The 142,419-nt window shown below is 51.3% G+C and overlaps 1 protein-coding gene across 8 annotated transcripts; it reads right to left on the reverse strand.

Moving 5' to 3' along the window:
* Positions 1 to 13,752: 13,752 nt before the first annotated feature.
* PAX2 (paired box 2) lies at positions 13,753 to 104,241 on the reverse strand. Of its 8 annotated transcripts, XM_059900639.1 has the most exons (12): positions 104,063 to 104,228; positions 93,635 to 93,745; positions 89,958 to 90,126; positions 89,026 to 89,223; positions 62,214 to 62,299; positions 60,572 to 60,691; positions 54,933 to 55,001; positions 35,704 to 35,879; positions 33,394 to 33,520; positions 18,672 to 18,773; positions 16,286 to 16,372; positions 13,753 to 15,808 (listed from the first exon to the last, which is right to left on the reverse strand). In XM_059900639.1, the coding sequence occupies exons 1-12, from the start codon at positions 104,226 to 104,228 to the stop codon at positions 15,732 to 15,734; spliced, it is 1,488 nt and encodes a 495-aa protein (XP_059756622.1). In that variant the 3' UTR covers positions 13,753 to 15,731. The 8 variants fall into 8 exon arrangements, with proteins under 8 accessions (XP_059756622.1, XP_059756626.1, XP_059756624.1 ...); XM_059900643.1 differs by lacking the exon at positions 18,672 to 18,773 and having other exon boundaries at positions 104,063 to 104,238; XM_059900641.1 differs by lacking the exon at positions 18,672 to 18,773 and having other exon boundaries at positions 13,753 to 15,789; positions 104,063 to 104,234.
* Between the last annotated feature and the right edge of the window lie 38,178 nt (positions 104,242 to 142,419).

Below are 142,419 nucleotides of genomic sequence, written 5' to 3' on the forward strand. Positions count from 1 at the left end.
GCCAGAATCTAGAGGTATTTTCTTTTAGGCTGGTCACTGTCTCCATCCTGGACAGCTAAGCAATTGAATTTCTGAAAGTCAAGGTGGGGGTGATGGCGATCCCCAAATTTAACTAGTTCATTTTAATATAACAATGGTTTAAAATTTTTATTGTTGAAAATTTCAAACATATATAAAAATAGGCTACTATAACAAACCCAACTCTAACAATTATCAATTAATAGCCAGTCTTATTTTATATAGTTCCCAACCACTCCAACCCCCAGATTATTTTATAGCAAATCCCAGACATCATATCATATAATCTATAAATATTTAAGTTTACATTTCTAAAATAAAATCACTTTTTAAAATGATTGTAATATCACTAGCACAGCTAAAAGACTTCATAATGTGCAATTAGTGTGGTATTTACATTTCCTTGGTTACCTCATAACTTCTCCTCTTCCTGCTCCTCCTCTTCTTTTTAACTACTTGCAGGATTCAATTATATTGCAGTTAGTTGATACGTTTCTTAAGTCTCTTTTAGTCTATTCATTTTTCCCCTTTGCAATTTCTTCATTGAAGAAGCTGATTATTTGCACTAAAGTTTCTCACAATCTGTGGAAACTATACAAGCAAGAGCTTGGATCAGATTGCATCCTTGTGGTTTCTTTGTTTATAGTATTTTCTGTAAAATGGTAGTTACATCTAAAGACTTGATCAGATTCAGGTTTGATTTTTTTTGGAAATGCTACTTTTAAGGATTTTTGGTTTTGTTTTTTGTTTCTTTGTATTTTCATCAAGAGGCACATAGTTGTCTGTCATTACTCTTTTCGTGAAATTAACAGCCATTGATGATCATTGCCCAGATCTATTATTTCATTAGGTGTTGCAAAATGGTGATATTCTAATTCTATCCATTCCTTATTCATTTATTAGTTGGAAGACTTCTATAAAGAGAAATGTCCCTTCACCCACTATTTAATTTTCCTGAGGTACAGTTTTATAAGAAAGGCAGTAGAAATGCTTGATTCTTTTTATTTATCAGTTTTCCAAATAATGAGTTAGTTCCCTCCCTCCTCTAAAGAAGATCGAAAAGGTTTTTCTTTTAAGTATAATTATGTACTAATGATTTAGATGTATTTGATGAGTTTCAATCAGTTGCAGCTATTATTCTCATTGATGCTCAATTATCTCATCATTGGTCAGTGGGAGCCTCTAATTGGCACCTAGGGCCTTTTGACATGACCCTTGTAGTCTTTAATAGATTCCTTGCTTTCTGTTATGACAAGATTTCCAGGCTCATCTTGTACATTTCCTGTTTCAGACTTGACATCTTCCATTTCCCCAAAGAGTCCTGGTTCCTTTTAGTGGAAAGTGGTATTTAAAGACCACAATCTGGGAACTAGAGGTGCTTACTGCTACCGAGTTGGTCAGTTTCTTGTCCTTTTCAGTGCACAGAGCCAGGAAATGCATTTTTTAAAAGGTAAAATGCATCAAGAGCTACTACGAATACATCCAATTAAATCCAGGACTATAGGGATTTTACTTCTCTTCCTTGATCTTCCATCTGGTTTTGTTTGTTTCTCCCACACCAAAAAAACTCTAAGAATATAAATATCATTACTTATTTGCTTTATCGGTGTATGCCCCACTAGGCAATGTATATATAGTCAACTACTAGGTTTTAAATTACTTGGAATAATTTCTCTCTATGTGGTTATGATACCAGCTCAATAGAGAGTTAGGTTCATTTGTTTTTATTTTGCTTTTGCTTCTTTGGGGATTGCTTATTTATTTATTTAATTTTGTTGTGACACTATGTAAAATATTTACATGGTTCTAAAGTCAAATCTGCAATATGAGATATCAGTGATGTCAACCTTCTACCCTGTCCTCTCCATTTTGTTTCCTCCCTTCTTCAATAGATGAACTTAAAAAAAAAACTTTTTTGTTTATCTTTCCGTTTTGTAAATGTAAGTTAAAAAGTATATGCATTCATATTCCTCCTTTCTTAGATAAATGTTTGCCTATTATACACATTTTTATCCACCTTAGTATTGGTCTTTTAATAAAACATGTCTAGGAATATGTTACATGTTTATGTTGTGACTCAACCTGCTCCCTGTTTTGCTTCTTACCTAGGGGCATGCACTTCTTAAAGCAGATACCCAATATCAAGGCATGGATGTACTTTAAAAGGGAAATGGACCTGGGTTTGAATTCCACCTCTACCTGTTACTTGCTGTGTGACTTTGGGCAAATATGTTAATATGTCTTGGTCCCATTATCTTTATCTGTAAAATAGAAATAATAAAACCTTCTTAATAGGGTTATTGTGGATAATGCAGGAAGAACACTGAGCTCAGTGCTTAGTCCATACTAAAGGTTGGATAAATGTGAGTTGTTTTCAATCATGCTATTATTAGCTCTGAGTTTTCTTTCGTATTTTTGTCAACTTGATGATTCCAGGAATCTTACAATTACTGAATGTGATTTACCATCCCTTTAGCTCCAGAGGAAGCAGATACCACTTGGGCCACGTGAGTACTCAGAGCACTGAATGCTGTCAGGGCTGCTCAGATACTACTCTGCAGTCAGGGGCTGCCTCCTTCGGACCCCAGCCTGGGCCCCTGCATTCTGGCCAGCCTCAGAGAGCTGTGTCCTGGCCTGCAACACCCGACAGGGGCCACTATTTCTTGCTTCCCCAACTTCCCTTCTTGACTCAGCTCTTTCTTGTCCCAGGCTGCATCATCCCTGCAGAAGCTGCTTCCAGACCTCTGCTGTTTCCTGAGGAAGCTTCTTTTCAAACTTAGAAAGAGCTCTCTCCCTCCATTCTCAGGGCCTTGGGCTCAGGCTAAGTGTTCCATCCTCTTCCCTTCCACTGTCCTTGAGGCTTTATTATTGTGTGACATCATCACCATTCTGACGTCACTATATTCTTACACTGTTACTGAGTTAACATGATTACACTGTAAGTTTGTCGTTTCATTGCTTGGTTGCATGGTTTTTACAGTCATTTCAGCCCTACGGTGTCCCTGATTACAGGGTTACCGCATTACCACAATATAGCCCCATTTGTTAACCAGTGAATCGACCCATCATTTCCTGGTTGATATTAGTAAATTATTGTATGGTTATCTTGTTTCTGGATTACACCATTACAGCCCTACCCTATCACTTATACCTGGTGACACATCTTTACTGCATTATATTATTGTAGAACCACTTTGTTTCAGTATTATACTATTACTTTGCCACAAAATTACATTGGCTCATTCAAACTAAAATACAAATTTGGAGGAGAGGAGAGTGGGAGCAGGAAAGTATATCTCCCAATTCTACATCCCAAAGCCGATTCGCTCCCTATAATTCTGTCTATTGAACATCATGCACACGTATGTTGCTCAGACGTGTACACTCAGCATACAAAGTCATGCTCATTGTTTCTAGTCCCAAGGTGGTCTCTCTTCTTACCTCTGCTGATAGCCCAATCAGCCACCCAGCTTCTTGGAAGCAGTCATCTTTGCCCTATCTCTCTTCCTCACCTTCAGATCCAACTGGCAGCCAGGTCCAGATATGCCATCCCAGTGAGGCTGTCATTAGACCTTCTTGGGCTGCTTGATGGAGCCCACTCAGTTCACCTCATCCCCCTCTGTCCCTCATGGGAGACTTCTCCATCACAAACCTTCCTTCCATAGGTCAGTCTCTCTCCCTCATTTCTCATAACTGCACCAGCCTCCTACAGCTCTCCTTGCCTTAACCTTTCCCTTCAACCACTCTGTCTGGCATCCAGAATTACCTTTGCAAACAAAACTTTTCATCTGGCCATCTTAAGAAGCAACCAGTGACCCCCATCCTCATCAAGGGCAGGAGAAAGGCCAAACTTAGCCTGGCATTCATTGCCCTTCACAAACTGGTCTCGCTTTCCTTCATCCTTTTCATCCAATCAGTATCCTCGTCCTGTCAGTTCAAACTTAGGTAAATATATCAAAATCCGTTTTGGAAAGTTTGCTTTCCAACCATTTCTCCCTCTCCTCCACTGATCAGCCCCATGTTTCGCATGCACCCAACTCGCTGCACAGAGCATGCTTCTTCCAGATCCTGGGCTTTGCTCTTCTAGCAAGTCCTTCCGGTCATTCTCTCTACCATTCTAACCTCCAACTGTCTGCAGCCTTATCTGAACCCACCCAGCACAGCTGGTTTAAGTCAGTCTGATGGGCTCACAGGTTGACTGAGTGTTCTCTGAGGGTTTCGTATCTTCCCAGCCACCCCAGCATGTCTTGGGCTGCCAGGAGAGATCTGACTCTGGGGATCTTGGCCCCAGAGTCAGGCCAGGGATAGAGCCAAGACAAGATTAGGCTTTATTCATTCATTTATTTATTCACCAAGTATTTTCTGATATCCATTAAGTGCCAGACTCAAAGGATAAAGACACGGACTTCATTCTTGTGAAACTTAACATTTGGTGGAAAGAGAGACAATGCACAAGTAGGGTGACATGTTGATGAATGGGGAAGTTCGGGAGCTGTAAAAGCACCTCATGGGTTCAGGGAAGGCTTCCTGAAGGGAGTGACATTTAATCTGAAATCTCAAGGATGAATAGGAGTTAGTCAAGTGAGTGGTGGGGGTGGCAGGGTAGAATTTTTCAGGCTGCGAGAAGAACAGCGTGTGAAAAGGCAGGAGGGGAAGCTCAGTGGGACTGGAGCAGAGAGAGCAGGGGAAGCGTGCTGGAGGCAAGGCTGGGCTAGTGGCAGCGTTCGGGGCTTTGTGGCTTGTGAATCAGGAGTTTGGACTTGACCCCCTGCAGGCCCATGCGGGTCCATCAAAGAGTGTTAAACTGGAAGTTAGTGTGTATGTGTATGAGTGTGGTGGGGTACATCAGGATATATTTGCATTTTAAAAGATAACATTAGCTACAAGAAAGAGCCTAAATCAGGAGAGCAGGCAGAGTTGCTGATGGTGGTGAGGGGGAGCTAGAAGCAGGTGGCCCAGATTTGCTATGTTTCCAGGAGGTTGAACTGACAGGACTTGGATTCTGATTGGCTGAGTGGGATGAAGGAGAGGGAGGGGTCAAGGACGACTTGTAGGATTCTGACTTAAGTAGTTGAGTGGGAAATGGTGCCAGTCCCTCAGATTAGGATCAACGGTTGGGACAATCATACCTTGGACTCTGCACAAAGAGTCACCCAAGATGGTTGAGGGTAATGATGGGGGGCACAGGGAGTTATGGGGCCTAACACAGTCAAGGGGCCAAAGAAGCCTTCCTGATTAAGACAGCTGATGGCAAGGCCTTGACTAAATGCGGCTGAGCGTCTAAGACATGAGGTTGGGCCTAGGGTTGGGATCTGGGGGCACCTGGAAGCTGAGGGAGCAGGACGCCTGGAGACTTGAAAGTGGATGTAGAGTGGCCAAGTCCTAGGTGACTCTAGCCTTGGTTGGTGACAGACGGCTGGGCTGGGCTGGGCTGCCCTCTCCTCCTCCGATAATTAATCCCGCACGGGGGCCGCGGGCGATGACAGGGCTGTCTAGCGTGCACTTAAGCATTAAATGACCAATTTCTGTCAGACTAACTTCCCCAGCCTCCCCGTCCCCTCCTCTGCCGCCCACCCCCCGCCTGCACCCCCTCCCTCTGCTCCCTGCACTGAGTTTTTCAGCAACTGATGGCTCCTGGTTCATTTCTGTGGAATTAATTGGTCCCTGAATGAATTCTGTTGACAGGGCAATTTATCATGTGTTTGGGCTGACAGTGCGGGTGTCGGGGGGTAGAGGGGTGGAGAGATGAATGGGGGGGCTGAGATGAAGGGGAGGAGGGGGTCTGGGTTGGGGTGAGTATTGACCATAGATAGGGACCTGAGAAGTGCCAGCCCAAGGGTTTGGGGTGCCATAGAGCACCCCCAATCATGGCTGCATGCTTTGATACACATCTTTGATCCCACAAGTTTGAGAGAAAACACTAAATTGGAGAGGACCCTCCAAACTTTGTCTGACTTCTTCCCGATCCTTCAATCATCTCAAATAGGGTATCTTCATTGGGGGAATTCAGGACCACCCTACATTAACCCTCTGAAGGCTGGAATGGGGCCTGGGGCTCTGGGAGAGAATAAGGGAGTGTGTGTGTGTGTGTGTGTGTGTGTGTGTGTGTACGTATGCATGTGTGTGCATGCTCGTGCACTCAAGGAGCAAAGAGACTGATTAGTCTGGGGGGTAAGGGGGCTGGTCCCCAGGGAGTTGGGCGCTCAGCCGGCCTGGCTAACAGGGGCCTAAGGGACTGGCTAATTAGGGTATTGGAATGGTTTGGGCAGGCGGGGGTGTTGGGAGGAGGCAGGAAATGTAGTTGGCCCCAAATAGCTGCTTCCTTTGTCTCCCTCCCATAGTCCCCTACCCTGCACCCTCAATGGTCCCCACCATTCTCCTAGAGATCTCTGGGCAGATACTGGGAAGAGAGATAGCAAAAGGAAGTACTGACTCCCAGGTGGGAGAGATGGCAACAAATTAATAAATCCATGCCTCCTTTTCTAGCTTAAAAAGTCCCCCGTCCCCTTCCCCATCTGAATGTATCCACCCCACTTCCACAGAGCTTTCTTGAACTTCTCCTGGCCACAGAGATTGCCAGGTCACCTACAATATACAACTGCAGAAGCTTAGAATGTCAAAGTGGGAAGGAGTCCTAGAGGCTGGTTTTACACTCAAGGAAACTGAGGCATGGATAGAGGGAGGGGCTTGTTGAAGGTCACACAGTGATCTTGTGAGCCAACTTCTGGGTCCCCTCTGCTTTCGGCTTGGAGATGCCTCCATACACACATGCTTTTTGCTCTGCTTCTAGGTTGCATCTGGGGGCTGAGAATTCCTTAGGGAGGGGGTGGCTCTTCTACAGGCCTCTTCTACCAGGAAATTGAGGCTGAGCCTGGGCACTGGAGGATGGACAGTCACAAAGATCAGACCGTGGAAATGGGCCCAAGGTGCTGCTGGGGTTCAATCAGGTAGGGAAGCCTCATGGAGGAGGGGGATGGGAGAGGGGAGAGCAGTGTAATCTCGGGCCCTGAACCCTGAGTCCTGAGAGATGGAGCCAGCCAGGGCAAGGGGAGCCCTGGCTCAAGGCAAGGGTCTACCACCCATGTGTGCTCTCCCTGCTGCAGCCTGGCAACGTGCTCCTTCTGCTCTCACAGACCACCTTCTAAATCTCCCAGAAAGATTCTTCCAAAACTCTTTTTTTTTTTTTTTAATTTTATTTATTTATTTATTTATGGCTGTGTTGGGTCTTCGTTTCTGTGCGAGGGCTCTCTCCAGTTGCGGCCTCTCTTGTTGCGGAGCACAGGCTCCAGACGCGCAGGCTCAGTAATTGTGGCTCACTGGGCCCAGCCACTCCGCGGCATGTGGGATCTTCCCAAACCAGGGCTCGAACCTGTGTCCCCTGCATTGGCAGGCGGACTCTCAACCACTGCGCCACCAGGGAAGCCCCTTCCAAAACTCTTTACCCTCCACAAGGCAGGGCCCAGCCCTGCTCCCCCTACTCTCAGCAGATAGCAACTGTGTCTCCTGCACTCTCTCTGAGCAGCAATAGGAGCTCCTAACCCCTCATGATCTGCCTCTCCCCGCAGAATTCTCGGTTCCTCCCCACCCCTCACCCCTATGCCTCCACCCCATTCTTTCAGGCCTCTTTCCATAAGCCCCTCAGTCCATCTCTGAACAGCCCCTCTTCCCCCCCCCCCCACTCAGTCTCCACCCTCTGCTCAGCCCGCAGGCCCGGGCACATAGCCCTTAGCCTGAAAGGACCCTCCCTTGAGCTCACTGACTGCGGCATCTCCTGACCCTTCTTGTGTTCCCTTCCCTTCCAAACTTTTCTAAAGAACTGTTTACACTCTGCCTCCAACTACTTCCCCAGTTCTCAGCCACCCCTCCCCCAGCAGCTCTCCCTCTACCTTCAGAAAGCACTAGCTTTCTGGTCACCGGGTGGCCCCTATTCACCACATCCAATGGTCTTTCCCTCAGTCATGCAACAAAAAAAGCAAAATCTAGCTTAATCATCAAACAATCATGCTTATATGTGTCAAGGAGCTGGTTGTCTCTTTACTTTCTTTTTAATTTAAACTTTTTAAAACTCAAAACTACATTAAGAAAAGTGTACTCACAGAAATCTCACCCTTACCTAGTCCCCATCCACACTGTTCCCTGTTCAGAGAAAACCATTTTTTATTAGATTATTAATCTTTTCAATGTTTATGTATATATAAGCAAATGTGTTAAAATCCTTATTTTCCCTCTTTCTCACACAATGTGTCCACTGTTCTGTACTTTTCTTCTTTTACTTAAAATTCTAACCTTGTTGTGTCTCTAAGTCAGTGTCCTCCCTGAGCTAATCCTTAGCATGGACCCCATCATCTCTTGCCTGGACCATTGTAGTGGGCTCGTACAGGTCTCCCCATACCCACTGTCTCTCTTTGCATCCCACTCCTCACATTACGGACAGAGAGCTCCTCCAGAAATGCTGGTCTATTACGCCACTCTCTCTTGGTCAAAAACTTTCCATGTCTCTCCTTGCCTATAGAAAAAAATTCAAAGTTCTTAACAGGGCATCCATGCCCCCCAGAACTGTTTAAGTCAGAACTTTTGGGTTACAATTGGTAGACACCCAACACATTTGCTTAAGTGAAAAAAAAGGAGAAGGTACTGGCTTACGACCCTGGAAGTCCCAAAGTGGCCTTGCTTTAGGCCTAGCTGTCTCCAGAGGCTCGAATGATACCGCCAGAGCTCTCCTTCTGTCTCCCTCTCCGCTCTGCATGTCCCTGCTTGACTCTGAATGTGACTGCACTGAGCTCTCAGGCAGAGACTCTCCACATGGTGGGGAGCTGTCCCTGGGGGTCCAAAGCCCTCATCGTTGCAGCTCACAATCCAAAGGAAGAAGAGACCCTCTCTCTTCAGTCCCCAATAAAAAGCCTTCTAAGAGGACTCTTCCTAGCTTGAAATCTATGTGCTTTGAACCGGGATATGGGGTCCCCATTGGCCAGACATAGGTCTCAGGCCCACATCTATGGTCAGGAGCTGATGGGGCGTTCTGATTGACAGTCCCATGAGAACTACACAGGATGGGGGAGGGACAGTTTCAAGTGGAAGGGGTGTGCAGAGATCTTAAGGAAGTGGGGGAGCCAGTCATGGGGCTGCTAGGGGGAAAAGGCACATCAAGAGCAAATGTCTTGGGCATCCCTGGTGGTGCAGTTGTTAAGAATCCGCCTGCCAATGGAGGGGATGCGTGTTTGAGCCCTGGTCCAGGAAGATCCTACATGCCGTGGAGCAGCTAAGCCTGTGCGCCAAGACTACTGAGCCCGCGCACCACAGCTACTGAAGCCCACGTGCCTAGAGCCCATGCTGCGCAACAAGAGAAGCCACTGCAATGAGAAGTCCGTGCACCACAATGAAGAGTAGCCCCTGCTCGCCACAAGTAGAGAAAGCCCGTGCACAGCAATGAAGACCCAACGCAGCCAAAAATAAATAAATAAAATAAATTTATTAAAAAAATAAAAATATTGGATGCTCTTTCTTTTTTCTTTTTAAAGACACCAATTGTACTTGAACATTTGTTACTTTTTTAAAAAAATTAATTAATTAATTAATTAATTTTTGGCTGTATTGGGTCTTCATTTCTGTGCGAGGGCTTTCTCTAGTTGTGGCAAGCGGGGGCCACTCTTCATTGCGGTGCGCGGCCTCTCACTATCACGGCCTCTCTTGTTGCGGAGCACAGGCTCCAGACGCGCAGGCTCAGTAGTTGTGGCTCACGGGCCTAGTTGCTCCACGTCATGTGGGATCTTCCCAGACCAGGGCTCGAACCCGTGTCCCCTGCATTAGCAGGCAGATTCTCAACCACTGCGCCACCGGGGAAGCCCCCTGGATGGTCTTTCTTAAAAAAAAAAAAAAAAAAGAGCAAATGTCTTGGGACTTCCCTGGTGGTGCAGTGGTTAAGACTCTGCGCTCCCAATGCAAGGGGTCCGGGTTCAATCCCTGGTCAGGGAACTAGATCCCATATGCGTGCTGCAACTAAGAGTTCACATGCCACAACTAAGGAGCCGGCGCAACCAAATAAGTTAAAAAAAAAAAAAAACCTCAAAAAAAAAAAAAGAGCAAATGTCTTGAGAATTCCTTGGTGGTCCAGTGGTTGGGACTCCGCGCTTCCACTGCAGGGGGCACGGGTTTGATCCCTGGTCAGGGAACTAAGATCCCGCATGCCACATGGTGCAGCCAAAAAAAAAAAAAAAGGCAAATGTCTTGATGTCTTGAGAAGGCTCATGCTTGGTGTAGGCAAAGCGTGGCACAGAGGGCAACAGGCTCAGAGCACAGTGAGCTGGGGGTGGTTGTAGGGGTGGAGGTGGGGCGACAGGGTGGACACAGAACATACAGGACCTTATAGATCAGTTTTAGGATTCTGACTTTGACTCTGAGGGAGAAGGGGAGCCTGTGGGGGGCTCTAAGCAGAGGAGCATGCTCTGCTTTACGTTTTGGAGGATCACTCTGTTGATGGGGAGAGAGTAGGCTGGGGTAGGTGGGGCAAAGATGGAAACAGGAAGGCCAATTAGAACTTTTTTTTGCAAATCGAGGTGAAGGATTATACTGGCTTGAACTAGGATGGTAGAGTGCAGATCATCAGAAGTGGTCAAATTCTGGATCTTTTAAAGGTAGAACTGTCTGGTTTTGCTGGTGGATCAGATATGTGATGGGAGAGACAGGAGGAGTCAGGGAAGATTTGGGGTTTTGGCTTGAGTGACTGGTAGAATGGAGTTGTCCTTGACTGAGATGAAGAAGACTGGGGAATCCCCTCAGGGCCTCCATTGGGCTTTGACTTTCATGGTAAATGGCCTCTTTCTCTCTGTACTTCCTAGTTCTGTGTCCTGAGAGAGGGGGGACTAATTGGCTTAGCTTGGATTTGTGCATGAGTCCAATTCTAGTAACAGAGTTATTGGTGGATACATGGGCAGGAAGGGATGTGAGTGGGGCAGCTTCCTTAAAGTAGCTGTCAAGTGATGGATACCATTTGGACATTTCTAGTGTCTTGGCTCTCAACTACCTTTAAGCTTCATCTCCTGTCACCTCTCTCAACCCCCTCTGTCTTTCCCCAGGCAGCTGATACTCCAGCCACATTTTGTCTGGTATAATTCCATGCCTCCATGTCTTTGCTCCTGCTGTTCCCTCAACCCAGGACAGTTTCTAACTGTCATACTTGGTGAACCTCAGCTGGGAACTCTATGGGAGTAAGGTGGGGGGACAGGGCTAGCAGAGTCAGAATTAGGTGAGTTCTGAGGAAAAACGAAGCTGGAGAATAGGCCCTGTTTGTGTTTGGGGTGGGTAAATGGGACTGCAGTTAGAACAGGCAACTGGTCAAAGATTGTAGAACATGTTTTGGGGGCCCTCAGGCTGATTCCAAGCAGAAATCAGCACCCCAGGAGTGACACAGCATGAAAGCCAGGCAGTGGTGGTTACTGTTGACAGCGGATCCTCGCTGCGCAATTTGGTATGAAGGAGACCAGAAATAGAACAGAAGGTAAGAAGTTCTGGTGGGACCCCGGTAAGAGGCCCTGGCTCCCAATCTGATGAATTGAGCAGGCCAGGGCTCCCATTCTGGGGGCACCTGGAGGCAAAGCCAGGCAGTGGGGGCCAGATAGCCTGCTCCACGTGATGAGCGCAGCATTGACTGGGCCAACCCAGTGCCCTGACAACCTCCAGGAATTCACTCGCTGGGCACCAGGCAATAATCAGGAGTTCTGCCATGCTGGATTTTCATGGGTTCTGAGCAGGCTCTCTGAAGTGGGGTGCACATCTTCCAAGGGGAGCAAGATTATTTATGCATGAGAAGAGAACACTGGAATTTCTATGTATTCCAATCTCATCCGTTTTCTATTTTATGTCTTATAAGATTCATAATATGTTAATCTAGTAGTACATTTATGGAATTTGTAAACAAGTAAATATACTTATATTGCAAGTACACATTGACTTCTTTTTACTGATAGGGTGTATGATCAAAGAAGTTTGAAGACCACTCTTCTAAGAGACTGGTGATTAAAAGGAGCAGCACTGGGCGGGATGGAAGGTGGGACTGTCATTTGCTAAGACGGGAACAGGGAGGAGACACAAGTGGGGAGGGAGAAGGAAGGGGATGGACTTGATTAGGGGCTTGCTGATTTGTTGGGGGTCCCTCAGTGTCATGATGTGGGTAGGCTGGGCAAATAGGCTTGGGGAAAGACAGGCCTGTTGGAATCATGGTGGAAAGGAGGTGCCTGGGAGACACTGCCCGAAGCCAGTGGGAAAGGTTACTCTTAGGTCTGCCTCTAGGCTCTGCTTGCAGCTGCCCAGCCACCCCTGGCAGCTCAGAACTTCAAGAGGCTTTCGAGTGGGAGGAGACAGAGATGGAAGCTGAGCTGGGAAGGTTTCCCAGGGGCAGAGAAGGAAAGTATCCAAGGGCGGAGAACAGGTGGAGGCCGTGGCCTTTGTGGGAGGGCTGGAACTGGGAGGTTGCTGAAGGGACGGAGAGCAAACCCCTTCCAAGTATCTCAGAAGCAGCCTGGACAATCCTGGACAATCACTCTACTTCTCCCCCAAACAGGAACAGAGAGACCCAGGGACAGACACTCATCCTTCACTGGACACCCGGGCACAAGAACAGTAAGGGTGCCTGAAAAAACCGACAGTTCTCCCACTTCCCCACCCCCAGACTCACACAGGGACACGTAGACCCACGCAGACCAACAGAAATGGGAGCCGGCGACCGACCAACCGACCCACAATATAGGTGCCTGTGCGCCCTCAAGATACACCCAGACCGCACCAATCCCAGCGGCTGCTCGCCCAGGCCGGGACTCCGCCAGAAACTGGGAGTGCGCGCGGTCGCTTGAGCCCTCTGGTTCATCTCCGGTCTCTGCGGGGCTGGACGCTGTCCCGGCCCGGAAATAAATGAGCAGCGAGGAAACTGGTTGCAATCGTCTGTGGTATCTGTGCGGCCTGGGGGATAAAAATTGAGGCGCGGAGGAAGGAGACAGGACAGCAGACAACCCCCCACCCATGCGGAGAGGGCCTCCGACGTCGCGTTCTGAGAGCCTGCACCCTAAGTTTGGGTGTGGGTGGAGAGGTAGGGCGACCAAATCACTCACTCGAAGGTAGTCTCAAGTTTTGCGAAGCGAAAACTCGCCCCGAAGGCGGGGTGGGGGGGCAGGCAGACTCATCTGGGCCATTGCCGGCTTTCGGCTGCCGATGAGAGGGTCCGCAAAGGGGTGGGAGGAGGGTCCCAGCAAAGGGGTGGCAGGGGGGTCGCAATGGAAGTGCCCTTAGGAGGATTATTGAGGGTTTATTTGAGATCGACCAGTGTGAGGGAAGGCCTGTCCCAGAGGCAGGTAGAGACAAACCTGGAGCCATGGGGAGTGACATACAAAATTTTTTATTATTATTTATTATTATTATTTATTTGTCATGTGCAAAAAAAAAAAAAAAAAAGTTAAAGAATCAAAACGAACCGACGCGCTGAAAGTGGCCAAGTAGACCAGAACCATCGGGGGATCTTTCGAGGGTTCGGCTGGGTCCTGGGTCTGGGTCCCCTGTCGCACCAGCCCCACAGGGACTGGAATGGGACGGGCCTCGGAGTTTGAACCTCGGCTCCCTCGCTGCCCGGCTCGGGCCACTGGAGCCTGGCTGGGCACCGGCAGTTCCCTTAACTATTCTCTTCTCTCGTTTTCCTTTTCAAATAAAAAGGCTCGAAGGGGAGAGAGATCTGGGCGAGGACTCCAAGCCTTTTCGGATTTGTTCAAGGATTTTTATTTATTTATTATTTTTTCACTTTTATTGACTTTGTTTCTGTTATTTCGAGTCGTCACGATCCACGGGTGAGGAGACATGCAGGGCGCATCGCCGCTACCGAGAGAGCAACTACGGGGCAGGGCGGCCCGGCCGCCGGCGCCCCAGGGTGTGCGGGGCACGGCCGCGAGGGGCGAGCCTGGGGGCTGGAGCTGCCACCTCTGATCTAGTCTCAGGGGGCAAGGCAGCCAGGGCAGGGCTGGGGAGAGAGGCCAAGGGAGAGAGAGAGACAAGAGAGACGAAGACTGAGAGAGACAGAGACAGGGAGAGAGAAGCAGAGAAGAGAGATGGAGAGAGGAGAGATGCAGAGGAGAGAGATGAGGAGGAGAGAGCGAAAACAGGGAATTACAGAGAAATAGCCAACAAAACGGAGGCGAGAGGAGTCCACAGGACCATGTTCGTCATTTTGCATAGAGATTTTTCTTTCGTAATTTTTTGTAACAGAAAAAAAAAGCCCCCCTCCCCCAGGACGTGCTGTGCTTTAGTGGGCGTGTAGCTGTGTCCCCCCCCTCCCCCCCAGCGAGCGGCGACTCTCACAGCACAGACAGCGGGGCGTATCTACAGGCAGGACGGGCGGGCAACTGGGACTCTACCCGGCGGGGCGGGGCAGGGCGGGACGGACGGGGCGGGGTTATATACACAGGGGTTCGCCTTCACACGACACACACCGTCTTTCTACAAAGCAGCAGCCTGTTGGGTTTTTGTTTTCGTTTTCCTCTTTTGCAAAGATCATCATATTAAATAAATGTAGACTTTTTGCGGCCCTGTTCATTTTCTGCCAGAGGAGGAGGCTGGAGGTGGGTGGGAGGGGGTGGAGTGGGCAGCCCCCCACCTTCCACCCCGCGCAGCTCCCACGCCAGCTCAGACCCTGCTCCCACCACCTGCAGATTGAGAGTCTGTGTCGGGGGAGTTGGGGAGCATCAAGCAACCGCTCGGGGAAGACCAGTGCCGCGGCCTGCGGGAACTGGTCCTGAGGCAGGCACGGAAGAGCCTCCGGCGGGACAGCGAGTTAGGGAGGAGAGAAGCAGAGCGTCGTGGGCTGGGAAAAGGACGGGCAGGAGGGGGAAGTGCGAGGTCGGCAGATGGAAGAGACGCTGAGGTAGGGGCAAGGCGGGGCTGAGAGTCTGGTCACTAGTAGGAGATGCCTGGGCCCTGGGGAACTGGGCAGTTCAGGTGGAGTAGGGGAGAGCCAAGAGTCGGGCTCCGTGGGTGCGGGCTGCTGGGGCCTGCGTGCCTTGGGTCACAACCTTGGAAACACCTGACAACCCCGCCCCCCCCCCCGCCCCTGTCCCTCACGCCCCCATTCCATTCCACCTTCTGGGCAGGGCACAGGTGGGGGCAGTCCGATTGGCGCCGGGGTGCGGACTCTTTCCCGAGGGCTTGGCAGGAGGCTCTTCCCCCTTCTGCAGAACATCGTTTTGTTCTTAATTTCCTTTGCCCAGCGAAGCCTCCCGGCGCCGGAGCGTCCGAGGAGGGCTGCTCCGGGGCTGGGCCGCGCTGCAGTCCGCACTGATTGTGTGTCACAGAAACGTGTCCCCCGCGCAGCGGCGGGCCCGACCAGAGTCCGGCGGTGTGGCTGGTCGGCTCCCGGGTCGGCTCGGGCGAGGCGGGGATGAGCTGCGTCGGGCCCTCCTCGCGACGCCGCGCAGTCCAGGCAGGCGGGGAGGGGCGGCGGGCGGGATTGGGGGCGGCGGGCCCGGGCCTGAGGGTCCCGCCCGCGGCTCCACCCGTCCTGTCCGGCCTTCGACGGGGTGAAGTGAAGGGCTGTAGGGGTCCTGGGATGGGGTGGGTCTGGGGCGGTGGCCGGGAGGCTTCTTGTCGCGTCGATCCTCCCTCCCTCCGGGGTGGGCGGTCAGACGGGGACGATGTGGAGGCCAAAGCTGTCGGCCTGAAGCTTGATGTGGTCCCCGCGGTAACTAGTGGCGGTCATAGGCAGCGGCAGCAGCGGCAGGGGCGGAGCCCCGGGGGGCGGCACTATAATAATAAGGGGAACCTGGAAGTTAACACAGGAGAAGAATGGGCTGGGTGAGAGGACAAACAGGAGAACAAAAAAGGAAAGTAAAGCAAAGCAAAGACCTCCCCGGGCTGGGGTCTAGCAGGATCCGGGCAGGGAGGCATTGGCTGGGCTGCGGGGCTGGTTGCCCCCAGGAGAGCTGCGTTCACCGGGTGGGAGAGGGACCCGATCGGTGACCGCCGCCGCCCGACTGCGGACCTTCAGGGGGCCCGAGGGTGGAGGCGGCGCAGAGCCTTCCAGCGACGGGGAAGGGAGCGGAGGAGTTAGGAAGGGGTGGGAGGCGCGGCGTCCTCTAGCGATCCCGGGGCCTCAGTGCTACGCTAACAAGCCTGCCCGGCTGGGCACCCAAAGGGCGGGTCGCGGGGAGTCGGACCCGCGTCCGGAAGCAGCACTGCCGAGCTGGCCGGCGGACGGACGGAAGCGCTGAGCCGCCGGCCAGCCAGGTGGCGTACTCACTTAGTAAGGCGGGGTTGCTGAATCTCCAAGCCTCGTTGTAGGCCGTGTACTGGGGATGGCTGTACGGGTTGCCGGAGAACTCGCTCCCTGCGGGAGGGCGAGGGAGTGGGGATCAGACACGCGCAACGCCAGGGCGGACCCGACGTGCACGGCCAGCGGCCTCCCCCGGCTCGAGGTTCAGGTGCAGCGAGTAGGGTAATGCCCACTGCGGGCAGACGGCAGGGTGGAGGCGGAACAATCCACCTGGTCCAAATGGGGGGAGCCCATGGGGTGTGTGTGTGTGTGTGTGTGTGTGTGTGTGTGCGCGCGCGCAAAAGCACCGACCCGCCTCGCACACCGGCGTGGAGGTAACTGCGGGGCGGTGCCCGCCTGGGGCTCCCCCCCGCGGAGGCGCTCCGGGCCACCCAGGAAGGGTTTGTTCCGGGTCCAGGAGCGCCTACGCCGCTGCGTTGGGGGCCGGGGCCTCTTTAGTGGAAACTCTGGTTCTAGGAGCCACAGCCCCACAGGGTGGAAGCGGGGGAGGGTGGCGAAGACAGGCCCTCGGGACACTTTGTCCCAGAAAGTCCTGAGAATGGCATCTCAGCATGGTGCCAGTACAAGGGTTGGGGGCTCTGCTGGGAAACACCCCCCTCCCTCCTTTCCCTCTAGAGATTTGATAGGTGGGCCACGCAGCAGGGGAAGGAGGCGGCGGGAGGCAGGTGGACTGCCCGTCGGTTCTCAAGCGGTGAGCCGAGGGCCCTGTGGGCTGGGAGCCGTCGGAAGCTGCTTCCCTCCCTTCGCGGGAGAAAGGCCAGGCCTCCGGGTTTCCCCCTCGCCCTTTCTCCTGTGTGATGACCCCAGACTGTTTACAGTGATCCCTAACCGCGGGTTAAGTAGAGGAGAAGGGGCCCCTCTCGGAGAGGGAGCTGGGGTGGGGGTGGGGGATGCAGCCACTGGAAAGCCTGTTTATTGACGAGGAGGGAAAGCATGCGTGCAGCAGGATAATGAGCTTCTGAGCTCAACTGTGACCAAGAGGAACTGAGCTATCTCCTTCCCCATCGCTAATGAAACAAGTGTAATTTCCTCATCAGCACTAGATTCTGTTTAACGACTCCCCCCTTGCCACCATGAGCTCTCTGAGGCTCCCCTCATCCCCATCCCCTTGCAGACTCCCCCCTCCCTCACCCCCGCCTCTCTAAGACCTCCTCCAGCCTCCACCTGCTCACTGTTGGAACCTTCCCTGAAGAATCTCCTGGTACCTAACACTTCCATTCGCCCTACCCCAAATCTGGGCAGGGATACCCTCACCCACACCAGCAGCTCTCCTTACCCAGTTCCTCCAACTCCCTTCAGCCCCTATTCTACAACACCCAGCAGCAATCTCCTTCTTGGCCAGCCCCCTACATCCACCTCTGCTTACCCAGGGCTGTCCCTGAATGAACGGTCCAGGAATGGGGCCAGTCACCCTACTCTATCCTCCCCCCCCATGAGAGCTGAGCTTCAGGGAAGGGGCACACGGAGGGCAGCCAGCAGGACAGGAAGCAGGCCCAGTGAGTCTCATCCTCTTTAAGACAAGAGTTTTTCTGGTGCTTCTGTGAATAGGAACTTCAACTCTCTTTGGCTTCAAGCCCAGCTCCCAATCTGGGGTGAGGGGTTGGGGAGAGCACAACCTCCAGCTGCAGTCACCAGACCCCAAATATGGCCTCTGTCTCTCTGATCCACACAGCCCACACCCAGCTCCTCTCAGATGGGGACAGGTCAGAGCCCCCAGGAGCAATGAGGGCCCAGGGCTCCTCTCAGGAGATGTGGAGGTGCTCCAGCTTGTCTCTCTCTGAAGCCAGTCTCTCTGGTTCCTGCCACAGTCTGTCTTCTGTTCCTCTTTCCTTAGGGAATAACTCCCTTCTCTCCCTGGGTGGGGGGGGGGGGTCGGCTCTCGACACTGGTCTTCCCTGTGGGTTGGTGTGGACCAGGGTGGCTTTGTCTGAGTGACAGACATGCCCCTGGAAATGGTTCTTGGCTCCAAGTTTCCATGGAAACCAGGGCAGACCCTTCCAAGCAGTGTCAGCTGGCTGGGGGTAGGCAGGGGCACTGAGTGTGGAGCTGAGGCTGCGTGCTCCCAGGCACAGGCTGGGGTGGGTGGGCACTGCGGAGGGGCCAGGACGTACAGAAGGGTGCACACACTACTGCAAGCACTTCTGCAAGTTCCCTCCCTGGATTACTCATGAGGGAGGATGAGGGACCCCGGCTGCAGCCTCTAGGGAGAGAGAGGGATAGAACAGCAGTGGTTTGCAGGGGAGGAGATGTTGGGTCTCCCCCAGCCCCAGCCTCAGACTACAGACCACTCAGCAGCTCACCCACAGTTTAGCTACTCCCACCTAAATTAGGCAGCTGCAGCATTGTCACCTACCAGGCACCATTCCTGCCAGGGTGGAGGTGGGGTAGCTTCCCTGGCCAGTGGGGGGCACGTGAGGGGGGTAACCAGGCAGAGTGGTGCTCGCCATGTCACGACCTGGAAAAACACAAAGGGGAAGGGGTGAGGCCTGGAAGAGAGGGGCCTGCCTCTGCTCACACAAGGGTACTCCATGGAAAAGAAAGCGCTGCGTGCAGACATGTAGGGGCACACCTGAATGAGAAGGTCCAGGTGTGCCCTTACATGTATCTAAGCTTGTTACCTAAATGTCCTATGATCAGCTGTGTGTATGCACCTCTGCTCTGTGTAGCTCTTTGTGTGTCTCTCTGTGCGTGTGTGTATGTGTGTTTGCCTTTGCTTGTGTCTCTTTGTAGCCCAAACCCAGACGGAGAAGGGAGGGAGATGACCTGGTTTTACTCCTCCTTCCCAGTGAGATATTCAGCTGTGGTCGATCCAGTAGCCAAATGGACCTCTATCATCTTGCTCACCTCTCCCCTCTTTAACACCCCATCTTTCCTTCAGGCTTGGAGGACACCCCACCAGCACCTGTACAGGAGCTGATGGGTATTCCTTGTTCTCTCCAAGTGAAGCTGCAGGTGCCGGGCCTGGCAGGTGTGAAGAGTAGGGGGCCAGCCAGTGGGCTATTTTGCTGTCAGTGTTCATGGCATTTAAATGATAGAAAACCATCCCTGAAGCAAATCAGGAGCTTTGAGCTAACAGTGCAAATGGATCAGATCAAGTTCCAATGAGCAAAGTCTGCTCTCCCCACTAGCTGCTAGACTTCTGTTCCTGGAGGTGTCTATTAGCTAGAGTCTGGAGAGTGGGAGGAAGGGCTTTCCTCGTGTCCTGGAGTGAAGGCAAAGTGAGCCAATCTTAGGGAGATACCCATGGTCCACAGATATCTCTGGAACACAGCTGTACCTGAACGGCCCCCCTTCCTTGCCTGCCCCCTCCATTGCCATGAAGCGGTCACCGCCTTCTTTGCAATTTAGCATGCTCCAATCTCTAATGACAATAAATTTGTCCTCTCCCATACTTCCATGCCCTAGAGACTACTTCATCCTCTCCTGGGTCCTGGGTCCCCTTTCTTCTCTCCATATTTCCTTTATACTCCTCTTCAGCCAGTGCCACTCTCCCACTCTAGTGCCTCTGTCCAACCCTGGGAAGAGGTGTGGCTGGAGGAAGGCACAGAACTAGGTATCTCTGACCCACTTTCTTTTCATCAGTTGCCCTAGACCTCATCCTCCCGATGGCTATTCCAAAGCGTTTCTCTCTCTCCTTGCCACTCTCCCCTTAAAGTCGACCTCACCTCCGACTTTTCTGAAACGTGTGAGTTTCCTCACTGCTACCTTAACACATCTGAATGATCCATCCTTGCCTAAGTAGACAGAGATGCAGCTCAGGCTTTTGCATTCCCAGCTGCCTGTGAACCTTTTCATTAGCTGTCCCACTGTCACCTCAACCCTGACAGGAATAAGAGATCACCTTCCCCCCAGTCAGTTCTACTGACCTACTTGAAGACCATCAGACCAAAACCTCTGGAGTCGTTCTTGACATAGCACGCCCAGCTTTGAAGTCAGTCGCTGGGTGTTGTCAATTCTCCTTAGCAATATCTATTACATCTGTCCCACCTTCATTTCCTCCACCACCTCCACAGCTCAGCGCCTAAGCACCTGCCCTTGGTCTGCCACAACAGTTTTTTTGCTTGTATTCCCTGCCTCCACATTCTTCTCCTTCAGTCTATCCCTCACACGGCTGCTTGGCTAGCCCTCATGAAACGCTGCTTCCATCACATCACTTCCCTTGTAAGAGCCATCATGGATTCTCTGTAGTCCACAGTTTGGGTGTCTCTCTGGCAGTCTACACTCTGCCAGGCTTTCAAAGCCTCCCAGGTACTCTTCCCCACCCAGTTTTCTCAGCTCTGATTCTCACCCCTTCTGGTTTAGTGTGACTGTTTTCACTGGCTTGGATGCTGTGAAATCTCTGCTTTTGCCACCTCATTTTCTTCTTCTTGCTATAGTTTCCCTTTCCTTCCCTTATAAGCTCAAGGCTTAAAACCCCTACTATTCTACCCATCGGAGAAGTTTCTCTCTTTTAAACTTCTGTAGTGTCTGTGCTCCATGGTTTACCACGTCACTACAGGTCATGAAACATCAGCCCTGTTGTTTTCTTCCTCACACAGATCATAATCAAACGGAGGGCAGGCCCTGTCTCCTGCTCTGTCATACAGTTGAGAATATGGTAGATGCTCAATAAAAACTTATTGATTAATTCTCTATCACTCTATTGGACTTAATAGCCAATTCCAGGTGGGTTATATTGTTTTCTGTTTCATATATGTTGGTGTCCTTTGAAGAGGTAAAAGCTGGGCAAAATGTAAATGTTTGAATCTGCTTTTTTTCTACAAATAATTTGAACAATGGATCATGAATTTTTATAAGATGATGAAAGATTTATACAGGATGATGAAAGTGAGGGACTCATACAATGTGACTCAGCTTTATCATGCAATAGAATGATTTTCTCTCTACTTATCTAATATAGCTAATATCTTACATTTTAAAACTCAAGAACAGACGACAGAGTAGAACTGTCAAACAAGAGATCATTTTGAACTCCCAGAGAGATAGCAGAGAGAATCTGTGTTTGCTCTGTGTGGGTTTTCTTTCATTGACTTCTATTGTCAACTAAGTGTACAATCCTCCTGACCATCTCTCAGCGGAGAGGACCTCAAGTGGACAAGTCAGCAACATCTATCAATTCCTAGAGAGATTAATAATATGGCATTTCATTGTCAAAAAAGGCCTAAGACAGAGGAGAGTTAGTGAGGATGTAGAGGTTTTGAATTAGAAAAATACAGAAATCCAATTCTTGGTCTTGTGATCCTAATGTCCACAAAGCAGTCAGGAAGAGAAGGATGCTTCTTTCTCAATAAACAGGATTTTAAATGCATCTGAATTCTGATTTTCAGCTGCATAGTTCCCTCAGCTTTTCACACACAAATTCCTTGTACTCTAAGGTTGTGTCACACAATCCCTTACTTAGCTTCATGAGAGAAGAGGAAATGTGGGATGACTAGAAAGGTGTTTCCAGCTACCTGGAGGCACCCCTATTACAGTGTTTATTTCCACTGGACCTTTCTCTTGCAAATGGTCCAACTTCCAGCATATAGAAACTTTGGCCTGCTGAAAGTCAGCCACAGAACTGTTGATTGAGAGACACATTTCCAAATTCTATTTTTAAAAACTGAATCTGGGAAGTGATATTCAAGCATTTTTTTAAGTGTGAGAGAAGAGACCCATGATGAGGAAAAAGCATACAAGCATACGGCTGTAATTCTGCTGCTGTGGATTCTGTAACATCATTACAGTATCACTGGATTCTGTAACATCAGTACAGCATCACTACCAAGAGGTGCCCGTTCAGGACCCCTGAGCCAACAAAGGTATAAGCCACTGCATACAAAGCACCCTCAATGGCTTCATTAGCACACAGGTGACACCTGAAGAACAGGAACAAATTGACCAAACTCTTGCCAGAGCCATATATTCTTCTGGAGCACCACTGTCAATGATGGAAAACACACACTGCAGGAAGTTTTCAAGTTACTAAGACCGTCATACCATTTGCCCAGCAGCATTCTGCGAGCAAACTTCTTTCAGTGAGTGAATATGAATGGGTAATGGAATCTGTGCAAGGAAGAATCGACAGAGTACTGGGCCTTGCATACTGCCCATGGGTGGACAAAGGGGAGCGGAGACAGACTCTAAAACTGTATGACAGGGCTTCCCTGGTGGCGCAGTGGTTGAGAATCTGCCTGCCAATGCAGGGGACACGGGTTCCAGCCCTGGTCTGGGAAGATCCCACATGCCGCGGAGCAACTGGGCCCGTGAGCCACAATTACTGAGCCTGTGCGTCTGGAGCCTGTGCTCCGCAACAAGAGAGGCCACAATAGTGAGAGGCCTGCGCACCGCGATGAAGAGTGGCCCCCACTTGCCGCAACTAGAGAAAGCCCTCACACAGAAACGAAGACCCAACACAGCCATAAATAAATAAATAAATAAATAAATAAATAAATAAATAAATAAATAAATAAAAACTGTATGACAGCACAGCCACCTCCTTCAAGCAAACAGGCAAAAGTGCAGAAAGAGGAGAAAAAAGCTTCAGAGCAGAATACATCAGTTATAAAATATGCGTCATCCGACAGACGATAGGAAGCAGTAAAGCATTTGCTTTGCTCACTGGCAATGCCAGGAACATGAAAGCAGCACCAAGAATTACACATGGATAAAAACCCACATACTACAAGAGGATGGGCATTTCATGTTGGATAATTGCTTCCTAAGATTACAAAGTTTTAAAGATGGAAGAGCCTTCGAGATGATCAGTCTCGCTCCCTTGTTTTAAAGTTGAGAAAATGGGGGCACAGAGAGGCATCGTGACTTTCCTATGGCTACAGAGCTAGTAACTGACAGAGCCAAAGTGTGAAGCTAGGTCTGTACCACACTGCCTTTTAATGATAACATGAACTCAGATACTCCCCAAAAGAGCCAAAGAAAAGGAAAAAGAAGTCATCTGACAAGCAAAATCTCATATTGTCACTGCTGTCATTAGGATGAGGCAAGAAAAACAGGACACAAAGGATAAAATATTGACACTGAAAGTCTGTAGTAAAACCCCATGGCGTGGAGTATCAATCTCCTTGGAGAATTTTCTGAAAAACAAAGAGGCTCTTCAAGAAGCAGGAGTAGTTGAGAATCTAAAGCACCCAGAAGTGATAGAAGCACTGTATTTGATGAGGATGTCTTCTCAGTTCAACTGCAGAAGTCCCTGAAGATTCTAAAGCCAATTTCTACAGCAATCACTACATCTGAATCAGACAGTGCACTTTTGTCAGACATTCCTTACCAAATGGGCCAGATCAAATCAACTGTTTCGGAGAATCTAAGTGCAGTTCCTCTTACAAGTACAGAGAAAAGCAAAGTGAAAGACTTTATTAAGAAAATTTCAGTCACCGGATAATTTATGCTATTTTGTCAGGTCTTAAGATCCAAGGGCAGAGTTGTGTTTCTACTTGCACCTAGGCTAGCTAGCATTCACTGAGCACCTACTATCATGCTAGGCACTGTCCTAAATATTTTCTATATCTCACTTAACCCCCATATCAACCTATGATGCTGATCTGTTTTTAATCCCCATTTTATAGATGAGAAACTGAAACTCAGAGGGGTTAAGTATTATATCCAAGATTTCACAGCCAGTAGATGACAGGACCTGGACTACAGAACAAGCCGTATATTTGGGAATGGATTCTAGAATGACATTCTCAAATAATGTAGACCCAGAAAATAGGTATTTGGCCCAGGAAAGTAACCTGGGATTATGCTAAGCGAATCCTTCCTATAACAGAACATCTTGTCGCTTCTTGTTTCTTGCATGTTTCAGGTTCTTCCATTTTCTACAGCAAGGGTTTTAAACTGGGGTTCACCAATCTTGTAGGATGTCATGGATGTGCTTCAGGGAGTCCATATAAAGCTATACATATGATGTTACAGATACATATATGTAATATCTAGATGGCTTTTATCATGTTCTCAAAAGTATTCATGACTCAAAGATTAATAAGCAGTGTTTATAAAAGACCAAAGAACCTTTGTTTTTTGGTGTAAGAAAGACACTGATTTGTTTGAAACTATTTGAATTGGACCAATAAACCAGATCATACAAAGAATAGTAAAATAACATGTGAAGGAGTAGGGAGGCTTATCTCAAGTAAGGCAAATGTCAGCATCCAGAAGACCAAGGAAATAATAAAAAGGAAGCTGCCAAAGCAGCAGAGATGCTTTAGCTCAGTGATGGCGAGACAACAGACTTATTAGACACAGATTTATACAGTAAAAGTTATATTCAATCAGTTTAGAGATGCTTTCCCTCAGTATCTTTCTCTGAAAATGAGCACTTTTGCTATCCGCTTGACACTATGGAGGACCCTAAGGCCAAAAAACATAACTCTTGTTTTACTATCCTAACCTCAAGTTGTGTCTGCTTCTCATAAGGTCGTGAAAATGAAGACATTAGATTGCTTCAAGGTTGGCAGTCTGTGCCTGCATTTGACACACGCATTTATAATACTTCCAAGAATACAATTATTAAATTTGTAATTACTGCCTAAATATACTGTACATTTACATTTACTACACCAATTATGATCACTTTATGACCAATCCAAGTTATACAGAATACACCACAGTAACAAACTTTAAATCTGTAAAAGATGCTTTAAAAGGAGAGGGGAAGAGCTTTCTACATATTTCATTTTATTCCTTATTTCCCGGGTTTCCAAATTCTCCGGAAGTTTTCTCCTGGAGGGCAGAGGTGCCTGTATGAGGGTCCCCAGCCCCAGGCTCTGTCCTGGCCCCATAGCTCTGCATCCCGAGGCTGGCCTGCCCTGGGCTCTGGCAGACAGGGCTGTGCTTGCAGCTCAGGGCGGCTGCACTCCCAGCCGATCTCACTTCCCACCCACAGCTGGACCTTTAGTCCCCGGTGTATCCTAGGCAGGGATGCTGCCCAGATCTATGTGGGCTCAGTAAGGTCTACACCGTGACAGCCAACCAACTGGACACAACCAGTCATGCAGTTCCTACCCCTTCTCCCAGCACGCAGCCCTTCATGGGCCATGGTAGCCTGCTGGCCTAGGGCCCCATAAGAGGCGCTCCTTCTAACTCAGCTGGACCATGGATGGAGCTGCAGCCTCAGGATCATGGGATAAGGATAGGGAGTGTTGGGGAGAATCACATTCTCAGGGCTGAAAGGGAATCTGACTATCCTCTAGTCTACTCCCTCATTTTACAGAGGAGGAAACAGGCTCAGAGAGAGAGGAAGACATCCCAGCCCTCTCCATGGTTCACTTCCCCAGGCTACCCTCTCTGGCTCCACTAGAAAGTGGCAGAGGAAGACTGGAGTTGGGCAGGTGCTGGCACTCTGGAGGCTGGGCCCAGGCTCACTGATGGGCTCAGAGCCCCTCGTGCTGGGTGGGCAGAGGTTAAGCCTGTTTGCACAGTCTCCCGATACTCCAGGTCTCCCAGTTCCTCTCCGGCTTTATTTTTTTTTTTTTATTTTTTTATTTTTTTTACCATTTTATTTTACTTTTTTTTTTTTTTTTTTTAAACATCTTTATTGAAGTATAATTGCCTTACAATAGTGTGTTAGCTTCTGCTTTATAACAAAGTGAATCAGTTATACATATACAATATGTTCCCATTTCTCTTCCCTCTTGCATCTCCCTCCCTCCCACCCTCCCCATCCCACCCCTCTAGGTGGTCACAAAGCACCGAGCTGATCTCCCTGTGCTATGCGGCTACTTCCCACTAGCTATCTATTTTACATTTGGTAGTGTATATATGTCCATGACACTCTCTTATCCTGTCACATCTCACCCCACCCCCTCCCCATATCCTCAAGTCCATTCTCTAGTAGGTCTGTGTCTTTATTCCCGTCTTGCTTTATTTTGTTCTCTGAGAGCACTGAATTGTCAGCTCTAATCCTTCCGAAAGCGCAGCGTTTTTCAGGCGCTCTGTGTAAGTGAAACCCTAATCCCAAGGAAAACGGCCACTTAAGCTGCCGGAGCATCAGGCTGCTCTCCGAGCCTGCCGCAGGATTTCCTCCGCGCTGCCCGCCAGCCCAGCCGCCCCCGAGAAGGAGAGGGGAGCATTCCAGGCTGAAGGCGTGCAAAGCCCTCTCTGAAGTAACAATAGTGGCAGGGCTTGCCTCCCAAAGCTCAGGGTTGAAAAAGTGCTGGCTTGTTTGTCCTGAGCAGGGGAAGGAAGGATTCTGATCACCCTGAGGAGGGTGGGAGGTCTTCCTGTCACCTTGCGGATGGCTGGCTCTCTGGGGGAAACAGGCTTTTAGGTCTTACCTAGGTGACTCTGAGGCCACCAGGACATTTCTGAGCCCTTGGTCCCAATACATACCTGTAACATTCACTGGGACACCCCTCTTTAGGGTTTCTGGTCATCCAGAGAAGGCTGGGTTGGCTGACTTCACTTTTACTTAGCCAACCTTTTCTTCTTAGAAAGTGCCGAATAATGGAGTAAACAGGCTTAGTACTGGGGGATCCCCCCCTTTGGAGACCTCTCCTTTGGGACACCCCAAGCATCTCTAAATATCTACAGCAGCAGAAAGGTTCCCTATAACCCAGCTATCCATGAAAACAGTGCCCAGTGTTTTCTACTAGGCAACACTTTTTTGTAGTTGGCTACTACATGCATTTGAAATAAAGCTCGTTGATTTCTCAAAAATATTTTGATTCAGATTCAAACTGTCCTCTCTCCTTGATCTCTAAATGAATTAGTGAGACCATGCCGTGGGGGGCCAAGCACAGTCCATTTGGCGTGCTCAGCCTTTGGGTCTCGTGGACAGAGGGAGGAGATGAAGGAAGGAGTCAAGAAGTAAGGCCCAAGGTAATGGGCCAAAGCTGAGCTCAGCTTAGAAGACCATAGAACTACATCTTTGCTAAGATGCCCGGGAACCCTTCATACCTTCCTCCTGCTCATGCCTCTCCTTCCCTCCGTAGCTCCATTAGCAGCCTCACGTGCTTCTGCCCAAGGCACCCTGCTGGGGAGGGAAGCCCGTCACTGCTGGGATGGCTGGTGGGCACAGACATGGGTGTGGAACTGGGGCTGGAGATTGTGGTGGCACAGCTTTTATTCTATTCAAATTTGACCTGATTCTCCCAGTCCTAGAGTAAATTAATGTCATTTCTTTGCAATATCTTTTCCCTCTAGGGTGGACTGGATAAAGAAGTAAGGGAAAGAGCCCTGATCCAGTGACTCTCTAGGCTGCAGACCCAGGGCACCCACATTATCTGTCAATGTCTCATTGCTATGGAAATGCCCCTGTAATTAAATCAGAGCTGAGGTCTGGGAGCTGGAGGTCCTTGGGGATGTGGCTGGAGGCCTCAGGGATGTTTGGAGGAGGCTAGCCTCTTCCCCGTGGGCCTTCTCAGCTGAGGAGAAGCCCTCTGGCTTGGTTTGGCCTCCACAGCGACAGGCTCTCCGACTTGCCGTGTGTCTGAAGTTGCCCTAGCCCTCTCCTTTCAAGGTTGGCGAGGAACTCTGATGTCTGTGCCCTAAATTCCTCAGCTAATCAGGGGCTTTGAGCTGACAGACAAGGCTAGGAGACTCCCAGCCTCCTTCAGAAACATTTCTCAGCCTTTATTGCCCTCTCCTCCCCCAAGGGGCTGGCCAAGGGCTAAGCTGTTTGTTTTATGGAGGGAAATGCAGTCGCATTGGAAGGGGGTTGTTAACTACAGGAAAGAGGCACTTCCTAGAGGTCCTCAGGACTCCTGGAGCAGGAGGAGGAGGGTTTCCCAGGGTCCACACCTCTATCTGCTAAAAGGCCACTTCACTAACCATCCTAGATGTGGGTAAGGAGTCTGAACTTCTAAGAGTCTGCAACCCTTTCTCAGAAGCCGAGCCCATACTACTCTCTCTAGGCCCCGGGGGCCAGCCCCTGCTTTTCTTTGAACTTTGCCTTACTGGCTTCCTCCACCTCTGCTCAAATTTGCCAGCTTCCAGGAGACCCCCATCTTCTACTCTCTCTCCCCACCGTGGGCACTTCCCTCTTAGGATGCATCCACATGTCCTCCCGGATCTTAGCTACAGATTCCGGCAGAGCTGCAGTCTCCGGGCATCAAGAGAAGTTTCTCCCAAGCTCTTGAATAAAACCACCTTCTCCGCACCAGGATGGGGAAGCTGACAAGGCTTTTTTTTTTCCCCCACGAGGGAGGAATGGACTGTCCCTGTTACAGTGCTCCAATGTTCAGACATTTTTCCAAAGAAAAGGGAAGACTCTCTGCTGAGACTTAGCAGTCCAGGAACCTGGATAAGCAGGGGACAGGCTCTACTTTCAGGGCTGCCTGGGGCTCCTCTCTTTCCATGCCTCTGAGTCCCAAAACAATGCGCTATAGGTGCCTTCTTTGCCCTTTAAGATCTCCATTATCTGACAATTTGCTGAGCAGTGGTGGGGAAGGGGATGTGGGATCAAGATCTGTGATTAACACAAAACATACTTCTTTTTTATCTTTTTTAGAATGTTAAACATGCTTACAATTATAGTTGTTTTTGGATTGTTCTATTATCTCTAGTTCTTAGGGGTATTAACTGTCCTGTATATTGCTTCTGCTAACTCTCCCTCATGATAGTTTGTATTCATATGAGGTGTGTAATTTTTTATAGTGAGCTCATCTTTAGTGATGGATTTTTTTTTTTCTGTGGGAGTCCCATGTGCCCTGGATTGTAGAATGTCTCTGCAAGGAAGGTTTGCCCTTGTTCCTGCTGGGGTTTCCGAGTGGGTTACTATCCTAGACAAATTTGTATGTAAGTTCTTAGCTGGGGGTTCCTGCCACATCCTCATGGTATAAATTTGGACTCAGGGTCAGGCTTGGGGTCTCCATTTCTCATGGAGTTGTTATTTTCCCTCCCTTGCTTTCCTGAGCCCCTGGGATGAGTTTGTGTGTTTCCCGTGCATAGATAGCGTTGTCCTGCTCCGTCTCTGGCTTTACTCAGGGGAATGCTGACTTCTAGTTTCCTGCTTCTTTGGGGCCCAAGGTCATCTTTTCTGTCTGGTGTGTTACAACCCCAGCCTCCCCCAATTAGGGTCTGCCTCCAGTGTGATGCCAGCAGCCTCTCACGCTGCTCTGGCTTTGGGTCTCCCTCTGTTTCTTGCACCAGAGGGTGAGGTTTGGTTGTGTGGTAGCAATTCTCATTGTTATATTTATTCAGCTGTGTTTTGGTGAGTTTAGCCTGCCTTGTTTCTAGATATCAATCTCATTCCTCTATAACCCCTCCGGGACTAAAATGAGGATGGCGAGGACTACACTTGCACAAAGCTCTCCCAGTGCTCAGCAGTGAGCCTCACCAGAGGCCAGTGAAGCCTGCTCACTTGGTGCAGCAGCTCTGGGGCCTGGTGCATCCCTCGGCTTCTAGAGTGAGCATGGAGAACCACTGTATGATCCCCGACTTCCTCCAGCACTGTCTCGTTCCATCTGGGCTCCAGGGCAGGGAACCCGCTCTCATTATCAGGGTGGATTTTCGCCAGGCGAAGGGACTCTCAGAATTCTCAGAAGCATCTCCAAGTGACTTTGGGACTCCTAGTATTCATCTTATTCTCCCAGATCAACATCACTGCCAAGGTCCCCTCTATGGCTGCAGAGCTGGCCAGGCACAGGAAGGGAGGAGTCAAGGTGAGGAGGCTATGAGGAAGGGGGGCTCTTTTCTACCAGTGACAGGCGACTTGAAGGCACCAGCACACAGCTGGAGTCAGAGTCCTCAGTGAAGAGGCCCTGACCCAGAGGCCTGCGGGACCACTGAGGGGTTGATGGCAGCCCACTGTGGGGTCCTTTGGAAGGGTAAGAAGGAGACAGAAGGTACCAGCCACAGCCAGATAACCTGAGGAAGCCTGGGGCCAGAGTGCCCCCCACCCACTCTCTCATCTAGTTGGTCCCTTTTTCCTTATCACTTAGGAGACACTCGGCTCCGTTCCAGACCAGCAGCCTAGAGCAGTGGGCTGGAGAGAAGAGATGTTGCTGAGCTAGAGCAGCCCAGCGGCGGAAGGGAAAGTGGGTGATAAATTTAAATAACCAGCTTGACTTGGCAGCTTGCTGAGTTGTGATGCAGTGAAATTAAAATCTCGGCACAACTTGCAAACACTACTCAGAAAAATCAGTCTCTCTCCTTGGTTCCATGAGAGGAGGTGGGGAGGGGACGCTTTGGGGCCGAGCCCCGGCCTCTGGCAGCCACCCTTGCCTGCAAAGTGATTAGCTGTGTCCTGGCCCACTGGGCCCCACTCTCCCCTCTACACAGTAGTCCAGGCTCCTCTCTCCTCTCAGTCCTGACCTTGTGGAACAGCTGCATCAAGCGGCTGGTGAAGTTTGAAATCAGCCTCCAGTGCCAGGAGGTGGCAGGAATATCAATAAGGTCGGCTCTTCAGGTTGGGCTAGGGCTTCCTGGGCTGGTTTCCTCAGGACTCATTCCCAAAGGTTTGCAGCCTCAGCTGCCTGTCCCTGGGGAAGAAGATGAGCTGGGGGTTTAGGATGTGGGGGATGAAGAGGGCTCCTTGAACATCTTGGCACACTCAAGCCAGGCTGTGGCCACAGGATGCCCTCCTGCTCTCTCACCTGTAGCACATACCTGGCCAGAATCACCTGCCGGAAAATGCCGCCCCTTTTCCTCCTCCACCAAAGCCCTTCATACTCTCCAGCCAAATAAGCTCTTAAAGAATCTTGGAGGACAATTTTTACAAATACACCAAAAGCCCCTCCCGTATCTCAGCTATTCTTGGAGCCCAGTTCTAGATGCCAACATCTTTCTAGAAAATCTCACCCGAAATCCACCTCTCTGGTCTGCTCTCTACATCACTGCTCACCGCTACCCGCAAACTCCTGGCCCGAAGGCTAACGTGCTGGACCCATTCCTGAGATGATCCATGAAGCCTCTGGGCACTGCCCTGTTTCTCACCTTGACAGTACCTCCAGCAAATTCTGTTCATCCCCATAATAAACACATCATGAATCATTCATCTTTAATAGATTATGCAAATTAGGAGGACATAAAATCAACAAAGATCAATAACTGCAGCCATTTAATTGCCAACAAAAACATTTTAAGAATGAGCATAATCTGTAGCCCTTTCTCGGGTAATGGCACCATTAATCCAAACATTGGATCTTGGCCTAAATGTAGAAAAATCATTCCCTGCCCCTCCCCCCTCCCACCACCCCTCCCCCACTTCTCCACACACTTCTCTCTTTTTGGTAATTTCCAGTTTCTGAGCGAGTTTCCCTGTCATTACCACTGGTGAACAGCTCCGAATGTTAATGGTTCTGCTTTTGTTACTCCTGGCTTGATTGAAATGTCGCATACAGATTGAGATGTTAGTGCTAACTTGCCACCTGGGAATGTCAAGCTGGGTCTGAAATGAACTTTCCTCACACTTGGATCCAGATGGATCAGCCGGAGATGTTCCCAGGCTGAGCTGGGACCGTTCCAGGGCCATGGGGGGGAGGCGGGCGGGGGATGCTCAAGGTGGAGGCACTTTTCTGCACCAGCCTGAGTTCTCCTGCTGCAGGAACCCTACCCCAAAGATCCTTCTCTCCACCCCAGGAAGCCTCTGCCTTCTAGACTGTGGCCCTGGGCCCAGGGAAGCACAGCTGGGGTTAGAGAAAAGTCTCCTGGGCTCTGTTTTGCTGCTGCCTGGGGTGGGCCACTTTTGGGAAGTGACCACTGTGACTCTCAGCAGATCAGGAGAAACATGGCCTGGGCTGGACCATCACTCTTTCTTGGGTCAGAATACCCACAGCTCAGAGAGCTTCCGAACTGGGCTATGGAGGGTTCTTGCCGAGGGCCAGTTGATCATAGGCTGTATCCTGACCCAGCTTATGTTGTCACTCCCAAAAGCCCATCTAGGTCTCCGACACTTCCAGAACTCAACCTCTGATTGCCTAGCCAAAGAGCTCGACTCTGTCCAGGCCGGAAACAGCTGTACCAGGACACCCCTTAGGGAGAATCTGGGAAAGCTAACAACAGGGCTCTCCCAAGCCCCCCAGGTGGAGGCCAGGTGGCCACTCGCAGCCCATCTCAGACCTGAGTGAGCCGTGCTCAGAACAGCTCCAAGTCAGAACCAGTGCGCTGTCCTCCAGTGGGGCCATGCCCGCTCCCTGTCTTTGGTGACGCTGGCTGCTGCCACGTCCCCAGGCCACCTCCGCTCGCCTTGTCGGCAGGTAACGCCTCAGTGTCTCCCAATCGCCACCAAGACCCTTCTCAATCATTCTGTCTCCCAAGGAACAAACGGCACATTGGCTTTAGTGTCTCCAGAATAATTAGGTGAATTTTAATAACACTTCAATGTGTGTCTCTCCCACTTGGGCACTTTCCTGGCCCGGAAACCCTTCTGCAGTGCCAGGCGCCTTCCACAGCCCTCAGCTCTGTGGCCTGGAGCTTCATCAGCTGGGCTCTACACTGCGCTGCACCTCAGCCTTCTTCCCCTCTAGCTGCCTCTGCTACTCCTCCCTCATCCATGCCAGCACCTGGATTGGGTGCCCCCTCCCCCTGCATTTTGACTGAGGGACAGTCCGGACCCTGCCTGGCCTTGAAATCAAGCCTTCGTCTTAGGGATTTCTCTGGGAAGCTGGAGAAGGGTTGAAATAATTGAGCTTACCTATAACCACATAGCCAGATGCCACGCTCTGAAGCCCAAAGCCACAGCTTTGGCACACCAGGCTGCCCAGAGGAGAGGAAAGCAGGTCCCCCAGGAGCCTTGGGGACACAGGAGTGTGGAGACTCGACACTGGGCACTCATGCTCCACTCTTGCCAGCCCGGCCTATTTGCCCTCATTCTCCTGCACACATCCTAACAAGAGGCTCATAATTCCGGCCACCTTGGTGGAGGCAAGAAAAGAGGCAACAGGATGGGCAGAAAGAACGAGCCCTAGCCCCTCCTGGCTTTGACCTTTCCAGGCTGAAGCGTACAGAGACCCTGACCACGGCTTTTTCTCCTACATCTGCACACATCTGTTCAGGAAGCACCCTGGTTTTGGGAGACTCACTCTCTCTACAGAGATCATGGCAGGGAGCCCACTTGTCACGCTGGGCCCCAGATGGCATGGGCTGAGGCGCCCCCCACTGAAAGCAGTTTCCCACCCTCCTGGAAGCCCCCTTACCGGTCACAACCGGGTATGTCTGCGTGCCCGACACGTTGCTGCCCAGCTCCGGGTTGGTGGATGCAGATAGACTCGACTTGACTTCATCAAGCCCAGGGGTCAGGGCTGGGAGGGAGTACTCGTTCCCCTGGGAGGAGAGAGAAAAGAGACAGCTCACTATTGACGTACACATGCAGAAAGAAGGCTTGGTGTGCAGATGGGGAGGAGGAACGGGGAGCCCTCCCAGATGGGGTGGAAGGAGATGGCCAGGCAGAGGGCGGGGAGTGTGGGAGGGGCGGGCTCGATGGATGATGGAGAGTTGTGTGTGGGTGGGGGCAGACCTGACTCTGGCAAGCTGAGGTGCAGCCTGTACATTCTCGGCGGGTATCCCAGCACCCTTTACATCTCTGTAGCATCTCTCTTGTCTAAGAAGCCCCAAGGGCGGGGTTTAGCAGTGGGAATCCCCCTGCTGAGAGGCAAGCGGTGTTTTAAGGTCCCCCGGGGTAGGGAATCTTGGGGAGGAGGGGCGAACCCTGACATGATGGCAGAGGCAGTAGCTGGGGGAAGGGCCTAGTGGGGCCTCGAGCCTGGCACTGCTGGGCTGGCTGACCGGGTGCTGGCGCCCCTTTTTAAAAAACAAACAAAGACTGCCTCACGGGCCCCTCGCTCTCTGCCTGTGCACTGGGGTATGAAATTGGGGAGGGGGAGAGTCCACATGGCTAACAGAAGGGTGGGAGGGGGCCAGTCATTGACTCTGAAAGGGTGTCCTGCCTGAAACACTCGGGTAATTGCCTTTTTATTGCAGCCACCGCCAAGCCAGACCCCAGAGCTGGGCTGACCAGGAGCCCGCACGAAGCAGGAAAAGTTGCTCTGATTAATATTACGTTAAATTAAAACTGATTTTCTGCTCTTTCGGGTCCGTTTTTTTTCCCTTCCGCTTCCTGGCCCCCCCAGAGGGCCCCCTCCCCTCCCTGGCTGGACAGGATTGCCTCGTCATTTCCAATTCCTTCTCGTATTGATCTTCCTGTAGAAATCAGTTTTGTAATTAGCTGCAAATTAGGCCTTCTACTGGGGGTGAAGCTGCCCCCTGATTTATCACCAGAGTAATTCGCTGTGATCGGAGAGAAATTAAAATGAACTCAATTAGGCTTCGGATTTGCTTTATGGGCCCTGCTCCGAGTTTCAGGGGGAAAAATGACTGTGCTGGTGTTTAATAGTCTAATGAAAGTAAATAAAGGTTATTCATTGTAATACAGCCGGGGACTCGGGGAGGGTGCACCAAGCCGCCCGCCTCGGCTGGCTCCTCCTTTGTTGGTTTATGGCTCAGGGCACCTTAAAAAGACTTTTGATTTTTGTTTTATGAAGACAAACAGCTTACGGGATAAAAGGACGGGCGGGGAGAAAGGCGAATGGCTGGGAGCTGTTGGAGTCCTGGAGTGGAACTGTGCTGTGCAGTCTGCCGCTGCGCTGGTGTGTGTGCGTGCGGGTGTGTGCCCGAGTGTGCACACATGGCAGGCTGTGCTGTGCTGAGGCCGTGGGCCTGGCCTGGGCTGTAGTGGGAGGGGAATGGGTGTGTGCACAGTGGGCTGTCCTGGTGTGTGGGTGGAGGCGGGCGTGGAAGTGCGTTGAGCTGGTGGTCTGTGGGGCGTGCACACCTACTGGCTGATGGGCTGTGCTATGAGTCCTGTGGGCTGGGCGACGGGTGGGCAGCAAGCAGGTGGGTGGCGGTGGTCTGTGAACACGTGTACACAGGTGAATGGGAGCAGTTAGGAGAAGTGTTTCTACGCTGTGTAATGTGCTGGTGTGTGGGCTGCATCCCACGCTGTGTGTTCCGGGTTGCTCTTCATCTGTGGGAAGTATTGGGTCTGAGGGGTAGGCTGTCAGGAGGCAGGCACAGCGGGCTCACCTCCTGACGCCCCAGGCTTACTCAGACTGTCTGTAGGACCCTAGGGGCATTTAGGCAAGGGATGTTCCTGAGTACTCTATGCCAGAAGCACAGAATGGCAGGGCTGGAAACGACCTGTCAGATCATCTGTCCAAGCCCTTCATTCTACAGACGGGGAAACAGGATAGAACTGAAACTGAAAGGGGATAAGATTTACCTACGGCCATACTCGCTCCCAGAACTCACCCTTTCTAACTACCATATACTACCACAATTTTCTTAGCTCTGCTATAATGTCCCTGTGTGACCGTGTTCACACGGCGCACCCAAAGGCAGCACACACGATGCTGGGTGTGCGTGTGGCTGACCCACGTGTGCACGTCCTCCGGAGGCCTTGCTCTGCCCAGTCCCTTTCCACTTCTGCAGGCAGAAAGCTCCTTCCTCACCTGCTCTGATTTGATGTGCTCTGATGCCTGGAAGACGTCAGGGTAGGAAGGACGCTCAAAGACCCGATCCAAAGCTTCCAGCTGCTGCTGGGTGAAGGTGTCGGCTCGCAAGTGCTTCCGCAAACTGTCCACGCCACTCTGGGAATCTCCATTGGGGACTGAGCCCTCAGACACATCTGGAGGACACAGGGACACTCGGGGCATGAGTGCAGGTCAACAGAGGCACACAGTGGGCAAAGGGGATGGGCACCTGGCTCGGCCCCCAGGGCTTTGCACCCCTGCTGGGACCCCTTACTCCCAGTTTTCAGGCTGGAGGGGCTGGCCCAGGGGCTGGCCATGCCTCAGAGACCTGGCTGAGAGAGCCAGAGCCCCTGAATGTCCTGGGAAGAGAAAGGGAAGCTGTCACAACTCGGGGGTGTGGGAAGGACTAGGCAGAGGTGGTGGAGCCAGAGGGATTCCCAGGGGCCATCTCCCCAGGGCATGTCTCCCCTGAACCCCTTCTCTCCCCCGGCCCGGATCGGCCTGGGGGAGGAGCTGGGTGTCTCGGGCCAGCATTACCGAGCCTGTGGAGAATTGAACTCGGCTCTGAGATGAATTTCAGTTCCACTGACTCCAAGGGTGGAAAATCATCAAATCTCCGAGGCTGAGTGTAACATGGAGACTGGGTGAAGTAATTAACTTCACCACTGAGGGAGGAGGGACTCAGGGCCCAGCTGAGGCACTCTGCTTGCGTTGGGCCAGGCCTGAGACTGGAGCAGGAGGACAGCAGGTGGCACGTGAGTCATGAAATGCAACTTGGGCAGAGACTGAAGACAGGGTCCCTGTAGATGCTGCTGTGCCCGGGACACCCTCCTCAGCTCATCCCTGACCTGGACTCTGGCTAGGCTCCGCCAGAGGCCAGCTCCTTGGCCGCCTGGTTCCTCCTGCAGTCTCTACAGGGAGCTGAGACTTGCCCCATGTATGAAAAGCCACGGTGGTGCCACAAAGTGCCCGCTCCCTGGGGCTGCAGGCCAGTCCTGTCTGTGTACTGCTCTCCCCAGGCCTCCCACCACTCTGCTACCCCTCCCTCCCTGGACCTGCCCTCTATCCCGGTCCACTGGGGTTTTCAGAGTTCACAGCGGGCCAAGTACCTGCTGTGCCCACACTCCCTGACCCTCCACCCTGCAACTCCCCAGGCCCAAAGCTGGGTCCTCCCAGCCACAGCTTGGCCACTCCTTGGCTTCCCTAGCCCAAGACCAGCTGGGGAGCCTTGGGCCTGGGGCCAGCCCATGCTGTAGGCCCCAGGGTGTTCCTCTGGGACTGTTATATATATCAGTTTATAGGTGATTATACGATATGATATAATCAATATTGCATTATATACAGTAACACCGTACAGTATCATTCAGGAGAGCATAGAAAATATTACATATTGATTAACCTCAACCTGCAGCCATCCTCTCTTGCTGGCCTCCCAGATGGAGCAAGGGGGTCTGCTTTCCTAATGGGACTTCCTGTCTTCACTCGATCCTGGAGGGGGTGGGAGAGCAAAGAAAGGGTGTGTGTGTGGGGGTGTGTGTGTGTGTGTGTGAGAGAGAGAGAGAGAGAATGGAGACCAGGATCATGTCTGAGGTGGACAGACAGACACAAGGACAGCCTTGATGATATTTCTATGTTCCCTATGTTCCTAAGGCCACAAAACTTGGTTGTTGTGTTTTTTTCTGTGTAAGATTCTGGAATGATTTTCTGTCTTAGAGGCAGTGTATGCATCTCTCTGTATGAGTTAGGGTGTGACATATTTATTTTTCCCTTTTGTGTATTTTCTGTATACATGCATTTCTACACGAATAAACATCCAGATAAATAAATGTCTGGGTATGTGTAAGTGACAGTCCAAGAGCCTTTCTGAAAAGGCGCATGTGTACGTGTGTGACTGCATGGGGAGTGTGAGCCCACGTCCCCCCATGTTTCTTCTGTGCCTGCTTCTCTTTCAAGGATGTGCCATCATCTTAATGCTACCCCTTGGGGCTATTTACATGTTTTATTGTGTCTAATTCTCTCTTGCTGGAGTCCTCCTACCTTTTTGGGAAGCACTTCTGTCAGAGCAGAGGGAGACAGCAAGTGTCTTTGTGTGTGGTTACTGCAGTGTCACCAATGAGTCCTGGGAAGTAAAATGCATTTGTCTGTGAACATGGGCTCACATGTTATGTGCATGGGTGTGTGCATATGTGTGGTGAGACTCATACTATGCCTCTGTGTAAATCTGTGTATGTGCCTGTGTGTGGCTTGGCCCAGCCCGTGTGTGTGTGTGTGTGTGTGTGTGTGTGTGTGTGTGTGTGTAGGGGCTGAACTGAAGCTTTGTCCTCAGGTCACTGGCTGGAGGAGTCTCTTTTCCTTCATTTATTCAGGGGCCCTTCAGATCTTGACAAATCTGTCACTCTAAATTTGCGAGAGATTATGGTGCTCTCTCCCCAGCCCGCAGAGAGGTGATATATGATATCTGCTGCCCCTATTGATTGCCTGATCTGGTGGCAGAGGCCGGTGAAATGAACTTGAAATGAACATCATGCCTCAACTCATTGTGCGTATAATACACTACTTAATCCCACATTTTTCAGCCGCTATGGAATTCAATTGATCAATCATGTTCCACTGATAGTACTGTTTTAGGGGTTATTGCTGCTCCCTCCACTCACTGACCTTTTTATTTATTTATTTTTTTTTTGTATACTCAGGCCCTGGTGATAAAACAGGTTACAGAGGCAGCGATGGAAAGGGGGAGGGAGGAAGGAAAGGCAAAAGGATGGCTGCTACTGGAAGAGGTGGCCGAGGGTCTGGGGAAAGGGAGGAAGAGGAGAGGGAAGAGGGTGGGGCAAGGAAGAGACAGAAGGTGCTAGAGGAGCAGAAAAGCAAACTAGTCTGATGCAAGCAGGAGAGAACCGCCAAGGGAGGCTGCAGGAGGCTTGAGGAAACTCCTCAAAGGAGAAGGAAGGTGATAGGGAGGTGGGAAAGGCAGCAGTCATGATGAATGGTGAAGGAGCACAAAGAAAGTTCTGGGGAACAGGGAGGACAGCCACAGGGGCAGGGAGAGGGCAGTGGCATTACTGGTGGGGGACAGGGAGGCAGTGTCCCCCAAATCAGCCAGAGGGCCCACAAGCTCTCCCAGGCTCTCCCCAGAGGCCAGGGTGGTGCCCTTCCCTCAGCTAGAGAAGGAAGGGAGGAGTGAAGGCAAGGAGGAAGGGCGGGAAGGGAGTGAGGGAAGGAGGCCGGGAGAAGCCTGGGCTCAGAGGTCCAAGGAGGAGAAGCTCAGGGAAGAAGGAAGCCCAGAGGCAGAGGCAGGGCAGAAAGAGAGAGAGGAAGAAAGGGAAGAAGCTTCCTACACCAGACGCCTCAGGAAGCACAGTCTGGGCTGAGAGCCCTTGCTAAAGGAATAACCCAGCTGGTTCTGCTTTCCAGGAAGCCTGTGTATCCAGTGAGGAGGGTAGCCCGGGGCGTGGATGGAGGTGGGGTTGGAGGGTAGAGGGTGGAGGAGGAAAGGAGAAGAGAGTAGAGGAAGAGCAGAAAAGAAAAAAGAACATTGAAAAAAGAAGAGAATCGAAAAGGAAGAGAAAACAAAGCTGTTGTCAGTACCACCCACTTGCAGGGACCTCCTCAGGATACGGAGAGAGAGGGCTCAGGTGGGGCTTCCTAAGGTAGAGTCTCAGAGGTGGCAGCAAGGGAGAGGGATGGAGCTGGGCTATGAGACACTGCCAGGCCCAGGCACTGAAGGGCTCTCTGGCAGAGCTGGGCTAACATGGAGGAAGAGGCAGAAGCAACTCCTGATCTGGGCCACAGAGTGAGCAGCAAGGAAAGTAATGAGATAGCACCCACCCCCTTGTGCCAAGGAGCCAGGCTGGGAGTCCCCTGTGGGCAGGAACCATGACCGGTGCATCTCTGTAGATCCAGTGCCAGGCATGGAGCTGGGCACAGAGTTGATACTCAATGGATGAATGAGTGAATGAATGAATGAATGAACGAGGCTCTCCTGGGTAGCATTCAAAGCCAGACCCCTGGCAGAAGGCCTCTGGACCAGCCACCTGGATGGCTTAGCATCCCAGGACACCCAGTTACTTGTCAGGCAAGTCCCACACATCCTTAGCTGTCAGAGGATATGGGAAGACCCACGACAGGCCCCTGGGTAGACTCATGCCCCTTTTTCACCTGCCCCGCTGCTTGCTAGCTTCCAGCAGCATTGACTCTGGTCCACAGAGGCCCTTCCCACTCTCACTAACACTTTCCTGCCCACCTATGGTACTTCTACCCAAGGACAGAGCACACCGTGTTCCCAGTTAAGAGTGAAACTTAACCTTGGAGCTGCAGAACTGCCATCCAAGGCAGCTGGCAGAGGCTGCTTGAGAACTGGGCCCAGAGATGGCCCCTATGTTGGATTCACCACACCACGGCCCTGGTCGCAAACAGTGGGATAAAGTGGGTCTATCTGCTCATTTTTGGTTCCAGGGAAGGCCTTTCCTAAATGACAGAGCAAGCCCTCAGCCTTCACCTTGACGGGATAACCAGCCCATCCCTTGTCAGGGCTCCAAGAGGAGGGCTGGAGTATGATGCCGCATGTCCCAGACTTTCCGGAGCAGTTCTGATTTCCAATATTCTTTCCCACTCTCAGGCCACATTTTCAGATTGAGGTTGGAAAATGTGGTTGCGAAGGTTTAGTAAGACCTCCCAGAGCAAGGAAGATACCCTGTGCTCGTTGGTCCCATATGTGGAGGATTCAGTCCTGTTCTGCTGTCCCCTGCCCAGCCACCATCCATTAGCAGCTCACGGTACTGTGAGCTTGTTACATGCCATTTAATCCTCCCAACAACCCTGCGAGGTAGGTGCTGTGATAATACCTATTTTAAAGATAAGGAAACTGAGGCAAAGAGAGGTTAAGCAGCTTATCCAAGGCCATGCAGCTGGTAAATGACAGTCGGGATTTGAATTCAGGTCTGTGTGACTCCAGAGCCTGCTCTCCACATCATTTCACTCTGCTGCCCGGGTGCCAAACCCAGGGGACCCAGCTGAGGGCCACTTGGCCCCATCCAGGACACTGCATCCCTCCCAGCATCCCCCCTTTTCTACTTTGCACCCTCCCTACACTGAGGCTACCGCCTATGGCCCCTGAGCTGGCCGAGCCCAGACTGCCCAGAATGATGAGGGGACACCTGGTCCAAACTCCTCATTTTAAGGTAATGAAAACTAGCAGGGTGGGTGGTGAGGTGGGGGAGGGGAGGTGACCAGTCCAAGGTCACACAACTGAGTAGTAGGACCCTCAGAACTGGAGCCCATTCCAGGTGCTTTGTCCACTATGGCATGAGCCGTAGCGTCTCTGAAGGAGAGTGAGCTACCATAAGTCCTTTTCGGAATGAAGCAGGATATAAATACATTAATTAAATTAAACAAACTGCTGAGTTAAAACTTTGACGTAGATTATTCTTTCAAAGGGAACAAAGGTTCGTATTGTCTTCTCCTCTGACCACTTCACATTTGCTTACAGTTAACAAAAGCTTTCATAGACCTTATGTTATTTGGGCTTCCTAACTGCTCTCCAAGGTAGGTAGGGATTATAATCCCCTTTTTACTGGTGAGGAAACTGAGGCTCAGAGTAAATGAAGTGCAGCATAAATGAAGGTAAGTGGCTAGGTCAAGGGCATATCTACCAGGGAGCCTGGCACAGGGAAGATGCCCGTGGACAGTTGCAGCCTGAGCAGCAATGAGGAGCCGCAGCTGCCTGCCCAGCCCATGTGCAGAGCCTGGGATCCAGCAGTGGGGCCCTGATCTCCGTGCAAAAGAAGAGAATTGTAAAACCAAAGATCACCTTGACTGGAAGGAGAGCCACCCACAGGGTAACAGTGATTACTCCCTGATCATGAGCAAATTCTTTTCTTCTCATCTACGTTTTTCTATATGATCCAGGCTTTGTACAAGAAGCACATACCACTTCTAGAATCATTAATAAAAATGGCTTTTACTCCTCAACAAAAAGATGTGATTTCCTCATTCACTTAACCTTGTCACTCCCCATCGGTTTCTGGGCCACCCTGGAGCAGAGCCCTACCTCCCACCCCTCTGACCCCAGGCCAGAACCCTCTTGCCAGCCAATCATGAATAGGGCTGGCCGGTGAGGTCTCAGCAGCTTGGGGAGGGGGACAGGCACTGAACACCACGTATTAGGGATGAGGGCTAGAGACAAGGGACAAAACAGAAGTGTTCTGTCTTCCTTGTGTGTTGACACTGTACCTGAATCTCCAAAGCAGTCCCTGCAAGGGACGAGAGAAATTCTTGTGTGCTGACCACAAGGTAGGTGGGGGTGATGGTAATAGAGAGAATGAAACAGTGCCATTTCCTTGGTCAGAAAGCACCAAGGCTCATTAAAATCAAAGTGGAAGGAATAGGGGCTGCCCACCAAACCCCAAGAAGTAGGAATTAGGCATTTGAGAGGAATTCTTTTAAAGTATAGCAAAGAACTATATTAACTTCAGTTTTCCAAGCCCAAATACACACATCTACCCATCTACGGGGAAACTGACAATATTAGGGCTTCCACATACACTCTTTAAATCCATTCACTTTTTACGAGGTATTTACTATCATTCTTATCTTTCAGATGAGAGGCAAAATTATTTGTTGAACATCATCCAACTAGAAAGTAGCCAAAGGCTGGATTTGAACTCAGGAATGTCTGACTCCAAAGCCCTCTCCACTCTATCAAATTTGCCTTCCCTGTCAAAGATCATCATCACTGTCATGTACTGAGCACTAACTATGTACTAGGCAGGCTCCAGGTGCTTTATTACACATTATCTCTAATTCCCACATAACACTTGCAGAAGAGCTACCATTAATCCAATGTTACAAACGAAGAAACAAGCTGAGGGAGAGTGCAAAACATGTGCGTGTTTCACACAGCTAACAAGAAGCAATCTCAGGGAAAGTCAGTCTCATTTCCCCTGTAGACCAAAAATGACCTGGAAAAGTGATACAGGAAGAAAAGAGAAATGTGTGGAGGAAGTGGGGACAGTAGGTGATGGACCTCAGCCTCTAGGGGGCTTCAGGGAGCCGGAGGGGTCGGGGCGCTGATCCGGGTGGGAGCTCTTTGCTGCATCCCAGTCTGACCAGTGGCCTCTGCCCCCTCTCCCTGTCTTAGCTCCTCTAACGCCACCTTCCTCCTCTGAGGGGTTCACTCCCAGGCCGCCCCTAGTCTCCCCAGCTGCCAGTTGTTGCAGTTTCAAACTCAATTGTTCTCCTTGGTGCTGAGGCAAATGGAGTCATTAATTACCTTCTATCGGCTGGGCTGAGTTCAGAATGCGATCAATATCCCCGCTTGTCATTCAGCGCAGCCCGCCTGTGTCGCTCCGGCCCCACCCCCACAGTGGCGCAGGACCGCGAGGTCTGGGCTGCCACCCTGGCCTCCCATCTGATTGAGAACGGGGAGAGAGGTAGGGAGGCTGAGGAATGGGGCTGCTTTCCCGGCTGGGAGAAGAGCGAGGATTAACAAAATGGGGACGGGAGGGGGCAGAGGGGAGTGGGAAGGAGAAAGGAAAAGGAAGGAGCATGAGGGGGTGAGGAGAGAAGGGCAGGAGACAGGAGAAGGAGGAGAGAGGCGGAAATGGGGGAGCCATGAGCTGGGAAGAAGCTGATGCAAGCAAACACTGTCTGTCTAAGGAGGTGGGATGACATTCCCCATGGTCTCCTGTCCTTATACCGGACGATCCGTGGGACTGCCCTGGCCAGTCACCCCAAGCCACGCTCAAGAGGAGGGCATGAAGAAGTCCTTGGAAACCTGCCCCAAAGCTTTGGCTCTGAGCAAGACCAGCTTCTGCCCAGCCTTCCAGCCCTGGAGAACCTGCTAACCTTGACCAAGCCCTGCTTCTAAACACTCCATGAGTTCACGATAGGGTGGAAGGCAGGGGCGTGGCTACCTGCCTGCCTGACCTCCGTCTTACTGGGCCCATTTACACCCATGTGCCTCTGGGGACACTAACTACATTAGTGACCCTAATGTAATACTGAACTAGGAGTATCATCTGCTGGGTTGAAATCCTAGTTTTGTCCCTCACTTGCTATGTGACCTTGGCCAAGTCCCTCGAGCTTTTCTGGACTGACTTTCCTCTGATGAACACCAGAGGGTTGCTAGCTCCTATCTCAGCAGTATTCACTTCTCTTTTCTCTGTGTTCCAGCAGACATCTATCCAAACTGCTATTGTAGAAATAATAATAATAACTAAAATCGATCCAGCTCCTATTATGGTACCAGACACTATGCCTAACATAATCCACTGATTCAATCCTTACAATAACAGCAGCTAACATTAAGTGCTTACTATATATTGGGCACTCACCTAAGAATTTTACATATATTAACTCATTTAATTTTCACCAGAACTTAAGCAGGAAGCTCCTATTATTATCCCCATTTTGTAGGTGAGGAAATGGAAGTGAAGAGGTTCAGGAACTTTCCTGAGGTTACAGAGCTAACACGTGATGGAGCGGTCAGATGCAAACCCAGGCAATGTGCCTCGGGCAGTTGAGCTCATAATCTGGAGAAACCAAGGGCTAGACAGGCTAGGTAACTCGCCCCGAAGTACTTATTCCAGCCAGTAAGTGGCAAAGCCAAGTTTAGAATCTATATGTATCGTAGTTACTATTATCATTATTTTTTTGGCCACATGGCACGGCTTGTGAGAGCACAGGGTCCTAACCACTGGACCGCCAAGGAATTCCCATGTCGTTATTTTTTAATGTTTGTTTTCTTCACTAAACTGTGACTATTTTAAAGGCAGGGACCCATCTTTTTCATTTATGTAAACTTAGCCCAGGGTCTGACACATAGTAGGTGGTAAAAACTGTTGGCTGATTTGTTGCATAGAATTCCAAAAGCAAAGATCGATCCATTCTTTACTTGCCTTGCAGTTTACCTTTTAGAAGGAAACAGAAGCAGTGTAGGACATTGCCACTCTGGATTCAGTGTTATCACATTTTATAGCTAGAAAGTATCATGGAGATAATTTAATCCGTTCCCTCTTAGAGATTTAAAAAGAAAAAAGAGGCTCAGAAAGGTTGAGTAATTTCCCCATGTCACACAGCTAGTCATCGTTAGGATACAAACAGAGGTTCTCAGACTCGTGCCCTTTTCTGCTACTCCAGGCTGCTTAATTCTGACCAAGAAAGAAAAAACTGATAAAAGGGAAGTGTTGGGGATCTGGGGAGAAAGCACCCATGTCTAGAGGTGACAGTAGCAAAAGAAGGGGGCATTGCACAGAATCTGACTTGAGAAAAGCAAACTGCTATGTGTTGAGGGAAAGAATGGTTGTATGATCCCATGGCAAGAGATTCTAGAAGGGAATATAATTCCATGAGGACAGGATGCTCTAAAAATGAAATTCTGCTGCTACAAGCTCAAATAATCAACCTGACAAAGTAAAGGGAGTGGGAGTGGGAGTGGGGGAAGGGTGGAAAGAGAGGGCATTTAAGGGAAATCATTGTTGTTGCACATGAATAAGCTTTAAAATATGATGAGCCTAGATTTTAAAAGGACATGTACATGGAACAGTGGAAGATTATGCAGCCATTAAAAAATCATGTTTTCAAAGAATATTTAATGGTATGTGAAAATGGTCCTATATAATGTTAAGTGAAAAAAGCGAGACACAAGCTGTATATACAGTATCATTCCAATTTTGATAAAAATTATATATATATATATAATTATGTATACACAGGGGGAAAAAAAGACTGTAAAGAATATGCCAAAATTCTAAATCTCATCACCAAAATTCTCTTGGTGATGAGATTATGGGTGATTTTTTAAAAAATTTACTGTATCTTCCAAATATTTTTACAATGAGCATACATTACACTTATTATCAGACAAAAGTTATTTTTTTTCCTCTTATAAAGGACACACACAACAGATGGAAGGAGGGGACCATAACCAGGGATGGATATGAGAGTAGCAGGAGCCTGTCAGGAAGACAAAAGCTCAGAACAAGCTGAAACAACAAAAAAGGGCCTTGGTAGCTACGTCTGGAGAAAGAACAAAAAGGCAGGCAAGCTTAAGCTCAGTGCTCAGGAAAGGATGCATTACTGACTGAGAGAGAAGGCAGAACTTCTCAACCCCTGGCTTGACCTGGTCTTCTCCATCAAAGAAAAGAATCTTCAAAATGGGACCAGGAGGAGTTGCCCAGGTCAGGAGGAGGCCAGGCAGGTAACTCTTAACCATTTCAATTGAGTTACCTCACCCAGGCCCAGATAATTCGTATATCAGAACTCAGGTGAAGTGGGGTGGTGGTTGGGGGGAGGTAGATAGCATCCTAAAGTTTTTGTTGATAATCCTTGAGTGGTCACAATGAAAGGGCAACACAGTGACAAAACCAGTGCCATCGTGAAAAGCGGAGAAAGGTAAGCTTATGCAAACAACAGTCTAATACATTTAATATTAGGGTCTGGAAATCTTTTAGAAGAAATTATCATGCAGTTAATTTGTGGGTATTAGAAAAGAAAATGGTAATACTGTGGAGTCTGCACGCACTCCCCAAGAATAAGTGGTAGCACATTAACTAGTTATCAGTGCTTAGATCAAATGCCATCCCTACAAAGACTTCCTCAATTGCCCTGATGGGAAGCAACTGCCCCCCCTTCTTTACATTTATCATAGCACTTTATACCATGATCATAGATCTATCACATTCTGCTTGTGTAATGGTGTGCACATCTATCTCCCTACTAGATTAGAAGCTTCTTGAGGTCAAGGACTGTGTCCTTCCTATTTACCTTTGTAAATCAGTCCTGCTATGCTTTATCCATAGCAGACATTCAATTTTCTCATCAACTTATATTGGATTTTTTAAATTGATTGATTAAGGAAACACTGTGGGTATAGTGAATTGGTAACAGAGAATTTCACAGAGAGTCTTCCAAACTTTATGGACAAGATGAAGAACAGTGAAATGGCTGATGGCTGTTGGGCTCAATGGTCCCTAAAGCAACCAGGAGGGACGTCTCCACTGGTGGGCCATGTGGCTTTCCTTTATTTTAAAGGAAAATAACTCTTAACAAAAACTACTTGGGGGACTTCCCTGGTGGTCTGGTGGTAAAGAATCCGCCTTCTAATGCAGGGGACATGGGTTCGATCCCTAGTTGGGGAATTTAAGATCCCTCATGCCGCAGGGCAACTAAGCCCACGGGCCCCAACTACTGAGCCCGCGTGCCTCAACTACAGAGCCCACGTGCTCTGGAGCCTGTGTGCCACAACTAGAGAGAAGCCCACGCACTGCAACGAAGAGCCCGCGCATGGAAATGAAAGATCCCCCACGCAGCAACAAAGATCCTGCGTGCTGCAACTAAGACCTGATGCAGCCAAATATTAAAAAAATAAAATAAAAAATAAAGTAAAATAAATAAAAATAAATTAAAAAAACGAGTAGGAGATGTCAGACAAACAAGAAAAAAAAACTACTTGGATGATGACATAGAAGACATCCTTATGATCTTAATTGGGTGGAATTAAGAGCCCAAACCAACAAGATGAAATTCAACAGGGATAAATGGAATGCCCTATGCTTAGGTTTAAAAAAAATCAATTGCACAAGTGCAGAATGGGGTAGACCTGGCTTGATAGCAATTGATGTGAAAAAGATCTCAAGGTTTTAGTTGACCACGAACTCAATATGAGTTTGAGTCTGACACGGCTGCTAAAAAATCGAATGTAATCTTAGGCTACATTATGGATGTAGAATCTCCAGGTGGAGAATGGCAAGCGTTCTACTGTCCTTGGCTTTGGCTAGACTGTCTCTAGAGTTTACTGTTCATTTAAGAAGGACTTTAACTGTCAAGAATGAATTCAGAGATGGGTAACCAGGATGGTGAAGGGCCTTCCACAAGCATAGGGACCACACCATGTGAGAAACTGAAATCCACCCAGGGCTCAGCCCGGTGTTAGGTGCTCAGTAAATCAGGTGGAATGAATGGAAGGGAGGGAGGGAGGGAGAAAAGAGGGGCTGTTGCGTGGAGATCTTTACCACCACTCTATGTGGCAAATGTTGTTATCTTATTTTAAAGATGAGGAAACAGATTCGGAGAGATTATGTAATCAGCCAGAGGTCCCAGAGCAAGCAAGGAGAGGAGATGGAGCCCAATCCAGACATCGGGATTCCAAGTCCCATCCTCTTCCTTCAACACCACACTGACTCAGTATAAAGGCAGTGCTGCTGACAATGACAACTGTCCATCTATGTCCTGTGTCCAGGCAGGGGCTGTGACCCGTCAAACAGAACTGCTAGAGGGGAGAGTTCCATGTGAGTGGCAGACAAAACCAGATGACCTTTAAGAATCTGACTCTGTCTTGTCACCACTCTTAGCCCAGCCACTGGCCTCCCTCCATAGGGGAGATAGCCCTGGAGACAGCCTCTCCAAATCTCAGCCATTTCCAGCTTCAAGTCCCATTTCCTGCCTGCTCGTCTAGCCACTTCCCTGGATTCCTACTGAACACTCAGCCACCTGGTTCAGCATTCAATTAAAAGCTTATTGTCGGGCTTCCCTGGTGGTGCAGCGGTTGAGAATCCGCCTGCCAATGCAGGGGACACGGGTTCGAGCCCTGGTCTGGGAAGATCCCACATGCCGCGGAGCAACTGGGCCCGTGAGCCACAACGACTGAGCCTGCGCGTCTGGAGCCTGTGCTCCGCAACAAGAGAGGCCACGATAGTGAGAGGCCCGCGCACCGCGATGAAGAGTGGCCCCCGCTCGCCGCAACTAGAGAAAGCCCTCGCACAGAAACGAAGACCCAACACAGCCAAAAATAAATAAATTAATTTAAAAAAAAAAAAAGAAAAGCTTATTGTCTGATTTGGGATAGCCCTGCCTCTCCACAGACTGTAAGTTCCGTGAGATCCACAACCTGGTTATTTGCTCCTCTTACACATCCTAACACAGGGGGAACTTGGGCCCACAAAGATCCCCAGAGAGGTCAGTGTTAAGTTTTCTCAGTATCCCACCTGTTTACACACTGAAGCAAAACCACAGACTCTCAGCTCTCTGAAATGGTTTATGGGAAATCAGCCCAAGCACAGAGAGATGGCCTGAATGATCATTTAGGGCCCTCGTATTTTCTAACCAACCAGGGGAGAAGAGGGATATATGGGAGACCTAGAACCCCAGAGAATTATATCCATACTGGCACTACACCCGTTTTGAATAAGTTAGCCCCCAGTTACCTGTAGAAAAGTGGGTCATGGGCACCCACTGCCAACGTGCTGCCAGCGTGGTGGTGGTGACCCCTATGTGAAGAAGTAGAAGGACGGTGAGCAGGGACAGATGGAGGAAGGGGAACAAACAGGTAGTGGGAGAGAGAGGACCGCCGCACAGAGGAAGGGGAGGGGTGAGCATTGGGTGGGTTTGGGTGAACTCCCCAGGGTGATCAACCTTCCTGGCTGAGAGCATACGCTGAGCCTTCCTGCTGGCCTGCAGGCAGACGCTGGGGCTCTGGGCGCGCTGGCCGCTGGCGGGGAAGGAGGGCTAGCCGAGGGTCTGTCTGAATGGGACCTGAGTCCTCCTTCAGCCCTGTCTGGGCTCTCAGGAGGGGCTGGGGCCTTCTGCCTGGGGCCGGGCTCCAGCTGGGGCCAGAACGAGTTAGAAACCTCTCTGGAGCCAGAAGGGAAGGGGCCTTTGTTAGCTCAAAGGACACAAGCAAGGCGAAAAATTACATACCAGGCCGCTCTAAGTATGCTTGTTTAGAGAAACTGCTTGCATTTATGAAGTCTTTGGTGCGGAAAGCAGGGTTGCAAATGACTGCATCAGAGCGACAGTAAAGGCCATTAATTTCCTGTTATGTTTTCCTGTGTTGGGGGCTTTATTAATTTAATTTTACACTGTCGAACAACAGCGAGAGCTGACACTGCCACATCGCCACGGCTGGGGTTTTCTTTTTGTGTGTGTAGCAAAGCTTTGCCTGACATGCAAATCAACACTATTACTGGAACCAATAAAGATGTGTGGAGGGAAGAGGGGAGGGATGAGGAGGGGGAGGGAGGGAAGGAGGGAGGGAGGAAGAGAGAAAAGAGGAGAGAAAGGGCAAAAGCCATCCCTGGGCAGTCTCTGCCTCCCTCCAGGCCTTGTGTCTCCTGGCTTCCCAGAGCATCCTCCACAATCAATTTCCAGCCATCCTTCCCCTTCCCTTGTACCCTCTCCTGCTTGACTCTCTGCCTTCAGATGACTCTACTTCTGTTTTCCTCCTCTGTCCCAGCTCCTGGAAGAACCTGAATAGGGACACGGAGTTCTCAGGAAAAGGTGGGAGGTAGGCTTCTCCCCACTGCCCGTCCCCAGCTCAGGCGTGTCATGGAAGCACCGGGGCAGGAGACTGGATGTTGCCACCTTGCCCTGGGCACAGAGAAGGCTTTGCTACATACTTCCCTTTCCAGTCATCTTTCTTCACACTCTCCTTTTGTCTGAAGTCAAGGATTCTGGCCCACTTACGTATTATTAGTGAACACACACATGAACCCATGTGCTTGTGCACATGCAGAAGAGTCTAGAAAGGCAGTTACTCCGCCTTGTTTATAAGTCCTTCTGAGAGCTCCCATATCCTAACCTGGTCAACTATTTATTTCCTCTGAATTCCCAGAAAAAATACTGTCTCTGATTGTTTTTCCTTAAGAGACTCCTTAAGTTTCTTCTTAAGGGCTGTCTTCAGTAGCTGTGGGGTACCTGATTGGTCTAGACCAAGGTGCCAGAGAAAGATGGATCCCCAGCATCAGAAAAAAGGCAGGTTCTTGGGAGACCACATTCTGGTCCCTTTTCCTACCTAGACCTCAAGACCACCTGCACTGCCCTTTTCCCAGAGCAGCTTCCACAGGCTGGTTGCCCCAGTGGTCCACACTGCAAAGGAGATGGAGATGGGGGTGGGGAGGGAAGAGGGAAGGGAAGCTCCCAGGGTCCCTTCTACCAAACACTCATCTGCATCCCTCCATCCCAGGCTTTGCAGATCTGTGTGAGCTAGTGACAGAGAGAGAAAGACAGAGAGACTGTGTGTGTGTGTGTGTGTGTGTGTGTGTCTGTGCATCTCTCCCTCTGCCACCGGCTTGCTCGCACTCCTGCCTGCACTTTCTGCTTCGGGAGCTGTCTGGCAGGCTCCAAGAGGCTGTTGGATGGGCTCCAGCTCTCCCCAGGAGAGCATAAACTTCATAAACTGCATTTACTTTAATGCAGGTTCCTGGGGCTGCTTTCCTCCTGCTTTTCTTCCCTCCCCTTGTCTGCTCTGTCTCGATCACATTTTATCCCTGCCCTTGTGTGCACCCGGACACCACACACACACACACACACACACACACACACACACACACATACACACACACCGTATAGCCAGTGCTCTTGAAAAAGATGAAGCCTGGGCAGGAGGAGGACGGGTGGGCAAGGTGTAAAAGCTCCGTCTGAAGGAGGAAGCCTCAGCCCAGCCCTGGAAAGACCCCTGTGAGATGGCCACACGCTTGCCTCCAGCGGAGATGAGCACAAAGGGTGCTTTGAGGCAGGCCGGCGGGCACCTCAGGGAGGGAGGGATGCTGACATTTCGCTCGGATGGCCAAATGAAGAGCCACCTGGAGGCTGGGATACGGGCTCCAAGGCAGGGAGGGAGAGAAGGCGAGGCCTCCATGCAGGTTGAGGTCTGTGAGGCCTCCCTTGTCTGGTGCTGTCAAGGTCAGCAGGTTTGAGTTCACCGAAGGGTCAGGATGGTTTGAATTACTGGCTGTGCTGCAACTACTCGGCTCTGAGGCTCGTGATCCGTCTCCCAGCCCTCCCCCAACCCTCCTGGCCTTTCCACCCCCACGGGGGAGAATGGGGAGGGTCCCGGAGAGCCCTACTGGCCACCGGGGCCCTGAGGAAGGCAAGCAAGGGAGGGGCCCTTCCCTGGGCTCTGGAGCCCCTCTTGTGCAGCCAGCAATGGTCGGGAGGCTGCTGGGACCCATTCCTCTGGCAGGCGGCACTCCTGGGTCTCCCCAGCTTACCTTCTCCCCAACCCTTTTTCTGAGGGGTCCTCCAGGCCCCTGCCCGGATTTCTCTCCTGGTGCCCTTGCCTGTGGGAGAAGGAGGACGATACCTATCTGCAGGGCTGGAAGGTAGTTGCCAAGTGGAAGACAAGGGGTTGAAGATGTATTCTGACACGGTGGGTGTGCATACACGTGCACAGGAGCGCACAGATGTGGGGGTGGGGAGGACCCAAGGCCTCTGCTGAGAAAGTTATTGCTATTCCCACCCCGATTTCCAGTGGTGGAGGGTCACACACAGCCCCTCCACTGCAAGTCTGTACCTCCTCTCCTGGGGAGCGGGGTCAACCCATCCATTCTGCCTTTTTGGCACTTTTCGAAAAAAATATACTCTTTTGTGCTAAATCTCAACATCCTTCCTCAGACAACCAAGTATAACTCTTTATCCACAACAGCATGAACTGGCTGGGAAACTAAGGCGGTTAATGACTTGGCTGCAGTCTCTGATATAAACGCAGGGATTTAGGTACAAATTCACACACCTATGTCAGCTACACACAGCCATGGCTAAACCCTGCTATCTCTCTACAGAAAAAAGTAAGTCCGAGTGTGCACAGGGCGCAAGGTAAAGGTCTCAATAAAACCTTTAAACCTCACTCTGTATAATGACGTGGTTGGTGTCCAACAGGCTCGTAGCCAACATCACCCTGAGAGTCAGGCTCAAGTATGCGATCCAACTAAGATAGAAAAATTCCCCCCTCAGCTATGAACGGTCTAATTTCCCACGTTACTAGGAAGATATACTCATAACAATGAATGTGTGTTCAGCAGTGGATTTTGGGTGTGTGTGTGTCTTAGCAAATGCTGACCTTTGAACCTTAGTTCACTCTTGGGCTGGAGCGGACAGTAGCCAGGGTTTGAATATTTGTCGGAAAATGAACATAGGTTGAGCTTTGTTAATACAGTTAAAGTTGGGTGCTTGTCTAGACAGATGACTACCTCCATGCAGATTTTGTTTCTGGACATTCATAGAACCTGCCTCCTTAGGTTCAGAGTCTGTGACCTGTGCTTGGTAGTACGTAGTGTGTGTGAAATCATATAATTCTAGCAATAACCCACAGAGGTACTTTCCTTACAGAAACTCAAACTCTGCTTGGCTTCCCTCTGCCAATATACTGTCTTCATGCAGTGCCTGGCTGGGGCTTGGAGGAGAGTAAAAGCAGAAAAGACTCTGCGACAACCTGCCCACGATGTAAGCTCACTCCAGAGGTCTGAGAGCACAGCACCCCGGGCCCACGCTCCTGGATGGGTCTTCTCTAAGAAAGGAGTTGGATGGCTGGGAGTATGTGTGTAGGGACTGAGTGGCAAACAGACATAACTGTGCCCGAGTGCTGCGTTTAGGTTAAGGAATCAGTGCAACCTCCTTTTGTTTACCCAACATAGCGCAACCTCACCTTGCCTTCTGGGCCCTCCTCTGCACCCCTCCCAGCTCCTTCAGGCTGCATCCTGTCCCACTAAAATGATGTGGACTCAGCGAAACTTCCCTAAGCTCTTCCCATGCAGGGAGCGCTCAGATCCCTCTCTGCTTCTGCCAGCCCCCGGCTCCTGGACCAAAAGGCCACAGAGAACAGGCGCTGTGGGCCCCAGAGAGTCAGGCTCTGGCTCTTGCCTCTGCCTCTAAATGTCCACGCATGCAAACCTGCCAAGGAGCGCTCCCCTGCAGACCCCCCCCCAGCAGCCTCCTCCAGGACCGAAGGCCTGGGCCTCGAGCACCCAGAGTCCCAGGGCCTGGCAGCTGGCCAGCGGCGGCCTCTCCTCTTTCCCAGGGTCCTCCCTGCCTGCCTTTTCTGACACCAGCACTCCTCCCGCAGCCCCTCCAGAAGGAGAGCAGAGAAGAGAGCCCGGTGACCAGGGCATGCCTGGTTTACATTAATGAGATACACCGAGTGTAATCCAGCCATGGAGGCAGCCTACAAAAGGAGGTGATCGCGGGCGGCCAGGAGCAGAGCTGCTCAGGTAATTGGTTTATCTATCTGGAAGCAGGGGGAGCAATCTCAGCACAGACAGACTAGCAGTAAAGTCTCTTCCTTAAGGCTATTTCCTTTGTCTTTTCAATTGCTTGCACATCCATGTGAGAGAGGGAGAGAGTGTTAAAGAGAGAGGGAGAGGGAGAAATGTTAATTTGTGAATTAATGGCTTTTCTCAGCGGAATTGTAAATTCAAATGTCACCTCACACGGTGACACCACGGCTGGTCTGCTGAAGAAGCAATGATAAGATCCCCCACCTCCCTCGGTGCCCCTCCCTCCCCAAAGATAGCTGCGGAGTGGAACATGCTACTTTTAATTTGCAATAACAACACAACAGAGGTATGCAGTAATGACTGCCTTCTTCTCCCCTCCTCCTGGCTTCCTTCCCCCCAGTCCAGTTGGCTCCCCACTTCCTCCCTCCCACCCCTCTGCTATTCTGAAGCAACACCTCACCTCACCCTGGCTGCCCCCCACCCCACCCCAACCAGGGCCTGATCACATGGGGGGGTGCCTTTGGAACTGATGCTGCAACCCTCTCTTCTCCTTCAATAATCAGGGAATTAATGACCCTGAAGTTAAAGTGAGGCTGATACCGAGGCCCTGCCCAGCGTTGGGAAAAAGCCTTCATTGTTTTCAAGCAGGAGGCGGGCAGCAGTGAGGGAGATTCATGGATGGAGATTGAATATGCAATTTTCTTTCACCTTGCCAAGAGCTGCCCCTGGGCTGTGCCTGGCCTAAATTTTTCCTTTTACCATCTCTGCCTTATCCGGCCCTCCCACCTCCCTTCCATTCTTTCCAGAAAATTACCTTCAAAATTGATTTCCACTTTTACAAACAAATATAATGGGAACACAGGAAAAAACTTGGGCCGTGATGAATTAGGGCTGTCAGGTGTTTCCAGGTCTCCTTTGCTTTTGTTTTACTACCCGATCTGCTCTTTGTTTTTCCAATGGCTGGAAAAAGTGTCCCCCATCCACTGAGGGCCTGACCCTCCAGGCCACAGGGCCTCAGCCCCCAAATCCAGCAGTAGCCCAAGGCGGAAGTGAGCCAGGCCCTGAGACTCTGTTAGCCTCTTGGTTTCCCAGTGGAATCCTGGGCCACCTCCTTCTATTCTGCTCTCTGGCCCTTAGGAACCCACTCTCTGAAGACTCTCTAACGGCCACCCCCGGCTCTTTCCCCTGGTCCCCGCACCATGTTCCCTCTGGCCCCCATACCTCTTAAAGTCCAGACCAGATGCAAACCTCCACCTCCTCTAATGTGGGCAGGATCAGTGTATACCTCGACTAGAGCAAATAAGAGACAGACACTGAGAGATTGCGAAAGACAGGCAGGTTGAAGACCGGGGTGGGGGGTGGGGGGTGGAAACCCTGAGGTTGGGAGACCAGGTTCCTCTGTAAGGGTTCCCAGTCTCAGTCTCCCTTGCCTTGGGGGCCAGTGCACCCCTGGAGGCAGGATCAGGACAGCCCATCCTTTTGCCAACAGAACGCAGGGTGATGCCTACAGGGCCCTTTGGGCAAAATTCCATACGCGAACCTATGCCTCAAGACCACGCAGCCTTAGCACACCCAGGCCTGGCTTAGAGCTCTCCCAGCTCCCTGGCGCTGCTGACAGGGACATGGACATGCACCTGCTCACATCTGATCATCTCTTCGAGTGCATACACTACCCAGAAAACTGCATGCCTGCCCAATGCAGTTCTGCATCCCCTTTCACCCAATGATCTCAGAAAGGTAGAGAACACACAATACCCACATTTGCATAACCCATGTAAAAAAGCACATGTGTCCACAAAACAAACACACATTTCCCAAGGTAAATAAATAAATTTGTATGTGGGAGCAGAAATACACAGCAATGGATAGAGGGAGGGATACCTCCATGTTGGAGAAGAAGGGGTCCCGTATTTATTTACCCACATCTAAAATGCCTGTGGTGGCTAATAGGAGATGACATGCGGCCCAAGTGGATAACCGCAGAGCAGAGGAGCAAGCAGAGATGGACAGAAGTCCTCCCAGTCACACAGGGGAGGCTCATATCTTTCCCCCACTGCCCTGGTCCCATCTAGGTCGGTTTATCCCAGCATCAGCTTCCCTAGGCTGCCCTACTTAAAAGGAGCTGCACCAAGATGAGAGAGCCTGTACCCAAAAAAGTTTCTTTCTGACACAACTTCATTTCCCCTTGAAACATAAACCTGCCAATTATGCCTTCCTCCCCAGACACACAGCGGGCCATCTTCCGAGATGGAGTCGGCTCAACTCCACATCCATGATCTCGCGTTGTGCTCCCCACGTCCCTGTGAAGTAAGTACCGTCACCATCTCCATTTCACAGAGGAGAACACTGAGCTGATGAAGGTTACATGACTTGCCCAAGGCACTAGGACTCCAACCCGGCTGCACCTCCCTCCAGACCCCTTCCCACTGAGCCACACTGCCCATCCCTGCTGTGCTCCCCGGACTGCCTGCTGGCCTCCACCCCGAATCCTTCTTCTGCGTGGGGGTCTTTGCCGCCTTCTCTTGCCTGAAGCCCAGGCTCCCAGACAGAGCAGATGCTGCTCCTTCCCACAGCCTAATCCCCTCGTTTGCTCCAAGTCAAACCTGAGCAACACACTGGGGGACTTTTGGGGGGAAACCAACTAAGGAAATAGACCACTTCTTGAAGTTACGGCTTCATCCAAAGCAGAAGGGAGCTATTAAAGGTAGTGACAGGTCTCGGCTGTTTGCAGCCATGCAGCCCGCCCTGTCTGCAAACGCACAACTGCACCGGGCTGGCACCACTAGACTGCACAATTCATTGTGCACCTAATTAATGGAAGGCAGAATCACGGCCCCCCGCAATCCCACATATCAAAGGATGATACCAACACACCTCCCCTCACACAGATCAAAAGACTCATACATATGACTTCGTTCAGATTTTTGGACAAGTTATGTAATTGCTCTGGCCTTCAACAACACTGATGGACGGCAATGCTTTAGGCCACAGCCAAAAGCAACTGGGTGAAGGTAAAGGACTTAGGTCTTTCAGCCTAAAAAAATACCAGAGTCCCTATCCTGCAGCCACATAAGCCAAGGCATGCAACATTCGGGGAAGCAGTGTTCCTTCAAAGGACCCTAATATACCCACACATAATTGTAGCCAAGAAGAGGGAAAGATTTTAGCAGGGTACTGAACGGGGATCTACCTTCTCAGACGGATGGACAGCCTGTCTGCCAGGTGCTTTGTGACATAACTTCCTCATCTATCCCTGGTCTGTCTACCTGTCTCATTCTGGGACCTCCTGGACTCTTGGGGGGAGGGGAGGTCAAAGCTTCTTGACTAGCATATTTCTTAAAGGCAAGTCTGGGGATTTTTCCATTCTTCCAAAGGCCAAAGCATGAGAGGGCGTCTCAAGCAGGCTCACAGTCACTGTCAGTTTCCTTTTTCCCCAGAGTCACAGCTGATCGGCCCTTCACTAATGTCCCCACAGATCTGATTGCTGCAGATACTAATAACGCTGTCCATATTCTGAGTACCAATGCCAGTAATGCTCTGGGTATTATCACTGTGAACACCAATAACTACTGCTGAGATTGTCTCCAATAATGCCAGCACACGCTGCAGTGATTGTCCTCGCTAATGCCCACCACCGTTACATTGTTAGTGCTGAAGAATAGGCCGAACTGTACCCACAGGCAGGAGCGGGAGTGGCTTCCTTGAGGACAGAGAGGCTCACAGCTCACCCCTGGGCTATGACACTTCTAGGGAGATGCCCCAGTGGGTGGGGCCGAAATCGAGCCAGCCTGGCAGGGGTACAGGGTCCACCTGGAAAGAGACCTGCCCCTCCACTCCCTCGAGGTCTAGTCCCTTGACATGTATCCCCATTCCCATCCCAGCGTCCCTCATTGCCCAAGTCAGCTCTCTCTTTTGCCTGTGGTGCTGGCCCAGTAGCTGAAGGATACACCTGGGTGTCTGTGCAGCCCATGCCCGAGGCTGCCTCCTGCGACCGGCCTGCCAGCTGCTCTGCTACCTTGGCCTGACTGCAGAGTTGGGCTACATCATCTTGACACATAATTATCTCCCCTATTCTTAATCATCTGAGCTGCTCCCTAATGCAAACTGGGCCTGGCTGCTTGGAGGCACCCAGAGTGGGGGAAGGGGGGAATGGGCTGTGAAAGGTCTGCCTTTGCTCTAGCCTTTCCTTTCCCCTCCCTTTCCACCTGGGTCCGATGGATCAAGTGTGTGTGTGGTGGTGTGTGTATTTGGGGTAGGGGGGTGGTCAGGGAATACTGGCCTCCCTAATAGGCTCTGGCCTCCACCAGGGGAAGGACAGCTCCATCTGGCCTGGGGTTGGTCAGGAGGGGTGAGTCAAGGCAAAAGAACCCCCTCCCAAAAAAAAGAAGCAGGGTCTCTGATCCTTCTTTCCAACTGGCTAGGCCTGTGGGTAAGTATTTAAGCAGCAAGAGTAAACTTAGAGGCTGCCATTATCCCTCACCCAGAATTCAACTGCTTCCTGAGATGTCTCCCCACTGCCATCACCACCACCCTCCTGGAGGAGGGTCTTCCCCAGCCCAGCCCTGCTCTTGTCCCTTCCTGCCCAGACACTTGCAGTGGCTTCTCATGTCTGCAGGAAAAAAGTCCAAACTCCTTATAGGGTCCCGTCTTGGCCTGCTCTCCTGTGACCCTAACCCCTCCACTCAGCCTTACTGCCATGACTTCCCCTCAGGCCCTTTCATCCCAGCCAAAGCACCCCTGTGTTTTCAGCACAGTGTCTTCTGGTCACAAGGTTCAGTCTGTCCGAAAGAATTTCAACTACCACTGTCTTTGAACCGTGCCCCTTTCCATCCCTCAGGCCCCTCCTCAAAGAGCAGCCCTTCCTGGAGGTTCACTCCCTCCCCACTTTGAGTTCCCATGGCCTGCAGTCCAGGCCTCCTTCACAACACACATATCTAGATCTCTGATGGGCCTTTCTGCTCTCTGGGCTCACGTGTTTTACACGCCCCACTAGACTGTAAGCTCCTTAAGGACAAGAATCATATCTTGTTCTGCTGTGGGATCCTATAGCACCAAGCCTTTCTTGCGATGGATGCCCAGGAAAGGTTGACTGAATTGAATTGACTTGAAACAATGAATGTGATCAATTGCTCAGAGAGGAGAGCACTCTGTTCTGGGCCAGCCGGGCCCGACCTGCAGTGGCCGCAGTCCCAGGCCAGTGTCTCTCTAACCCCAGCTCCTTTCGTGGCCTGTAGGAGCCCAGGAAGCAGGGGACACGCTTGGCCCCAACCGCAGACCAATAGGGGAGAGGACAAAGGGGGTCCTGTGGCCTCTCCCGGCCCCCTGGTCATCTCACAGGTGCTGGTGGTTAAAGGAGAAATCCTCAGGTTCTGAGGCAGAATCTTCCAGATCACTCAGAGTGCCAGGGAGCGTGGCAAAGGCCTGAATGTGGGAAACCCCCAGAGAGAACTGAGACTTAGGCCCTTCATGCAGCCATCCCCCTGCCCATCAGTGGCTGCCGCCAAAACAACCACAATGAAATTTAGTGAGTGGCAAAGGCCGTGGCAGCCAAATGGGTTTGGATGTTTTGGAAGAAGGAGAAATAGAGCCAGACAAGCTGTTTTCCTGTGAAACGAGGCCATTAGGGCTTCTGGAAGGAGGCCAGCCCCAGGTCATCACTGTCTTGCCAGGCCCAGGCCTCTCCTACATGCTGTCCTTTCTGCTGGAGGCCGGGGCTCTCACACTCTCTTTTCCCTCAGCCTGGGTCTAGGGAATCTCAGCTTTGTCTCTTTTCTCTGTTCCTTACCCTCTAGAGCTGCCCCAATCAAGGGTTTGTCTGCGCTTGGGATGACCACATGATTTACTGTCCAAACAGGACATTTTTGAGAGAAAAAGGAGATGCTGACTGGCCAAGACGCAGAGACAAAGGCATAAATTGGGACTGTCTGGACTAATGGGATATATGGTCACCCATCTATGTTCATATTTAGAGGGTTCTGTCTATTTCATGGGAGATACCCTTAAAATCATATGCCCTTCCTAGACCAGGAAGTTACTGCCTCCCCAGCAGGGACCATAAGATCAGGGCAGGGAGCAGGCTCAACACTGGTGTCTCCCTTTGTCTGGGCCTGCCAGCCCTGCGGCCTGGCCTCATGCATCAAAAGAGAACCAGATGGTCACCAAGGGACCCTTAATGTCACAATATTTGAAAAACACCTTCTTCCAAGTTCATCTCCACCACTCTCTCCTCTGATTTCCTTTCCCTGCTCCTCCTCTTCATCTCCTCACCCTTTAACTCCCTGCCTAATAGCTAGCTGCACCTGAGGAATTACAGAGAATGAGGGGAAGGGCCAGAGAGGAGCGTGGGGGGGTGTCTCCTCCCATAGAGAAGAGCAGAGAGGGCCCATGCCCAGCTCCCCAAGTGGTCTGAATGGGCGCAGGGTCCACGTGTTACAGAGAAGGGACACCAGGGTCAGCTGCGCATGACATCACTCCCCCATCTCCTGATGGGTTGAGATCAGAGGAGGACAAGTCAGGTTGGCTTTTCATCCCCAGGTCAGAGACCAGCTGTCCCCAACCTCCAAAACCTTCCCATGGTCCATGGCTCATGCTTTCCCTCCTGGCATCCCACCGGGATGTTCGGGATGAATCCCAGCGGAAGGTGAGGCAGTCGGGGCTGCTGAGCAGATGGTGAAGCTGATGGCCCCACCAGCAGCCTGCCTCCCTCTCTCCAGGAGCCAGCAGGGTAGTGGGGGGACCCGGGCTTTGCTACTAAAACTGATCTCACAGCAGAGCAGCTGCGAGGCTAGGCCGAAACCGGAGCTCTGAGTCCAAGGACAAAGCATGCACAGGGGAAGCCAAGCCTCTTCCCTCCTCCCTACCTTCATCACGTTTCCTCTTCTCGCCATTGGAGCGAGGGATCCCCAGGATCCCATTGATGGAGTAGGATCCCACTGGATCATTGGAGGTGCTGGAAACAGGAGGGGAGGCCGTACTGGGAACTGGACGAGAGTAAGGAGGAAATGCCGTCAGGATAGCAGTTGTGATCGCAGGCCAAAGCCCCAAGGCTGGGGGCAGAGAGAAGCAGAGGAAATGAGGAGGGATGGGGAGCCCATAGTCCCCTCCTTCCTCTGAGGTTTAAGGGGAAACGCATTGCTACATACAATTTAGGCTATTCACTGCTGTCCACCCTGGGTTGAGTGGGGACCAGTCAACCCCAGGCCTTCTCTGCAGACCTAGAGATTTCACTCACTATAGACTGAACCCACTCCCTGAGAACGTGGGTTCAGCAAACAGCAAAAGCTGACTCAACCTAGAAAGCGACTCAGCGGTCGTGCAGAGAGCACAGCTCCTAGGATGCCTCCTTGCACAGCTCATCCTATCTGATCCCCGGCCGACAAATCCTTCTAAACAAACCCCAGCCCATTGTTTCTAGTCTCCTGGGCGGAGTCTTTCTCAGTCCTGATTTAGAGTGTGGCTTTCTAAGGTCTATCTGAGTCTCTTAGAGACACAAGAATGGTCCTGATATTCCCCGGGAGTGTGAAGCTCCTCTCCCCCAGTTGCTTCTGGTCTTGAAATCACTTGAGAAGTTCCTAATTTCCCCTTCAGGGCACAGAGCAGTGAACACATTCACTCCGCGGTGATCAGCTCAGATACAGCCTGGCCCAACCCTCCCTCCCAGCACATGCTGTAACACAGGCCTAGTAAACAGCACTCCTGCCAACTCCAGGGGGGCTGGGACCAGCGCTTTCTACTTCCTGCTGGTCAAGAGAGAGGGGACAGCTGCCAAGAGGGGCAGCAGGAGAAGTTTAACCACATCCGAGCCCCTAAAGCCCAAGATCTCATCTATGGCTTCAGCAGCACCAAGCACCCTTGGGCCAAAGGGAAGATAGTGTGTGTGGGGGGGTGGGGGCTGTTAGCAGGTGTTCTGGTGGACCTGGGTCAGGTCTCTGTGAGGCTGTGAGCGAGGGTCAATAAACGAGGAGGTTGGAGAGGGGCAGACAGTTACTGAGCGGATGAGAGAGACAAACAGATCAAGAGAGACAGGTCAAGAGGAGAGAAGCCATGAGGAGGGAGGGAGAGAGACAGAGGAAGAGGTCCAGGGCCATATGGACAGAGAGGAGAGGAAGGAAGAGGAGAGAAGAAGGCAGAGGAGGGGAGAAGAGAGGAGGAGAATCTTAAAAATTAAAAAAACAAAAAATGGAATAAGCAAGTAGATACGACAGAGGGACAGGGAACAAAAGATGGAGAAGAAGGAGGATGGGAAAGAGAAGGAAAGTTAGAGGGAACAGAGGGCGAGAGATAGACACACAGACTGATAAAGGCAAGGCAGCTCTGAGGAGATGCTCACAGGAGGCAGAGAGCAGTCCTCGTGAGCTAGTCTCCCAGGAAGATCCCGAGCCTCTAGGAGCCCAGGGAGAGCACGGGCCTTGGACCTCAGACAGGTGGGCATTTCCCACGGGCAGAGCTGCTTTTCCCAGCTCTCAGGGGGCTCAGCTTCCCCCCTTCCCTGAGCCCTCTTACCGATGGTGTGGCCAGGGGCAGTCACTCCGGTCCCGGCTCCATCCGGCGTTGGGTGGAAAGGCTGCTGAACTTTGGTCCGGATGATCCTGTAACAGCATCACAACAGCATCACACATCACACGCCCTCTCCTGCCCTGGTCACCTGCAGCCCAGTCCTGCAGAGGTGCTCCCCCGAGCTCCTCAGCTCCCTCCTCACCCATCTGCTCCCTGCACCCTTGCCCTCTCTGACTGCTGCAAGGCAGGAGCTTGCCCTCCTGTTGGCTCTGCGATCCAGCCTAGCACAGCCCTGGGCAGAGACAGTCTGCATTCTGTCCTGCTGTGTGCTTTGTGAGTTGCAGCTTGATGTTTGGTAGCAAGGATCGGGCAGCAGAGCGAGTGGAGCACAGCATCCTTCCCGTTTCTGGGAGTGGGGGCTGCCCTGGTGACTTGCTGTCCATCCCTCCCTCCTCAACCACACACATCTCCCGAGAGGAGTCTGGAGATCATTTTGGAGCTGGCTTTCCTATTGGGACTGTATCACAGTCCTCCAGAGTCAAGGGAGGGGGTGAGATTTCCCCATTTCCTGAGCTAAAGAGAAGTAGCCAGGGAAAGGGCTGGGTCCCAGGTAATCTTTTCATCTCCAGGATTCCAACACAGTACCTGGTCCCTCTGCCAGGTGTCAGGCCCTGAGCAGCTCCTTGAGCCCACTTAGGGCTCTCAAACCTATCTAAGCCCTGTCCCTGCCCAGCTCGTTGGCCCGCTGGCCTCCTTCTCAGAGGCCTTACTTGGATCACACCTTCTTTACCAGACTAGGTGAAAAGCCTAGTACCTTCCCTATGCGCTCCACTGGGGTGGAGGGAGGGGAATCCAGATCAAACATCCCAGGGCTGGGGATTGTTAGTGATCCAAGGACGCAGGGCTCAGCGACACAGAAGACCAACCCTAGGGCCAGGACCAAGGGACACTCTCCTCCACCCACTGGTCAGTCAGGTGCCCTTGGAAGCCACTTTTCTGAAGGCGCTGCTCTCCCTGCAAAGAGGAGTGTGAGACAATTTCATCTCAACCAGCCAGGTGAGTCACAAGCCGTGCGTGGACTGAACACTTACTTGCAGGCAACCGAGACAAGGCCCCTGCCTCCCAGGGCCGGGAATGAAGTTGGGCAGGGAGGACACACACCCCGGGGCCTCCCAGGACCGGGAATGAAGTTGGGCAGGGAGGACACACACCCCGAGAAAGCTAAGTAACCCCGAGGGGGCCAGGAAGTAAGTGCCAGGAGGATGCGGGGGAGAAGTCATCCCCCTTGCAGGTGTGCGAAATGGGAAAGAAGTCACTGAGAAGGTGGAACTTGATGTAGATCCTCAAAGCAGAGTAAGGCTGAATATATATACACACACATGTATAGGAGCCAGAGGCACAGAGGATAGTGGAAAAGTCACTGAGCTTCGTGGCTGAGGCCCCGAGTCTTCCATTAAGTGGCCACATAGCCTTGGCCTCATCGTTCTCCTTTTCTGGGCCTCAGTTTCTTCAGCTATAAAGTAAAGAGGTTAGACTACAGAATCTCTAAGGTCTCTTTCCCCAGTAAAAAAAAACCAATATGATTCTAAGATGAACAAAGAAGTGGAGAGGAGGGCATTAGAAGCAGATGCTAGAGGAGGGTAGAAGCAAAGCACAGGAGCCGAGTGGTCACGCTGGGTTAGGGGCTAATGCCTAGGCCAGGAACGGTGTTAAGGGAGTAAGAGGAAATAAGGCTGAAAACTTGGAAGCAATGATGATACTAGCGATTTTCCACTTATCAAGCATCTATTATATGCCAACATTATATGCAATTTATATTACTGTATATATACTACTGTTAATTCTCACAACAACCTCCAAAGCAATACTATTATCCTTGTTTTGCAGACTGAAAACCAAAGCTGACAGAGGTTAGAGAGCTTACTCAAGATCACATTGCCAGCTAGGGCAGAGTTGGAATTCAGTATTTAAAATGTGTGCTTTTTGTTACTTTGTCAGACTTCCCCCAGTATATAGGAACCAGGTTTACAGAGTCTCAAGCCATGAGTGATTTTTAAACTAAAGGAGACATGTACAAACCGATGCAGGTAAAGCAATAGACAGGCACAAGGCCATAAGTAGCTGGCCTCAGAAAAGAGAAGGAAGGAAAAAAAAAGGGAATTCCCTGACAGTCCAGTGGTTAGGACTCCATGCTTTCACTGCCAAGGGCCCAGGTTTGATCCCTGCTCGGGGAACTAACGTCCAACAAGCCTCGTGTCGCGGCCAAAAGAAAAAAAAAAAAAGAGAGAAGGAAGAATTTGTAAGATGGATTTGACAACTAAATGGAGTCAACCATGGCTCTAAAACCCCAGTTCTGTGTAACTGGAAGGCTGGTGGTTTGTCCCACTGTCAGGAAGAGGGAGGCAGGGAGGTGACTGGTTGGTCCTTGACATGAGCATATGAGGAGGTAGGTGAGTGTCCAGGTGGATGGCCGTGCACCAGCCAGCAGAGCAGATGTGGATTTAGGAGACTGTCAAGGAAGGAAGTGTTGGTTGGGATGAGAGGACTGAAGAGTAGACCCTGGAGGACATCTACTATCAGAGGCTGAGGAAAAGAACCTGACCTTACACAGGGGTCAGAGTTGGTCACACAGGAAATGGCAGAACCAGGATCAGGCAGTTTTAGCTAAGTCAACAGAGAAGAACATTTCCAGAAGGAGAACGTAATCCACAGCATCCATGGTGACATAAAAGATTGAAGGGAATTGGGAATAAGAAGAGGCACAGATTTGGGAATTTTGGTGACCACTAGTGACCTTGGGAGAGCGGCCTCAACAAAGCAACTGAGGCAGGAGCCAGATGAAAAGAGGTTAGGGAGTGGACAGCAGGAGAGGGGGGCAGTGAACGTAGACTATTGCTTCAGAAGTGTGTAGAAAAGGAGAGAAAAGTGTGGAAGCTGAGGATGGAAGTGGCAGCTAAGCGGAGGGAAGGCTGTTTAGGGGAGGAAGGATCTGGATAATTCTGTAGGCTGAGGAGAAAGAACTGGTGAAGAGGGAGAGGCTGGAGTTGCCTGAGAGAACGTGGATGATTGCCAGACAAGGCAGAACAAGGGGAGAACGGAATGGCGGCCACGGGGACGAGGCAGCAAGAGATGGCACGTGGTGAGGTGGCCCAAAGCTTCTGGGTCTGGAGCATGACCACAATGGGAAAGACCCGACAGTCGCTAGGGGCAGTGTAGACTGGTCTACACGAAAAGTCTAGGAGGCTGAGCAGCTCAGAGCAGCTGCTCCTAATTCATTGCAGCAAAAGGCTTCTGGGATCTCAGTGGGCCTGTGGGTGGCTCTGACTTGAGGGCTGGTGGACTCTGGGCTCCGGAATGAGGGAACCCCAAGACTGAGGCTGCGTGAGATAGACAACTGGATGGCCTTGTGGAGCTACTGTCTTTGTTACCCAGAGCCTCTGACCCCTGGGGCGCTGGTGCAGTTTTAGCTGAGGCAGCAAGTGATGGAAAATCACTACTCCCTGACAGCGGCTTGGTGGTGCATGGGAGAGGAGCTGGGCAGGGCGCCTGCTGTGAGTTACTAATGCTCTTGGTGTCCATCCACGCCCCCCAGGAGGTGGACACTCACCAGTCCCCAAAGCTGATTTCAGGGAATTTAAGAACCGGGATTGTGGAAACCTTATGGTCATCCATTGCCCTTCTGCATCCCATACACAAACCCAATGACTAATAGGAATATCACTAAGGGTTAAAAGGATAAAGAGGTTGCTTTGTGTGACTGCCTGATCCTATTGCCCCCTGTTCCTCCTCCTCTTTCTCTAATTCTTTTTCATTCTTGGCCGCACAAGACAGCCAGACACATCTGTGGCCACCATGGGCCCCGCCAGGTTTGGCCTGGAGAGTCAAGTTCCCGCACATGCATCCTTGCGGGGCTACAGTCAGGAGCCCTGGGCCCATTTACAGGGGGGTTGGGAGGTGCCATATCCCATTTCCACAGAAAGACTGCCCTGCGAGGGTGCTTGCTCCCCACTTCTCCTTCCAGCATGCTTTCCTTGACAGGGATGCTCTTTCTTCCCCCACCTTTCCAGAGAACCTCCTAGGCTTTGCCTTGCAGGCACTTAGCATCTCACACTCACAGGAGTATGAGCAGAGCAAAGGGAAGAAGGGGATGGGTTCTGGGCTCAGTCTGCCTGAGTCTGAGTCCCAGCTCTGATCCTTTTTTTTTTTTTTTTAAGCATTTTTATTGGAGTATAATTGCTTTACAATGGTGTGTTAGTTTCTGCTTTATAACAAAGTGAATCAGTTATACATATACATATATCCCCATATCTCTTCCCTCTTGCGTCTCCCTCCCTCCCACCCTCCCTATCCCACCCCTCTAGGTGGTCACAAAGCACCTAGCTGATCTCCCTGTGCTATGCGGCTGCTTCCCACTAGCTATCTATTTTACATTTGGTAGTGTATATATGTCCATGCCACTCTCTCACTTTGTTTCAGTTTACCCTTCCCCCTCCCCCTATCCTCAAGTCCATTCTCTAGTAGGTCTGCGTCTTTATTCCCATCTTGCCCCTAGGTTCTTCATGACCAAATTTTTTTTTTTTTTTTAGATTCCATATATATGTGTTAGCATACGGTATTTGTTTTTCTCTTTCTCATCTGATACTTATTGCCTGTGGAATCCCTGGCAGTTTCTTATTCCCTCATCTGTAAAATAAGATAATAATACTATCTACTTTGTAGGACTGTTGTGAGGATTAAATAGGATAATTCATGTAAAATGATTAATATGATGCTTGGCTCAATAAATGCTAGCTATAATAATAACTACTAGTATTATTATTCCTATGGGTGATCCCCAGGACTGGCTGCATCCTATGGAGGGGCTGAGACAGGTGCAGACAAGGAGGCCTCTCAGGCCAGTATGCCCCAGCCTGGTCAATGCAGCTGCTTCAGGGACCCTGGGAAGAGCACTGAGAAGACAGGAAACAGCAGCAGCAGGTGTCATAACCTGACCCCAAAAGAGATGCATCAGAGACTCTCGGGAAGACAGACTGGGGACCCCTGCCTGGGGGCACTGGGAAGGATCCATAGACAGTATGAACAGCAGCTCCCTCAGGACCCAAGAGATGCCAGGGGGCTGTGGCAGAGCTTTAGAGTAAAGGATGACAAGGCAGGTGAAGTCATTCCCTCTTTGGTTAAATTCCCCGGAGGTCTCCACTCCTCACCATGCTGGAGATCAAAATAGTCTCATCAGCTCTGTGAGTTAGCATGAAAGCATGTAATGAGTCTCCTATTAACAATTTGTTAAACTCATGAACAAACTGAGACACTCTCAATTCTAAGAAAGCGCTGGGGTGAGTCTTCACTCCTCTTCTGGTTCCCCCCCACCTCCTCCCCACCCTCCTCCTCTCCTTCCTCCTCCTCCTCCTCTCATCCTTCCTCTGTGTTTCATTCTCTCTCTCCCCTTCTTGTCTGTCTCTGCCCCTCTCTCTGTCTCCCTTCCCTTTGTCTGTCTGTCTGTCTCTTTGCACCCTGAAGTCCCACTGTGGCTGTGTGAGCTTATTGATTCCTGGGAGCTGGGGGAAAGTGGGAGGCAGGGCTGGGGTGCAGGCTCAGGGATGGAAATAGAAGGCTATAAATTATTTGTGACAGGAAAGCAATAGTGGCAGAGTGCTGAGCACAAGTCCTGTGTCACTATTAGATTCCTTTTAGCCTGATGACACTGTAAAAAAGGTTAAGTGTCTGCTGGAATCGTACACCTGGGGGGCCGGGGCAGCCTGGGAGCAGAACAAGCCACTGAGAGCAGGTATATCAATTCTCCAGGCCAATAATATTCCTCTCATTGATCGCCACGCAAAGTTCAAAAATCTCATTACAGCCAGGCAGACCGGGAACTTTTTACAAATCAATAGAATGATATAATGTATGTATACTTAGTACAAATGTATCTATTCATCTATCCATCCATCCACTGTCCGCCTCAGGGTTTCCAGGTTAACCAACCCATCATATTATGTTATGTTATGTATGATATTATATTGCATTATATTATATGATAATAAATGGTGTGCAAAAGCTCCCCCTGAGGTGGAGACAAGAAGAGGTCTTATGAGCACTGAGGTGACCTCAGACAGCTCACCTTGGAGGGAGTCAGGTGGCAGCATTTCCAGACCTGTGCTGGTCAGGATTTCTAGAAGCAGTGCTTCCTTAGCGGAGGCTCCAGTAATAACAAACTATTATCTACTGAGTACTTACTATGAGCTAGGCAATGTCCTAAGCGCTTCAAACAAATAGTTCATTTAATCCTCCCAATGACACATTTTGCAGATAAAACATATGATAAATTGCCTAAAGTCACCCATCTAAGAAACGGACAATCTGGGGTTTGAATTCAGGCAGACTAATCCTAGGGCCCATACCCTTAACCAGGAAACCACACTGCCTCCAGGAGAGAGATACCCAAAAGCCCAGAATCCAAACTCCAGGATTCTATGGTTCTATTCTCTTGCTCTATTGTGTTCTGAGAAACAAAGGATAAGAGGATCCCTGAGCTTCAGCATTCCCCTCTATAAAATGGGAGTATACCACCTGCTGGAACCAGCTGCTGACAGCGTGATATCCACATGGGATCTCCAAGCATGTCCCCATGAAATCCTGTCCAGCTGCCTAGAACAGACTGTCTTCTCCACTTTGGAATTACTTCCTAGCAGGTTGGCCTCAGGCCCAGTCATATCACTGGTTTGCTCAAAGAGTCTTTGGGGCAAGAAGTCAAGTATTAACATACATGTGTTGTATACATGTATAAATCAGTTTAAATTGCCTACTTCTAGAGTTTTTGCAGAAAATACTTAATCTCTGGTATGGGGAAAGACTTTTTTTAAAAAATTTATTTACTTTTGGCCGCACTGGGTCTTCATTGCTGCGCAAGGGCTTTCTCTAGTTGAGGCGAGCGGGGGGGCTACTCTTCATTGCGGTGCTTGGGCTTCTCATTGCGGTGGCTTCTTGTTGTGGACGGGAGCAGGGGCTCTAGGGACACGGCCTTCAGTAGTCGTGGTGCACAGGCTTAGTTGCTCCAAGGCATGTGGGATCTTCCCGGGCCAGGGCTCAAACCCGTGTCCCCTGCATTGGCAGGCGGATTCTTAACCACTGTGCCACCGGGGAAGTCCAGGAAAGTCTTTCTTGATTGAGTAAATCAAAGGAACTCCAAGGTGGAGAATGTTTCAGACTAGCTGGCCCCACTGCCCATTAAACAAGATGATCGTGGGAGGGGCCTCTGCCAGTGACTTCAGGCTGCCTGGGTATTATAGGCTGGATCATTCAAGAGGACAAAATGATATTTGCCTCAGCAAAGGATATTTTACACAAGAATGCAGGTAATTGCTTTAACTCAGGCCTTTGAGAGCTGCCTAGTCAGGCACGCGTCCCTGGCTCTGCCCTGAGGCAAATCAGAGCTACAAAAACAGCTGGAGACTTTTCATGGCAGAACCTCAAGTGAGATCTCATAGATTATTCAGGAAAATTTTCCTTCTTCCCAAAATGGTTCCTACCTCTCCCTACTCTGAGAACTCCACGGAACTGAAATCTCCCCTCTGTATATCCCAAGGACTGAAGGACTGAAATTTACCACCTCCTCCTCACAGGCACCAAAAGGAAGCAGCAGCCACCCAGCCTTCCCCGCTGGCAGCCCGGAAGTGATTCACATGCACTCTGTTTTCCTAGGTCCTGGCTCTGTTTTGTGCAAAGTTTAGAGTTGTTTGCCCACGCCCACTCACGGGTTTCAGTTTGGACAACTGACCATATGGCAGGCAGGGTTCTGTGCGTGAGAATGGCTGCTGATGAGGGGAAGCTATGGGCAGGACCTTCCATTCTGGCTGCAGCAGTATATAACTGGAATACACAGGTTCTGAGGTTACCAGGGTTCCCCCCAAACATGTCAGGAGTTTCTGTCTCTTTTGTTGCTTCTCAGAGGTCATAACTGAGCTCTAAGAGATGACAGTCCTACCTAAAAGCTTACAGAAAGGTGTCCTCAAACTACTGTCCTTGAGCCACTTGCATTAGAATCCCCTGGGGTGCATGCTAACATGCAAAGCCCTGGAGCCCCCTTCAAACCTTCTGCATTAGAATTTTTAATGGTGGTGGGGCCCAGGAATCTGTAGTTAAGCAAACTCTACAGATTACTCTTAAACTCTCTAATATTTGAGAAAACTAGCTTAAGCCAGGGGGTAAGAAAACCATCCTTGAGAGAGTTGGGAGAATGCCTTAGTGAGTTACAGAAGGTTCCTTCCTCTTATTCTATCAACCCACATCCCCCCTCTGCTAATCCTGACTCCATCTGACACAGTTACCAAAATTCAAGAGGCTCTCAGTTCCTCTGTGTAAACTAAACTATAAGCCACAAATAAAAATAATTTCAAAATAGTTTTTGGTACCTTCCAGGCTGACAGATTTCCAGTGGGTTCCTTAGATACCAGGAATACTTTCTGCATCAATTTAGCTTTCTAAGACTGGCACCGAGGATGATAATCCTTCTACCACGTGTCCCTGGGAGCCCAGGCCAGATACAATTTACCAGGCTAGATGGGCCATGGGGCTGGCCCAAGGGGGCAATAGCGATGGTTTATATGATGAATGGTAAGCATATGGATTGATTTAACTTCAAGATATGCATAGGTTTAAAAATTAAGGGGCAATGTGTTTAACTAACCATTTGGAAACCAGTCTGCGGTGCATGCCAAGCCCAGAGCGTGACCGGACTAGCTCCTCTCGCCACCAGCCCTGCCCTCATCTGTCAGGGCTTCTGGGCTAGAGCTGGGCTCTACCAGCTGTCCACCCCATGGTCCAGAGGCTAGAAGACTGCCTAATATGATGGGGAAAGGGGTGCTGCTATAGACTCATTGCTGGGACAAGTCCTCCCTGTCCATTCTCCCCTTCCCTCCACAGGCACATCTCCCGCTGCAAGCAGAAGGGATCCCGGAGGGAAGGGGTCCTCAGCAGCAGCCAAGCTGGGGCCTGCTAGCGGCTGCCTGGCCTCCCTGCCTCTGGCCCCTCCCACCTCCCACCTTCTTGCTCCAGTATTCAAAAACAATCCCTCCGTCTCTCTGTGTCTGTTCCTGAAAGAATGCGACGTGGTTAAAGCCTACAATTGCTTCCTATTACCTACAGGATAAATGCAAAATTCCTCAGCCTGGCCTTCAGAATCTTTCCCAATCTGGCTCCGCCCTGGTTTTCCAATCTATTTCTCTCTGTTTCCCTCTTCCACTTACGGTCCAGCACAGAGCTGAAACCTGTTTTCTTGCTTACTCAATTCACAGTGAGTCCTCCCCTGGACTCTGAGCTCTGCAAGTGCACATGTCACGGTTATTTTTCTCACCATTGTATTTCCTGCACCTAGCAACAGTGCCTGGCATAATATAAGTACTTAAAAACTAATTGTTGAAGAGCAAATCAATGTTATTACTATTAATAATAACAATAACAATCTTAAGGGACATAGTGAACTAATATATGTTCACTATGTGCCAAGGCACTCTGCAAAGTACTTTACATGGATTATTTATTTTTCACAACTTCTTATGAAGACTATTATCCCTGTTCTACAGAAGTGGAAGCTGAGGCTCAGAGAAGTTGAGTAACTTGCCCAAGGTCACACAGCTGTTAAGTATCAGGACCAGGATTTAAACCTGGGAGCCTGACTCCAGAACCCATGTTGCTAACCACTGGGTAGAATAAGTCAGTCGTAACAAGAACAGATGGTAGAATCTATGAGAAACTGGGTCTGAATAGAAGAGCTGCATGTAAAAATAGTAAAAGTAATAACTATCATTTATTTCATATTCATTCTATGACAGGCGTTATAACAAATACATTTTCTCATCCACATCCTAATGACAACTCTATCAGATAGGGGTGTTCTCTATTTTACTAAGGAGACAACAGAGAGACTAAGCAACTTGTCCAAGGTCATGTGCTTAATAGCAGTGGAGCCAGACTTTGGGTCTGTGGCTGAACCATGTTACCTCTTCTGGAAATTTCTATATTAATATTTCTTTGTGTTTATTAACTATTTGGGCATAAACAATTTTTTTCTTTCAGTCTTTTCACATCCATGATCTGGACAACTGTGCAAATGTATATGTAGACAATGAACAGAGATTGCATGTAGCTGTGATTCTAAACATGCCTACCCTCTGCTGTGCACGTGCCATAGCTGTATTTGATAAGCATCGTGTCTGTGTTAACCTCAATTTTAGGATAAGTGGCTATGGTTCCACTGTATTTTATATACATTGGTAGGTTTGGGGGATAGATTTTCTAAATTCTCTATATCTATCTATCTATCTACTTTCCAAATCGTGTACACGATTGTGTGGCAATACTGAATACAGACGTGTTTCTCAGTTTCTAGAAACTATTTCTATGATTAGTGTATCTTTATATTCATGTCTGCTCTAATGCATTGATTCAAGATTTATAATACTGGATATATTTATCAAAAGTCCCCTCATGAATTTCTGCCCAGTTATGCCTTTCAAATCTGTAAGCCACAGTCATACATGACTCCACACTCATCACTGTTCCCTTCCCAAGGTGTTTCAGATGCTCACATCACAACTGCATTTCTATATTGGTCCGTGCACCAATATTGATGTACATAAATGTGCATTTGTATACCTGTGTATCTTTCTGTCTATGGCCAGGATGGGGTGGAGGTGGGGGACTGTGGAAATGAGAGAATTATTAAATGCCAAGTAGATGTGCGATAAATTCCATTGATTTTATAAACTCCAACTTGTCTTCAGTCTCCTTCCATTCTTTATCCTGGGGGCATTGCAACAAAAACCTATTTTAAATACCTTTACTCCCCCTCCCCAAAAAAGTGTCAATATTTTATTTGGATTTTTAACTTCGCTCCATAACAGTTGTTTGACCTCCTGACTCGTGCGAGTCACATAAATTCTGGGACTTTATTCAGGAGCCATGTTCCTGCTATTGAATAAGCAATTTGGGAGGGTGAATTAATGACTTGTGCTGTTGCTGGAAAGTCCCTGAAGAAATATTAAAATTGCTTGCAGACTGAATCGATACTCAGTGAACACCCAGCAAGAGGGCTTCAGCTCTGGAATGGCCACAGAAGGCAGTGCTTGGTGGAGGAAGGGGAGTTCCTGCACCCAGCTTGGTGAGCCCCCTCCCAGGCCACCCCCGCCTTGCCCTCTATCCCTGGAGCGCTGTCATTTTCAGTAATGGCGAAGTCTTACTAAACCCCAAGCAGGAAAGGGCTGATTTGTCCTGTCTCAGGAAGCAGGCTCAGGGGACAGTTTACTCTCTTACTAGCAACGAGAGCCCAGAGGCTTTACTGGAGGTGATGGTCTGGACACATCCACCTGCTGGAGAGATGGGATGGCGCTGCTGCTTTCTGGCAGGCTGCACTGTGCTGGGGACCAGGAGAGTGCTGGGTTTGGGGAGGCTGTGGCAGTGATCCTTTTCTGCTGGGTATGCAGGAGGGCTGGGTGTTGCACTGCTGGCTCCATCTCTGTGGATGTCTGACCAGTGTTTACTATCGCTCAGGTGGCCACATGATTTCAGCCTTTGGGCATGGGTGTGCCTGTGGGATGGAACACTTGAATTGTGTTGTGTGGTACCATGTATTGCTAACACATTCCGGCAGCTGGCTTAAGGTCTGTTACCTGATGTTTTGTGGTATTGTACCAAGGTGACTGCACTTTGTGTAACACTGAGTTGGAGGAATTTGAGTATTGTTTGGTGGCAATGTCTGTGTTTCTGCTTTGAATTATTGTGTTCGTTGATCATATCAGCATCTTTTTTTTTCGTAATGTATGTCTCAGAGATTAGGTTAATGGGTGTCTCCTTGGTGATGTGGGTTGAGTAATGATGTTGGATCTGGGTGGTGGTGTATGATTCGGTAATTGCTTTCTTGATGTGGCTGTGTGTGAGAAGACCCATCCTTTAGCTTTTTTAGCTTACTCTGGCTTGGTCGTTTGCACTGCTTCTTTCCAGAAGGAGGATTCTAGAGATGGAGGACAAATCTCTCCTTGATGACCATTCGCACAGTTCTATTGTTCTTGGAAGCAAGCTGCCCCTGCTCTACGGAACAGATCTGACCTTACCACAGTGACACAGGTTCTGGTCCCTATATCTGCCTAATTTGGAGAGTTAAGCCCCAGGGCCAAACCCAGCGCCTGTCAAAAGTCTAGCTCCCTGGTGGGTCTACGGGAGGATGGATGGGACTAAACTCCCCAATCCCAATGGGAATAACATGAACTCTAGTTCTGAGAATCCCCAGTTCACTCTACTCTGTGACTCTGGCCATCAGCATCTTCTTCCTTCCCAGCATCCCCAGATGATGTGGCTCAGCTGTGGCTTGTACTCACAGGGCCACACACACACACCAGGAAGAGTACAGAACCTCGTACTAGGCATGACTTTCTACTAGGTGCAATGTCTCTGTTCTGAGCTTGTAACTACACGTATAAATACATGTACTCCCTGGCATGAGACTTCAAAATATACAAAGTTGCTCAAGAGATCACACATGCCTGCACTTCCTTTGATCCAAAGTTGATATGAATGAAGTATGGAGTAGTGGAAAAGCACATGGGTTTTAGAGCCAGTCCTGCAGGAGTTCAAATACTAGTTGTGCTACTTAGCCTGTGACCTGAATGAGTTATTCAACTTCTCTGTACTCCAGTTACCTTATCTATAAACAATCCTATAAAGCCCTATGGGGTTGTTTATGAGGCTTAAATCAATTAATACACTTAACATGCTTATAACAGTTCCTACTGCAGTAAGCACTTGTTAGCTATTATTGTTATGAACATAAGGACTTATCAATTAAAGTGGCCATAAGATTGGCCTATGTGTGTGTATAACCACATGTGTTAATGTGAATAAAATCTACGATAAATCAAGTTGTGTGTGTGTATGTGTGTGATTTAAGCAGAGAAGTGCAAAAATTGCAGTCAGGTAGCATGAAGGCAGGGGGTAGTTTTCTCCTTGGGTTTCTGTCCATGTGGACAGTGCAGGGGGGTTGGGGGTTGATAAGAATCCACCACTACCCATCTCCATACAGAGGGCTATACCCAGCACTGTGGTAATGAATAGGCAGAAAGAAAGATGGTGGCCCTTATATTTTTGCAATTATAAAAAAAAAATATTTAAGAATGATTGAGCTCTCAGGATTCAAATTTAACTCATTAAAAACATTTACTTTCTAATTTTAAAAATCAGGACCTTTACCAGCTAATAGGTGTCAATGAGGAGTAACAGAATCTAGGCATTAAATTGAGAACTAAGGAAGAGATAAGAAAGGAATAGGAGTGAATGTTAAGGCATTTGGTGTGGACCTTACAGAAGTCCCTTGGGCTGGACTTTGTTACCTAACTAGGCCCAAGGGGGAGGGAGAACTTGGGGCCTCAGCCTTATTCCACAGGCTTTCCCATAAAGATGGTGAACCAGAATATATTGTCAGTTTAGGAAACGTCCATTTTCATCTTTGCTCATGGGCACAGATTAAACAGGAGAATTCACAGAGCCCAGTTACTTTGAGTCATTACACTGAAGAAGTGAATTTTTCTCCTGAATTTTTAAAAAATCTTTTATCCTTTAGCAATGGAATAACTGTAATGACGATCAATCTCGCATGCTTCCCTGGAATATCCAGATATGCGGGGCCACGGTAGACAGATTTAGTTTGAATCTGTCAAATATTTGCTCACTTCCTCCTCTCCTCTTTCTTCATCCTTTATCCTATCTCCATTTTCTCTCCTCTTTTCCCTTCCTCTTTCTGTTTACCTCCCTGTCCTCTCCCCTCTATGACATTTAAGCATCAGAAGAACCCTTCAAACCCATCAAATAAGGATTTTTTTCCCATTACCATTTCATCTTTTAAGAAACTACAAAATGCAAAGCACCACAACCCATGAAAATGCCATGAAGCCCAGAAAATGCCAACCATCAACTCCTCAAGCAATCATAGCCTTATCCCAGAGAAGGAGTGTGCGGTCATAAGAAGTATACACGCACACACGCACACACACACAGGCTGGGCTCTTAAAAAAAATGGACAAAGGGGGCAATTATCTAATTCTGTTCAATGGTCATATAACTGAGTCATAAAGGCTCCTTTTTTTTTTTCTGGAAGTACAAAGAGCAGGCCCCCTTCCTAAATCCAGCTGGGCTCACAGTGGACCATAATTCTCACTGGCATTCATGATACACAGTTCTGTTCACAGAGTATCCTTTTGGCTCCTCGAGCTTTTCTATTTAAAAGATTTCAGTGTTTATGCACGCACAAGCCAGAACTCACGTACACTGGCAGACACATAACTTGATTATTACTACCGCCATAATAATAACTAACATTTATTGAGCACTTGATATCTGCCAGGTTTATGCGGAATAACTCATTCAACCTTCATGAGAACCTATGACAGAGCTCTAGCTACATGATTATCCCCATATTAGATTAGAGTAAGGAAACTGAGGTCCAGAGAAGATATGAGATTTACCCACAACCACATAGCCAGTGAGTGGGGAAGCTAGATTCAAACTCTGGCAATCACTTCCCAGAGCCCACTTTCTTATGTTTTCTATGCCACACAGGTCTATGTCTGGCACATAGTAGGTGCTCAGCAAAGGTTTTCTGAATGGATGAATGAAAGAATAAATGAAGGACAGACCATATCTATTAAGAACACTGATATTTCCTTAAGATAGCAAAGTGTGTTCCCTTATGAAGCCAGGCCTATGGGATAGCTTAAGCTTTCTTTGGACAAAGTGATTTGCCCTCCCAACCAACTTTCTGGGGAAAGAGTCTATCAGCCATGCTTGCTCAGATACTAAGTGCTCCCAACCACCAGCTCTCCACTTGACTTTCAGGCCAAGCCCAGCCACCCTTCAAACCAGAAATGAGACCCAAATACATCAAAGATGCTTTCTAACCACAACATTTTGTTGCCTAGAATATTTCCCTCTGAAAACGGGTGTCTCCCAATGAAATGAAACACCAATGAAATGAAAACAGGAGTTGGTTTTGTGCCTGGATAAAAACTAAGAAATTCAATCAATAATGTGGACATCTCTAAATCCCCAGATATTTGGCATCATATTGATAATCTTTAGAGATGATTGACTGAAGGTTTGGGTTTTCATCCAGATGTTTGGGAGTTGCCACAGTCATTAACCTGCTTGTCAGCAAGTGCTCATGCATCTCCAAGAGACCTAAGTGAACACTAAAGAGGAAAAGAATAACCCAGAATAAAACAGACTAAAGAGGACAGGGGTAGCAGCTATTCGACAAAACTAGTCAAGCAGACTCTGTTCTGGGAATGGGTTGCTGCCTTGGAGATTCATTAGAACGTGGATCCAGCTCACAAGAGACTCATGTGCTCAAAGACCTTTAAAAACCGCATAAGGCTGTATCCTTGGCTGTCTACAGAACCCTACCCCATCAGATAGCAGTGTGGCAGAGCTGTTGGATCAGTCCCAGCACCCGGCACAGACAGCTCACATTGTGGTCAATCCACCTTCATACCCACATGGCCTTACCCACTCTCCGGATGCCTCATGCCTGTGTGCGTAGTATGTCTACGCATTGTCAGTCCAAGCCATAGATTTTGCAAAGCTTGGCATAAATCTGGTTTGTGCCTTTGTCCATGTACCCCTGTTTGTGATTTAGTGCTCTGCCTTTTATCATCTCTCCTACCTCCATTTTCTTTCCCTCTCTACTTTTTAACGCTATTTACAACTTCCCTAGCCATAGTGCAGCACAGCGATCTTTCAGTGTCTCTACTGATAAACCCAAATGATTTTTCTTGCCCAGGTTTTCTCTCCACTCAGCTTAATTTACATTTTGGTAAATAGGAACTTTAGATCGTTCCATTCAATAGCATTTAGAGTTACCACTTTTATCAGAGGGATCACGGCACTAAAGGACTCCCTGCAAGGGACATTTGTTTATTCTCATGAGCGATCGGCGCTCTCTACGTTCGAGAAGGCTGCGTGCGTGCGGGCGTGCATGCACAGCGTCCTCAGTTTGAGCATCTATGCTCCACTGCCCTGTGTCAATGCTGCTTGGCACTGGCAGGAAGAGCCCAGTGAAACCATTATGTGGCCAGCAGCCGACCCTCAAACTGCCGGAGATAAATCCAGGCCCTGGGTCCTCTGTGCTGATGACCACTCGGTTCTTTGAGGAGCAAGCCCACATATGCCTGGCAGGGCTGCTTCTCCAAACTCTCCCTCCCACATCCACCCTTCTTCCCTGAACTGCAGGGGAGGCTTGTGATGACATTACTCACAAGCAAGGTCTGGGGTCCCTTCTCCTAGAGGTGGGAGTTGGAGGAGGAGGGTAGGAAGCCAGAACAATGTCTCTCTCTCTATTTCTGGGCCATCTATTGTCTTTTTCTACTTCTTTTCAATTCTTTCCACACCTTCTCCTCTATTTCTAACTCTATTTGACCTTGAACTCTGGCCTCTCCTTTCACACCAGAATGTGTCCCAAGGGGGACAGAACCTCCAAAGAAGCAGTTACCTGGCCTGACAGGCCTGGAGACCAGTAGCCAGGGGGCCAGCCCATCACTCCACTCCTGGAAATAAATCCCATTGTATTTGCATTTTAATTTTCCACATAAACAAAGGCCCAGAGTACTCGCTTGGGCAGCATCACTGGACGAATTTAATTAGAAATGAAAAGTTTATAGGGCCCTCTTTAATGCGATTAATGCTCAGTTAACATTTATCACATTCGTATGCTGGAATCGCCTTTTTAAAGCAGCCACTGGCCATGAAATGAATTTCTCTCAACTTTTTTTGTACCCAACCTGGGAGGTCATCTCCTGAGGATTCTGCACTGCCCTCCCAGCTGTCTTCCTGGGGCCTCTTCCCCCACCCTCACTTCCCTTTAACTTGGCTTTGAAGAGACAAATGTGTGCTGGGATGGGAGGTCAGAGGGTGTGAGAGTGAGGGCGAACACGATTTCTAGGAGGGCTGTACCCTCTGCAAAGAGCTGAGTGGTGAGCCCAGCAGACTGGCTAAAAGACTTCAGAGCCTCTTCCCTAAAGAAAAAAAAAAAAAAGACACCCCTCCCCCCACCTTCCCAACACACACAGCCAGTCCATTTCTGTGGCCAAAAACCAGGCTTCAGGGCTTCCCTGGTGGCGCAGTGGTTGAGAGTCTGCCTGCCAATGCAGGGGACATGGGTTCGAGCCCTGGTCTGGGAAGATCCCACATGCCGCGGAGCAACTGGGCCCGTGAGCCACAACTACTGAGCCTGCGCGTCTGGAGCCTGTGCACCGCGACAGTGAGAGGCCCGTGCACTGCGATGAAGGGTGGCCCCCCCTCGCCACAACTAGAGAAGGCCCTCGCACAGAAACGAAGACCCAACGCAGCCAAAAGTAAATAAAATAAATTTTAAAAAAAACAAAAAAAACCCAGGCTTTAGCTGGGGCTGGTCGGTGTCAATCACAGCTGGCTCTTGCTTCTCACCTTCTGTCTTTGGCCATCTCTTTTCTACTCTATTTTCTCCCTCATCCTGGGCTCTCTTAGACTTTCCTTCTCAGGCCCGTGGTGACCAGGGAAAGCAGCCCAAGTCCCAAGTCTGGAGATACCTCCTTTTCTCTGGCTCTCCCAGCCCATGGGAAGGCCGCCTGTCCTGGTGTCAGCTCCTCAGGGAAGCAGAGCAGAGTGGGGGGAACACAATACCTCTTTTGGTCCCTAGAGGAAGGATAGCCTTCCTTATCTTAAATTCTCTTCACTCTTCCTTAATTGGCCTCCTAACCCAAACCAGCTAACCTGAGTAATGATGAGGAGGAGAGAGAGAAAAGAAAGAATAAGGGATGTGGTGAGGGAGGGGAGGTATGCACTCTGCAGATGATAAGAGGAGATAAATAGCTTGACATTTGTCCCTACCTAAATGCACACTCCCTATGAGGACCTCAGCAGACACAAGCCAAGCAGCTGCTGCCAGTTTTCCTAGCAGCATGTCACACACACGCACCACCGTGGCATCGCACACAGCTCTACACCCTCGCCTCTAGCAGAGCAAGCGCACACGTGCCTGCACACAGACTAAATGAATTGGGACCCTCTGTGCACCTGACAGGACCCCCACTCATCCACCCATTGGGACACTGACCATCCATTCAACCTCAGGCTTTCCAGATAACATTTGCTAGCATCCCAAACAGGCGGGCCATCCCAGTGATGGCAGAGGCTTTCATCCTGGGACCAAAAGATGCCTTCAGCCCTCTGAATGGCAAACTACCAGTTTGCCGTTGTTCGCTGGACAAGACGGACGACTTTTAAGAGCTCCCTGTAATGCCAGGGCCATTTAGACAGCTTCCTAGGGCCTGAATGCCAGGCTCAGCCAGATACCAAGAGCCCACACACTCTTCCCAAAACAGAGCCACATGGAGGCTCCACACACAGAGGCACCAACCTCTCTCGGTACCACACATGAGGGGCGGGCACCACCTTGTCCTCTAGAATTAGAACAAAAGGTCACAGGATAAAGGGCAGAATGAGGGCCTCCTCCCTGACCATCTCTGTGGCCTGTCAGGCTAGATGCTGTCCACGAGGCTCCTGGTTGCCTTTGGCTTCCTTCACCAGCCCAGCAAATACCCTGGGGCCACAAGGGAGCATGTGGACCAAGGGGAGCTGCCCCAGTGCTCACTCCCATTTGTTCAAGCTCCACGGCCCCTGCTGCTCTCCCTTCTCGCCCTCCTGCCCTCTCCAAGTCCTGAGTCCTTCTATTTCCTGACCTGACTGTGTCTACAAAGTGGGTACAATTCCTCTTGCAGCCTGCTGCCCTCACAGCCCTTTCTCCTCCTCCTGCCAGGAGCTGCCAGGAGCCACCCGGCACGTCCTCTGGCTTCCTCTGTTTCTGGATGGCTGCAGAGGGAGCTCACTGCAGAGGAGTGCATGGCAGGCTGAAGGCAGGCAGAGGAGGAAGTCCAGAGCAAAGTGGCCAGAGGCTCCCGGGTGGAGGGGGCTCTAACCTGGCACACCCAGGAAGCGGGGCCCTCCCTCCCTTCCTCTTGGCCTCTCTCCCACTCTCCCTTCTGCCAGGCACCAGGCCTGAGCGACTGCACTGCAGCAGCGCCACATCCACTGCCGGCCTGCCTTGCGGTGCGCTGCCTGGTACGGGTGACCGTGAGCTCCAGGTCTTGCGACTTGACCTCCCATGCCACTTCCTTTGCTCTGCCACCTTTCTCCTCCCTGGCTGGCCTCCCCTTTTCTCCTTAATAACCTTCCGAGAGGCAGCCCCACCAGCCTGCTCTACCAGCCGCCCAGAGCTCTGGCTCCCTGCAACCTTTTCACATGCTCCGTTCCCAGGCAAGCCCGTCCCAGCTCCCAGGCCTCTGCCTTTCACCTCTCAGCCTCATCACCTCCTTCCCCACTCTTCCTCCTCATCCTTACTTTTGTCCTTCCCTTTCCATGTGCATCTCCCCCTCCCCTCCTCTAGCTGTGGGGAGTTACACCTCACCCCCACTTCCCTTCCTCGGGGGCTTCTGGACTCAGGGGCTCCGGAAATGTCACATCCCCTATACCTGCACTGAGATTACTGCTCTGGTCTGAAGCAGAGAGATAAGTTATGGGCAGTTACACAGACCAGGGGCCGCAGACCGCTGGCCCATGAACTGAATCAGGCCCGGAGATGTGTTTTATTTAACCAGCACAGAGTTTTAAAAAACGAAATCTCAGTGCCTCTAGGCTGGGCCTGCGCACTCCAGCTCCTGTTTGTTCAGTTCTCACCACCTGTCTCAGCATCGTAGGTTCTCCTGCTGACCTTCCCCGCCGGGGTCCTGGAGGCCTCTGTGCTCACGACCCCTGCAGCCACACGGCAGCTCCACTAACACATTCTCGCCAGTCTGGACTTTGGGGCACTACTTTCCTCCCCCTACAGCCTACAACAAACCCGAACTTCTCTAGAATGCCAACGACTCTGCCTCTCTCTCTCTCACACGAAAAACACAAAATATCTTCTTATCATATTATCTCTCAAAAACTGAAAGAAAGAGTCCAGTTATTTTTGTGGTTGGTGAGGATGAGCTACAAGAGGACCCTGGCTCCATGGCCTCTCCCATCTCCCTCCTACATGACTTCCCCTCCTACCTGAGAGTTCCCAGGTCTACACAGGGCCTTGCTTCTTCTTTTCCAGTCCCAGGTCATTCTCTTCTGGTTTCCTACACCCTCAACAGCTCCCCTATGCCCAGCCCTCCCCAGGAGACCGCAGGCATCTGCCTCTGCCATCATGCTCTACTTGGTCTGGTGTCCAAGCCTTCTCTAGTTCCCAGTTATGTGTTCCTTGCACCCAGCTTCTTCCTTATTTCCCTGGCACCTGGATTACTGGGGAAGGATTTGGAGGCTGGGCCTGGGGCCGTTGGGAGAGCTCTGACAACGACCGTGTCCCAGTGCTGCTGACATGCCTCCTGCTGGGGGACCCGCAGGTCCCTTGGTGGGCCACTGCACCGTAACTCTGCAGGAAGGGGGTGCACCAGGAAGGGCATCTTCTTGGCTGCTTATGCAGTTGGTCCCTAACTAGTGCTGCCAACGGGGCTGGGACTCAAGTGTCGAACTGAAGATGGACAGTGGATCACACAGCTCTCTATCACAAAGGCGGCATCGCTGCAGCAAAGCCCCTCTTATTGGGGCCTAACTAGACTATGGAGTGTTACAGTGCAAATAAAAATGGAAGAAAAATTTGGCCCCAATTTTCCCAAATTATGAAATGAGAAATCTTCAACCCAGCCCTATTATTGCTGCCCAAGGGTCCAATGACTGCCTCACTGATTGGCCTGATGGTCCCAAGGACAAGGTGTCCAGCCTTTGTCTGTGACTGCAGGTCTTCCTCTTTTTCCTCCTCTTGGCCTCAGAGCTCATTTACCTAAGAGCAGACACAGGTAGGCACAAACACACACAAATCCACACACCCTGAAGATATCAATCTCTGTGCCCACAAACCATCATGAATACATTCAAGCTGCACCTTTAGAGCACCAAAACAAATAACTTGCTCAACAGCAGAAAAACATTTCAACCCAGTAGTTTAGTGGTAGACAGATAAACCCACAGCGATTTAATTTTCCACCCGTTTAATATTTTACTTGTTATTAGGGCATTGGTTGTGAGACACTGTTTCCCACTCCTCAGATTTATCAGGGGCCCTTCTCTCTTCTCTAGCCTCACCCACATGGCTGGGTGAGCAGCACTGGGCATAGCTTCCCCTGCCTGAACCTGAACTCTGAATGCAAGAAACTTGCCCTGCGAGAATCTGACCTGGGGGTGGGGGGGCTGAGATGAAACAGCAGGGATTCAGAGAAGTGGCAGGCCACGTTCACACCCTTTACTGCATTCTTTTAAAGAACAGGAAGTGAGAAAGGAATTCTTTCCAGCATACAGTTTCCTCTTAATATAAGAATTCCAACTCCAGGCAGCAACAAGGAAGGGCCAAGGACGGACCTGAACTTTAAGAGGCAAAGTTGCAGAGTAGCTGGAGCTGAAGATCTAGGGAGCTGGGGGCAGACAATGGAGCCCCTGGTTTAAGGCGCTCCTTTGTGGGCTCAGAGGGAGCCCCCTTTTCAGCGTGCAGGCTCTGGTGTAGGGGGGTTTGGTTCATCTTCTGCACCAGTTACTACTATCGCTATTCTTTCTATGAAAGCATAATATTCTTGTCCACAACACACACCATCACATATACAACCACACTATCCCGTGGGTACTGGAACAAGCCCACTTCCCAACTGCTCCCTACCACCCCAACTTCCAACGGTGCCTCTGGTCCCCTGGATCTACTTTGCACAATAATTCCCACCTTGTGCCAATATGCACACAAAGCCATTGCCCCATCTCCCCCCCTCCCCAATATTCTCTTCTCCAGGCACCCCGTTTCCCTTCTCTAGGGGCTGCTCCTGCCTGGCCCCATCTCCACTTGGTTAATTCCCCCCGTGGCCCCTGTATTGAACTGTTGTGTTGTCCATTTCCCTGTGACAAGGGCTCTGGTTACAGAGTTATTGATTGGTTTTCATGCAGACAAATGGGCCCTTCCCGAGCTCCCATCGAAATCCCTGGCTGTATGGGCTGATTGTTGCCTCTCGGGGTGTAGGATTGCACTGGAGACCACCCTCCACGCAACCTCCTTTGCCCAGACTGTGGACGGTAATAAATGGAGGCAGCTTGAGTGATAATAAAAGCAATTGAGTAGGTTACCTGTGCAGATACAAGATTTATGCCTCTTCATATTTGATGTGATTGTTTTATTGAGTTCTCAGAATAGTTGGACACTATTTATTTATTTAGGGTTTTCCCCCTCTCGTTTCCTCTTTGCAACACCCTCCAAAACCCACCTGGAGCTTTCGTTAGGGACAACCCCTCCTGCCTTCCTCTTTCCTAGAGTTGCCAGTGGAGGTAAGAACTCAGGGCAACCAGCCATTGCTCTCACCTGAAAGCCATTTTGTGGCCTGCCCACCCACTCGGAGCCTGCCCGCAGGGAAACAGACCAATACAATTGTTGGCCAAGAAGTCTAAAATAACTAAGGGAACAAAAATGGCTTTTCAGGGGAACAAGTCCAGCTCATTTTAAGAAATAAGAAGGCCAGCAGTCATGACTATTTCACACATTATTCTAATGATGGGTGGCCTCAGCAGCAGGAGATGCTCTCTGGGGAAGGACAGGTGAACAAGGCTTTTCAGACAGAAACTGGCATGTCTGTCCACGATAGGTGGTCCGATCCAGTAGGCCCAGGGCCACAGAAAGCAAGTTCTCTATCCTTACTTTTCCCTTTCCTCTATGGGGAGAAGTCTTCTTCTTAACCCAACAACTTGCCTTGGCTCTTTGCCACTAGACCAACAGCCCTGACCACCAAACAACTGCAAGGGTATGGAGATGGGCAGGCAATGCTGCCTCTCTGGCCCAGCTTTGTGCCAAGCCAGGTCCAAGAGTCAAATGTGCAATGTTCTAGAACCTGTGTCTGAGAAAGAGACACAGACCCCCGCCCTGAACATGTCTTCAGCATTCCCTTGGCTGGGATGAGTGGCTCCCAGCTTACTTGGAAAGGCCTTTGAATGAACAGCTAGGCCACTGTCACCCCAGTGCCAGATTTCCAACGAAGACCTGCAGATGACACGAGACGGAACTGTTTAACAGCCCTGGGGCTGGCGCCTTCTTGAAGCCAGTGCTGCCACTGCTAGGAGAGTAAATATGCTCACTTAGAGCCCAACAGGCTAAGAGAGAGTGTGGGTAGCAGGTGATTGGGGGGGGGCGGAAATTGACTCTGGGAGGGTCCACTCCAAGGATCTAGGAGCTGAGAGTGCCTTGATCCCAAAGAGTATAGGGCAGGCTGAAAAAGTTAAGAGAGCGAGGGCCTCCTTGTCAGCTCAGTCCAAGACAGTGCCCTCAGGGGATCTTCAGTAACCCTAGACTCTATCTGGAGTTTGTGCCTGTGCCTTCAAAGGAGCTATATTCCCTACTCAGAGCAACAGCCAAACCTGAAGACTCTGGCATATAATCAGGAAAATCCTTCCTGCCCAGCCAATTGCTCAGCAACGTAACTAGGTGGCTGTTTCCCTTTCAGCAGCTTGGATCTCCCTCCATCTCCTCCCCCCTCCGGGCCATTTCCCACACCAGGTTTCAATCTCAAGTCACCTGTTTATAAACACCCGCCCTCTACAGCAGTGGTGTACAAGCTGAAGAGCTGCAACTCCACGATCAGCGATCGGTAACCCAATATTGAGAGTTATTCAAATAAATTCCACATGCTAAGCAATCTAGTCAACCCTCCGGATTTTTGACGGTGGTCTCTGGGGATGAGGGTGAGGTTGGGAGGCCTCTCTGACCTACTCCACTGGCTCAGAGAGGTATTTCTATGAGGATTTGCCAATGGAGAATGGGGGCTGGATGTCCAAGCCTTTATTGCGACAGGATCAGAAAAAGCCCAAACCATTTTTAAAGCACGAAAAGCAATTTAGTTTATAACCATAACAGTATATTTCAAGTGTGGCAACAGCATCTGTTTTGGGGAGAAGATGAAAACCCTCATGATTTGGCTCAGGTGGATAAGCATGTATGGATTTCCTTTCTTGCCAACAGCCAGCACAGGCACATTCTTACCATGAGGGTTATAAAGTACCCAACACAAGTGGGCACCTCACCAACAGTAAAGTGCTAAACTCAAGAACCACCCGGTCCCCAATGCGTCACACTTTCTACACAGAGGAAAATCTGTAGGCTCTTCCTACAGCAAGTGAGATTTCACAAAGTTCCTGGCGTCAGCAGCGCCAGCAGAAATCCCGCTTTTAGCAGGTTTTAGGGTTGAAGTAACGCATCTCAGATAAACCCTCCCCTTCAGAGCAAAGCACCTAGAGGGATGACGCTACGGGCATGGGCCCAGATGCACCCCTCCAGTCCTGACTCGGCAGCACACTGGGAAGCCCCCAGAATTCTTTCCAAAGTATGAGTCACGGTAGGATTCTGTCCCAAAGCAAAACCAAGAATACCCTGACTGTGCCTTGTTGACAAAGCAAGCCAGGAAGCCTAGCTGCAGACCCAGGGCTGGCTGCCCATGCTGCCGGTGGCTTCCCCGTTCTTCTCCTCCCACTCCCTTGCCATCTCCAGCAACACCTGTCCACAGATGGCTATTTTCCCACACCCAAAGGTAGCCTCCGTGCCCCTCAGGTGATAGGGCTCCGTGTTGAGAAAATTCTGCTGCTGTCAGAGCTGTCAAGCTGAAGCCGTTCTTTCTCCCACTCTCATCCCACTAGCAGCTCACTCTTCTACTTTCTCCCAGTTCTGGTGACTGCACCTCAAGGCCTCTGGAGCTTGATCCTGGGGTCACATGTCCCCTGCTCTCCGTGGCTTTTCAGGATGAGAGTATTCCCAAATTTTGTATAAGCCAGCTTCCCAAAACATCTCGGCCAGTGAGGGGGTATATGTTGGGGAGAGTGGGGAGAAGGGGTGCTAGACAGGGTGCTAGGCAAGGGGTGCTGCCACCACACCTGCCTTGATTGCTCCAATCCTCCACACATCAAGAGAAGCACATTGCCTTGACCGAACATATCTTGGGTTCCTCCCCTGGCTTGCAAATCCTATCACAACAACAAGATTTCTACCAAATGTTCTCCAGAACACCAGCACCCAGTCCCAGCAACATTGCTCCTCAGCAGGGCTGCTCTCCTCCCAAGACCTCGGTTCCAACTCACTCCCAAGACCAGTAGCCAGCCTAGAGGCTGAGAGGAGACAATGCTTCGTCCCCTTCGCATCCCTCACCGCCACTCCTGCCCCAGCCCCAAAGCTTCCCCAGCCTCCTCCTCTGGCTTTTAAATGCAAAAGACTCATTCCTCTCCCAAACCACCAGGAGAATTTCTCCAGCTCCTTTGGAAGGTATCTGAATGTCAAACCGCTATGCTCTCAATACCTAGCTGAGCCAGGCCCAGGGAGCTGGAGAATTTTCGGAGGGTGTATAATTAGCTGATCAGTATTATGTTACCCTGTTCATAACTGAATAACCATTTTAATACAGATGGCACACACTGGGATAATTTCTGGGGTCGCCTCGCAGTACATTACAGCACGAGTGTGGCAGAGGGAATCTTCTTTAGCCAAGGTACATTCTACCAGTTAATTTTACCTGCTGTTTTCAGGATGATTTGGGATAATTCCATTTCATTTGCAAAATATTAAAAAAAAACCCTTGATACGTAATGCCAGTTTCAGAAAAAGGCACCAGCTGAATTATTAGTTGTCCTGATAATGAGCCTATGAAGAGTGTAAAGAAAAACAAGGGTAGGAAACCCTCAGCCTTCTTCTCGTTTGGGGTGTTGCCCTACAATGCGCGGGGCGGGGGTAGAAAAGCTGGCCAAGGCTGTCTGGAATTGCACAGGGTCTGCGCTGACATCAGGTTGTACAGTTCTGTGATGGGAAAGCCATCTTGGGTTCCCATGTCCAAGTGCTCTTGTTATGTGCTGTACCTGCCACATGTGTACACTGGCCGGGGGTGGGGGGTACATACATGGAGTGTGCACGGGTTGCAGAGAGCACACTGGAGTGGCTCGGCGATTGGGAGACTATCTTGTGCTACTATATGTCGAGCTGAATCCAGCCTGAGTTGTCCCCCTGTGCCTGAGCCTGTCATCAGTGCAGGCTTAGGCCTGGACATAGGTACTCTAGGTGGCTGGAGGCATCTCCTAAGGTTCAGTCTCAGGGTCCAGAGTTCTCCCTCCTGACCTGGCATCCCACTCCTGGTCTAGCTCCTCTACTCCCTGCCAATGGCTGGCTGGTGGTTGGCGTTTGCTCTGCAGGCCTGGATACTGGTGGTAATAGGCCGGAAATTTGTGAGGAGCTGGCTAGCAAGGCCTGGGCTCCCGGGAGGCCAGCTTTGTGGGAGTCACCAGGGATGGCGGGGGAGCCAGGACAGGAGGCTGCACCTGCCGAAGGGAGCATGCCTTTAGAAAGGGAAGTCTGTTTGGAGGCGATGAATACACACTGGTCATTTTAAAGGCTTCGGTTGTGGGCTGTGATTGTCTCTAGATACCGAGGCGCGTAATCTTGGAGTCTTAATTACCACAAACACTTGGATTCATTTCCAGGACGCCAGCGGGAGAAGCCTGGCAGGGAATACCCAGCCCTGAGCTGGAGACAGCCTTGTCTGTCTGTCTATCTCTCTGCCTCCCAGGTCCCCTCTCCCTGCCCAAAGGACCTGGGAGCTGGGAGCAGGAGCAAGGGCAGGCAGAGGCTGAAGAAAGAACTGAGACCGGTGCTGGGGGAAGCCCTGGTTGGCAGGAGCTGGGAGCTGGAGCCCCACCCTGCAGCCCGGCGTGGCTTGCTCACCTGTTGATGGAAGAGACGCTGGGCACTGTGTCGTTGTCACAGATGCCCTCCGCCAGGAGCCGGTCCCGGATCTCCCAGGCGAACATAGTCGGATTCTGTCGCTTGTATTCAGCAATCTTGTCCACAACTTTGGGTGTTGCCACTTTGGGCTTGGAGCCGCCGATCACTCCGGGCTTGATGCTGCCGGTCTCGTAGTACCTGCGCCGGGAAGACCGGCGGGGTCAGCGAGAAGCGGGTCGTGGCAGGGACAGGGGGCTGCAGGCGCCGGAGCCGCTGAGCCACTCTCCTGCCTGAGGCAGTGGCACGGAGGGAAAAGGCCCAGAGTGTCTGAACCGGCTTCCAGAGTCCACTTGGCTAGGGCAGGGACACAGTGGAGGATGAGGGGAGGGACACCAGGGACGCTCCCTCCCTGGAGGAGGCCATACCAAAGGCTGCACGCACAGCAGCTGGAATCCATGCCCCTGGGAGTGGAAGCCCGGCCCCTCATTTGGGAAGAGCAGGAGGAACAGCACTTGGAGGCCTCCAGACCTTTCCCACAGAGCACAGGGACCCTATGGGAACCAGGACCAACCTTCTACCTCCTCAAGCTGATTTTTCTCTTCTCGGGGACCCATTTTTACCTTCCACCCTATTCCTCCAACCCTCCCTTCCAAAGGGAAGAGCTGTCCTTCTGTTTCTGAAGACTGGAATCAGGCTATCTCCCAGGAGCGGGGCAGGTGCTGGATGGCCCTGCTCCACCCTCGCTTCTGGGGCCACAGTCACCACCTGAGTGCCCTCTCCAAAAGGAGCAGCTCTCCAGATAGCCCCAGTCAGGGACCTCCCTCTCCCACTGGCGACCTCGACTTTTAGCCAAGCCCTCGGCTGGAGACCCAGGGCTATCCAAACGGGGAAGGAGACAGGGCATCTCCCAGGGGCAGCTCCGAGGCTCTCACCTGCCCAGGATTTTGCTGACACAGCCGTGGCTGACCCGCAGCTGCCGGGAGATGTCGCAGGGCCGCACACCCTGGTGGGCCAGCTCCACGATGCGCTGCCTCACCACGTCGGGCAGGGGCCTGCCATTCACAAACACCCCCCCAAGCTGGTTCACACCCCCGTGCCCTGCTGGGGAGAGACAAGAAAAAAAAACAACACCCCACACACAGCAGGGACCGGCCATTAGTCAGGGTCCGTGACCCAGGACGTGCAAAGGGAGCAGGCAGGGCGGAAGGGCATGTTCCCGGACTCGCGGGAGAACGAAGGCCGCCGACCACAATGCAGAGGATTAGGGACTGGAATCTGCGGAGCTGCAGAAACGCGGAAGCGCAGATGCTGGGCGGAGGGCAGGGAAAGAACGCGGCTCTAAGACCGGTGCGACGCCAGGGAGAAAGTGAGGGAAGGAATGGGGAAGCGGGGCGAGAGGGAAAAAAAGGGAAGAGGGGGAGAAAAACAGCACAGTGGGAATTAATGCCAGCAGGAAAGAATGTAGAGAAGAGAGGACAGGAAGGGCCGGGCGGAGGACGGAACCCAGAGAGGTGCGAAATCCCGCCTGAGCCGCAGGCAAGAGGGAGTTGTAGGAGCCTGCTTGGAGGCGGATGATTCTGGGGTGTTTGGTCCGGTTGACTCTGTACATAAGGACTCCAAGCACAGAGAGGGCCTAAGTGCCTGACATCCCCCCCTTTTGCTCCCTACCTCTTTCCTTGTATTTATTTTTAATTGGAGTTAGAGTTTTCCTGCCTCTTTCCCTGTGTTTTTGTTTTGTTTTCTGATGGGGAGTTTTTCTTTCCTTTACGTTTTCTATCTTTAGATATTTGGGGAGCCATATTTCCCCTTCGCCTCTGTAGTGTTTAAAGTTCAAAGAAAGCCAACTGGAGGAGGAAAGGCTGAAGAGGCAGGGGCCCAGAATCTGCTGCGCTCGGAGATGGGGAGGCAGTGGAGAGCCGCAAGGTGCCGGGGTAGCAGCCACAGAACGCAGACTGCTTGGGTTCGTTCGCCTGCCGCGCTGCGCTAGGCTTCTGGCCCACGGCCTCGCTCAGGACGCACGGTACAGGTCGCCCAGGCAGGCTGAAGGCGCACGGGGCACCCTGTGCAGCCAGCCCGAGCCAGCCCATGTCCATCTGACCTTTTAGACCTCCGCAGCCACTCAGGAAACCGGGCAGCAACGGCGTTTGCTCTCCTGGGCAAGAGGAGGGTGCTGGGTCTCCAACCTGACTCCAGCGCAGGCTCCCAACCTCGGAGCCGAGGTGGTCGCCGGATGCCAGGCCTGAGGACGCTGCCTGGCGCCCCATTCTCCCTGGCTGACAGCAGTCTAGAAATCCTGCACCCAAAGCTATCAACCCGCAGCCGCAGTTACTGAGCAATCCAACCGCAGAGAGTTCTAGCGGCAGAGTCCGACCTGACCGGGCCAGCAACCTGCAGTCCCTGTCCTGCTAGCCTCAGGCGACTTTCGGAGAAAGCGGGGACATCTGCACCCGACTCGCTTCTCTCCGGTTCCCTTCTGGGGGACCGAGAATAGGGGCCGGCGAAACCCCTGGGGAGAGGCCTCTGATCTAGAGGCTGGGGGAGGCCGGAGCCTCTTATTCTACCCCTCATCCATGCTAGGCTCCCTACCTCTAGCCCCGCTCCTCACCCTCCCCTCCCTCCAAACCCGACCATCAATAATTTAGGCCCCGGGAGAACTCGCGTTACCGGTATGAAAAGGCGGCAGCTGCGGGCAGATTAAAGATGAATAATTCAGCCTCCCCGGGCTCGGGGCCCGGCCCCTCGACCCCAATCTAAGGGGTGGGTAAGGGAAGGGGGCACGGCGGGAGTCCAGGGCTGGGGCCGAGAACCTGCGCTGAGTCGGGCCTGGAATGCGCCACTGCCGCCGGCGCCGACTCGGGCTGCCGCTGCTGGCCGGCCAGCCCGCCCGCCCGCGCCGCGGTCTCTCCCTTCCTCCGACCACCTTCGGCTCGCCTTGCTACCCTTTCGGTTTCAAAGTGGCACCCAGTGGGCGGCCAGGACTCGGCAGATACCCCGCGGAATCGGCAAGAGAGGAGAGGCAGCGAGGCCAGGAGGCCGGCGGGCTGGGCGAAGACGGCGTGGTACCCCGTTCCACTCCCTCCGAAAAGGAGTCAGGATTTCAGGCTCGGCTCCCAGAAACCCGCGGCAGCCGGAGGCCCCTGGCTCGGATTTCCTGTGCTTGGAAATTATTTAGGGAAATACATTTTGTCACAGGAGTATTTTTTAAAGCTCCCTTACATGTATATGCGCTAAATACATGCTTAGAGAAAAATACAGCTCTCCCTCCTAGGCTCTCTTGTCCGAAGCACAGATCCAAGCCAGGTCTAAAAAGTTTCCCTGTGAAAAGTTACAAATCATCCTTGATTATTAATCTACAGAGGAGGGGAAGTTTTCTATTTAGAATCTATTTATCTTAAAAAACAAAAAAAGAAGCCGGCAAAACAAAACAAAAAACAAAAATTATCTCTGAATTGTTTTCCAAGCTAAAGACATATGACAAGAATTAGATAAATTCAAATTTCATTAAAATAATTCTCTTTTCCTAGTTTCAAATTTCTTTTCTCCCCTTCTCCTTTTTCCTGTAACATTTTTTTCTGTTTTCTTGCTCTTCTTTCCTCTCCCTTGTTTTGATTTCTCTCTCCTTTCTCCCCAGCTTTGGCATTTGCCTTCCTTTTGTTCTTCCCCCCTCCTTTTCTCCCTCTTTTCCTATCCCCTGGCCAGGTTACTGGCTGGCCCATCCTTACCACAGAGTGGGAGCCCAGCAAGGAGCCTCCAGAACTAGAAGCCGAGCTTTGCTCTACCCAGGGATCGCCTGGAAGGCTCTTCTACGTGATCTCTCACAGACTTCGATTTCTCCTTGGAATCCCTCTTTGTTTTTAGAGCATCTCCCAGGGAGAGGCAGAGAAAGATGACCACCACGTCCTGCCAATCTCAGACTCCCAACTCCAGGACAAGAGGGGAAGGAGTAGGATGGAAGGTAGGAAAAAAAAGAAGAGGAAGGAAGTATTTCAAACCAGCCCACAAGAAGCCTTGGCTGGGCTGGCAGGGCCAGGAGGTGCTGGGAGCTGAGGGTCAGAAGGGGGCACCCCACCCCCACACTCTTCAGCCTGATTGTCCTGACACTGAGGCTGCCCTTGCTGGGAGTCTCCTCCTGGACCACCACACTCTAAGTTCCAGAAAGGTAGAGATGAGGGGAGGGAGGAGGGGGAGGCAGAGAGAGAGAGAAAGAGAGAAGATAAAGAAAACACAACACAAAACCCTGAAAACTGCCTGTCCATTAGTCCCCCAGCTCCAGTCAAGAGGGTGGCCAGGGAGTAGGGTGGTTGGAGCCAGGGTCAGGGGCTGTGGATCCACTACCTAAGAAAAAGCAGGTGGAAGGAAGGAAGGTGATGGGCACCAGGGAGGTAGGAAGACAGGTAGAAGAAGTATGAATGACATAAGGCAGAAGAGAGAGAAACTGGGGGCTTTAGAAACACCGGGAAATGAGGAAGAACGAAAGGGGTGACCAGGAGAAGCCAGGGTGGCCTCCAAGATGGGACCCGAGCGCGTAAGGAGCCAGGGCCGCGCCAGGACGGGACAGGGTGGGACGGGGTGCCCCGAGCTGGGGCAGGAGCAGGGCGCCGGTACTCACGGTGCATCGCGGAGAAGGGGTCTGCTTTGCAGTGCATATCCATGGGGAGACAGAGGAGCGGGAGCAGCGCGGCCGCCGCCGCCGTGTCGCCTCTCAAACTCAACTTCAGGACTTGAGGAAAAAAGGGAGGGACGGTGTGGGGGGTGGAGTGAGCGGGCTCCCGGCTGCGGCGGAGCGCTCGGGGGCGGGGGGCGCCGCGCTGCGCTCCCCGCGGGGACTCCTCCCGGGCCTGCCGGAGCTTGCAACCGCAGCGCCCGGAACTTCCCACCGTCGGGGCGCGGGGCTGGGCGGTCAGCAGAACGGCCCCGGGGCGGAAGGCCGGGCCGGGGAGACCTGGGGGCGCATGGCGCGCGCGGCAGCTGCGGCCGGGGCTGAGGCTGGGCGGGGGAGACGGCTCGCTCAGCTCCCCTGGAACCCGTTCATCCAGAGGCGGCAGTCGGAGTAGCCGTGGAGCAGGGGCGGCCCGAGGGCGCCGGGCGGGGAGCCGGGCCGCTCCAAGTGCCGGTGAGTTGGCGAAGTTGGCAAAGAAGTAGCAATCCTCGGGATGTCCGAGCGGGCGCCTTCGGGAGGGGAGAGCGCGAGCCGGGCCCCCGCCCCCGGAAAAGGCTGGCGCGCTCCGCCGCGGCCGAAGGGCCGGGAGGAGGGAAGAAGGGAGGGAGCCGAGGGACGCCGGCAGCACTGGACTGGCCCCAGGTGGGTTGCGTTTGCGAGAAGACTCGGCCGGAGACTGGAGCCTCGGCTCCCGGTGTGTGTCTCTCTAAAAGCTGCAAAGCCCCCTCCAGACCCCCTCCCTCTCCCCGCGCTGGGAGATGGATGACTTGTCAGACAAAGGCAATAGATTCCACCACTCTGTGATTCGCCAGCGCCGGAGCCCCGAGCTTCGGCGAGGAGGGCCCCGCGCCTGTCACTCCGGTGCCGGCGAGGGGAGGGCAGGGGAGGGGGAGACGGGAGGGAGGGAAAGAGGGAGGGAGGGAGGAGCGGGTGAAGGGGGAGGGGGAGGGGAGGGGAGGGGAGCGGGCCAGGGGGAGGGGGGGAGAGGAGCCTGGGATTAAAACTACATTGAGAAACGAAACTCGCAGATAAGATAAACGTTAGATAAGGATAAAGAGCGGCCAGTCTAATGAATATTCAGGCCACAACAGAGAGTCGCAGAACGCGCCACGTTTGGAAGCCGGCTAGAAGTCCCAACTCACCCAGCCCTGCCATCCACTGGCCAGTGCCCGCATGAGCCACGGGGCCCCGAGCTCGTCCGCAACCCTACTCCTATCTCCCCTACTCTCAGCTCTCAGTTCCCTTCCGTTCCTCCTGGTTCCTCCTTCCTCTCTCTGGTCCTTCCCTTTCGCCTGTCCCTCCTGAGGTAACTCCCCACCCACATACCCCCAATTCTCATTCCGGGGCAAAGTGTCCGGCAGTTTTTCCTCTCTCGTCCCACGCACGGCTGCGCGCAGGGCTTCCCTCGTCCCCTTGCCTAACGGGGTCTGGACAGCCCAGAACGCTCGGTTTAGAATCGAGCTGGAGACGTCCGGCGGGGACCCACCTGCCTCAGTGGGACCCAACGGACGGTGCGAGAGCCCGGGGACTTGGCTCCTGGACCCTCGGGTGGCCGGGGAGGGGGCTTGGGGAGACAGTGCAGAACGACTGGTCGCTGGCGGCAGAGGACGCGGGAGACCGAGGCTCGGCTCGCTCTCCCCGGCTGGGGAGAAGAGGCTGCGAACGAGGCTGAGCGCCGCCCGCTGCCAGCTCGGCGGATCCAGAGCAAGCGCAGGAGGCGCAGCGCGCTCGGCCAGGACCCGCTCCTGCCGGAGCCGCTGGTCCAGCCTCCGCGGCCCTCCAACGCACTCGCTCCCTCGCTCGCTCAGGTCCGCTCGCACGCACCAGACAGGAGAAGCCCTTTGTCTCCTAACTGGTTAAGTACAGAATATCCGGGAGATCTTTATGAAATATTTTCCCTCGTCTCATAAATCATCTTGGCACTTCAGCTGATGTTTTAACTCTCCCTCCTTCGCTCCCTCCCCCTCCCCTTTCTGGGTCTGCGAAAGGGCGGCTCAGGGAAGCCGGCGCTGCGCTCTAGCAGCCGGTACTCGAGGCGACTCTAGCCCCTGCCTGCCGACCCTGGCGCCCGCAGAAGCGCCGCGGACTCGCGCCGCTGTCCCTCTGGCCGGCGCCCAGGCGGCAGCTAGGTTGGGGGGCGGAACCCGCCCAACTCAGGCAGGAGGAAACTCCTACAGGGCCTCTTGCACCTGGGTTTTCAGAGCGCCCTTCATTCTCGGGCGGGGTTCGGGCCAGGTTCAGCCCGACAGGGTTCCGAGCTTCCCACCCTTTAGGAGGCCGGATCCGCTGGGATCCTGTCATTTGCTCTCCTTCCTGGATCCTCCGGAGCCCAATCCGCTTAATCCACCTGCGAAGTAATTTCTGGGAGGAAAAATCCCCTCCCCCGCCCCCTCCCTCCCAGCCCTCACCCCCACTTCCTTTGGGCGGCCAACCTGGTTCGCTCGGGCTGGAGGTGGAAGGCGCAGGGTCAGTCTCTTCCTCCCGAGACCTGCAGATGGCGCTCCCGGGTTTGCTTTGGCCTCACAACCCCACGAACACGCACTAACTTGGTGTGGGGAGCGAAAAAGGAAAACAGTTCCGGGCAGCCTAAAGGAAAAGGCTCCTGGGCCTGGGAGCGAAGGGCTCTCAGGTGTTATTAGCTGGTTCAGCCTTGGGCTTCTTTCAGGGAGGTAAATTAACCCAGAATTGGGATGAGGGGGCCCCATCGAGGAAGGGTCCTTACTGAGAGGAGCTCAGAACCGAAGGAGCCCTTTGCCCCAGGTCTCCCTATGTTGGTCTAGGAAGTTGTCTTAGGGAGTCTGAACTCTTGAAAAAACTGGACTGTGGGCAGGACCCCTCTCCACACACAGACTCAGATTTTTCTAGAATCAGCTAGACATGTCCCTAGGTTACACATACTACGAAGAAGTGTGGGTGCATACAACAGGCGTTTTTTACATACTAAGCAAGAGGGATTTTCATGTTTTGTAAAGAAGAGGACTTAGTGCACAAAGTGTGCTGGAAGTTGCACTCACACACCTATACTACACATGTACCCCCTGAGGAGTGAAGACACTTCTATTGATAGTCCAATTCCCAGGTAGCCCCTGAGATTCCAGAACCCCACTCCCCCTGCTCCTGGGACACTTTCCTCAGCACTGCATTAGCTGGACATCCACCCTCCCACAAAGCCAGCCCCTGGCAGCTTCCTCCTTGGCTCCAGCCTGTTCAAGTGTCTAGAAAATCAAAGAGCAATACTCCCCGATGATTAGAAGCCCTTTTAGCCAAGACTCAGCCTTCTCCCAGGGCTCCAGGCTGAAGGGCTGGCCTACAGATTTCTCTCCAGAGGTGTTGGCCTCTCCCTCTGATGCTCCCTTTCCTGTTCTTCCCTTTTTTCTCCTATAGTCTTAGTAGAGGAGAAAAAAGCCAGAAAGGAAAAAAGGAAAGAAGAAAGAAGAGGAAAGAGGAAAAGAAAGAGAAAGAAAGAAAACAACCCAACCCCAAACACAACCCGGGCTCCGACCTGTCAGGGTTGGTTGCTTTTCCCGTCTGCCTCTAAATGAACCTTTTCTCTCTGGTGTTTTCAAAGCAGCCCTTCCACCCCCCAACCTAGGGGCATTTACACTTCAAACAAGGCGCCCGCCTCGCTGCGGAAATTTAAAGGCAAATAAACTTTTGGGGAGTTGCTCTGATACCCATCTCGGGATTTGCTTCATTAGCCGCCTCTGTGCATCTGATCTGCCCAATAAATCTTTCTTGTGGATCTCCGCTCCTTCACCTTCTCCGCTCCCTTCCCTGCCAGGCTTGCCTGGCGCCGGGCACCCCCGCCCTTGCCTCCTTCCTCTCTGACGAGCTCCGGCCGCCAGGCCCTCCAGTTGTCTCCCGTCTGCTTTGTCGGGTGTAGGTGTCCGGGAGGCCTTGGTCGCCATTGAGCTTCTCTCTCCTCCCCCACAGTACACACACGCAAAGGCACCCCAAGCCAAGCCAAGAGCGACTAGCACCCTGAGCTCCCAAATGCATTTCTGGGCAGACTGTGCATGAAGTGCTCGGCAAACCCTTTCCGGTGCCCCTGATTGCACCCTCTCCCTGCCCGACCCTTCTGCTCCTTTTCCGTTTTCCCATTCCCTGGCCCAGTGCTTTCTACCCTGGGAGGAAAAGCTGAGGCTTGGTTGCCTACCCTCTGCAGGCAGGGCCCTGACCTGGGGCCCCAGGCGCCTGACCTGGAGCAGTTGAGGAAGGCGGCTGGGCTGAGAGGGGGCGGGGGACTGGGGCGCCTGGTGGGGGCCCGGGGAGCATCCCAGCCAAGCCCCTCCCTGGTGGCCTGGGCCAGCCTTCCTCCTTCCACTCCTTCCACCTCCCGGGGAGTGGCAAGGGGAGCCAGGGCCAGGGCTCTGAGGGAGGGGATTAGAAATTCCGAAATTAAATGTATCTCCCTAGGAAATGCTCCCCACAGCGCGGAGCAAATTAAACGCATTAAAGTTCAGGGCGGGGAAAGCTGTTTAGAACCAAGGGGGGAAAAACAAGTCCAAAGGGAAGAAAAGCAGAAACGGAGGAGGGAAAAGCAGAGGATAGAGCAGAGCAGCAGCTCCACAGCCAAGCTTTTTTTCAGAATTATTCCCAGTTTTGGAAGTCACCACCACCAGAAAAAAAGAAAAAGAAAAAAAAGTTTGTCTGACAATCCAAGTCCGGGACAGCTGCAGCCCACTCGCCCCAGGGTCCCGGTGTGCACCCCGGGGCGCATTCTCTCAGCGACCAGGTCCCAAGCAGCCGGCGCACGCATGCTGGCCCCTCTCCAGCTCGCCCTGACCGGCTCCAACCCGGCCGGCCCTTTCCCCTCCTCCTCCCCATTCTCTCCCCGCCCCTCCCCCTTCCTAGCCCTCTGGTCACGTTGGAGGATGGTTGTTTTTTTTTTTTTTTGGAAGAGCTTCTGGTACAATATGGAGCACCATGGGCTGCAATTTCACACTCCACGGCACATTCCCCCTAAAGCTACTTTCTTTTTTTTCATCTAAGACCCCCTAATTTCTGCTTCCTCGCTCCCTCCCTCGCTCCCTCCCGCTCTCACTCTTCTTTTCCCGCTTTTGTTCCCAATATTTGGGCTCCCTGCGTGAAGCCCGGGGGGCCTAACTCCCGGCAGGCCCCGCCCGCTCTGTCTGTTGGTCCTGAGGAGGCCGGGCGCACGTGCTGCGCCTTCATCTTCCCCGGCCCCTCCTCCTTTAACCCGGCTTCTCCTCACATGAGGTCCCAGCGACCTGCCGGCCCTTCACAGCTCCTTTGAGGGGAAACGACAATGCAAGCCACTTGGCCACCAAAGCGGCCTCTTAGCCGCACGGGCCTGCCAGGTGGCTGCCACCGGTGGGCCACCCGACTGGTGAGCAGAAATAAATGGTAAAGTCAGGAGAAACTGGGCCAGCAATCTATAGGGTAGGAGTGGAGGGCTCTGTCCAACAGAGAAAAAGCTAGAAGGAGGTGAGGGGGGCGCAAGAGGCGCAGTGAGGCTCTGGTACTCCTGGACACAGCCTCCCCCCACACACACTTATGGACCTCTGCACAGCTAAAGGGGCCACTCACTCCAAAGCCCAGGGAAGGAGCAATAGCCTCCACATGCACAGTCCCTTTGCCTCTTTGAGCTTCAATTTTCTTACCTGTAAAATAGTGATAATTACACCTGTCTTGCCTCTCCGTGGAGCTAGCCAATAGGAAAGCATTTTAAAAACCAAATATTTCTATAGTAGATAAAGGAATAAGTGCCTAACTTTCTGAACCCTTAACCATCCACAAAGAGGGAAGGGAGGGATTTGGGCACTTAGGCAGGGCAGGGGGTGGTTTTTTCCATCCAACTTCTACCCTATAAAGGTAACTAGAGGATTCCTCACTGCCTTCCTTTCTGTGTTCCTCCCTTTCAGACTTCTTTTCTTTCCGTTGTCGATACCACACCCTGTCCATGTTCATCACTCTGCTCTCTGTCTCTTTCCTGCCACTCTTCCACTCCCACTTCTTGCGCCCCTCGTCCCACTGCACCACCGCAACTGCTAGAGAATCAGTTAAATACCACCCCGCCCCCCGCGACACCCGGGTTAATTGTGGCCTCAGGCGCGGTCGCCTTTGGGCCAGTAGGCCAAAACCGTTGGGAGGAGCTGGCCCGTTGGTGGAGACTTGGGGAAGGAAATCCCGTCCAGTTCGGTTCCAAACAAAGAAAGTTGGTCCTCCCAGGACCTGCAGTCAACCTGCCAAAGCCAGAGCGCAGATGAGATGGTGGGGAGAGGCCTGACCAAGGGGAGGTGTGGAAGAGGGGAGAGAGGAGGAAAAGAAAGGGATGCGAAAGGCGCTGCGGGACCGGAGAAGGCACTTGTCTCTGGAAGGACCGAAGAGGCTGGTTTAGGCCAAGCCGAGGTCCCCACCTGGCTAACTGACCCCTCCCTTCCTCCCCGAGGGAGAGAGAGTCCCAGTGAGGCTGAGGGTCCGTGCGAGTAATAATTAACCCTCTTCTCAGCCAGGCCCTGAGCCCTGAGCCTGACCTGGCCGATGAAGGGAGACAGTGCTGGCGGGCCTCCAACGTCCCCAGCGCTACCCTCCACCGCCACCGCGAAGAAGGGGGCTGCGGAGGAAGGGGGCAGACGGTAGCATGGGGCAGCTGAAACGGGACGGAGTGCAGGGCAGGGAAAGCGCAACTTCAGATGCTGGGCAGACCAGGGGAAGCGAAATAGCCACCGCCAATGTACAAGGAAAGGAAAGGGCCAAACGCGGGAGAGGGCGCGCGGCTCTGCGTCGCTGAGGAATAGTTGTAGGGGGCGGGCTGAGTTTTCCCGGAGTTGCGAGCAAGCACCAAATCTACTCTCTCGGATCCGTCCGCGGCGCGCCCGCCCTCCCTGCCTCCTCTCCCAGCTGCTGTGCGGACGTGAGGAGCAGGCGGAGAACGCGCCAGAGCCGGGAGCGGGTAAGGAAGGCAGGGGGAGCCCCGCCAGACAAACAGGGAAGCGAGGGGCAGGGCCGCCCAGGCGGGGGCCAGGCTGTTCGGCGCCGCGAATTGGCCGGAGACAAAGGACTGGAGCGGAGGGGAGAGGGGATCACGGGGGGGGGGGCGGGTAGGGGAGAGGGGATCACGGGGGGGTAGGGGAGAGGGGATCACGGGGGGGTGTCGAGAGGGGCTGATGAGACAGGGAGAGAACCAAAGAAAAGGGGTCTCTCTGGGGAGCGGCCGAGGTTCGTCTACTCCTCCCGCCTCCGCCCACCTCGGCCTGGAGCCGGGACGTCCCAGGGGCTCACTATCGCTTGGGTTGCTGGCCGGAGGGCCTGTGGCCTGAGATCCGGGCAGAGGGCTGTTGCTGTGGCTCTGGGGCCGTGTGTGTGTCTGTGTGTGCGCGCGCGCGCGACAAGGTTTAGGGAAGAGGGGGAGGGGAGGGGAGGGGAGGGCCTTTGCTTTTGGGTTAGACCCCTGCCCCACGCTGCTGCAAGCCTCCACCCTCCACTTTCCGCAGTCCAGAGCCGTCCATCCCCCGAACTTGAAACAAAAGGGCTTAACCGAATCTCTCATGAGTCAGGGCACGGGCTCTTTCTGGAAAAAGTGCTTTGGTTTGAGACTTTAAGGGTTACTCGAATCCAGGATTATTTCTTAACTTTCTGCAACTGTTCCTGCCTGGGGGGGAGATGCAAAGTCAATCTCGGACAGAAAAAAAGCTCAGGTCCCAGTAGTTCGCTCTGCTCTCTCTGAACAGGCCGGTCGTGAAGTCTAGACCCGCGGATAACGAATATAGTGAAGAGAATGAATGATGGAGGGAGGAAGCCTCTTTCAATTTCTAAATCGATTAAGGAGAATTTCTGATGTGTCTCCTTGGGGGCTGAATGCCTCTTGAAGGGATCATGTGAGTGTGTGAGTGTTGTGAGGGTGTGTAAAGGTGTGTGTGAGCGGGGTGGAGTGAGTGTCTAGGCAAACAGCTGTGTCCCAGGCGGGGCTGAGATAGGAGTTCAGGGCCCATATCCACACCTCCCCCTCCCCCTCTGCCCTCAGCCGAGGCTGCACCGAGGCCAAGGCCTCTGCAGCCTCTTCCAGCGTGGCCGCCAATCAATCCTGCAGGTCAACACAGCAATTAATAACGGGGTGAGGAGGCCTGGCAAAAGAGGGCGGGGAGGCGTAGGGCTGTGTCTCCCCCAGGCCCTGAGGACCCGGCGGCAGGACAAGGGAATAGGGAGGGGTCTCCGAGGGCATAAAGATCCCTGGGAACTCAGTGTGGGCCCAGGGCCCCAGGAGGGAGAGGCAGGGGACCAGCGACAGGGAAGCAGAGAGCCAGCTGGGACAGGCCAGTGGAGTAAAAGGAAGGTCATCAAATAAAGGGCTTATTTTTATGGTGCTGGGAGTAGAGGCGTCGATGGCCAAAGACCACAACTGACCTGGTAGCCAATTCTCTTCTCTTACCCTTTCCCTCGCTTTTTCCTGGTCTTCGCTGTTCCCGAACGGGCTCAGCGAGACTAAATAAAACCCGCATCCTTCGCAAACCCGGCTGCGGAGGTTGCACCAGGGCGTCCGCGAGGCACGCACGCTCGCTCGAGCGCGCATGTCATTGTCATTTTGAACCAGCTGGATGGGTATAAAAGGGGCACGGGGGCCCTCTGGGGCACGCAGGGTCCCCGGGGGAGCTGTGCCCCGGCCAGAAGTGTATAAGAAAGAGGTGAGGGCCGAGGGGCCGGAGGGGGGCCGTGAAAAAACGATAGAAGGCGGCTTGGAAGGGAACGGAGGTTTCCTTCTCTCAGACCCAGCCCTGCCCAGTTCCACAGCTCCTCCCCACATTTCCCCAAGCCCCGGCTGGGCTGGCGGGAGTTTGATCCCCGCAAAAGCGGGGAAAGGAGGGAAGGGAAACGGAGTGCGGTGCGCAGCTGCTCTTCCCGGCCGCCCGGCCAAGCGCGCCGGGAGAGCAGCTCCCCGGGCAGACGCAGGTAGGCGCAGGCGCCCCTGGGTAAGCGCCCTCGTCCCTTGTGGAGTATCCTGAGCGCCAGGAAACTTGGGATGAGAGCCCGGACAGGTGCTCAAGGATGCCCCCACCGCTCTTCCGTCTCTTTCCGAGGCGCTGGGGAGAGGGCCTGGCTGCGTCTTCCGGCAGATTTGCAGGGACTGGGAACAAGGTTCACACACCTCAGGCCTGCGAAGCAGTGAGAGCCGCCTTCCAAGAGGGCAAATGGCAAAGTGGGAGTGTCAGGAGCCTGAGCAGACAGGACGGGGAAGGAAGGAGGGGTGGGGTCAGGAGGCGGCAGGAGTCAAAATAGATTCAGGCAGAGTGAGGGAGAGAGAAACCCTGTGCAGGAGAGGAAGAAAGGGGGAAAGAGGTTCCCAGGAAGGCCCAGCCATTAGGTCTGTCCTTGGGCTGCATATTTATACGGTCGAGGGGGTGCACAGATGGGCTCTCAATTGAATTCCATCTTCAACACCATCAGAGATTGATTTTGTACTCGCTTTTAATTTTGCCATAATTAATTAGATCATTACAACTGTTTGCTATTGATCTCCCTACTTAAACCTCTGATGTGGAGGGGTGGCCCAGATCCCTAAAAGCCCAGGAGGTGACATTTGACACTCCTGGAGGCCCAGATTCCCCAGTGAGGACAAGGCCCCCAAGGGGGAATGGAGGCAGCCAAGGGACTAGGCCAAGAAGCTACAGGAAGGGCAGTGCTGAGGGTGGAAACTGGATTATCTGTTGAAAGAACTAGAGCCTGAGCTGGTAGGGGATGGGGGGAGGAGGGAGAGGAGGAAGGCTATTTGGAGAAGGAGAGGAGTGAGGCAAAAGGGGCCTGGAGTTAGTCCTTGACCTCTGTGGTATTATTTGAAAAACTCTGGGAAACCTGATTCGACCCTCTCCCTCCCCAGCAATCCAAAACTAAACTTGGGTCCCTGGCTTCCCACCCCTGAGCTACACCAGGACACCTAGTGGGCAGATGGAGTGGAGTTGGCAGGCCTGAGGGAGGGGTGGAGGGGAAAAAAAGAGAGAGAGCAGCCCTCCACTCCCTTAGCAGCTTCAGATTCTCCTCCCCACTCGGGTCCCCTGGGGCCTGCCATCCCTCCTCTTGCCCCAGGCCTCCCTTGAGTCGTTTATTTGGGGAGCAGCCTTCTCTCCACTTGCATTATCTACACCAGTGCTTACACTTTGGTTCATACTCAAATACACAAGGCCCTCACACATGTGCACACAGACTTGTGCACACAGCCTGTCCCCACCCACTAGCACACATGCACATGCAACCACACTCCATCCCCACTAGAAACTAAGGCCTTCCCAGTGCTCCCAACTTGGAGGAAGTCAGGCAAAATATTTTTACACTGAAGGAAAGTGGAAAGATAAAGTCCTAAATGCACAAAAGAGAGCAAAGCCCAGGTTCTGCAAAGTGACCAACAAAAGTTGTAAAACTCACGTTTTCTGGGTGGAAAGTTTTTAGTTGATTCAGAGGACACTGGGCTGGAAGGCCCGGAGGAGGCCTCAGCGGTGGGAAGAGGCCATAGAGCCCCAGTCCCCAGCCCCGCCGCCAGGCAAGCACAGAAGGAAAGAGGAGTGGGGTCCCTCGACTTGGCCGCTCCCATGCCTCTCGGTCACCCGCACCCCCCTTGCCTGTGGCGCCGACGGGTCCTCCTCGCTCTTACCTGCCCGGCCCGCGAGCTGTTCCATGCTTTACTCCCCGCCTCTGCCGTCTGGGCCTGGGTTTCGCTTCTCGGCTCCTCCGCGGCCCGCCAGCGCGTCTCGCCTTTGCCGCCGCCGCCTCCAGATCTGGGCGCAGTCACCCAAGACCGAGCGGCTCAGATAACCCGGGCTGCCCGCCGCCTCGGCTGTGCGTTCCGCTCGCGCCCGCGCTCACCCAGCCGGCAGCGCTGAGGCACAGCCACGCGTCCAGGAGCCCCGGGCTCTCTGCCCCGCGCACACGCGCGCACACGCACCCCGGCTCCGAGCCCGCTGCAGGCAAGCCGCCGCCGCGCTGCCGCAGACACCCAGAGACCGAATCCCCAGCCTAGACGCCCCCGCACCCTCTCACCCCACCCCCTCTTCCTCGCTGTCACTCGCTCCCATCATTCGACAGCTTCACAAGCAGGGGCGTCTTCACTCTCATGCTCTCCCCAACTTTGTGCGCTCCCCTTCCCCATGACTCTCAGCGCTCGCCCCCTGCTACTTTCTCCACCAGCACTTGCTCCACAGCCTGACACACACGCCCGGATCTCAGCCCATGTTTCCAAGATTCCTACAGACGCACCCCAACTTTCTTGGGCAACATAGTCATTCCCTGTCGCCAGTACATTGTGGAACTGCTCAATAAATCCCTCACAAGCCTCTCCTGCTCCAAATTCTTTCCTTTTCTTTTCTCTTCTTTCCCTTCCTCCCTCCCTCCCTTTTTTAAAAATTCAGAATAAAAGGAAAAAATCCTGGCTTCCTTGCCTTAAGGAGATGACACAGGCCCTGAGGAAAGGGAGAATTACCAGACCCCTCCCCGGCTTGGCCATGCTGAGAGGCCCACCCATTTGAACCACACCATTCCACAATATTCTGGTCCTCTCACTCCAAGTCTCTTGGACCCTTAGATTCACACCTCCTCCAAGCACACTCATGCTTTCATCCCTGATCAAAGGCTCACTTGAGCTTTGTCCCACATCGTGCTCTCCCAATCTGGAATTTACACCTCTCACACCTTTGTCACAAGTTCTCCCTCAAACCTCTCATACACCACTTTGCTCATACCCACCTTCTTGTACTCCTCCTTCTTACACACTCACACACCTCTCAAGCACAACTGCTCCCACTTCTACCACCCCACGTACCCCTTTCTCAGCTGCCCCACTTTACACTCGCACTCACTTGCTCTGGGCCTCCCACTCTCATGCAGCCTTGCTCCCACATGCTGAGTAACACTGGGAGGCCGTCAAGGAAAGTGCTGGGTAAGCCCCAGTGTGCAGGCAGGGGGTCTGTGGCTGGCCCCATCTCCTGCACATACACCTCCAGGCCTCAGGCAGAAAGGCACCAAAGCAAGGGTCAACGCCCAGGTCCACAGGACCTACTGAGCCAGCTTAGGTTAGGAATGGAAGCTCTTCCCTGGGAGTCTCAGACATTTCAGCTGAAGTTCCTTCAGATAAATTGTGCAGCTCGGGACTGGAGAGGCACAGGCACCCAGAGGCAAAACCCTTATCATGGTTCCCCAACTTAAATTATTTCTTTTTGGCCACGTGCATCTTGCAGGATCTTAGTTCCCTGACCAGCGACTGAACCAGGGCCCTCAGCAGTGAAAGCTTGGAGTCCTAACCACTGGACTGCCAGGAAATTCCCTTCCCCAACTTAAATTTTTAAAATCTTCCCACAGGAACATGAATCTCTACTCTTTCAGGGAAATCATGACCAAATTACTGTCTTACCAATATGTGATTTAAAACATCAGACTTCGCTCGTGTTTCTTTGCTTTTTTACTTCTTTTTAAAAATCAAACAATGATTTTCCAATGTAAGAGTATGGAAACCTAAAAGTAAAAAAAAAAAAGTTTTTGCTTTTTGTTATACACAGAACACCATTCCCAAGGACAAGGATGGGAGAGCAATGTGCATAAATGAAACTCTAGTCACACACACACATACACACACCACATTCTCATGTGGTTATTCCATTACACACACCACGTGAGATGTTCACACACATAGTTAGCCTCTCTGTCACCTCCTCAGAACCACACACATGGGCCATGACCTGCTGAGTCACACCTCCACTGCAGGGCTCTTTGTGCCTTTGTTACCACTGCTTTAAAATAGTGGTTATAATCCTTGCCCTTCTCACAGTTTTCTCTTGAGAAACTTGGGTGGAAGTGATTGATAAAATGTGAAGTGCAACCACAGACATATTCATTGCTCTTGTTCCTGTGTTTTCAGAAACAGGAGTTGAGACCCAGCATTCCACACACACACATAGCAGGGAGGCACCCGCTGGGGAACCAGGTGTTTTGAACGGGGGACACTCACAGACTCAGCTCAGTGTCCCTGCTGCTCCTGAGCCAGCTTGTCACAGTTACCTGAACACAGGGCCCAGGGTTGGGGCAGTGCCAGGGCTGGGGCCTAGGCCCAGGGGAAGGCAGCTGAGGCCATTGTGCTAAGCAGCCTGTCGAATACCAGTGGGACCAAGAGGAGGAAGGAGCTTTCTTAGCTCTTGGCTCTGATACTTTTGGAGCCTTGGGGACTCTGGAAACCTGCAAAGTGATGCCAGTCAAAGGGCAGGCCCTGCACCTCAGCCTCCCTCACAGCCTCCTCCCTTAGGTTGTGCTTCTCTTTGTCTCCCAGCCCTCACCCTTGTCCCACACTGCCTCTCAGGGCCCTTCTGCTCATTGCCCGCCCCATTGATTGAAAGTCTCTCTCAGGTTCTCCAAGGAGTCCCAGGAAAAATGATCCGCCAGCCTATTGATTCTTCATTAGAATTACATTTTCACGTGTGCTAAATTGGTTTTAAAAGCTTTTTCTGTTGTTATTGTCTTGTCAGACACTGCGGTCCAGGGCAAACCAAGTTAAAACGTTGTGGCTTCCTAGGGAAAAAAAAAATCACCGGGGCCAGGTCTGTGATTACTCGCTTTCCTGCCTTATTGTTGTCATGATGACAATTGTGATTTGGTTTAAGTATCTTTAGGAAAAGGGCCCTGCAGGAGGCCACTCAGGTCAGGCTGGGGCTGGCTGGCGAGGTGGATGTGTGTGAAGAGGGCTCTGAAGCCCCTGGAGGAAAGACACCAGAGTAGTTTTCTTTCCTTGAAAATTAAATTTAGCACTCGAACCTGTATTAATTGCTTCTGGGACAAGAGGAGAGGTGAAAGTTTTAAAAATCACTTTTATTTTCTCCACCCCCTTCCAGATTGAATACAGGAGAAATAGAAAACACAACCTCACTTATTCTAGCTCACTCCCTTTTCCCCTAAATAACTGGGGAGGGGGTGTCAGTCTTTCACAAAGTGCTGAGGGAGAGGTTGCAGCCTCCTGCTTTGTAGCAGGTCAGAAGCCCAGTCACAAGGATGCTTTTAGTCATTACACTTTGTGCTACGGGAGGAATGAATGCAAATGAGGGTGGAGAAGTGGGAAGAGAGAGGTAGGGACTCCCATAGAGAAAGGGGGGTTGGGGGGCCAGACTATCAGAGAGAGAGACAGACAGACAGACACACACACACACACAACGCGGAGTCAGTCTGATGGGCTGTTCTTTGCAGAGGACAGAGAAGAATGCAAGGGAGAAAGGAAGAAGAAAGAAAGAAGGGGAAAAAGAAATGTACAGAGGAAGGGAAAGAGAAAGAGAGAAAGAGCGCAAGGTAGGCAGAGGAGCAAGCCCCCGGGAGCTGGCAGCCCCTCCAGCCCCCGCCCTCCTCCTGGCCTGGCAGCTGGCGGGCAGTGCTGGGGAGTGGGCACAGGGCAGCTGCGGAGCCCAGGCAGGAGAGCTGAATGTCTCCGTGATGTGTTTATCCCCTAATCAGTTCATTAGTTATAAACAACATGACATTAGAAGTTAGGAGGCAGTTGATATTAATTTTTATTTAACTAGTTGATGTTTAATCCGTCACGCCAGGCTGGGTAGCAGCGAGAAAGATCTTCCTGACACAAAACCAGTTAGAACTTCATAAGGCGCAATCAGTGTCCCCGCGATGAAACAAACAAGAGAGACAGAGACAGAGAGATAGGGAGAGACAGAGGCAGCCTGGCCAGAGATGGAGCCGGCGAGGCGGGCGGGGGAGAGAGCTAACCCGGGGCGAGGGCTGGAGGGAAGTAAGCTAGAAAGGCTGAGAGTGTAGAGGACGGCTCGGCGAGCGGCAGGCAGCCCTGAACTGGGGCCTCCAAGCCCAGCGCGGCCCGACGCAGTAGTGAGGGGCCGGGCCCGGCGCCCCGGAAGGCCCGGCCCGGGCAGCGGCGGGGCTATCCGCCAGGGCCCTGCCAAGCCTCGCGAAGCCTGGCCGCGGCAATCACCAGCCTTCCGCCGTGGAGCGCGTTGGGTGTCCGGCGGCCTGGCGGGCGGTCAGGGGCTAACGTCCCATCCAGGCGAGGCCTGGACTTTCCCAAACTGTCCTCGCCCGAGTCCGGAGGCCCAGAAACCCCTCCTGTCCTGCTTCAAGAAGAGCCGGACGGGCAAGAGGAAAGGAGGAAAAGGCGAGGAGTCAGTGCCCAGCGGCTCAAGTTTGACAAAGTTTGCAGCGATCACAAGCCAGAGCGGGGTGTTGTGTGTGTTGGGGGTGCTCGGCAGTGGCAAAGGGGGAGGAATTGAGGGACAGTCTGGAAGTTCTGCAGGCGGGAAAGGGCTTTCCCCCGAGTTTGCCAACCCCTCCAAGGGCGTGCCCGCGTGCTGGGCTCCGAGCAGGGACCAGGCTGTGTTGGTCGCGGGATCCTCGGGTGGCCGTGCCCGATTAAGCTCCCCCCTCAACCCCGCCCCCAAGCACGAGCCGCTCGGCTTTTTCCACCTTCACCCCGGGCACCGGCCGGGCAGTGGCTCGGTCACGGCTTCGTGCCCAGGCACGGGCGGGGGACTGGGGTGGCTCCGCTGTAGTTTTCCGCCGTCGCGAAGGACACTGCTTGGAGGCATCCTCACCCGCGCGCAGACTCAAGCCGAGCATCTCACCATTTGCATGTTAATCTGCCTCCACAGCGAAAAGGAAATCGCTGAAATTCCGAAGAAAATTGCCTCTCGCCGGCGGTTAATAGTTAACTCAGACGGGAAAGTTCCCAGGGAAAGGCGAATGCTGGGACAAGAGGCGCAGGGGAGGCGGCCTGGGAGGGCTGCGGCCGGGCCCCGGCCTCTCCCCTCGCCCGGGGCGCTGGGCCCTGAGCGCCTCCCCTCCTCGGGCGGCGCGTCCCCCACCCCGTAATTAGCGTCGTTTAGTTCACAAAACCCTTCCTGGGAGAAATCTGTTCCCTCGTTCCGGGGCGCAGTTCAGCACCTGATTCCGCCGGGTGAGGCGAATAAATCACTGCGGCGGCGGCGGGGGAGCCGGACCCGAGCCCGCCAGACTGGGGCCGCCGGGAGAAAGAAAAAGTGAGAAAGAGGCGGCCGAGTCAGGAAAAATGATGCAGGAAGATGGCGCAACCCTAGCGCAGGGACAGCGAAGGGTCCGGGAAGGGAGACCCAAAGAAAGACAGGGACTCAGAGGCAGAGAGGGGGCCAGAATAGAAGCGGGAGATACAGAAAAAGACGGAGAGAAGCGGGTCAGAGACAGTGAGAAAGAAAAGCGAACGAAAAGAAAGGGAAAAGGGAAGTTAGGGAAGAAAGAAGAGCAGGGAGGGAGACTAAGAAGGAGGGGACAAAAGAATAAAGAAAATAAAAGAAACTCAAAAGAGCAAACTCTTTTGTTGATCTACAAAAACTCCCCTGCGAGGCTCAGCAGTGGAAGCGCGCCTCGCGGCGGCCAGGGCTCACGCTCAAGGGCGGAAGACCCGGGAGGCCCGGGCGAGGAGCGCAGTCTGCGCACTCCGCGCTCTAGGCCGTGTCGGCGCAGCACCAGACTCCAAGTTGAAGTTCCAGGGCGCGAAGCGCACAGGAGTATCTGCCCCTGGAAGCAATGGACTTTTTGTGTGGGATGTCATCCTGGATCCATGGCGGGGAGGGGATGGGTAAATAAAAGGCGCACGGCTCTTTCTTGGGCGCGCACTGGGCCCCTGGAACTTCCGGCCCCAGCGCGAAGGGAGGCAAGAACCCGGGGAGGACAGGCTTTGGCTGATTAGCGCAGAGCCCCCAGCTTTCCGGTAGCTAGAACCACCACCCCCCCGCCCCCCCTTCAGCAGGGTCTCGGAGAACATCCCTCGCTTACAGATTCCTAGCGCCCAAGCGGGCGCGCTGGGGCACAGCTGCGAGAAAAAAGTAACTCAGCGAGAACCGCGACCCGACGCCAGCGGAGGGCGCATTTCCTGAACCGCTTCCCCGCGGCGACTGAGAGGCGCGGCGCAGGTTCGGCTCGCTCTAGGGGCCGGGCGCGGCACTGGACTGCGCAGGCCAGAGGGTGGGAGGAGGAAAGGGAAGAAGATAAAGAAGCGGGGGAGGGGACAGGAGCCGTGCAGAAGAGAAGCAGAGAGAAATGAAAAGTGGAAATGCGGACTGGAGGGAAAGGCAGAGCAAGGGTGTTAAGGAGCATCACCCCTTGGGTCTGACGAGGTCTCTGCGTGGACAAAGGTGGGAGCGCTCCCTCCCAGGTCTCACTCATTTCAAGCCACCGTGCTCTGGCGCACCCAGGATGCTGGGCTGGAGACTGAGGCCCCAAAAGGCCTCTGTGCCCGTGGGACCAAGGTTGAGGAGAGGAAGGCTTTCCTGCCCGCCAGGAAGACCCTGGGATGACAAGCGCCTGGAAAATTTCCAATCTTTGGAACTTCTGGGTCAATGTGGTCCAACCCACTTTGCTCTTCCTCCCGGCTTCTACCCCTCCCTCCTGCCTTGTTTGTCTGGCCCGGTCAGCCACAGAGCTGGACTAGAGGAGTGGGGGTAAAATACCTCCAGGAAGAAAAGGGGCAACTCAGGCAATTCCTACTTTTGCACAGAGACAGGAGAAACTGATACCTAGACCAGAATCCTTTGGGCTGCAGAAGGCAGGGAGGCAGTGACCAAGCTGGCTCAGGTGGGAGGGCACTGGTCAGTCAGTCAGTACACCTGGGCCTGCTCTGTGATGGACACTGGGGTTATGTTACCTAACCAAAGTTCATGGGCCCAACACACAGCGAGGCCAAACAATACCGAAACGTTGGAGTTTGGAGCAGAGAAACGTTTATTGCAGGGCCATGCAAGGAGAAAGGGTGACTCCTACCCACCCCCAAACAACGAACTCCCCAAAGGGTTTCAGCAAAGCATTTTTAAAGGCCAGGTGAGGGGGGGGCGTGGCTGGTTGTTGCAAATTTCTTGGTGTTGGAATCCTTTGTTCTTGCAGCTCTCCATGTAGGTCAATTCCCAGTAAGCCTCCAACAAGAAAGGCGTTATTCTCTGTTCTGCACCTTTTAAAATCTCCATATGAATGGAAAAGTGTTATACTCTTAAAGAGCAGAGCCTTGACAATGGGCTATCCTGTATATTTCAGGCTATAGGCAACATTCTTAACTCAAAGCAAAAGCAGTAGAATACAAAGGTTGAAGTAAAAGAAACAGATCTAATATGGAGTCAGATTCGTTCTTCCCTATTACAGTTATAGAGGTAAATCAGACACTGGCCCCGCTTTTAAGGAGGATATTACCTGGTGACAAAGAGAAAGCTTTGCCAAGAAACTCCAGAAAGTGTCAAGATATGGACTGGAAGGGTGATTGAGACCCAGGGAGTGTCAGAGAATGCTTCATAAAGAGGATGAGGTCTTGAAAGATGATGAAACACTAGATGCAGGGATACCTGGGTGAAATATTCCCAGGCAGAAGGAGATCAGGAGCAAAGGCATGGGGAGGGGGCAGCAACCCACCTAGTTGGGAAACTGCAAAGGATTCTGTGAGGCCAATATGGATGTGAGAGTTGAGGCAAGGGGAATAATGTTGGGAGGTAGGCAGGGCCTAGATCAAGGACCACTTTTGCTAAGGAGTTTTGATTTTCTCCTTTAGGCCATGGGATGTCATTGGAGGATTTTAAGCAAGGAAGAGAAAAGATCTGATTTGGAGGGGAAAGATCACTCTGCAAGTGTAGACAGTGAGCTGGAGGTAGAGAGAGCAGCAGAAACTGGGAAAACAGTCTCAGCAAGAGAAGAGAAGAGGTCTTGGAAGAGAAACGTCTAGGAGAGATAGAGAAGAGAGGGTAGATGTGAGAGATGGAGGCAGGATGGTCAGGATTCAGGCACAGATTGGAGGTGTGTGTGTGTGTGCATGTGTGTGTGTGTGTGTGTGTGTGTGTGTGTGTGCTGTGGGGTGAGATGATAAATTAAGGCCTGTTTAGATCTCTGGGTAACTTCAGTCTCAACTCTGACCCCTCCCCTCCCCTTGCAAACTCTTCCCCATTAGTGATTACAGAAGTGGAAACCCCATGTATCATGTCTGGAGGCAACTTTTTTCTCCTCATCTCATGCACCCTTACCAGGCAGCCTCCTGTACACTACAGAAGAGGAAAATTTCTCACTAATCCCAAGACAAAGAAGGCAGCACCCAAGAGTGAAAAATGGAGCCAGGTGGTCCTGAGGTAGACCCACCCCCCTTTCTAAGTTCCAAAACATACCAGTTTTGTGATCTTGGGCACATCCCTTGAAGTCCCTGTGCCTAAGTGTCCACATGTATAAAACAAGGATAAGAATTTTGCCTTATGGAATTATTGGGTGGTATTAAATATGGGGTATAGTAACCACTGATACATGGATGCCCACCCCAGGCCCAGATGTCTCTGCATGCACTGATTGAGCATTGTCTCCTGCAGAGTCAGAGGGTGTCAGGGGTAGAAAGAGCAGTAATATAAAGGTACTCTGGGGAAGTTGTTGATCTAGAGGGAAGGCCAGGTGCCCCATTGCGGCAAGGTTAATAATAAAAACAACTAACATGCCTGAGGGCTTACTGCATGTCAGGCATTGTTTTACATGCTTCACATATATTAATTTCATTCATTCTGCCTACTATTTATTACTAACCCCATTTTAAAGATGAGGAAACTGAGGCACAGAGAGTTTTAGTCACGTGTCCACAATCACACAGCGAGTAGGTAGCAAAGGTAGGATCTGTACCCAGATACTGCCTCCGTAACCTACACTCCTAAGCACATGCTATGCTAAATATTCCTAGTGCCCAGAGGGGAGTCAGAGGGAAAAGTGACACTAGTTGTGGCTCAGAGGTTGAATGGGTCTGAGAGGATTCCTTCAGGGCAGCCAGTTGGTGAAACCCAGAAGCCTTTCTCCCCTTTCTCTTCCTGATCCTCACACCAGTCCCCTTTCACCATCTCTATGCTCTTCCTTCTTCTCTGCTCAGGGCCTCTGAATCTGGAAACTCACAGTTGGCTTCTGTGACCAGGCCAGCCAATTCTGTGAGGCTGCAAGTCCACTAACCCTCAACCAGCCTTGCAGAAAGCTGGGAGCCCCACCTTAAGAGTTTTCCAACCAGGCCTTGTCCCTTCCCATGGGCCCTCAGGCTTTTCCAGCTTTTAGGCCTGCAGCCTCAATATGGGGTGCGGGGCTCCCCTCCATGCCTCACCCCAGCTGGCTCAGCCTCTGATTGGGCCTCTGTGGATCCTGATCCTCAACACCAGCTACAGACAAGAATTCCCTGGACTGAACCTGATGCCCTCCCCACACAGGCCTGACTTGGGTTGTCCCATATGGCTTCCCATCAGGGTGCCCTGAGAACTGCAGAGGAGTATGGAGGGTCCTACTCATGAGCCCATCCTCTCTACTGGCTCCTCTGGGTCCACACAACAGGCCCTGTGACAGGCACCTTAGAATTGACCTCACTGTGGCCAGAGAACCGCCCTCTCCTATATGCTGGAACCACCCTACAGTCTCTCCTTTCCCTAGGCCCACAGAGGTCTGTCTTTTCCCTCTTAGGGCAGGAGTTATCTTTGCCAAAAGACAAAAGTTGAAGAAGCTCTGGAATGATTCAGGTACGTGGAAACTATCTTTAACCCATCTAGGAAGAGTGAGGCAGAAATGAATGTTGTGTGTATGGGGAGGAGGGGTCTGGGCCTTTTGTTTGGAGGGGGTCTCATTTTTTACTGGAATTTAACCAATTCCCACCTAATACACCAAATGGCCTCTTCTAAATGACCTGTGAGTTCTTTAAAATAGTCACGGTGGCCAGGCAGATATTATTCCCAAAGTGCCAGCACCCGTGGAGCAAAACCATTTCTAGACTTCTTTTAGATGTCTGCCTTCCCCGTTTGCAGCCTAGTCTTTTGAACATCTTCCTCCAAGATGGACAATGTATTAGGCAATATGCCAAATCACTTAGAGCAGACACTAGGGATGAAGGTGACTGGACGGATGTGAATTAGAGAGAGGAACTTTCTCTCTTGCTGCCCACTTCCTCCCCGCCGCCCCCCCCCCCACCGCTTGGTCTAGGGAAGTTGTCTGGGGAGGGGAGGGGTGCAAGGACAAATTACTCTCTAAGTCTTAGTTTCCCCCTCTGAGAAGTGGGGAGACTCATCCATTCTGCACGGGGAAATTAAAGCATTAAAGCACCCAGCACAGCTCCTGGCACAGGTAGGGTCTCCCATAAATGCTATTGTTATTATCGTATGTCTTTAAAGGAGCCCTCACTGCGTCAGTCACAGGCTTGGGGTTCACGGGCACTCCTCGACACCTGTGGGAGCTGGGAGCCGGGAGGGTGCGCTTCCTGCGGCAGAGCCGCGCCTTGTGGGCCTGGGGCGGCGGACCCACTTGCCTCCCCGGCGGAGAGCCGGACGCCCGGCTGCGCAGGCGCACGGGCCAGGGCTAGAGGTTGGACCGCTGGTCGGATTAGGGGTGGAGATGAGCGGTGCGGACTACGCCCAGAGTCCTCTGAAGCCCCAGCCGGTGTGCAAGGTGGGCCTGGCCGCCGCCGCCGCGGAGCCCTCCGGGCTTGGAGCTGCCCCGGGACCGGCCCGTCCTCCGCTCTCAGAGCGCGCTCGCCCGCGGCCCGCCCCGCCCGCCGAGAGCCGGCACTCGATTAATAATCATAAACCCCCTGCTCACCCTCCTCTTAAAATTAATAACTCTGTAATTAGAGTCATTTCAGAAGCCTCCTGAGCCGCCGAGGCCGGCCGGGCCGCCGGCCGCCCCGCGCCTGAGCAAGAGGGAGGAGGAGGCCGAGCGCGGCGGCCGCGGCATCTGCAGGTAGAGAATGAGAATTAAAATCGCTCTCAACAATCCAATACACTTTTTATCAGCCATCTATCTGAGAGCCGGACCCATTCATCATCCGAGGCATTCTCCCTGAAAACAAGACCCATTCAGATTTTATACAAATTATCATATTTATCATCGTCTCCAACTCCGGAGTAACATCTCCGCCAAGTGTCTGCTGTCTCCCCGGGGAGCCATGCGGCTCAGAGCGCCCGAGCGCCGCCCGGCAGTTCCCCCGCCGGGCCCCCTCCCCTCGCCCCTTCTTTCCCCTCCCCCCCACAAAACGGGCCCGGTCTCTGGCCTTTGATCCACTGTCTCTGCTTTCCCCCACCGCTCTTTTCTCCCCACTCCGCATCAATCTCTCTTTCTCTCATCGCTCTCTCGCTCTCTTCTCCCTCTCATCTCTCCCTCTGGCCTTTGACCACTGTCTCTCTGCTTTTCCCCTCCCCCCAGCTCACTTAACGCTCTCCCCGCCCCCCCATCCACCCCATGTCTCCCACCTGGTCTCCGGGGCCTGGTCAGGTCTTCCGTCTCTTCCTGTCTTTCTCTCTGTCTCCACTTCTGTCTGTCTCTCTGGGTCTTTGCTTTCTCCCCACCCAGCATCCCCATTGCCCTGCCAGAACCGAGAGGCAGGAAAGGCCGTTTGTGACAACAGCTGGAGCCTCCCCTCATGGAGGGAGGAGGTGTTTCACAGTGGGGCTCCCCAGGTTGATTCCAGGGGTCAACTTGGGCCCACATCCAGGAGCGTGAGGAAGCAGGGCTACAGGAGAGACATGCCCATGCCCATCACACAGTACAAATACCCACACAACCCACAACACATACACAGCCACACACACTACACACACCACACACACGCACACACACAGCCCTCCCAATACACACAGCCCCCTCACACCACACACGCGGCCCCCAATACACTCATCCCCCCACCACATACACAGCACACATACACCCCCTAATACACACAAGGCCCCTACCACACACCACAAACAGCCCCCAACACATAGCCCTCAATACGCACTCCACACACAGCCTCATAACCATACTCATGTAGCCGATCTCTCTATACATAAAGCCCCCCTCATACCACACACAGCCCCCCAATACATACACAGTTCCCTACCACACACATGGCTCCCAATACATACAGACACACATAAGTGCAGGAATTCACACACATTCTAAACACACAGGTGTACACACTGTCCTCTCCTGTCCTCTTACCCAGGTTCTCAGCCCCTGTGTTCTCCCTCCTCTCTCTCAGCACATGTGTACACTTGAGGTTTAGGCAGGAACAGATCAGGTACCACAGCCTCTGGAACACCTTCTGGCTTGGGTGGAGGAGGACTCAGCTGCCCCATCTAGCTACTGGAAGTGCTCTGCATTGACCCCCAGGCGTTAATGAGATCTCCCCAGTTCAGGCCCACAGACACTGGGGCATTTCAGAAGGGGCTTTTATTTAGATTTTAAGGAGGGAGACCTCACCAAAAGTGACAGCAGGAATATTTAGAACACAGGTTTCTGACTCAAATAACCATCCGTGGGTGACTGCTCCCTTTCTAGGCCTCAGTCCTGGGGGTGACCCTGCTGGCCTACCTGGGAACAGCCAGGCTCCAGCATTACATTGAGGTCCCCTGTGACCTAGAGCATCCTCAGTTTCCCCTCAGAAACCTGCCTCAGTGGGGTGCTGTGGAGGAGCCTGTGGCTGTATCCCCTGTGGGCCATTGGTTGGTTGATTCATTCATTCCTCAGTCATTAATTCAACAACCATTACTGAGTGACTTCTCTGTGTCAGCTCTGAGCTTGACATGGGATCACAGTTGTGGAAAAGAGATACTCAGCCCCTGCCTCCATGGAGATTACAGTCTAGAGCAGTGCTGTCCAACAGAACTTTCTGTGATGGTGCAAATGTTCTATATCTGCACTTCAAGATGGTGGCCACTAGCCGCATGTGGCAGTTGAACATTTGAAGTGTGGCAAATGTGACTGAGGAGCTGATTTTAAATTTCATTTATTTATTTAGGAAATTCCCTGGTTGTCCAGTAGTTAGGACTCTGCACTTTCACGGCAGAGGGCCCCAGTTCGATCCCTGGTTGGGGAACTAAGATCCCACAAGCCACAAGGTGCAGCCAAAAAAAAAATTAACTTTCATTTTACTTAATTATTTAATTTAAATGTGGCGAATGGCTACTGTACTGGCCAGCACAGCTCTCACAGGCAAGTTAGTCTTCATTTCGTTAAATGGAACAGGATATATGTGAAGGAACTTCCTCTCTCCTTCCAGAGCTGTGGAAGGCCGGTGAGTGTGAGCAAGGAGCCTCTGAGCATGGCTCCTCTTCCTGTTTGGACCACCAGTTCCCCACATGCAACAAGAAGGCCACCCACCCACACATGTGTGAATGTAAGAACCTGTGCTCCTAAGACAGGCCCATTCAAAAAAACTATAGAGGAGTAATTCCCCATGAAAGAGTAACAATAGCATTTCTCGGCTACCAGACACTATTTCCATACGCCGTATCATGAGTCTTACCAGGGGTTCCTAAACACAGATGCCTGTGGGGCAGAAATGGCTGGGAAGACAGCAGGGAGAGGGGTTCTGGGGCAACTGGAGAGGGCAAAGTTCTCTCTAAAGGATAGGATTGTCATGCAAAAGTGGGGGCCAGTGATGGCTAGTTGTCTGAGTTTTTAAGAGTAATGAGGAATCTTGTTTTTTCTTTGAAATTCATTGGAAACTATCTAAAATTAAAAAAAAAAAAGCATGTGACCAGGCAGATGACCAAATGATGGATGTGTAAGGAGAGTCATTGCAGTTTTGTTTGCAGATTAGAAGTAATCTAAATGTCCACTATTAGGAGCCTGGTTAAATGACATATGGACATCTGTTCAATGGAATACTAGGCAGCCTTAACCAAGAATGAAGTGAGTCTTCATACATAGATAAGGAGAGATCTCCAAGGTGAACCAAGTAAAAAAGTAAGGCATGGAACAATGTATAAGTTACCATTTATTGAAAGAAAAAGAGGTACACATATATACATGCACACATTGTACCTGTACAGACTAGCTCTGGAAAGATATGCAAAAACTGGAAATAGTAGTTGCCTCAAGGAAGAGGGCAGGGGTGGAAGGAAGACTTATTTTTCCCTGTATACCCTTTGGCATGTTTTCACTTTTTCATTAACTGCATGAGCTATGTATTTACAGTGTAGGCCGAGCAAACCTAACTAAAGGCCAGCTATGGCTTTTGGGCCACATATTTATAAACTCTGATCCTCATGGGGTGTCCCTTTGAGGTAGATATTACTGACCCTATTATACAGATGAAGAAGCTGAGGCTTAAAGTTGCGCAGCTGGTGAAGTTTATGTAACTAGTTAGCAGTGGAGTTTCGATTCTAACCAGGTCCCTCTGGCTCACAGGCCACAGCACCACACCACCTCCTCCAAGAAGAGGGGAGGAATGATGATGCCAATAACATCATCGCTGTCAACAACAGTGTTTATTGGGAACTTGTTATATGCCAGGCACTGTGATAAATATTTCATGTCTCATTTAATCCTCACAACAACCTTATGAATTAGACATCATTATTATTCCATTTTGTAGATGAGGAAGCTGAGGCAGCGAGGTTAACTAAGCTCCCAGAGTTATACTGGCCAGAAGTGGTGGAGCTGAGCTCCCTGCCTGGGTATTCTAACTCCAGAGTTCCATGCTTAACCATCTCAGTGCACAAAGAGAACTCCCCATCCTATTTTTGTACCCCCGGTGGGCTCATCCCCAGAAAGCTCTGTCACACCTCCCTGGGGCCTGCCATGAGTGTACACTGACCCCTACAGTGTGGACCTGTGGACACATTTGTTTGCTCAAACACATCTGCACAGCCCTGAAGCAGGTGTCCTCGGGGGACAGACTTCCTCTGTTACCTTCTGTGGTGAGAAGAAATGGATATCTAACTGCTAGCAATGGTCCTTCAGATTCCTTGTGACTTGCCCTTCCCACTTATACTTTGGCACTGCCCCATGCCCAAGAGTGGCTGGAGTTGCCTCTTTTCTCCAGGTAAATGTGTGTTTGGCTCCAGGGCCCAGGCGCTGACAATACCAAGTGATTGTAGAGCACGCTCTCTTTCAAGTCTCTTAACATCCAGTGAGGAAGGCAGGAAAGGATTACTATTCCCTTTGTGTGGATGAGGAAACTGAGGGTCACACATCACACATACACACACACATGCACATACTTGTAAGAATGAAAAATATATTGTGGTACAAATTAATCCACTTATTCCATTATCTCATGGCAATGTCTCAAAAGTCCCTGTGCCCATCTGGGAACCATGGGAGGATCATTCCCCAGGGGCCCCAAGCTGGAGGTGGAGGAAGACAGCAAAAGAAGCAGAGAGGGCTTCCCTGGTGGCGCAGTGGTTGAGAATCTGCCTGCTAATGCAGGGGACACGGGTTCGAGCCCTGGTCTGGGAAGATCCCACATGCCGCGGAGCAGCTAGGCCCGTGAGCCACAACTACTGAGCCTGTGCGTCTGGAGCCTGTGCTCCGCAACGGGAGAGGCCGCGACAGTGAGAGGCCCGCGCACCGCGATGAAGAGTGGCCCCCGCTTGCCACAACTGGAGAAAGCCCTTGCACAGAAACGAAGACCCAACATAGCAATAAATCAATCAATCAATAAATAAATCTTTAAAAAAAAAAAAAAAAGAAGCAGAGAGCTAAGGGAAGAGCCATGTTCTTTGAGCAAGAACTCCCCCCATTGGTGGCTTGAGTTGTATGGCTAAAATTGTGGCCAAGTGTGACCAGCGATCTAGTGTAGCTCTCTGTGCACAAGACCATGTATATACTCCACTGGCTCTTCAGGCACCGACTTCCCACACAAGTTTCCCTTCCCCCACAACAACCCTGTCCTACTGAGATTGGTCCAAAGAGCAAGTGAATGGGAAGGTCTGAAGATTCTCAACCTGTCCCCTGAATCCCCTCAGCCACAAGCCTAAAGGCATGTGCTAGCTCCACCCACAGCGCATGATTAAGGAAGAAGAAGCAGGCAGGTACTGAAGGAGCGTTCCCTCCACCCCCCAAGTTGTGTCCATGGTTATGATGGCAAAACACAGGCTCTGGCAGGATCCAGAATCTTGGAGGGTCCAGGATAGCCAGAGGCAGCCTTAGATGTGGATGGCAAATCTGGCGACTGAGAAACTAGGCCTTGCCTAGGGCCTCAAGCATTGCCTCCACGGAATTTATTTAACAGATACTTATACATGCTATGTACTTGGCACTTTTGTACATACTTTTACAAGCGTGTTAGTTTCCTATTGCTGCTGTAACAAATTACCACAGATTTAGTGGCTTAACACAACACATTTATTAGCTTACATTTCTTGAGTTCAAAGTCTAAAATGGATCAGCAGGCTGTGTTCCTTCTGGAGGCTCTAGGGGAGAATTAGTTTCCCTACCTTTTCCAGTTTCTAGAAGTCACCCACATTCCTTAGCTCATGGCCACATCACTCTGATCTCGCCTTCTGTCCTCACATCTTCTTTGACTGATATTCCTGCTTCCCTCTTATAAGGACCCTTGTGATGACATTGGGCATACTCCAATAATTCAGGATAATCTTCTCATGTCAAGATCCTTAACATGATCACATCTTCAAAATCTCTTTTGTCATGTAAGTAACATAATCATAGGTTTGGGGGATTAGAATTGGGGGGGGCAGTCATTATTCTGCCTACCACAGCGAGTATTAACTCATCTAATCCCAATAACAACTCTGTGAAGTAGGTGATATCACTATTACCATTTTGCAGATGGGGAAGCTAAGGCAACCGGGAGTTAAGTTTGCCCAAGATCGTACACTTAGTACATGACAAAGCCATAATTCAATCCCAAACAGCCTGTCTCTAAAGCCTGTGTTCTTAACCACCACACTAGAAGTATTTGGGGGCCGAATAGAAGCAGATGCTCTGTGACATCCACAGACACTTCACATACTCAGACATCTCACATAATGTCTATGTATTTTTCACACACATGTAACATACACATGCACATGCCCTTCACATATATGTACTCTGCTCACATACATACACTCTATAGATACTTGAATATACAAAAAATACCTGGACACACACATTCACAGACATCCCCTCTGCTCACATGCACTCATACTGCACACATATACACATGCCCTAAACACATACATGCACATTTATGCATACTATCCCATACAGAGCCTACTTTCTATGCTATTTGCACACACAAACATCCTGTGTTCACAACCACATAATGCCCTGTGATATATACACCTTGCACATGCATGCCCACCGAACCAAGCAAACATATATCTTCTTTAAAACACATCTTGCAAAAAGACACATTATGTGCCTGTGATAGCATACATATCCCATACATGAATACACCATGCACTCACGTATACTCAGCAAATACCTATCCTGTCTAGACACATATCTTACCTGCACATAGATTCTATGCATACAAACCCTACATAGAGTCTCACTAGGCATATACACGTATTATGAACACACACACTCTGAACCCCAAAGCTCTATGCTCTGCATACCCTACCTACATACACATTTACATACCATGCATATATTATCTACAGAGGCCCTGGGTACACACATCCTGCACATGCACACATAGCCCACCTGGAATGTATCCATTCACGCACACGTACAATCCTTTCTTAATACATTTTATATGCACATCTTGCAGTTACAGAAATGTATGTCCTATTCAGCATGACTAAATCCACGGTGAACTGTCTGCTTTAATTAGCACTTCACACACAAAAATAACCTCACAAGTGTACAGCCCCATCAGACGTTTTGAGGTGCTTCCTTAGGCACTCCCCAGCACTTGATGGGGGCTGTTATCCCCATTTTCCTGGGGAGGAGGCTGAGGCTGGGAAAGGGCGGGGCTATCCCAAGGCCGCCCCGCCCCCTCCCGCGGCTGCCGAGGTGTGATCAGCCCCCAGCTCGTATGCATCATCCCCAACAGAAAAGTAGTTCCAATACCATGTTTGTTAACTAGGTTATCTAGGCTGTGGAAGATTTTAATGTTGAATTTTATAGCTTTACCACGCTCTGCCGTCCTTGTGAATATTGTAATATTGCATTTTTTACAAGTTACTCTTCTGTTAATGTTCCAGCTAGTAACTTTTATAATCCTCCTCAATGAAATTTTTTTGTATTCTTCCGCACCGTTAACCCCAATGGCGGCGCCTCGGCCCCTGGCAGGAGGCAGATACGAGATGAATTCCTCTTTAATCAGAAATAATAATAATAAAAACACACATGCGGCTCGGCTGCCTCTCACTCCGGCTTCCCTCGCCGCCGCCTCTCAGGGCCGCCCGCCTATGGGCCCTGCGGCCTAGGCCCGGGGCGGCTCCGACAGGCGGCGCCCGGCTAGGGCAGGACCGGGCGGCGGTTCGCCCCATCCCGGACCCTCGCCCCTTGGTGTCTCCCTCCCCGACGCTGCTGCTCCGGCTCCCGGAGTCCGAGTCTCCACTTTTCAGGCCCCAGAGCACCCTCCCTCTTTTCTATCCCTCTTTCTGTCTGTCCGTCTGGGCCTCTTTGGCTGCTTCTGCCAATCACTGTTTCTGCCTCTTCTGTCTTTACGTCTGCCTCTGCCCTCTATTTCTAAGGCGCTCTTCTTCCGTTCTCTGTGCCCTTCTCTGCCCCTCTTCTTCCGGTCGTCTAGGTTTCCTCGCAGGCTTTTCTCTTTTCCACCTCTTTATCCTCTGCATTTCCAGTCTCCACATCCTTCCCTTTTTTCCTCTCAGAAGACCAGAAGCCATTTGGGATGGAGAGTGGGGAGATTCGGTGATGGGATGGACCATGCTTAGTGAAACGGGGCTTTGGACTAGGTTGGGGCTCTGTTGGGATTGGGAGTATGTTTGGAACCACTAGGGAACAGGAATATCAGAGAGGGTTACGGTGTCTGTGGTCATGCAGACGGAAGGGGTCAGCTGGGGGCAGGGAGAGGATGTCCAAGAGTCACGGGAAGGCTAAGTCAGAGGGTCCTCCTAGCTTCTGGGGCCTGGGGAGAGAAGGCAGCTGGCCAAAGAAGCCCTAGCTTAGTGTCAGACATATCTTGCCCTGGGGTCCTCTTCTATCTAATGGGAAAGACCCGCCATGGAGGTAGGGGAAAAAATGGGCTGTTTTCTAGAAAGACAAGGCCTGCAGTTTGAGAGGAGTCTCCACAGAGGAGGATTGTGTGTGCATGCTTAGGAGCATGGGGTGAAGGGCCTGTCTTCAATGATAAGGGCACAAGAAAATATTATCCAAGACTACAGCAGACCTGAATGCCTTCGTTCAGTCAGCAAATATTTATTGAGCATCCACTGTGAGCACCTACTGAGGCCCAGTGCTAGACCCAGGGAACACAATAAGTAAAAACACAGTCCTTGGCCTCATGGAACTTATGGGCTACTGGAAGTCACAGATATTAATCAAATAATCGCACAACTTGCAAACTGGGATCACTGCTAAGGATTTCTGAGCTGGAGGCAGAGTAACATTCCTGTGGCTTTCGGTGATCCTTTAGAAGCTGGCGGGAGCAAATTGGCCTCAGGGCTTGATAAGGACTCCAGAGCTTCTCATCTTCCTCCTCCTGCTCAAGCTCCCAAGAAGTGGGAGAGAGTCCTACTCCCATTTGACAGAGGGCACTACTCCCCCAACTGATGTGAGGTTTTTTCAGCTGGTCTTCAAGAAGCCACCCCGTCAGATTTCCCTAGGGACTCCCAGATCGGACCACGAGGTACTCTCCTTCCTCATCATGCAGAGGGGAGCATGGTCCCACACGTGAAAACAGAGGTGCCCAACATCTGGAAATAGCCCCAGCGCAGTCGAACATCTGGAGCGCTAATCGCAGGAGCCGCGAGCGGCTCCGGAGGTGGGGTCGGGGAATGGGACTGGAGGTGGGACAGCTCAGCCAGCAGGGCACTCGATGCCCCGCTCCTCGCGCCCCCAATTTGGACTTGGCGGGGAATTCGCCTCAACGCAATATTGAAGGCCGCCCCCTCCCCGCCAGTGCCCCTGCTTCACCAGCGGAGGCCCAGCTCCGCTAGCAAGGGTTAACGGCCTTGCACCCCATTCCCAGCTCCACCTCGGACCAGGAGCATGCCGGTGAGGGAATACCCTTAAACCACGACCTGGGGGGTAGGGGGAGGGGAAGAGGGACCGGAGGGGGAGGGGTGTGAGCTGGCAAGGCGAAGAGGGGTGGGGGCGCCCCGCGCGCCTGTGCAGAGCGCGGAAGCTGAGAGCGCCAGCGACAGTAAAACATCTGTAATGTGCCATTCGCCGCTGCTCGCTGATTGCTCATGGATTAAAGATTAAAATCTCGGCTTTGGCAGATGGGGAGAGAGAGGAAACTCTTACGAGCACGTTTTGCATCTGCATTTCATTCTGCTCGGTTCCCTGCGCCACGCCTGGTGGCGCCCGCCCTACCCCGCCCACTCCGCTCCCGGGTCCCCAGGGGCGGGCCGCCTGGGCCGGACCTCTCGGACCTTCGGTCCTCTTGCCACCCTTCCTGTCGCTCCGAACCCTGGGCAGCTGGCCCCCCTCGTCTCATTCTCATCTGGCGTTCTCGCCTCTGATCCAGTGTTGGTTCCCCGGCTCCCACCCAGACTCCAGGCAGGGCAGAATGAACCTCCCTGAAAAGGGGTACGCTCCCTACCACGAGCTGGGGGCACCGCCCACACTCCCACCGTACCTGGCTGCCTACCCCTGGGAGGTAGGCAGGCCGAGGAGGGCTGGGGCGCCGAAGGTGGATCCAGTGGTGGTACTCCTGGCCCTTGGAGACGGTGAAAAGTAATTATGAAGAGTAATTGCTCAGCTGGGTGGATGTGTCCTCTCTGTTTTTCACACTGAGCTGCTATGGAGGCTGGGAGTGAGACAGAAAAGACAGGGGCAGGAAGACTCTTAGGAGCTCTTAGGGCCAGGAGGGCTACTTCTGGAACAGGGTCTGTTTTGGCTTTTGGATAATCCCTGTAAATCAGCCTGGTCCTGGACCACCAAGGATTTGAAACGTCTGCTCATGTGCTGAGTCACCTGGGGCAGATCCACTGACTTCCTCATTTTCCTCTCTCTGGCTTCCTCATTTTCCTCTCTCTCCCAGAATGTGTCCCTGGCATTAAACTTTGTTGCGGAGGGAAATCCAGGCAGAGAGAACTAGAGACAAAGGGCTGTCAGAAAGACAGACAGGTATTAGAGAAATAGAAAAAGGAACAAAAGCTGCAGAGTAGGAGGGCAGATGTGAGCACCTGCATCTGGTGGTGGGGGGAGAAGGCTGGGGAGATGGTGGGAGGGGGCCCTGCCTGGGTTCTCAGGCCCCAGCTGGGAGGAGGAGGTTGGTTCAGGGTGAGCAGAAGAAAAGCTGAAGAAGGATGAACGAGAGGAGTGTCGGTGTGGCAGATGTAATTAATTACTGCATATTAAAATGTTTGTTTACAGAGATGAACAGCGGCCGGAGGTCTGATGGTAATTAATTCACAGCATTTTCCAGCCCTCTTTCAGCCCAAACCCCTCTGGGGGCCTGGGGGTGGACCAGGGTGGGTAAGATGCTGGCTGGTTCTTGCCCTCCTGTCCCCAGGGACTGGAGCCCAGATTGCAGACACTGCAGGGAACCTGAGACAGCACCTACACAAGCCCCATCCCACTCCACACACTCGGGGAAAACCAAGCCAGAGTAAATTTGTGACTAGTGCTTTGCTCAAGGCCACAAGCTAGTCAGTGATGGAACCAAGACTGTAGTCCTTGTTTTCTTGCTCCTGGAAATGTGTTCAAGGAACACTGAGGAGATGGTTATCTTGGGCAGAGATTATATAACAGAGAGGGCAGAAAGGGGAATTAGGACCGAAGAAAGGGCTTGGGAAGAAGGAGATAGACTTAGGGCCCATGGTGGAGAGGGGACCAGAGGCCCCCTCATTCTGGAGAGGTTGGGTGGGGCAGTATGGTTATCAGAAAGCAGCTCCACCCCCTGCCACTGCACTAGCCTGGGCCATGAGGAAGGAGGTAGGCGCAGCTAGTATCCTTGGCCTTAGAGTCTGCCACTCCCAGCCTTGTGACCTTTCGGAAATAATGTAGCCTCTCTGAGCCTCTGATTCTTTATAAAATGGACACCTCCCAGGTAGGGTAGTTGGGAGGAGTGCAGTGGTTGTTCGTACTTAAGCAGAGGGATCAGGCAGTGGTACTTACCCCATGTAGCTGCCTCTGCTCCCACCTCCTCTTCATTCACACACGGTCACACTCAACACCAAGACAAGCCATGTTCACAAACATCCTTTAACTCATTCATTCGTTCATCAAGGAATACGGCTGAGGGACTGCTAGGCAGGTGTGTGGGGTAAGGGAAATGCAAGATGAAGTCAGGATCTGCCCCTGTTTTGTAGGAGCTCACAGGATTCACAACCATGAAGAGAGAATCAAAGGTGAAGGCGCAGAAGGAATGTCACCTGAGTGAGGGGTAAAGTCAGGGGATAGGAGTCCCAGGGGGAGCCAGTCTTCAGGAGGGGAGGCTTCCGGGGAATCTGGGCCCCAGGCTAGGCCACAAAGGATGGGTAGGAGTGAGGTGGGAGGAGTAGGAGTGGAGGAGGAGGAAGGCTCTGTGGTGGGGCTGGGCAGGTCATCATTTCATAGGTGGAAGGCAGGAGGGGCCTTGTAGCTCAGCACCAAGAAGTAAGAGCTTAGCGGAGAGGGAGAGGAGAGCCCGATGGTGGGTAGAAGGTTGGGCTGAGGTAAGCAGCAAAACAGCTGGAGAAGGATGAATGAGGGCGTTTGAAGTGAACGAGGCCTTCACTCCCTGAAGGGTCTGAGCTGGAGGAGGGATGTGAGCAGGAGGCCATGACTGGGTGGTGTTTGGCAGGGACTGTGAGGGGCAGGCTGAGTGTGTGAGTACAGCAGGGCCACAGGTGCTCCTGTGAGCGCCTACCTGTGCGTGAGTGCGTTCTTGGGTGTGTGGCCGTGACTGCAAGGATATGTTTATAGGTGTGTGAATGCATGTGTGAGTGTGTGTGGGTGTGTGCCAGCATGTCAGCGTACCCCTGAGTGTCCTTGAGTGTCCATGTGTGAGGAAATGCTGAGAGACTACTTTTGTACATCTGGGCCTGTCTCCTGAAGCCAGAGCCCCTCCCCACATACCCCCAGCCTCTGCAGGGAAAGTGGGAGGAGGGACAGGACCCCCAGTGAGGGGTCATTCACCCACAGCCCTTCCAGAGTGCACTAGCCTCCCTCCCTGTGGCTGAATCAGTGCCAGGGCCTGGGGTCTGGGACAGAGCTTCCCTCCAACAACCCCTCTGCCCTGGTGTGGCTGTTATACCCCTGGGGGGAGTGTCACACATGATATATTTATTGCAAACACACAGACAAAGACAAAGGAAGCTCAGGAGACATAGATAAGGAAAAAGAAAGGAAAACCCACCTGTCAATTTACGTCCAGGGAGACCCCCTCTACAAGTTGGTATATTTCTTTTCAGTCTTTATGTGAACATGGTGAAAGCAGAAGTGGGGTCGTGCAATGCAAACTGTTCGGCTGCCTGCTTGGCCCCTGCCATGTGCCTCTCCGGGGCCCCTCTGGTCCCCATTCCCCTCACCCCGGGTCTGAGGCCGCAGCGAGGGAGACGCTGCTCCTCCTCCCTTTTCCCCACCCCAGGACGCACGGGAGGGCTGGGTGACGACTTGTCTGGCTGGGGTGAGGGGGCCGGGGGCACCTGCTGGGCTCCCCGCCGGACAGTGCTGGGCCCGCAGCGGGCGGGTGAGCGAGGCGCAGGGGAGGAGCCGCGGGAGAGAAGGGAGCGGAGGGAGGCGGAGCCGGGCTGTCGCTTCCCATCAGGCGGAGGATTGTTCCCGACACGCGCAGGCCCCGAGGCGTTTCTGTGTCAGGGAGTTTTGCCGGCGCCGTGACCCATGCGAGGGGGGTCGGGCTGAGCGCGGGGAGCGGCCAAGAGTGACCAGCGCGGCCGGCCGCATCATCACCACCTGGCCGGGTCACTGCTTCCCTCCGCTGCCGGGAGCGCCGCAGGGCGGGGGCGGGGCTGGAGGATGGGGAGGGGACGGGTTTCTCGAGTGTCACTGCCCCTCCCTCCCCCTTGGGGAAGGTCGAGTGGGGGAAGCATTTCCCACGTGGAGGGAGAAGCGAGAGAAGTCACCACCCAGGGACTCGGTTTCTTCCCTTTGGAATGGAGGGAGGTCTTTCCTGGCGTTGAATTAAGGATGTCATGTACCCTGATGAGTGGATGAGGCCACTGGCTAGCGAATGTAGTGCCTGAGGGTGGGCGAGTCCCCCAAAGAGGATCGGGGAGGCTCAGCCAGGCCCAGGTTGGCCCCAGAGCCAGAGCTGCTCAAATAGGACTGGAACCTGGACTCTCAATGGAGTAAGACCAGGGACCTGGAAGGCTGGGGGTGAGGTGTCTATGCAAATAAGATGATAATAGGGGTGTGGGTGGCTGAGTTTCCAAAGCAGGGATGGAGGGTGGAGGAGGGGCTGCAGGGAGGGAGGCGCAGGCTCCTGACCTCTTTCCCCCCACTCACTGGTCCCATCTGAAGTCTAGGGCTCCCATCTTCGGCACTTAATGATTTTGACGGGCCCCACCCGCACACCATCGGGGCCTTTGTGTCTGCCAGACCAATGGCCCCTCTCCTGGGCCCAGCCATCAGTCACCCAGAGCTCCAGCTGTTCCCAGCCTTTGGAGCAACCTCGGCCGTCACCACTACAAATTGGCTCTCAACAGCGCTTGGAGACCCCTTCTCTGCCATTGTCTCAGGACAAATGGTCCTTCCCCTGCACACCGCCCCCCAGGCCCAGCCCAGGCTGCCTGCTGCTTCTGGGAAGGGGAGGGAGAGCCCACGGAGCTATTCCAGGAAGCCTTCCTCCTTCTCTAACCCCACCAGTCTAGCCAGGCTGGGCCAGCAGACAATCCCCATTGCCCAGTTCTGGCCTAGATGCCCTGTGGCCTTTCCTCAGTCGGATCTGGGCTTCATGAGGCCGGGGACTGAAACTCCTTCTGTTTCTCTCACAGCCCGGAGAGCTGAAGAAGTCTCATTAGGACTTGTTGACTGAGGCTGAAGGGAGGGGTGAAAGGGAAGGGAGGGAAGGACTGGTGGAGGAGGGCATGGGAACTGGGAGCCAGGGTTCCCAGGAGCTACCATAGCCAAACACAGAGCCAAGAAAATTACATGCCTAGTTTTGCTGATTGCATTAAAATCATTAGAATGAGGGATCTGAAAATTGTACATTAAGGAGTAGAATTAGAAAAGGCTTTAGAGACTGGCGCAGGCATCCCCAAAGTGAATCTGGTACCATTAGCTCAAATTGTGTTACACAAACTACATACCATTTCAATGACCTTCTCATGACACCACCCCAAACTCCCTTCCCTTCTTCCTTTCTGTCCCACTTGGAGGATCTCTGCTCAAACTCTTTCTCCTCACTCCTCCCCTTTTGCTTTCTTCCTCTCTCATACTACACCTTGCTCCTCCAGCTGCCCAGGTTGTATTGCATTGTAATGAGTAGACTGAGATGATATAGTGGGTGGGGTCTCTGGCTTTGGGGTGGGAGACAGACAGACCAAGACATCCTCTATGGAGCTTGCCCTTAGTCAAAATGCCCATCCTAGCATCTGTCCCAGCGTCTGTGCCAGGGTAGCAGGAGAGCTAAAATGGCCTGGGGTGGGGTGGGGAGGGGGTGGGCTTGTCTGCTGGTGTCTGTGTGAGAGGTGGCCTGAATGTCAGAGTCTGGATGAGATTGAGTCTATGGTTGCCTTTGTGAGGGTATCAGTGTGTGTGTGTGTGTGTGTGTGTGTCCTGGCTGTGCCTCAATCCGGTTGGTAGCTAGCCTTCCTCCAATGGAGGGGTGTCAGAGTTCTGGGGAAGGGAGCCAGAGTGCCTCTCTTCTGATCTCATGGAGCAGCCGGCTAGGGGCTGGGCTGCCACTGGCTGGGCTCAGGCCTGGCTAGACTGGGCTGCCATGGGGAGAGTCTGTTGTAGCCCTGGTGAATGGGCCTATATGGCTAGGGGAATGGTGGAGAAAGGATGGGGCGTGAGTGGGGGTGGAAAATGGAATTGCCAGCCTGGAATGAATGGATGGTGGAGTTTCTCTTTTGTAACCGGGAATAATTAAGATAGATGTGCGGATGGATTAGCTGTCCTGCAAGGTCAGGAGCGCATTGCCGGATCACTCTATTATTTCGCTACGCCACAGCTAGCCGACTAACGCCTTTTTCATGATATTTTGAACATCCGCACAGAAAAAAAACCAAGTGAGTGCACGAGAGATACAAATGGATCGTTTGGTGGAGAAATCCGTCTTCGTCACCGCCGCCAGGCTGGGATTAATGCGATTGAAGGCTCCTCCAGGCTCCGCCAGGGAGACGGGCTCGGAAAAGCAAGAGAAATTGGTTTGTACCCCTGGGAGCACGATTGATGGGCCGGGCCCGCCAGGCTGGGCTGGGCCACCGCGTTCTCCGGCTGGGCTGGGGGCAGGGAATGGGTCTGGGCCCTTGCCTTGGCCTAGGTGGGGCCCTGCCCTGGAGGATAGGCCTAAACAGGCTGGACCCTACAGGAGTTTGCTCCTACAGGAGGGTGTGGATGTGCTGGTGGGGAAGAGCTCAGGCTCTGATGCCCTAGGTGGGCGGAGAGACTTTAGGGGAAGGGTGGCAATGGAGTGATCTGATCCCCATTGACACCCCTCTTCCTGGAGTGGCCGGGAAGGCTGCTAAAGTCTTATCAGGACGTAGGATCTGGGGGGGAGGGTCTGGACAAGGGCAATGTCCATTTACTCTCAGAGCAAATATTTCCTGAGCCCGAACCATGTGGCAGGCACTGGGCTAGGTGTGATAAGCACAGCATGGTTCCTGTCCTCAGGGAGCTTGTACTCTGAGAAGGGAAACACTGAACAAGTCATGCTGACCAAGTGTGATGGGGCTTGTGACAATGTTTAATCTCCTTGACTAAGAGATTAGGGAGGTTTTCCTCTAGGGTGATATGAAAGCTGTCTTGAAGGATGGGTAGGAGCTACCAAGACAGAGAAGGGAGCAGTATTTTATAGGCAGAAGGGACAGACTGTTTGAAAATCTGGAAGCTAGGGGGCTGATGGAGAACTCTTCACCTGGCTGATAGAGGAGAGAGAACTTACCCTCGGAGAGGTCCAATGACTTGTCCAAGGTTACACAGTTAGTGAATGGCAGAGCCAGGGCTAGAATGAAAGTCCTTGGCCTTCAAGTGACTAAAGATTCCTGCTCTTCTGGTGGAAGAGACAAGGTCTTCCATCTCTGAAAATGGTCCATGTGTGAGCCTCATTTGGGAGGTCCCCATCAGAAGAGGGGAGCAGGGCACACCTGTGTCCCCAGGAGGTACACACACACCTTCACATAATAGAGTGAAGATGGGCTCGGGGGATGATCAGAAAAAGTCTGGAAAATTTTGTTTTTGTTTTTGTTTTTTTACTTACTAAAGGCATGGGTATGGTAAAAAGATAAACATTATACGTGGATATAAGGCGAAAATTATGTCCCTTCTTACCTTTCAATTCCTATATTCTCCTTTCCAGAAGTAACTACTGGTGTCGTTTTTGTGTGTGGAAATATTGTACATACACATTGTAGAAATATTTTCTACATTCCCAAATGATAGCAAACTATACACATCGTTCCACATCTTAGTTTTTTAATTTAACAAATTATTTTAGAGATTATTCCAGAGTAATACATGAAGATCTCCCCTGTTCTTTAGAACAACAGCATAGTGTCCCATTGTGAAGATGTACTGTTACTTGTTAAAACAGTATTGATGTACATTTAGTTTGTTACTGGTCTTCTACCACTGTACAAAGTGACTATCCTTCAAGTGGAATTGCTGGATTAAAGGGACGGTGTCAGAGGGAGTTTGGCTTTGGGTTTCAAGGGAGTAAGCTCTGATATAAGAGGAGTAGGAGGAGAAGAGGGAGACGGGCTGGGAGGGATGGTGAGAGCAAGGGGAGGCTGGAGGCTGGTCTCCTCATCTTGGTTCTGTTTTTACCATTTCTGTGTGATCTTGAGCAAGTTTTTGAACTTGTCTGAACTTTTTTTAAAAAATGAGATTGATTTGTGTGAGGTTTAAACATTTTCCATGATTATGTATGGGAAAAGAATGGACATACTCTATAATAAAAGTAGCAATTATCATGGGGAGTGGTATTTGAAATGTTTTTAGTTTTTTCTTTTATATTTTCTGCATTATCTACGTTAGCTAAAAGGTCTACAATGTGCATACATTATTTTCACAATCAGAAAGAAGTCATACAAACTTAGATGCTTGTGGTAGGGCAGGGGGAGGAATGGAGGTGGAAGCCACTGCAGGCTCACATGTTGGGCAAGATTACTTGGCAGAGTCTGCCAGGGGTGGGTTGGATTTATAGGAAACAGAGTTGGCCAGAAAGCATATCAAGTGTAGTGACATGAGTGAGCAGAGGCGTGGAGACGAGAAAGCATCTGTGGGAAAAGCAATCCAGTTGAGCAGATTGTACTCGTTTCTTTCATTCATTCCTTTAACATGCATTTACTGAGGCCAGATTCTGGACTGGGCACTCTGCTCTGCTCTTTGGACATGATGGTGATCAGAAACAGAAACAGCCCAAGTCCTTGTGGCGTGGAAATAAGTACAGTGAAGAGTTATGTTACCTCTTTTTTTTTTTTTTTTTTTTTTTTAATGAGAAGGTCTGCAAAAGAGCAGGCCTTTACATCTTCTACTAGAGAGGTTTGGACTCACCAGAGAGGTCAGGGAAGGCTTTGTAGAGGAAGTTCCCACTGAATTATGGATTGGAAGGACAAATAGGTGTCAACTAGGCAAACAGGGAAGAGAAGAGTGTTCCAAGAAGAGGGAACAGCAAGAGGTGGGTGGCCCAGGGTTAGCAGGAGCCTGGTGAGTATGAGGGACAGGTACAGAAAGCAAGGGAAGGGGCCTGGAGATGTTGGCAGGCCAGGCTGTCCAGGGCCTTCCCGGTCGTGGGAAGAATTTTAGACTTTATATTGAGAGCAATGAGGAGCCATGGAAGGATTTAAACCTACAAGTGAAATGGTCAGGCTTGTGTTTTCAGCAGTCCCTGCTGACTGCAGAGAATGGAGGTCTATGAATATGAGGAGACCACTCAGAATAGAAGGTGATAATGTGATGGAAGGGAGTGGTGATGAAGATGGAGGGAAAAGGATGGGACTAACAGAAGAGGAGTGGGAGAAAAGACTGGAGAGATTGTGTGTGTGTGTGTGTAGCCTATGGGGTGTGAATGTAAGGCCAAGATGAAAAGTTTAACCAGTTGGCCACCTGGAGTCTTTGATAGTCTCTGATTCATAGAGTGGAGTGCCTACCTTTGCTGGGCCATGCATAACTATTTTTCGCATGCATATCTCATTTAATCCTTGCAACTACCCTGTGAGGATGGTGCCCTCACTCCCAAGTTATGGATGAAGTTAAGCAATTTGATCTGGGTTACCTGCTACTTAGAGGCAGGGCTGGGCTTTATACCCTGCATTCTGGTTTTCAGAGTGTAACCAACAAGCTACACTGTCGTGGAAGCTTTTTGAGCAAAAGAAGGATGTGATCAGGGTTGTGACTTTGGAATCTGGTGGCAGTGAGTTGGATGGATGGGTTGGGGAGAGAGGCCCAGAGATTAATATTTCAGTCGGGCAGCAGTGAGGTCAGAGAGTCGGAGCCATAGTGGGACCAAAGTAATGGGAAGGAAGGGACGACAACAAAGGCTGCCATGAATAGATGGGATTTAAGATAGGTATTAGTCCTCTATTGCTGCTGTAGCAATTTACTGCAAACTTAGTGGCTTAAAAAGACAACTATTTTAAGATCTCATAGTTCTATTGGTCAAAGTCTGAGTGGGCTGGATTGGTTTCTTTTTTGGGCTCTGACAAGGCTAGTCAGCTAGTCTGGGTTCTTATCTGGAGGCTCTGGGAAAGAATCTGCTTCAATGCTCATTCATGTTGGCAGAATTCAGTTCCTTGTGGTTGTAAGACTTAGGTTCCTATTGTCTTACTGGCTGTTAGCTGGGACTCACTCTTAGTTCCTTCAAAGGCAGCAATAGTGCATGTTCCTGTGCTTTGAATAGCTCTGACTTCCTCTTCTGCCAGTAGCCAGAGAAAGTTCTCTGAGTTTAAAGAGCTCTGTGATTAGATTAGCATCCCCCACACACTTAATCTCCCTTTTGCCCTATATTGTAAACACAGGAGCAACACCAGTGGGTGAAAGTCATGGGGCCATCTTAAAATTCTGTATAACCACGGGACCACTTGTGTTTATGTGTCTTGGAAAGCTGGGTGAGGCAGGATAGAAGAAGGGGTGGTGTGGGAACAAGATGGCTCTGAGGTTTGGAAACTAAATAATTGGGAGCATAGTGCTGACAACACTAGGAATGGGAATCAGGAGGAGAGCTGATTTGGGAGGCTGGGGAAGATCATGAGGTGGACATCTAGATGGACACACAAAGCAGTTAGAAATTAGGAATTCCCTCTCAGGAGAGTGGTGGTATAAACAAATTTTCACTTTTTATTGAGCTATACCACACATACAATAAAGAACATTAATCCTAAGCTTACAGCTCAGTGAGCTTTTACATATGCAGATACATGTGCTACCACCACTCACATCAAGATTTCTAGCCCCTACGAGTTCCCTTGTGCTCCTTCCCAGTCACTGTCTCCCCACAGGCAACCACTATTCTGACATTAATCACCATAGATTCATTCTGCCTGCTCTTGAGTTTCATATTAAGAGAATCGTACAGTATATACCCCCATCAAATAATTTTCTGGGTGCCTGCTGGGTGCCAGGCACTGTGCCAAGCCCTGCGGATGCAACAGTGACAGGACAGACAAAGTCCCAGCCCTCGTGCAACTTAAATTCTGCTCAGAAGGAAGAGATCGATACTGTGGGAGGCACAGGCTGACCAAGGGGGAGAGTGTGGACAAAGAAGAAAGAGGATGAAGATGATACAGTGAGAAATGCTTAAAATGGGATGGTGGGAAGGTGGAGTGGTCAGAGGATTGAGAGAAGCCGGAGCATGCAGCAGCACAGAAGCCTGAGAACAAACACTTCAAGGGGGAGGGAATGATCCGCAGTGTCACATGCTGCTGAGAGGTTAATCAACACATATTTATGGAGCACCTGCTTCGTACAAGGCTAGGCACGGAGTGGAATAGAGAGTGGCATAAAACTCCCTGTAATGATGATCTCTAACATGTCTATAGAGATAAGGGAAGGCCCTGGCAGGGGAAAAACACCATAAAATTCAAATATCATGTGAATTTGATCATGTAACTGCTCTGCTTTAAATCATCCTATGGCTTCCCATTGCCATTGGGATTAAGATCAAAACCTCACTGTGGCCTCTTGGGCCCTTATGGTCTGACCCTATGGACTCCTCTAGCCTCAGCTCTCTCTCCCTGTCACTCTTACTCTCCAGGCATCCTGGCCTTCTTTTCCCCCTTGTTCTGCTCCTTCCTGCCCCAGGGCCTTTGCACACACCATTTCTTCAGCCTAAAACACTTTTCTCCTTCACTCTACCCCTAGAAAGACCTTAGTTAACTCTACTCACCATTATTCACATCCCTGCTCGATGGTTGCCTCTTCAGAGAAGCTTTCCCTGGTTTTCCAGTTTAAAATAGTTCCCTGTATTTGCCGTTCCACAGCTCACTTTATGGAACTTTCTTTCCTAGCACTTATCTGGTGAGTGATTATATATCTGTGTGATTATTGCATAAATGTTTATCTCTCTCACAAATTGGAGGCCCCTGTGAGAGCAGAGACCTTATCTGCTTATGATTGTCAGTGATTCCCAGCACCTAGCTCAGTGCTGGGCCCATAATGAGGGCTTGGTAAGTACTTGCTGAATGAATGAGCTTATGAATTTGAAGTCAGAAGACTGTCTTTAAGCCCTGGCTATGTGGCTTTGGATAAGTGACTTTCTTCCCTTCCTCGGGTCTCAGTTTCATCATCCGTAAAATGAAGGGATAGACTCTCTAAGGGCCTCTCCAGCCTTATGTCCTCAGACTCAATGACTCACACTCGTAAAAATGTCACTGGGCTGCTCGCCAACACATTAGCACTGATATTAGTGCTGAGTGAGAAGGTGCAAAACATCAAGTGCTATAGAGTTAGGACAGAGCAGTGTGATTCAGGATGGTCAGAGAAGACTTCCTGGAAGAAGTGGGTAGAAATGAATTAAATAGATGGAGAGAAAAGAGATATTCAAGAACCAGAGAAGAACAGAGCATGAAACATGACAGGAGACCATAAGGAGACTGGTCTGGCTGGAGCCTATGGGAGGGATCCAGCTCCCTTAAAATAGGAGAGGCCCCCTGTACTAGTTTCCTATGCTACTTAGTGGCTTAAAACAACACATTTTATTATCTTACAGTTCTGGAGGTCAGAAGTCCAAAATGGGTCTCACTGGGCTATTGTCAAGGTGTTGACAGAGCTGGTTCCTCCTGGATGCTCTAGGGGAGAATCTCCTTCCTTGCCTTTTCCAGCTTCTAAAGGCTGTCCTCATTCCTTGGTTCATGTGCTTGCCTCCCCTCACCTTTCTCTCTGACTTTGACCCTGTCACCTCCCTCTTATGAGGGTCCTTGTGATTACACTGGGCCCACCCAGATAATCCAGGATAATCTCCTGATCACAAGACCATTAACATAATCACATCTGTAAAGGCCCTTTTACCCTGTAAGGTAACATGTTCACAGGTTCCAGGGATTAGGATGAAGACTCCTTTGAGGGGCCCTTTTCCAGCTTATCACACCCTAGTGGTTATTCGTGTGGTCTCTGGAGCCAGAGTGCCTCATCTCAAGCCTTGGCTCTGTCACTCATTAGTGGCTTAATCCTAGTTGATTTATTTAACCCCTCTCTGCCTCATTTTTCTCATTCGTAAAATAAGGAAACAGAAGTACACACCCTATTTGTTTCAGCTATCTATTGCTATATGACAAACCACCCCAGATCTTAGTGGCTATAAACAACAATGATTTTTTTTTTTAAACATCTTTATTGAAGTATAATTGCCTTACAATGGTGTGTTAGCTTCTGCTTTATAACAAAGTGAATCAGTTATACATATACAATATGTTCCCATATCTCTTCCCTCTTGCATCTCCCTCCCTCCCACCCTCCCCATCCCACCCCTCTAGGTGGTCACAAAGCATCGAGCTGATCTCCCTGTGCTATGCGGCTGCTTCCCACTAGCTACCTATTTTACATTTGGTAGTGTATATATGTCCATGACACTCTCTCACCCTGTCACATCTCACCCCACCCGCTCCCCATATCCTCAAGTCCATTCTCTAGTAGGTCTGTGTCTTTATTCCCGTCTTGCCACTAGGTTCTTCATGGCTTTTTTTTCCCTTAGATTCCGTATATATGTGTTAGCATACTGTATTTGTTTTTCTCTTTCTGACTTACTTCACTCTGTATGACAGACTCTAACTCCATCCACCTCATTACAAATACCTCCATTTCATTTCTTTTTATGGCTGAGTAATATTCCATTGTATATATGTGCCACATCTTCTTTATCCATTCATCTGTCGATGGACATTTAGGTTGCTTCCATTCCATTTTAAAAAATATTTTTTTCCATGATGGGAGGTTCTTCTGCTCTCCATGGTGCTGGCTGTGTTCACTCTTGCAGCTGCATTCATCTGGAAACGCAGCTGGGATCACAGCATCTAAGTTGGCCTCACTGACATGTCTGATGGTTGATGCTGGCGATTGGCTGGAAAGCCTTAGCTCTCCTCCAGGCGGCCTCTCATCCTGCAGGGCCTCCCTCCCTTCACTGGCCTCTCTAGCAGGATAGTTCAGACTTCTTTACACGGTAGCTGACTTCCAAAGAGGTAATTATGGAAGCTGCAAGACTTCTTAAGGCCTAAGCCCAGAGGTCACAAGGTGTCACTTCTGTCAAAGTCTATTGGTCAAATAAATCACATGGCCAGCCCAGATTCAAAGGGAGAGGAAATAGACCCCACCTCTTGTGAAAGTCACATTGTACAAGTCTTGTGAGATATACTATTTGCCGTGGTAATTGTGAGGATTCTATGAATTAAAACATGTAAAAGGACTTAAAACAGTGGCTGGTACCTAGTGAGTGCTAAGTATGTTAAAAAAAAAAAAAAAAGAGCAGGATCTAGTATTCAGCTGCCTAGATTCAAAACCCAGTTCCACAGCTTATGGTTTTGTGACCTTTGGCGAATTATTTAAGCCAAAGGACCCCAGCCTCAGGGTCCTCATCTGTAAATGAGGTTAATGGTAAAACTTACTTTACAGGGCTGGTGCAAGGATGAAATGCAGTAGTAAGTGCAAACTCTCAGCTCGGGGCCTAATGTATAGTTAGTACTCAATAAGTATTCATTTTTGATATTACCAGAGTTCTGTCAAGTACAGTGCCAGGCACTTTCTCATTTTTAAAAAAATTTAAGCCCATTGTCAACCCTGTGTGGTCCATGTATATACACATATGTATGAGGAAACAGAGGCCCAAAGTACTTCAGAAACTTGGGACTGGGACCTAGGTCTTTGTGACTCTTTCCACTTTATTAATGATTTGAAACATTTCTTTTTAGTAGAGTACTTCCCCTCCCCTTTTTCAAACAAACCCAGTGGATAAAACTGAGAAAGACAGTATTTTACTAGCACATATTATGAAGGCTCACATTTTAGCTTTTTATTTTATTTTATTTTTAAAAAATGTATTTATTTTATTTTTATTTATTTTTGGCTGCGTTGGGTCTTTGTTGCTGCACACGGGCTTTCTCTAGTTGCGGTGAGCAGGAGCTACTCTTTATTGCAGTGAGCGGGCTTCTCATTGTGGTGGCTTCTCTTGTTGCGGAGCACGGGCTCTAGAGCGCAGGCTCAGTAGTTGTGGCTCGCAGGCTCTAGAGCGCAGGCTCAGTAGTTGTGGCGCACGGGCTTAGTTGCTCCGTGGCACATGGGATCTTCCTGGACCAGGGCTCAAACCCGTGTCCCCTGCATTGGCAGGCGGCTTCTTAACCACTGTGCCACCAGGGAAGCCCCATATTTTAGCTTTTTAATCATTGGGGGAAAACATGTCAATTAGCACACACGTTATCATGAAGGTAACCCGTAATGTGTTAAAATTCAGTTCATAACATTTCTGTGAACATGTGAAGTTTTATTGAGGTTTCAAAGAGTATGTCTTTGTACAAAACTCAAATCAAAACTCTGTGGACCCTCTAAATACCTCAAAGGCATTTAGGGTTCCATGGATCTCAGATTGGAAACCCCTCCATCAGATGACAGCCTCCCACATGAGGGAGGGGTAGATGGAGCATCTGGGTTCTGAGCAATGGGGGTCTCAAGAACCTGGCGAAGGAGCTCTGAGTCGTTTTGTAAGCAATGGTGTATCATTTAATGTCTTGTAATCCATTATTTATTGGATTTTTGAGGATTCGTGATCAAGAAGAATAAAAGCACGGAAAAACAATCACAGGCATTATTTATTAAATGCTTACTGTGTACCATGTACTACACTCTTTCCTAGTTTTATCTCATTGAGTTGTCTCAGTGCTACGAGGTATGTACTGTTATCGTTTCTATTTGACAGATGATGAAACTGAAGCTCAGACTGAATAAGTTATTTATCAAGCTAGTAAATAATGGAGCTGGATTGCAAATCTATAAGTCATTGGAACTTTTTTTTATCAGGAGGTCAACAGTGACCTGGTGAGTGGGAGCTGAGGGGTCAGGGAAGGAAGAAGTGGTGGAAGGCACCCTCCCAGGCCTCTCTCCTCTTAGGAAGGCATCCTTGTTCACTCTCAGCATCTCCAGGTCTTCCTCCTACCACTCCCCACCCACCCCGCAGTATTTTAAGACTGACAGCTGAGGCCTAACTGGTCCATTCCTATTGCTCAATCCCTTTTCCAGGGAAAAGTTTGTTTTCTGATCCCTGATGCTGGTTTCCTCAATGGAGATAAACAGCAGGAGACTGTTTTTCTCTGCCCTATTAATAGGTCAGATTAAAGAGTCAGTCATATAATCAGCACATCATTTCTTACTGGCCCTTGAATAAGCTCAGAGTCCCGTCTGGGAGACGAAACGCTCCCTGACAGTAAGCCAGCTGAAAGACATCCCAAGGCAGCATGTGGGTGGAGAGCCAAATGAGGGGGAATCATAGGAATAATAAAATGTTTCCCCAGGATTTTCTACTTTATAGAACAATTGCAAACCCATTATCTCAGGTGACTCTCATAACGCTCCTATGATGTAGGCCTAATTATCTACATTTGACAGACGGGAAACTGAGGCTCAGAGAGGTGAAGTCACTTGCCAAGATCAGATAGCCAATAAGTGACAAAACCAGAATGGAAGGAGCGGCCTATTTGGGAATCTTCCTCTGGTTGAGCCCTGTCCGTGAGCTGTGAACTCTGCAGTTTGGAGATGTCCCCCAACCCCAGCCCCACAGGAGAATCCTTCTACCCTACTGCCAAGGGTCTAGGCTGGGAGGACAAGGAAGGCCCTCAGGCCCCAGATCTCTTCCTGTGCTCCCCTGCCGAACTCCCAGGTTGATCTCTATGGCTATTTGAGCCAAAGGTGCCTTCAGAATTCTGGTGCCTCCCTCCTGGTCCCAGGGGCCAGGCTGCACCCCTTGCCCATATCCTGAGATCCTGAGAAAAATCCTTAGCCATTCATCCAGGTCCCCTCCCTGCAGGTCAGTGCTCCCCCCGCCACAGACAGGCTCCTGTGATGATGGATCGCTGGCCCCAACGCACATATTATTATGAAATGGGTTTATTACACTCTAAATCTCTCACTAATGTGCCGCTGTTTAATCCCTTTATCCAATTCTGTCTCTCAGGCTCAGGCTGGCCACAGCTCTCTCCACCCAGGACTAGGTCTGAATGGTTTATTGGATGACTTCTGACTTGGGGGGGACTAGGGTGGGGGCTGTTTAGAGGAGGGGGTAGGACAGGGATCCATACAGCCCTCGAGGGGAAGAAATCCAAGGGCTCAGTCTCGGGGCTTCTAACCTGGAGCCTTCCTGGCCCTGCTGTCAGTCTGTCTGCCACGTCTCCTCTTCTCCATCTTGGTCTCTCTGACTCGGGCCTCACTCCATCTCCGCCTCTTGGCTCTCATCACTTTCTCACTTCCTCTCTGACTGTCTCTGTCTCTCTGTCTTCTCTTGAAGCCAGACTATGGTTAGGATCATGGTGTCTAGTTCCCTCTGGGGTGAGGAGGGCAGTGATCCCCGGCCTTTCCCATCCCACCTCCAGCCCCCCTTTTGTGGAAGTTCCTTTAATTCTGCTGGGTTTCTGCCCTCTCAAGTCACTTCTTTACCCCAGCTCCACTGACCAGCCACCTTCCTCTTTTAGAATCTTCCCCTGATGTGCCCCTCTGCCTTTCCTCTCGTAACCCCAGCCCCTGCATCTGCCCTGCTCTCGGGCCCACGCCCAAGTCCCTGCTGACACCAGCAGCCTCCGCCTTCTCCTCAGCCACCTCTGCTTCCCCACGATGGTTGACACCTCAGCTCCCGAGGCCTTCCCTTCCCTCCTCACTCTCGCTCGGGCCACCTCCTGGATGGCCTTCTCTCCCGCCCTCCATCGCTATCTCTGTCTCTCCCAGTGTCTCTCCCTGAGCAGTCCCTCCCCGCTCTGACACACCAGCCGGTACGGCAGCCAAGGCTTCCTGCTGTCAGCTGGGGAATAGATAAAGATAAATGATATTATGTTAAATTCCACTTAATGACAAATTTTTAATTTTCTGAACATGGTCATTTTCTGGCTAGTGAATCAAGTGGAGGGAGCTAATTACATGAAGATCTGAACAAAAATAACTCCTAATTTTCAAGGATAATGGAAGAGAAATGTTGGAGATTAATGGCACTATTTATCTTTTTTAAATTTCTATCTTTCTCTGTGATAGCCGTGCTCCCCAAGGAAAATATTCATAAAATGAAATTGAAGTCGTAACTTAATAGGTTATTAAAATTTTTGAGTGCATATCACTTTCCTTCCGCAGCACTGTAAATTTAAATTGAAGTT

The sequence above is a fragment of the Balaenoptera ricei genome, chromosome 16 (genome assembly GCF_028023285.1).
Source record: "Balaenoptera ricei isolate mBalRic1 chromosome 16, mBalRic1.hap2, whole genome shotgun sequence".
Classification (NCBI taxonomy): Eukaryota; Metazoa; Chordata; class Mammalia; order Artiodactyla; family Balaenopteridae; genus Balaenoptera; species Balaenoptera ricei.

Bases quoted from the DNA above. Each gene is read 5' to 3' on its own strand.
- PAX2 (XM_059900639.1), bottom strand. From the start codon at position 104,228: ATGGGAGCGGCCAAGTCGAGGGACCCCACTCCTCTTTCCTTCTGTGCT. The intron at 93,746-104,062 runs GTGAGTTTTACA...TTTTTCCTCAAG, and splicing joins AAACTTTCCACCCAGAAAAC to TCCTGAAGTTGAGTTTGAGA. The intron at 60,692-62,213 runs GTAAGAGGGCTC...ACTCTCGTCCAG, and splicing joins TGCCCCTGGCCACACCATCG to TTCCCAGTACGGCCTCCCCT.